The sequence below is a fragment of the Plectropomus leopardus genome, chromosome 7 (assembly GCF_008729295.1).
Source record: "Plectropomus leopardus isolate mb chromosome 7, YSFRI_Pleo_2.0, whole genome shotgun sequence".
Classification (NCBI taxonomy): Eukaryota; Metazoa; Chordata; class Actinopteri; order Perciformes; family Serranidae; genus Plectropomus; species Plectropomus leopardus.
Window position 1 is genome coordinate 1,929,340 of NC_056469.1, and position 144,179 is coordinate 2,073,518.

Consider the following 144,179-nt stretch of genomic DNA (forward strand, 5'->3'; position numbering starts at 1 on the left):
TCTTCCTTTTCAAAAATAAACCAAACATTTTTGGTCAGTTTTTAAAATATTGTCTTCAGTAGGAAGACAGAGCAGGTACTTCATAAAGAATTTAGAGACACACTAACACAATTTTGGTTTGGATCTTTTCATATGATGTGATCATTAGAAAAATGTAGAGCAGGGATACCCAGCTTGCTTTTTTGGGGGGCCACTTTTCAAAATGACATGAGGCCAGGGGCCAGTCGCAGTAGCCCCATACATGTTACTAGGATTTTAGGGCATTTTTCTGATTTTACAACAATTTCTGGATTTTAGGGCATTTATAGTATTTTAGGTCGCATCTATGATTTTCAGACATTTGAAGGACTTTAGGACATTTCTTGGATTTTAGGATGTTTCTAGGATTTAAGGACTTTTTTTGGACTTTATGATATTTATATAATTTGAGGTCATTTATAGAATTTTAGAATGTTTTGGGGGTTTTAGAACATTTACAGGATTTTAGGAAATTTCTCTGTTTATTTGATTTGAAGTCGTTTCTATAATTTTTAAGTTGTTTCTATTATTTAAAATGTTTCTGATTTTATGACATATTCATGATTTTTTGAGAGTTCTGAGATTTTAGAACATTTGTAAGACTTTTGGACATTTCTAGAATTTTAGGTTGTTTGTGTGATTTTAGGATGTGTCAAGGATTTTGGGGTATCTGTAGGACTTTAGGATGTTTCTAGGATTTTGGGACATTTCTAGGATTTTAGGACATTACTAGGGGTTTTGGGCATTGGGGGCTCAGCTAGAGCCTCTGTCGGGGGCGTGGGGGATCCTCCACTGGCACTTTCTTTGATCAACAAGCTCTATTTTGATGCTGATTTATACGTTATGGATACTAAAAGTACAAAAACAATCCCCAGTGTGAATCACTTTATTTTTATTGTCAATGAGAAAATGGTTGGGGGCCCACCCAGCACCCAATCAGGTGTCAGATATGGCCTGTGGGCTGTAAGTTAAGCATCACTCATGTAGAATATCAGCAGCCCTGTTGGTCCATGTGGTTTAAGAGAATTAATGAGTGTAAAATGATGTCCTGTCCTCAGCCTGCGTGCAGCTGCTGCTGCTCTCATGTAAAACCTCTGACATGATACTGTGTTGTGTGCAGAGGAAGTCCCGCAAGAGGATGTGCATGCTGGCCATGGTGCTGTCGCTGGTGCTCACCATCCTCATCATCATCATCTGGCAGGCCATCAAATAAGAGGAGAGGCACAGCATTAGATGACTTCCTGTGTGTGTGTGTGTGAGGGAGAAAGAGAGAGAGCTGTGTGTGTGCATCAGTCTGATTTGGACAAATGAGCCCTACATTCCAACACAATTGAGTTCTCCTTCTTTTACCTTTGTAGAGTCAGTGTGTGTGTGTGTGTGTGTGTGTGTGTGTGTGTGTGTGTGTGTGTGTGTGTGTGTGTGTGTGTGTGACTGAATGTGGATGTATTTATTTGGGATAAATGTGTGGGAACAACAGCGGGTGTTTGTGGGTTTGTCGAGGCTAACAACAAAATTAATCTGCAGATATTTTGAGATATTTTCAAGACTTTCTTATTATTTCTGGGACATTAAAGGGATAGTTCAGATTTTTGGAAGCAGGGTTGTTTGGGGTATTTATCCACAGACAGTGTCTTACAGACAGCAGATGGCAGTCAGCGTGTCCCCAGTTTGGAGAAGCAGACTGGATTCCAAGATAAACAGTGTACTGCTATGAAGGGGTCAGCAATTTTAATATATTTTAGCTACCTGTTTAAAAACAATAATATCAGTTTAATATTGTGTCGATGAATAAAAAAAGTCTGAACTATCCCTTTAAAACTTCACTGAGCTCATGTGTGACTACTGTTACTGATAGTACTAACCCACTGAATGTGGGATGGTGGCTTAATATGCAAAGAATATTTATCTCAAGGGGAAAGAATGCTTTAGCTTTCTGTGTGTGTGTGTGTGTGTGTGAGAGAGAGAGAGAGAGAGTGTGTGTATTATTGTGAGTTTGTAAAATGAGCCCTACATTCCAACACAAAAAAGCTTAGAAAAGTTTTCTCCTCCTGTATTCAGTCTCTGTGTGTAGCTGACTGTGGATGTATTGATTTGGGTGGGAACAGAAAAAGGAGCATTTTCTTCAGTGTACCCTTTATCACTGCTGTGGGACTTTGTCCTATCTAATGCAACCTTGCACATTTTTATATACACTAAGTACCCATGTCTATATGAATTTGAATTTGCGTGTCTTGCCAATGAGAATGTTGAAGGAAGTATGGACTGTTAGCAGCTATCAGACTGTGTGTCCTCAGTAACGTGTTTGTTTCACAGGATGTGCCCACCTGACAGACAATAAAATACAGTTCCACCTGAAGTGCTGAATGTGTTCTGTCTCATTTTGTCCACCAGAGGGCAGCAGAGCATTTTGGGAGTCAGCAGGATGTATTCAACAGCGACGGCGCTCAATCTCAGAAACCTGTGCAAGGTTTTGCTGTTTTCCAGATTGAGGTTTTTGAGGTACATTTCCTTTGTCGGTGGTGTCCCCAATCAGCAACAATGTGTATATAAACCAAATTATGGCAGATCCTCAATTATTGTACATAGATTTTTTGTTTTTATTTCAATCCTGCTCTGGCACTGCAGATGTTAGTGTTTCCACACCAGTAAAACCTCTTTGAATCATAGTGAATAAAAGCATAAAATAGCAGTACACCTGCGTAACACAACAGACCAAGCAGTAAAAGAAATACTTCTAGCCATTATTTTCATTAGTAATAGTGCCACAGAAGGAACATACTGCTTACACTTGTAAATCTACAGAGTATGTAAATATCACAAGTTACATAAGTGTTGTATATTGTTGTTTTCTGTCTGCATCACACACTGCTCAACACTTTAACACAATGCAATAACAACTGCAACCCCTTGCCCAGAAAAAAAACTCACATTTTACATTTCTGTCAATCGTAGCTGTGTTACCTTTGAACATAATTTTCTTGTTGATACATTGAAACTGAATGTTTCTCAGCAATGATGTAGTGTGTTTAGGTTTAGGCTCAAAAACCACTTGGTTGGGGTTAAGAAAAGATGATGTTTGGAACTGAAATTGGTGGCAGAAAAGCTGCTGGAAAAGCAGGGAGGAGTCATTCATTTTTAATCTGTCCCTTGCAAGTCGTCCAGCTCCATGGAAGTATGCCTACAGTACGAAATCACTGCAGTAACTGGTTAATATGACTCAAACACATATGTGATCAGTAAATAAAAAAAGAAATTCTCTTTTTTACAGTTAGGATTATTGCATTTTCTACAGTTGGTGAAGCGACTTACTGTAGACAAAATTAGGTCTGGCTGTCTTTTGTGTACTATTTCCATGGAAACATAAAGTTTTAAAGACTGTTTTTAGTGCAGCACATAGAGCACCTCTTAGGTCAGCTAATCACTGTGATGATTTGATTGCCAATTTAATCAATCCTGAATTGCACTTGTAGCCACTAAAGGGGAGCTTCAATTGATGTCATCAAAAGACTTCTACAGAAGGCTGATTTGTCATTTTGGGTCTACTCGACAGCAACCATCTGTAAACTGCACTCTGCAGTGGCTTCTGTTATTATACTGCAGCCCAGTTATAGGGAGAAAATGTTGGCACTATATGTCTCCGTAAACCAAGTATATGCTACATATCATATAGTAGTGTATATGTATAGTATATGAGCTGACTTTGTCATTAGGAGGTGAGAACGTGGTCAGACATAAATGGTTGTGCTTAAATTATACGCTAGTAGACAGCTGGACAGTGTCAGGTTGAAATGCTGCCAGTAACAACATAATATAAGGACCAGGAGGGCATCTTTAGGGCAGGTGGGAAGAGAGCTGAATGGGTCCAATAAAGCCCGGACTTATATACGGTACCCTGGTGTTTACTTCCCATTCTCATTCCGAATTCGTAGCATCCCTTTGTGCCTCCTAATCGTAATCATTAGTGACTTTGTTGCTTTATACTAACCCTCTGTGCCAGCATGTGTGTTTGTTTACTTCCTGGCATTGGTTGCCATGTGCTGTTGTTGCCTATACATAATCACGTGCTTATGATGACATCCTGGAACGTAAAGAACAGACGCAGAAGGATACCTATAGCGTAATATGTAGATGTGGAAGTCCACTGCAAAATGGCAATATGTGACGACTTGGGATGTGATGAAAATGATAATATTTACTCTGACGACTGTAGATATTTAGTTCTTTGGGTAGGACTCCTCTAATTACAAGCATGTTTGTGGTAAGGGCTCTGCCTGTGCTGATAGAACTGGGTTACAATATGGTAGCCTTTGTTATTTATGTGAGTTCTGGTGTCTTTTTAAGTCAGCATGTTCAAAAGACAGACGGCACTGAAATATCTGAATGAGACACTCAGCATCATGAGTGTGGACAGAATGATTAATAGGCAGTAGTAATGAGATAGTGGTGGGATGGAGTTGTCTTGGTTACACACCTTCTTGGGGCTGTGGAGGAGCGCTGAGTGGTCCTCAGAATCTCTGTAAGGTCACAGCTGCTCTCCCACCGACATGACTCAACACTCATCATGGTGCTGTGAACTTTGAGCACACTCTCACCAGCCTTTTATTAATGATAGATTATCAGCCAATCACAAGCATCCAGCTCTGGAAAGGTGGAGGACAAATATAGTTTGATCACTTATAAAAACTTTGCCAACAGGACGCTTTTTTCCGGATTTGATTCTGAAAAGATATTTGGATCCACACAATTATGCCCATGTCAATGCGAAAAAGAAAACATCCCAAATTTGATCTCAATGCTCAAGCCCTCAATGCCAGCCCTGTTATGAACTGACACCACCCGTCTGCATATCATACTGCCGTGTAAGGTGCTGTCAGGCCGACTGGCGGCGTCTCATTCATACACAACAGGTGCCATATGGCCACGTTACAAACTGACGCCACCCAGCAGTGTATCATGCTGCCACCAAAGGTAGCTTTCATCATCAATGTCTGACACCGAACTCACTGACAAAGCCCTGGTATTCAACGAATTCAGATGAGAATAAGCTGACGCGCCGGCACTAAAAGGCAGACAGACAGAGTTAGCAACAAGCTAATTTCTATTAAAAAAAAGAAAGCTGTATATGAACGTGTAGACCATGGGATACAATTTTGGTATTGGAAGCATACCGGTTTCCGTCTGTTTGTAGTCTGTTTGTAGTCTGAGTATGACTGCCAATCACGTTAAAGCGACAGATAAACAGTCCATGCATTTGCCAAAATGTAGTCTCCTCATATATAGTCTCACTTGTATATTTCTGAGTATATCTTCAGATCATATAATTGAATGTCTGTTGGGTTCATGGTGTACTTGTGAATATGTATCAGCTTTTACATGTTGAGCTTGTGTCATTTCTGTGGTTTTAAGAGTACACACAAGAGGTCCATGTAACAACGTTAGCCTTCTCTTCCTTGCTTCCTGTGGCCTTTAGAGTAGAGGAAGTCTGTGTTCCCAGAAAGAATAGACGTCTCTAGGGTAACCCAGAAAAAAAAGGCCAGATAGAAATCGCCTGTCTGCTCTTCTTTCATTATGCAGGGAGGATAAAAGGAGGGTGAATCTGCTTTCCATATCCTCTATTGTTGGGGGTCGAACCCATCGTCTTTGCTCTACTTTCATTTCCTCTGTTCTAAAGACTTGAACACACATCATTTGTAGTGTTCTACACTGATGGAGAGACAGACAGCAAGAGAGACAATGCTCTTCCCTCTATTTATGAGAGGAGACAAGAGAGACTGTCTTTATTTAGGGAAATGAAGTGTGAATGGGCTTCTCTTTTCCTTCGAGGTACAGATTTCATGTCTCTGGATGGATGTTTGATGGGTTTTGGCAAAGAGGGGAAAGGTTTCTGAAATTCTTTGATATTATCTTCAGATCAGATAGCACACAACCTCTTTCTGAGCACCTACCCTGAACCGTTTGCCTTCCTCACACTTTCAAAAAGCTTTTAAAGAAAGGGTAATAGGTAGTCACTCACCACTTTCCCGTCACCTGCCTCTTAATCTCTGATCTCACCCTCATATCTTGTCTTCCTACGCCTAAAGCCCACCTAAAGTCCCTCTTCAGCCACCATGTATGTCACCCTGTAGGTCCCCGCTTCTCTAACAAGGTACAACAGGCCTGTCAAACTACATCTGTGGACTAGTTAGTTCAGCTGCGGTGCACTGTCTTCCAGGTGGGAGTGTGTCTCATTGTTCTGCCAGAGGTAGGAATGCATTACATGGAGAGAAGACCAGGGTCAATTAAAGCAAGCCATGGAGGAATCTCTCGTCTCAGAGTTAATGAGCAAATGTCCTGCCGCCAACACCCAAAGATATAACAAGTAAATGTGAGCCCGATCATGTTATCATTAGGCATTTTTAGACCAAAAGGTTCTAGGGACTCCCTGATACCCCCTTTTCCACCACTTTGGAACAGGTTCCCTTCATTCCCTCACCGAATTTTACCAGTTTGGAGCATTTCCAAAAACAGACAAATACATTTATTTAGAGCCCAAAAAGGTTATTACCAGCAGCTTTTCCTTGACCTGAAGTGCAAACATCAGTGGACGTGTCATATTCTGCAGGTTGAAAAGAGCAGATGGAGTCCTGCATGTCATCTTCTACATCTTCTTATCGTTAATAGTTGGTCCATGCTTGATATTTGGATAAAAGCAGATACTTGTAATAACATGACATGGGCTTTTAGGTAATCAATGCAATTTGCCATCTTGCCACTAGTGTTTACTTACATTGTGCATTGCCCTGACTATTCCTGGTTTACAATGACTTAGCTTAGAAGTGTGGGAAAGTCAGGCTGTGTAGGGACTGCTCACTTGGAAGCTCCCCTGACAACTTCAAACAAATGCAAAAATAAGAGCATTGAAGTGACGCACTGTAAGCAGTACGTTGATTTAGCATACAACAATTTTGCTTTGACAAGTCAAAAACACATTGTATTTCTCAGCCTGCTCGCATTCCAAACTCCTAAAGTAGCACCGCTTGATCAGTGACGTAAGAGCGCAACGCCAAAAAGCATCTTTTGCGTGCAGATGAAACGCCGCTGGACAGCGTCAGGTGAGATCGCGGCCAGACAGAACCTGTCACAGTGTAATTATACACCGGTTGGCAGTCAGACAGCACCTGCTGTGTATGCATGAAATGCATCAGGACAGCATCAGGTTGAAATGCTGCTGGTAACAAGTACAACAAGAAGTGTGAGGATGTCAGAGGGGTGGTGGATGGGTCAAACAAACCCGGGCTTTGATGCGGGAGTCTGGTGTTCACTTCCCACGTGAATGAGATGTGTTTCTACCCATGTGCCTACTTCCCCTAATCTTAACCAGGGCGACGCTAGCTTGCAGGTTGGCCTGCAGAAAAATGTCATGGGGCACTCAGTGAAGAAAGCACACTTAACAATAGAAACAGATAGTTTTGAACAGCTAATAACTGAGCCGTGTGCTCTTGGGAGATTTCTGCAAAAGTCCTGTGTGCAGACATCAGCTGTTAAAAAGCCATCCAGAGACAACAAAAAGATTTACTGAACTTGTTTCCATTGTACTGAATACTGACAACTTTTCCAGATCCCCCTAGTGTAGGCCTGTAAACTTTTTTTTGCAATACTACTCTCTAAGATTTTATTCAAACTTTTGGCTTTTTTTTATGAGCAAATTAAAAATGGGCATGAAAAAAATTGGATGGAAAAGTACCCCAGCTTCTTGACTTCTGCTTCTTGAAATGTAGAAAGAAGTCAACAGAAATCACTCAAAAATTGAGGGAAAAAAAGGGAAAAAAAGAACAAAAAAATTACCTGGGGAAAAAAGTAAAGTCATAAACATAATCAAACATAGGGTGGACATAAAATAAAGTGTTTTAGATAATTATAATTATGTAACATAATAAATATAAATGTATTGTTAATAATTATGACATTATAAATATGGTTTTCTTTCCTTTTTTAGATAAAAAAGGAAAGAAAACCAAACACGGAAATGACTTGAAAAAAATGCCTAAAAATAATTTTAATTCCATAACATCATTCTAAATATAATAATATATCAATAATGCAATTATAATAATATACTTGCAATAAATAATTATGGTATTATAGCCTAAATATAGTTTCTTTTTTAAAAAAATGTTTCCCTAGCTTTTTCAAAAATATAATTTTCTAAATCGACTCATTTCTTGCCTAGAGGCTCATTGCCTTTGCCCCCATAATTGCGAAAGAAATCAAAGCAACTTGCTCTGGATCTAAAGGTTGAAATACTTGTGAAGGTGTCTGAATGCAGCAGAAGAAAAGTAATGTTGATGTAGGTTTCAAGGGGTCTGTTATACATTTGTTTGAGGTGGCTAACTTAATATTCAAATTCAATTTACTGTATGTAATACACTGACTGTGGGAAAGAAGCCCATACAGTCCCACTTTAAAAATCTGAACTATCTCTTTAAACCAAATTAATAAAATCTTGATTAAGTGTTTGTGCTGCAAGTAATGGAGTTTTGGAAATGAGTTGGTCAACACAAACGGATGACTGTCAGTTATGAGATGGAACCTGAGAGCTTCTGGCACCAGAATGGATCGCTGCAACTGCTGCCCTGCCCAACAGAGTCAGCTCTGTCCAGGGACAGCTATAAATAGGGGAGCAGTGACAGAAAACACCATGGGTCGTCTTCTGAAGGAGAATCATGATTGCTGTGTGTCTCTCTAAGGAGTGTGTTTTGGGGGGGAAGCTGGTGTGTGTGATTGGACACATCTGCTTCCCAACAGCAGTGACAGTATGGCCGTGTTTCCTACATACACACCAACACTAGTGCTAATTGACAGAGTGTCAACTGTGGCTATCTGAGCTCTCTGGTGGCTAGTGTTTGGTGACATGTTGCCCTGCATTCTGGCTCGCCTCCAGACACACAAAGTTTACAATTCTACCATGTTCTCTGAAAAAAATAGCTCCAAAACTGGCATCTGCTTTTCCTTCATCCTCACCTGAAAAAAACAGGGCCAGACTTAATGCGAATGGTTTTGCATAGCTCCTTATGTCTGACAGGATATGAAACACACCCAGGGGTTCTGTGTCCTTCTCTACTGCCCCAGATATTTCACCAACACTCACTTTCTCCCATCCAGCAAACACTCAAAGTCACCTTGACCACCAGGCGCACGGGGGACGGATGCTGCTATTCTGGTCCCTCTCATAACACTCATAGTTCTGCTTAATGAGGAGAAATCAGTCCACTTGCTCTCTGACCCTCTCTCACCGCTGCTGTTAACTCACTTAATATGAATATATTAATATATAATAATAATAATAATAATAATAATAATAATAATAATAATAATAATAATAATAATAATATGACATTATTTTATTGCTTTTAATTTTTCAACACATTACATGACATTCATATTTGGACTCAGGAAACTGCCAGGAACAAGAGGATCACTAATATTATTTTTAGATTATTTTATATTGATACATTATGCTGTGTCAAGTCACACAGAGACAGACATGCCGGAAATTAGACGTTTAGACTGTCAAAATAAAAGTGCTGTTATTTATACCGACATTGTTTTTGGCATGACCCTCAGAAGCCAACAGAGACAGATCTGCTGGTAGGCTCACCAATAGCCCACAAATTGAGCAGCTGAATGTGTATGCAAATATTTGGAGGTCTGCACGATATGCAGCAGAGAACCTATTACAATGATAAAGACAGATATTGCTATATTATTCAGAATTTTTGTGTGAATGGTACTTTTTGCATTTCATTTTCACTGAAAAATAAAAATAAAAAATGACTCTTCCCAGGATGTGTGCCAAACACGCATGTTCCCTTATCATCACGGCTTGATTCGGTCGTAGGCAGGAGGCCGAGTGCCGAATATTATCACAGCCCTGATGATATACAGCACAACACACGACCTCGTGTGTAATATTGCTTTTTTACAACAGTTCTACACGCGTCTTTTTTTTCTTAAAAGTAACAAGCGACAACAGATTATGATTTGTTTGTTTGTTTAATAATTTTTTGGCTCCGCCGCCGACACATATAGGTCCGCAAGCGCTGGACGTGACAGCTGTTGCCTAGCAACGCATAAACATTTTCCTGCACGCTAATCTGTGTTAGCTCGGTCTTCATGTTATGCACAGAGCAGCTGCTTAGTATCATGAACATTTATCTCTGTGTTTTCAGGAAATCAGAGGCTGTTCACAGACACTTTGGCGGCCTGTGAGATTCAGATGAGTTAGTTTGATCAGACTCATCGTCGCTGCAGTGTGTGTCCGCCCACTGCCGTGATCTCCGTCACCTCGAGTCCCGTATCAGACGGCGTGTGTGTGTGTGTGTGTGTGTGTGTGTGTGTGTGTGTGTGTGTGAGTGTCGGTGTCTCTCAGGCTGTGGACAGTGTCAGACGAGTGTGTCCCTGTCTCACTGCACATCCTTGCAACATCTGTAACAGCTGGTTTACTCCCAGTGAACGGCGGTTTACCAAAACCCGTCCGTCACAGCTGCCCCCTCCTGGGCTTCCTCATAACTTTTAGTAGCTCCAGTGCATGTACAGTCAGCTCGAGACACACTTCAAATTACCATCCTTTCTTTCTCGCCCCCCCCCCCTCTCTCTCTCCTCCCTCAACCTGACCAACTGACAGCTACGTGAACTCCCCAACTAGCTGTTTGAACCTGTGCTTACATCATACTAGAAACATATCCCACTTTCACTCTTACACTAATTAACGGATTTTGAAAAGCTGTGAAGCAGAGTGATACATGCAGTTGAGCTAAAAGTTAACATTCCCAGTGATGTTGTACCTATAATACATCCATGTGTTGTACTCCTATATCAGCACTCTCGGCCTCTCGACCAATCAAATTGCTTGGTCGGAACTAATTGTTGTATGATACTAAATGTACGCAGTTACATTCTACATTCCACTACTGTTAACATAAATACATACATTCAAATACATACATTAAACTATTTTCCATCTCTATTAAGTATTATGTTGTCAATAATTATAACTAACAGCTACTAATATTGTTTTTCACAATTCATAATTAATCTGGCAGTTAAAAAAGTTTCATAAAGAGAGCTGTATCCTTGCCATAGTGACGGTGGATTAGACTCCAACCTGCTCCCCTTGGCTGCATGTCATCCCCTCTGCCCCCCCTTTTGAGGAATATATGACTTGAGCTGTCCTATATACAGTATATATATATATAATGACAGCAAAAGCCAAATTAATAAATAAATAATAGAAGATTTTGAAAGGTAACTAGGAGGCCAGAGTACATAATTTGTTTTAAAGAATATAAATAGGGCTTTATATATTTAAAAAAAAAAAAAAACTGCCTCCAACCAAGTGTATGTGGTCAGATTTTCCCCCGATGAACAAATGCCTACCATTTTATTTTGTAGATCGAGGCACCTTCCGGTTGTATTCGCGTTAACCGTTAACTCGCTGCTGTCGACGCAGTCAGTCAAGTGTGTGTCGGAGTGTCTGTGCGGTGCTGTGTTTGCGGTGTTTTTTGTGACATGTCTGCGGGCTCTGGTGGACTCTGGAGGACTCTGAGTGAAATGCTGTGCTAGTTTACACACTTTTCTTCGACATGGAGCCTCCGGACTTTGAATCCATGAACTTCACGGTGGAGCCGGCGGAGGCAGCATACCCGCGCTGTGAGGAGTGGAGGGACTCCTCGGAGGGCTCCGTCTTCCACCTCGCTCACATCTTCCTCTTCCTCGGCTTCATGGGCGGCAGCGGCTTCTATGGCCTCATCTACCTGTTCAGCTTCCTCACGCTGGGCTTCTTCTGCTGCACGCTGTGGGCGTGGACCGACGCGTGCACCACCGACTCGTTCCTTTGGAGTTTCGCGCTCTTCGGTGTGTGTTTGGGGCAGGTGCTGCACGTTGCCTACCGCTCAGGAGCGTCTCCTTCGAGAAAGAGTTCCAGGAGCTCTACAACTGCATGTTCAAGAAGCTCGGGGTGTCGCTGACACAATTTGGGAAGATAGTGGCCTGCTGTGACGGAGACATCCACACCTTAGAGAAGGACCACTGCTTCGCCGTGGAGGGAAAAACTGCCATCGACAAGCTGTCCGTGCTGCTGTCCGGCAGGTGACTTACATCACTCCTCCGCCAAACTGCATTCATACATCTCAGAATTATTATAAATAAGGCTAAAAGGTGAAAGAAAAACAACAAAAAGTAACACATTATGACTTTTTGACCGGTCCTGTCAATTCGGCATGGATATTGTAAATAGTTTGGATTCAGTTTTGCCTCTGTCATCACCTCAGTAATGCAGAGTAACTGGTCACCAGGTCACTGTTACACAGCAGAGGCTGATTCAGCTGACCAGGAGCATAATGATGACACGTGATCACGTCAACATCATGTATCCTGCATCTCTGGAGCCCAGTTCAGGGCCGCTCTCATAGGAATGAATGAGGCCGGGCTGTGTCCACATTTCTAATAGATCCATGGTTCAGGGATACTCAACCGGTTTTGCTCAGGGGCCATGTTTCCAAAATTACAGGACGCCAGGGGCCAGTCACTTCAGCCCCATATGCTATATGTTTCTAGGATTTTAAGACCTTATCAGATTTGGAGGATTTTAGGACGTTTGTAGGATTTAAGGACATTTCTTAGATAGTATGTCTCTAAATTTTAGGATGTTTGTTGGATTTTGGAAAGTTTCCAGGACGTTAGGACACGTCTAAGATTGCAGGTTTTTTTCTAGGATATTAGGACGTTTCCAGGATTTTAGGGTGTTTTGAGGATTTTAGGGTGATCTAGGATTTTAGGACATGTCAAGTTAAGTCAAGTCAATTTTATTTATAGAGCCCATTATCACAAAACATGGTTTGCCTCAGAGGGCTTTACAGTGTACGACATCCCTCTGCCCTTAGACCCTCACATCAAGGAAGAACTCCCGAAAAAGAACCCCTGTAACGGGGAAAAAAAAAGGAAGAAACCTCAGGAAGAGCGGCAATCCAGACATGTCTGTTTCCACAATTGTACAGCTTTTCTAGAATTTAAAGACATTAACAGGATTTTGGCACATTTCTTGGATTTATGGGCCTTAGGATTTTAAGAGGTTTTTAGAATTTTAGGATATTTCTAGGATTTTAGGACATATGATTTCAGGAAGTTTGTAGAATTTTAGGATGTTTTTTGAGGATTTTGGGACATTTCTTGGATTTTTGGTAATTCTTTTAGTTTCAGGGCATCTCTGGGATTGTGCATTTTTGTATGCACAAAGAAAATTGATATTTTTATCTCACACAATACTGTTATTAATGTAGTATGAATACCCTAAAACCAATACCAGTCAGTAATGTCACTTTTCAACAGCCCGCTGATGTTAACCAAAATGTAACCAAAAATGTAACCAAAAACCTTTATTGTATGAGCTGAAGCAACTTCAAAACACAATCCTGTCAACAGGTGCTGACCGAGTTCTGTGCACACTCTTAAGTTTTGGTCTGCCTACAATTGTCCCATTTTCTTGAAATATACATATATCTACTTTTTAAATTTTGTTTTATATGGACCCTGAGTCTGGAATAAAGGATTTCTTGATTAGTTGATTGATAGATTGATATATATATATATATATATATTAAAAAAAAATATATATATATATATATATATATATATATATATATATATATCATTTTAGGGGTGTTACAATTATACATGTAGTCGTACCGACCTGTCACAGCACAGACACTTCTGATGGATCGCCATTTGTAAGTGTTAACAGTAATCAGTGTTTCCTTACCATTATACTGGAGGAAAACCCCTCCCCAGTTATGCTTATGGCTATTTATTTTATTTATATTTCAGTCTCTACTGCATCACCTTCATCTCCTCCGCTCACACAGGGCTCTGTCCCGACACACACACACACACACACACACACACACACACACACACACACACATACACACACAGCTCATGTGTTCGGTTACGTTCGGTCAGGTGGAAGCTGCGCTGTCTTCAGAGCGTAGTGGCGTCATTTAGCTCAAAAGAAACAAAAGTGGAAGACAGCTGAGATGAAACAGTCAGGTGATGTACTGACCTGTGTTGCTGTCAACTCACCAGGTTATCATCATGTTGTAGGTCAAACCGACACACACACACACACACACACACACTGTGGTGCACAGTCTTTACTACTTTCACCTGTGTTTTCCTGAACATTCAACATGCAGCAGCTGATTAAAGAGTGCATACTGAAAATGCACAGAAATAGTTTTGTTTTAATGAAACGCGCCTGAATACAGACTCTGAGTCAGGTGTTTGCACATTTGGATACTACTGAGTGCAGTTCGAGCTGCACATTCCTGTATGAACTAAAGTGACTGAGCCCAAGAGATTAATTTGACTATTTTGTACAACAGACAAAAACAAGTAAGCTTAATAAAAACAAATGACACATTTTGCTGATCACACAGCTGATGGATAGATCGCAGCAGACTGACGGTGCAGCACAGTGACAGAGACACTGAAAACAGAGTTTTTCCTCACAGCGCCAGAGTGCCTATACGTAGTACAATAATAAGAAAAGAGACTTCTTCAGAGACTGTCATTGCCCAAAACAGGCCTTTGAAAAAGAAGTACACAAACAACAATGTCATTTTTTTAGTTAAAACATGATATAAAACATCACTTATCACATCAAATTACAAAAAAGTAACACCAGAGGTAGGTTTTAATAAATAAATAAATAAATAAAAGGAAAGAAATCACTGCCAGCCTGTAGATATTTGCCAGACTACTTAACATACGGTATATAGCATGCTGAACTGTATTGATTCCAGTGTGCAGTTATGAAAGGCTGAACTGGCAGCTGTTTTCCCTCAGAACCTGCATTCTTAGTTTGGCTTTCACCTGAACTTTTTATTTTTTTATGAACTTTTATTCTACTTTATTTTATTTTATATTATATTTTATTTATTTATTTTTTAAATAGGTTTTAATCAGGCTCACAGTTTTAATGTTTCATATATCATTTTAACATATTTACTTATTTTAGCAAAACATTAACGCAAAAAAGTTCTTACGCTCACATGAGGTGTTTAAGGCAATTTGAAAGAGCCGTATTTTGCAAAACTGCAATGGAAACACTGTTTTTGCTTTTATAGCTCATATGATGTCTAACACTGGCTGGCGCCAATGTGACTTTAGGGTTGCCAAACGCCACTTAACCTAAATAGTTACAAGTAGGATCAATTACAAAACATTCTACAAAATATAGAGGAAGAGACCGAGACTCTTCTTAACGCTTACACAGAACAAAGTAATGACCGCGATATTAGATTGGTTTTATCAAGTGGCTGCAATAAAAATAAACCTGCTAATGTTTTCATTTGCAACATGCATCGCTGTGCTTCACGGAATGTTGTCGCAAGAGGAACGTTGCGTAACATCGCGAGAGAAGTTGCATAACATCACTCAATGGAAACATAGTCATCTTGCAATTATGTTTTATCGAAATTTTGAAAAATATAGCTTAAGTTTTGTGCAAATCTGTAATGGAAACCCTACAACTGAGTCCCATTTTAGCAGCAGGTTTTGTGTGTATTGTTGACCTGCCCTTTATTTTATTGTGTTTCCCATTTGAAAGTGAGTTTGTTAATATCAACTTTGCATCTGTTCTCCCACAGAATCCGTGTGACAGTGAACGGAGAGTTTCTGCACTACATCTACCCGTTCCAGTTTCTGGACTCACCTGAGTGGGACTCTCTCAGACCATCAGAGGAGGGGGTCTTCCAGGTCCATGTCAAGTCATGTGCATGTGCAAAATAACTTTTCAGCCGTTAATAACTCAGGAATGTCAATTCATTCAACCCTGTGCCAGCAAGTATGTAACCACAATTTTTGTTTAGATCTTCGTGGCCCAACAAGAATGTCTTACTCAGCGTTATGTGCAGCTAAAGGAAGAGGCTCCACTTCACATCCTGTATTTATGTTGTGGTCAACAAATCATCATCCAAAGCCTGATATACATATATATTATTTTTTGTGCCATCGACCTGCATGGATCTTTCGCACAACAGCAATTTTTGTCATGTCATGGTCTGAGAAACACAGGTGTAAATCACAGACTGTATATAAAGATGGACGAGGAACCCCAACGTACTCCGGCTATGCTTAAGTGAAGCTAAAATATCCCGAATACAGCCTCCGCCATATTGTGCTTATGAGGTCATTCGGAGCCAGAGTCTGCACAGTAGCAGTAGAGTTCCCGCAAAAACACAAGGGGTGTTTAAAATGATAATTTCTAAGATGCATTGTGATGCAGACGTGGACGATTCTGCATCGATGCAGTGACAGCACATAATCGATTATAGCCACATAACACTACTTGTTGATTTTCTGGCTGCGGCTGGACAGTAAAGTTCTTCAGTTCAAGAGAACTTCCTGGTAGCAACCAGCGTCGTATGGTAGCAACCAGTGCCATATGGTAGCAACTTCTTATTGAATTGTGGGAGAGCAGAGCTAGCTGACTGCTTGTATTTATTGATGAAAAAGTAACCGTGTGTACTAATATAGAAAACTGATGATGCAATACATTATGATGCATCATGGAATCTAATCCAATTGACCTGTTGACATGATTATTGTAATCAAATCGAATTGTGAGACCAGTGAAGATGCAAAACCCTGCAAAACACCCGTCTGACCAATCACAAGTAGCCCCCACAAGCGCAAGGATTTGCTGTCACAGCTGTCGATCATGGCGGAAAATCCCCTTTTTGTAGAATTGATTAACTTATTAAAATTGAACTGATATAAAAAACAATCACTTGAACAAACATCAGACTGAGGAGAACTACCTTCAGTGACAGAAACCATTTATGGGGAAAAACTTTTTTGGCGTGTTTGAGTTTTTAGTTTGGCCTATGTCCATTCACTAACATGGAGGGGCGGGCTTTATGACCTATACTGCAGACAGACACCAGGGGGCGATCCAGATTGAAAAGTTACACTTTGAGTGAGCTGTCATGTTGTCCATCTTTATATGCAATCTGGTGTAAATAGCATTTATGATTAACAGTCGACAGATTATTGGTCTAGCCGATTATTGGGGCAAACATTTGGTATTTTGACAATTATCTGAATCAGCATTTTGTTCTAATGATTGCCGGTAAAATTAATTAATGCAAAAGTGTGCTTATAACACTCAACCAACACCAGGCAAGGCGGTCTGCAATATATGCAAAGAAAGTGTCAGCATGGGAGGAACTTTTATTTTGTAAAACCTCAGGGAGCTGTTTTTATTCATTCATTTTTAATTTAAATTTTCACTGAACTTTATGAAAAATAATAAAAAAAAATAAAAGTTGCAGTTTTGATTAAGCATTCGCTAAAGGCATTTGCACAAAGTTCTGTGTTGGAGTTTGTTGTATTCCAAATTCTAAATTTTGACAGAATATGTTTTGGTAAATGCACATCAGTTCCAAATATCAGTTATCGTTCTCATTAACTACTAATTGGTAGCAGTATTGGCCCTGAAAAAACAATACCGGTCATAATAAAAAATACAAATGTACTGTTTCCTCCTGTTGCAATAACATTTGCCAAAAACTGCAGTGGAATCAAGAAAACTTTTTCAAATTCTGTTCTTTTGATGTTCTTCTGTTTTTTTAACTCTGGGGAAGGCAAATCGATGAGTGGCTTTTAATTATATATTTTGGGATCCAATATGCATATAGTTAACACATTAGATGTATAATAACTAGATACCAGACCCCAAGATGGTGGCCATTTAGTCCGATGGAGTTGTTTACAGGTGACAGAAATTACAACTACAAGATTAGTTGTTGTAATAAACTTGAGGCCTTTAATGGACACACATGACACCAGCTTTCTTCTGTCTGTTGTATCCTCCACAGGTGACCCTGCATGCAGATAACCCCTGCAGATATGTGGCGTGGAGGAGGAAGAAAACTCTATCTGCTTTTTGCAAAGCATCGTTACATAGCTAAGATCTTTGCCCTGGTCGTGCGCAACGACATTGCAGAGAAGTTGTTCTCCCTTAATGACAAGGCTTCCAACAAGGCAGGGCACCGTTTCGATCTCCGCTTACCAAGTTACTGCCACATGCCGGGGACTGAATTAGAAAAGGCAGATGGCTTCCTGCAAGTGCCAGTGCAGGGGACAAGGACTGCCTGAGTGTACACACACACACACACACACACACACACACACACACACACACAGCTCCAAGCCATAAACACTTAACTGACTCCTTGCATGACGGAATATGTGTCAGTTGGGTGTGGCATGGTGTAGTATTATCTGTTCCATGTGTGGTAAGTGAGTTTCAAGTGATGTTATCTTAAATCTGCTTGCGTTGTCATTTGATCTCAACATGTAGATTTGGTAGGTGCAGTTGTCAACAAACATGGTGTCAGGTCAAGAGGATACTCTCTGGGGACTAGACCAGGGTCATGTGACTGATAGACAGCCTGGGACATCTGTGGGCTACTGTTTTGTAGCCTTACCAACTAGGCTGATGTTATTCATACTGTTTGAACGTAGCTTTTTGTCATGTACTTTGAGATAGAAGCCTTTTAACTAGGGATGTCCCGATCCAATCTTAAACATCGGACTCAGGGCTGATCAAGGCATTTTTTGACTGATCCAAATCGGCTATATTTAGCTCATAAAGTTATCTGATCCTTTGTTTTATGTCGACTATCACGCAGGTGTTTTAATTTAATGCAACAACACGGAGCAAACACACCATGAATTAAACACAGTGTGAGATTGTTTATTTACATTAGCTACCCAAGTTCTGAGCACTTGTTTTATTTCAGCTCAGTTTGAGACTTTTGTATTTTGCCTTTGGTTATAGCACACTGTGTTTCTGCGCCCTGCTCAGAGTAGTGAGGAGGAGAAGAGGAGAGGAAAGCAATGCAGAGCTTACTACAACCTCACTCACCACTGCAAGGACAATTAAAGCTGCGCAAGCAAAAATCCAACATGGTTTACGTATTAATGAATCTAGATCTGCAAGAATATGTGCGAACGACAAAAGACAGACACTCTAAAATACAGTTTATTCAGCTAACACAGACACACGTTGCACTGAAGCAAAAACGCTGGAGAATCTCTTAAAGGGACAGTCGTTCCCTTGAGACAGCGACAAGACCAATAAGATTAAAGGGAGGTTTTGTCATTTTATGCTTTATTGTATAAAATACATACAATAATAGGCTAATGCATTGCAGAGCTTTTCAGTTATTCATACTGTCAAGCATAGGCTATTCATTGAAGAAGCCTACTTACAATGTGCACAGTGCAGCTGTGTTATCTAAAAAATAAAAACAGGTTTGGGACTTATCTGCAGATACTCAAGATTGGATCGGGATCAGGGGCAAAAAATGTGATCAGGACATCCCTACTTTTACCATGTTGGGCAGATTATTTCTGAACGGATATCCTGCTATAAAATGAAGAAAAGTCCGTTTTTTTTCTCCTCGATGGGTTGCCCAGTCAATCTGAAATCTCAAATGGGCACTTAGAATTGCCTTAGCTAGAGACTGACGAAGCCCGGTGTCTCATTTCTACTGCCTATTTTGTATAAAAGTACTTCATAAATAACATTGACTAGCTACTTTCTCAGCCCGTGGAGTCAATGAATAACACCAACAGCACCACTCTGCCATTGCAACCCTTACTGTGGTTGAAGGTGGAGTTGCAGCTTGAATGAGAAATAAAGTGCTATTTTTTCATTCTTTCTCAGTGTTTAAAAACCTGTGTTACTGTCATGTAACAAAACAGTGCACACTGTTAATGATCCCCAAAAGTTAACCTCTTCGCAATAAAATGAAGACAGATCTATTTTTTTGTTCCCATTCATGTATCTTCTCATCCATTTTAAAATGAACAGGTTTTAACCCATTATGCTAAAGCAGTGGCTGACAGAGCAGCTTTTTTAAAGCCCCTTTATTTGCATATTTTTTGGAAAGTCCGCACCAGTATATAAATCTGTGGTCAGCACAAGGTTGTGGTGCGTAATCCCCTGAAGTCTGGTCGTAGTTGCGGTGCACATATCCCCAGGTATTGACCAGTGATGATGATGTACCTTTCATGGCCAATGTCTGCTTTAAGGAACATTTTGGGGAAATGTTTGTCTTTGTTTGATATTTGTGAAATACTTAAATGACAATTTGTGTATTTAGAGAGAGTTATTGCTAAAACTATTTCTTGACTTCTACTCATCCACTCACTATGTCTGTGCAGTGACTTGGGTTGCCAGATGCACTCTGTTAGTACAGTTGGTCTCTGTATTTGTATGATGACACAAAACTTGGCAGCCTCACTGCGACAACAGTCATCGCAGGGCACATCTTAACTCAACGCAGACAAAAGGAACAGCTGTTCGATGGTGGATAAACTTAAATGTCACAAAGATCCTTTCATGCTATTCATGGGCTCTTCCCAAACCACCCCCCTCACCCTCTCCCTACCACTTTCACTCTGTGTAGGGTCATCTCACACCTGTTAGCGGCGAGTGGAAAAGGTTAATAAAACCTTCCAACAGCAATATTACCATAATGTGTTCAAACTTCAAAGTTCTGTGTCTAACCAAACAAACTGCTCAAACTAATATATACATTTAATATTGTCATACAGATGTTAACAACTTACATTGTATTTAGGATCAAATATACACTTGTCTAGTCACGACAATGTTGTGTATATATATATATATATATATCTATATCATATTTATTTTATTGAAAACACAAGGTGAGACCTCACAGACAGCCTGTCCCTCAAATAGGCCTTGCCCTAATTTTTGCATAATTTTGAGGCCCTAATAAAATGTAAACAGGTGAGTTATAAAAAAAGAAATCTCCCCTGTATAGTTGTCATGAATGTTGAAATTAGCTAATTAGCTAACAAAAGTGTTTTTGTACCAGGCTGTAAACTCTTTATTTCTGCTGTAAAGTTGGGCATTTTAACATGGAGGTCCATGTAGCCTCAAGAGGACATTAGTGGAACTGCAGTTTTTGGCACTTCCTCTTAAAGCTTGCCACTGTGTTTATAGCCTACACATTAATCAAGGGTATTTCATTCAGCCGGGAAGGGGGTTAATAACAAGGGTTACACTCTGACGGAGTGGCAGTGGTAAGTAAGAGTCCAGTTTGGGAAAGGCTTTGTGTGTGTGTGTGTGTGTGTGTGTGGCTGTGTGTGTGTGTGTGTGTGTGTGTGTGTGTGTGTGTGTGTGTGTGTGTGTGTGTGTGTGTGTGTGTGTGTGTGTGTGTGTGTGAGAGGAGTCAACAATCAATCATTGGTCAAGTCAGCTCAAGCAAGAAGTCCAATATGTATTCTCAGCTGGTTCAGCCAGAGGAGGTCTCTAAGAGGCCAATTACATGGCAACAATTCTTGCATGAAACGTTAAATTTTTGTAGCAGTTTGGCCTTTCGTTCACATGATGACAGCATTCTGGGGGCCTGAAAATGCTTTTGAAACTGGGTTCTAGTTCTCTTGAAAATGCCACCTCTTTGTCACCGTGTAAACCGGCAGTGTGCGGATCCTGTGAAAACGATGACATCATGGCCAGACATGTGCGTGGTGTTCTTCTGTGGTGTGTCATTACAAAGTAACACCACCAAATACTGGCCTGACATGCATACTAAAGCGTTTTGTTTTTTTTTTTTTTTTGGATCTGTGTACTCAAGGATCATTTTCACAGTACTATTGGATTTTTTTTAAATGCAAAGGGTAGACTTTTCCATTTTTAGTAGGGCCGTTCTCGTGTAAATGTGGCCTAAAGCCCATTTCCCACTGGACAAAAACCCACTAACACTCACTGACATCTGGCTTTTGTATTAAATGGGAAAGGTTGCGATCGACTTCCCTCTAGTGGGTATTTATCGCCTCTGGTTCCAACTCTGATTGGCTTCAACCTGCAGCAATGGAAATGTGACACTTGAGTGGACACACTACTCTTAACCCCTTTGCCAGTGTGAAACAATGACGTGCCACCAAAAAAAAATACCATCTCCATCCAACCAGTAATCGAAAGAATCGTACAAAAGTTGTCTGCACCGAGTTTGAAAGAGAGACTTAAAGACTTGAAGAAAGAAAACAGTTGTAAGCATATTACCTGAAATTAGCACAAAAAAGGAAAGAAAAGTAACAAAACAAAAACAGAAAATGACCTTTAAAAAGTGCTAAAACAAAATAAAAAATAAATACTTGTTGTTTTGTTTACTTTACTTGTCACCTTAAAAAAATGTCAATATGCGGGACATTTCATGCCAAGTTGCTGATAGCCTTTTCTTTCTTGAAAGAAATACCATTTTTAAAGGTTTAAATATTTGAAAAAAAGTATTTGAACGCTATACAAGAAAACTGGTGTTGATCCAGGTGACAGATGATCTAAACAGATTTTGGTAGTTAAAGGTCAAGGTCACTGTGACCTCATCTGTCTCATTCTCATGAATGCAATATCTTAAATACTTTGATGGAATTTCTTCAATTTTAGCACAAACGTCCATTTTGACTTAATGATAAACCGATTAGAATTTGGTGGTCAAAGGTCAAGGTCACACTGCAACATTGTGTCTCTCTCATTCTTGTGAATACGATATCTCAAGAACACCATATACAATTAATTCAAATTTAGCACAAATATTCATTCTGACTCAGTGATTAACTAACTAAAATTTGGTGGTCAAAGGTCAAGGTTAATGTGACCTTGCATCGTTTTCATTTTCATTAATGCGATATCTCAAGAACACTTTGACAGAATTTCATCAGATTTGGCACAAACCTCAACTTAGACTCAAGACTGAACCCGATTAGAATCTGGTGGTCAAAGGTCAAGAATCCAAACCTAATTATGACAAACTTTCACATAAATGTCTAAATGGATAGAACAATTAATTGAGGATGTTACATATCAAAAGGTCAAATGTCAACTTCACTGTGATATCATGTTCTGCAAAAACACTTTTCTGACTTTTCTGGTTTGGTCAGATAGTGAATTGGTGACACTGATCTGTTAACTGTGCTGATTATAGAGAAATTCTGTGCTGCCGGGGGAAGATGTGTGTTTCATGTTTTCACAGACATCGATGTAAACTGTAAGTGCAAAGTGACTGGTTCAAAGATGCAAATGGAAGGTGGTAGTTGTAGTTTAGGGAAGCATTAACTCATTTTTTTGTTAAAAGCAGCAATACTTGGATGTTTAAATAATGAATGTATAAAGTGAAATAAATAGGTGGCTGCAGTGTCTTGTATTGTGTAATGGAGACAGGTTATTCCTATTGTTACTGTAACCTGCAGATGTAAAATGTAGATGTAAAGATGTAAACATGTATTATAATTTCAAAATAAATGACACTTGAGTTTATTTCATGGTGGAGATTTTTCTTATTTGGAGTGTCAGTAAATTAACTATATGTTGGATTTGTGTAACACATTTAACGCTGCAGTTTTATTTCTTTTATACAGATATCAGATAAGTCTGTCATTTTTGCTGAACAGGTGGATTATATATAGATATAGTTTATATGAAGAATTTTAAGCCTGGGTTGACCACTGTTTTTGCTCTGTTCAGATGCCTTTTACAAGTATTAAAGCTTTCAAACTCTGAGCAGATTGGTTTTCAGGGCATTTCCTTGTTTCTTTGTTAATGTTGTCTTTTTTGAGCAATGAGCAACTTCACAAAAAATCTACACCAATTGCAAGATTTTGTACTTCTTGACTTTTTTTAAGCTAGGGAAAAATGTCCAGAAAACTATGTTTATATTTGTCATTATTACATATTTAAATGTTTTGTTTCAGAATCAATATTATTTTTTAATATTCATTTCCTCATTTGCTGGTCAATGTTGTTTTACCTCTTTGTCTTTTATTTAATTATTTATGTATTTATTTGTTTACTTATTATTTACTAATTATTTATTTTATATATATATATATATTTCTCTCAAATTGCTCACTGCCTTTTTCCTATGTTTTTTTTTTTTTCTTTTGCTTTTTTAAAGGCAATCAAGCCAGTTTGTGCTTGTTTCAAAGGCTTGGCGGAGCCGATCGAAAGGGAAGCAGCCAGTCTGCATTTATTCATCTGTTCTCTGTCTCCTCCTGTCGGAGCTCTCGGCTCCTGCAGGCGCTCTGCTCTCCCCTTCTTGCCCATTTTAGTCTGTCCCTGTCAGCTGTGTGGAATGTGCGACGCACACTGTGCAGCCCCCCGTCTCAGGGTCCAGCCCCCCATCTGAGGTCCCAGCCTGCAGGCGCCAGCTCAGTCTCAGGTCTTTCACAGAAAGCAGTCCTCCTTCTTCACTGCAGGCTGCCACCGGCTGCTGCTGCTGCTGCTGCTGTATCGGTGAGTAAACGACTCTTTTTCCTCTCGTACTTTGACGGTCAGTTAGAAAGTTGTGTGTGAGAGAGATTCCTGGGCTGCCTGCATGTTTCCCCACAGCTATTTTTACACGAGAGCTCCCAGAGCTGCAGCACATCAGCCTGACATAGAGACACACAGCAGCTGAGCGCTGCCACTGGGGACAGACTGTATATTTCATTGTCAACAAATCGTGAATATGAATCTGTGAGCACGTGTACGCTAGCCTACTGAAATGTGTAGTCTTTGAGGAGAACACATAAAGCCAAATACTGAAAGGAGATTTCTTGTGTAAGTCTGTAATGACTTTATCACAGGATGGAACATGACATTTTGACATTTTCAAAAATGTAACACACCAGAACTGCAGAATATTAGATTGAAATTGCATTAGAAAATAAAATAAAAGCAACAAAATGTAAAAAAAAAAAAAAAAACAAAAGAAAAGAAAAATTAAAAAAGAAGAAAAAGCAACAAAATCTAAAAATACAAAAAATAAATAAATAAAGGGCAACAAAAAATATAAAAATATAGGAATTTTTTAAAAAAGCAATAAAATATAAAAAAAATATAAGACAAAATTAAAAAGAAAACACAACAAAATATTTAAAAAATATTAGTACAATTGAAAAGTAGAAATCAACTTATTGAATAAATACAGTTAAGTTCATGACCAGAGTAATAATGATTTTCCATTAAAAACTGAGATGCACTCAACAAACAAACACTGGTGTACTTGAGGAAAAGGGGGGCAAATCTATCAGTGTCTTTTAGATGCAAATGTTATTTTATCTACATTTATAGTCCTCGTTCTTTTCTTTTTTTTGTGTGTGGATTTTTTAACAAGTCCAGCAACAGTATTGAACAAGGAGATTCCTTAAAGCTGCACTTGTTAATATAGTTTATATGAAACTAGTTTATATGACAATGAAGAAAAAGCTGCCAGCCAGGGGCACTTACTTATTAAAAAAAAACAAAAACAAAAACAAAACAATGCTCTGAGGGTAAAAAGTGACCTAGTTTCAATTGCATTTAGGCTAAAAACCATCACTTCGACCTCACACAAGCCACAGATATTGAAACTGTCAGACAGCTACATTGTCTCCCGATTTACTGCAACTATAGAGACATCAGCAGGCCTGTGACTGCAGATCACTGCTGCAGATACATGTAAATATAAGCCATATTAACTTCAGTCAGATGATTAAAACAAAGCTGCAAAAAGCAAAAGCTCTGCAAGTATGTTGCACAATAAAAAATGGCAATTAAGGCCATATATTGGGTGTGACTACAATTATATCTAAGAATTTTTCACTAACATGATGGGAGGATTTCCTGTTCTCTCTGTTCTGCTTACATTGCACGAATGCAGCAAAAGTGAGTGATTAGATGAACAACACTGTGGACCAATTTACCACTAAACAGAGAGCCAGTATTTTTTTTGTTAAGATCATACCGATGTGTGAATATTGGACATTGATCAGGTGGCCGCAAACATAACTCCAATGAATGAATGAATGAGTGTGTAAATAGGCAAACGTGTGTTGCTAACATGTGTACTGTTAACAGCTTAAGATCGCCGGGCTGCAGTTAGCGCACGTGCAATAAGACCTCCCTTCGCACATGTGCAGTAAGATCTTCACTATGTGCACAAGAGATCTCAGCACTTAACAGGAAATCAAAGTACAGTGTACACAAGGTAGATTTATTAGTCATTTTTAAACATAGTTTAAAAACTGAAATTAGAATTTGTCCTCGTTTCGCTACATCTTCGTAGTGAAAGGATGAGTTGATTAAAATCAGCAGCTACTATGAAGATTCCTTCTGGTTGTTCAGGCATGTTGCTGCTGGTGGCATCATACGATTCCTGCAGTGCATTTTTTGGAACTGCATCAGTGACTTGTGTCTTGTCAGCTCTGAAGAAGGTCCATCCCGATCCATTGCCACAGCTTGATCCGGGATGTTAGAGGTTAACCATGTCTCTGTGAAGATGTGAGCAGAGCAGTATCTGATTCCCGTTGCTGAGTGAGCCTCAATCACATCTCATCCACTTGATTCTCCTGCGGCCGGACAATATCCAGAAGAAGGCTTGGTAGAGGAACAGCTCTCTGTCCAAGTCGGGTCAGCCTCCCTTGATGCCGCCTTCCTTCCTATCTTCATCCGGCACTTTCAGTTTCGTTTCTCCCTTCTGGTCTGATTGGCCTCTTGGCGTATGTCGTTGGTGGGGATCCTCTCATGGTCTGCTGCATTCAGTTCAAATCCCACACAACTTTCCCTTATGTTAATAGGTGCTTCTCTATCGTAGAAAAGTCGTGCTTCAGTAGAAGGGACCATGGTGTGAAAAAAAATAGAAAAATGTAGCAAAAAAAGTAGCAAGGATTTGAGGAGTTACAGGTTGCTGCATCTACATGGCTGCTATAATGTATGTCCTTAATTTTATTTTTTTAATCACTTTTTGTCTTCAAATGGAGAGCAAAAAAAATGGAAATAATACTTTGATTCTCTTGGTAAAATATTTAATTCACAAATGTCATTTTCTTAATCCCTCTCCCATATTTAATGCTCTTCTAAATTGGATAAACTATTTAAAAGATAATTGAAATGTTGCAAAATAGAAAAAGCCCTTCATCTATTTAAATATCTATGTGTCCTCATGCTTGAATGACGGCTGTGGCTCAGAGGTAGTGTGGGTTGTGCTCTAATCAGAAGGTTAGCAGTTCAGTCCCCAGCACCTTCAGGCAATATGTTGAAGTATCTTTGGGCAAGATACTGAACTCCAATTAACTCCCAGTGCCACGTCATCGGAATGTGAGTGCGCGTGTAGCCTCGGTGTGTGAATGGGTGAATGTGACATGTCCTCTAAAAGTGCTTTGAATGGTCAAAAAGACTAGAAAAACACTATACAAGTACAGTCCATTTACCACTTGTGTTTTATGATTATCTAATTCTGAACGATCTAATTGAATACATTGAGTCTAAGTTAGCGTTGCCAAATAGAACAAACTGAAACTGAGCAGAAAACACTTTAATCATCATGTCTCCTGTTCGCCCGGAGCCATTCATCCTCCTCCTCTCACAGGTTTGTGTCTAACCTCGTCCTAGTTTTCAAGGTGACCCTGCTGCAGGATGTCTTCCGCCCCCAGAGCTGCCCACTGCCCTCTTCACCACGCTGCCCACCTTCCCCTCGGCCACTCCAGGCATCCCGGCCATGGAGCTCAATGCCACCTCCTGCCAGGAGTGGGAGCAGGCCCACCACCTCCTCTTCCACCTGGGCAGCCTGTCCCTGCTGTTGGGGCTGGTCATCCCCACCACCCTGAGCCTGCACATGATCCTGCTGCGCCTCCTCCTGATGACAGGTCTGTCCACAGCGCCTCCTGCTGACACCATTCCTCTGCTGATAACACTAAATATAATCACAGCTTTAACCCTTTGAAACCTGGAGCCACATCACTTTTCTTTTGCTACTTTCATAGAAGCCAAAGCAAATTTCTGTAGTCTCTTTTTTAAAAACAAGGAAAAAAGGCAATAAGCAACTTGACACACTCTAAAAACAACATTTTATGGCTTAAAAAAAAATAAAATAGTTTGCATCAATCTTTTTTAGACTTCTAATGAAATAACGTGCAGCAGACGCACTATATTGAGTTAGTGGAATAAGCTCTTATTCTACAATCTCAGGTATTAAAGTGTTTACTTAACAATTTATAACAAACAATTTAACATAAACAATTTCTCACAGTTTTTTATGTTGATTATTCATAAATTAAGTTGTTCTCATTATTTTCCGACATTATTAAAAGGAATGTTAGGAGTTATGTAACACAAATTATTTCTGTATTTTTAGCTTTTTGTTGTTTTTGTCCAATTAAAAAACTAAAAAAATAGGGGAAAATAGCTAGAGAAAAAAAGTCGGGGGGGGGGGGGAAAAAAGTTTTTTTTTTTTTAACTAATTTCTTGCTTTTTTTGTAATTTCTTCTTTCATTAATCATTGCCTTCTTGCTTTTGGAAGAAATCCAGCCATTTTTTTCAGGTTTCAAAGGGTTAACAGATCTTAACTCTGATTAGAAGTGCCCTGTGCAGTGAAGTATTGTTAAGCTGGTGGAGGATTTGGTTGAGTTTAGTTAACATTTGGAAGATTTATGTTTTCTAAGAGTTGTTCTGCAATAAGAAGTCTCTCCTCAGAGCTAAGGCCCTAAAAGTCTCTGACAATGGCAGATAAAGTAAGGAGAGAGTGGAAAACTTCCAACATGTTTATCTTGTGCTTGGAAGCAGAGTGGAGGCAGGAAGCAGCTGGATTTATGGGATCTTTTGACAGTAAATTTATTTATACTGCCCCTTGGAAGAGGCCAGTCTCACAGGGTTTTACAGTGAAACAGAAACAGAGGAAGAAGAAGACTAAACCAACTGAGCTACAGTAGATAAAATAAACAACGAAATAAATTTGTTCACCTTATTAGTAAATTGATAAAGAAAAGGTAGACGCTGAATCTGAATTAAGTAATTTTAGTGCTTTTTAGTTTTTTTCTGTTTAATTTTTACAACTTTGAAGCCAATAATATAATAACAAAATCACTGTTTTCCCCAACAGCCTTTCATTCCATTTCAGCAGTGTGGAGATGGCTTTGAAACAGCATTTTGAAAATTATATTTAACCCTTTAGCACCTGGATTGATATCAGCTGCATTCAAATGACTTTTTACAAACATTTAAACTGTTAAAACTTAAGCAAATTGGTTTGCGTTCTTTTAAAATTGTGGCTAAAAAGGCAATGAGTGATTTGACAAGAAATGTCCCACCAATAGCAAAAAAAAAAATGGCCTGAATATTTAAGTAATAGATAAAACTATTAGTAATAATAATAACATAAATAGCAAAAAAAGTCACACAAACTATATCCACAATTATTATTATGTAATGATTATTAACTGTTTTGTCTATATATTTATTTTCTATTATTTTGTTTTGCTCGTTAACTTTTTTAAACCTTTTTTTCTTTTCTTTTTTGCTCACTTCCAGATAGCTTTCCTGTCACTTGTAATTTGTAATCTCTTCCCACACTTTTGAAAGAAATCAAGTCAATTTGCTCAGGTTTCAAAGCGTTAACAATGTATTAGGCTCTAAAACCAAAGAATACATTGTATGAGAGTTTTTTGCAAACCACATTTAGTGTTGTCGTTTCATTGGTTTGATGACAACAGAAACTTTTGAATGTATCCCTTTTGCATAGTCATGTCAAGTCAATTTTATTTATAGACCCCATTATCACAAAGCGTGGTTTGCCTCAGAGGGCTTTACAGTGTACGACATCCCTCTGCCCTTAGACCCTCACATCACCCAAGGTAAAACTCCCGAAAAAGAACCCCTGTAACAGGGGAAAAAAAGGAAGAAACCTCAGGAAGAGCGGTAGAGGATGATGAGGGATCCCTCTTCCAGGACGGACAAACGAGCAATAGATGTCGTAAATAACAAATGAAATACATTCATGACAAAAAAGGAAAGAGAAAGAGAGAGGGGGAGAGAGGCACAGCAATAATAGAAACAGACGCATGTCATATTACAATAACGGTAGGTGTGAAATTATTAATTGCACTCTATGATGATGTTGAGGGTGATGATAAAAGTCTCATGCACATGTTGATAGGGAGGTGTCCAAAGGCATGATAACGGCATTGGCGCAACCAGGACCAGATCACGATCAGGGCGAGCAGGGGTATAGTATCAGTGCAGCCACAGCACGAGCACAACCAAAGGCAGGGTCACAGCATCAGCACAGCTATCACCACGGTCAGGCACAGCCAAGGTTACGGCCAGGATCCAGGAAAACTAGGAAACAAGGGAGCAGGAATGCTCCTGAGAGGCAACAGGATTAGTGTAGTGCAGTTCAACAGAACCAAGGTGGTGAGCAGTAAAAAGGATAAGATAAATGAGGATCCTAGAGTCACTGATCAGCAATTACGACTTCAATATGAATGTCAGAGAGCAGTAATAGAAAAGAAAGAAAGAGAGAGGAAGCAGAGCCAGTGTGGCAGGTCTGAACGGACTCAAATCCACCCCGCCGGGTCAGGCCGAAAGATACGGTCTCAAATTTGGATTTGTTTTCTTGTCAGTGCATTGGTCTTATTTTGTTATGTTGCCATTTAGGATCTACTCTTTTTTTGTGAAATATACCACTACTTGATAACTCCTCAGTAATTTACACATATTATTTGAAAAATCACAATCATATTAACATTTTTCGCTTTTTAAATTTAAAAAAAAAAATTATACAGAAACCGTTACAGGCAAGATGGATTTCTTTTTGTTTGCTTGCTTTACAGACAATATTAGCCTGAAGTTTATCTCCTCTATGTAGGAGACATTATCTTGTACAAGATATTATCTCCTATGTATGAGATCTCCTGGGTATGAGAAGTTCTGTCCTACATATGAGATGTTATTTCTGATGTACAATATTATCTCCCACATACAATATATTATCTCCCACATACAATATATTATATCTTTCGTACAAGATATCATCTCCTATGTATAAGATCTCTTATGTAGGAGATTAATATTTAGTCTTGATTAACCACTTTGGAAATGAGTGTAGTTATACATTGTAGTGTTTTATACATGTCATCATTTTTGTGTAAATGCTTTTTTATTGTTTAAATTTGACTTTAGTCTGTGTCTTTGCTTTTCAGTGTGCCACACTGGATTCGATCTTTATGATTATTATTTGGTTAATTATGTTTTTAGTTCTTTAGAACAAACCAACAGTAATAACGCACAGTACAATACATGAACTTCTTGAAAATATAACAATAGCTATACAGGATGTTATCTTTGTGAATGGATATGAAACTAGACCGAAGTATTCAACTGTGAATGTAGATTTTTCAGTGTTAACACTGGATGTCTAGACATATCTTAACCTAATTTCACGTTGCTGTGTGTGTCCTCCTGACAGGGTGTGGTCTCTTCATCATATGGGCGACTCTGTACAGGTGCAACCTTGATGTGATGGTTTGGAACGTGGTGTTTCTGGTGGTCAACTTCATGCACTTATCCTTCCTGCTGTACAAGCGCAGGCCGGTGAGTCCTCTACCAGCGAGCCTCATTCACAGTCTGACAGTCGCTTTACATTTAGGCTCTTTGAGGGTTTCACTAAAGTGAAATACGGGCTCCGGGTGTTGGCGGAACACTGTGTTCATTTGTGTTGAGTCTCAGTGTCTGTGACAGGAAGCAGCATATCCTCCGCGGTCTGCTCTGCTTTATGCTAACGACATGCAGATACGATCCATGTGTAGGTGAGGGCCAGCAAACTGATAGAATCAGACCAGGACTTTCATAATGACGCAGGAGGCCTGCCCTCCTCTGTCACTTCAGTTCAACCACTCAGTTCAGCAGCATGACTGTAGGAGAGTCTGTAATCAGGTCAGAGCCAGCAGACATTGCCACTCCTGGTAGAGAGGTGCTCCAGCTGACCTGTGTGCACACAGCGACTACATTTACATTCACACACATAAAAGATTCCGCTTGTTGCCCTCGTTCCGAAAGACTATTCCTGCTCAGCTGTTTAGATGGCTATTCACTAATATTTATGTTTACATGCAGCCATGCATACTCATCATTTATCATGTCAACACATGGAAAAATGGAACAGCTGAAGCTTTTGCCAGGATTTATTCAGAGTTTTACAGCGATGGCAGACTTGTTGGACCATACGAACACAGCCTCCCTCGTTCATTCTTTTAAACATGTTCTTGGAAAAGTCAGAGCTGTGATATCTGCTCATATCCAAAACCAGTTGATATCTAGGTCTTTCATAATGTCCAAAAGTAGTTTCATCTTCTGACCAAAAATATGTTTTTTTCTTTTGGGCATGCATCACCACAGCCTTCAAACCGTTGGTTTGTGTACAGCGGCATAGTGCTGACTGTAAACGGATATGACAAGGCTGTGTGTCACAAACTGTCATAAAATACCCTAATTGAGATACATATTCTGAATGGGTTGTATACATGTCCAAAAATGCTCCAAAAACCCAAATGATACCAGCATATTCCACCCCTCTCAATCAGAAAATGCCACATTTGCTAAATGCTAAATTGAAACACCTAAGCAGAATATGCTGTTTACACAACCCCTGTCATATTTGGAATAATAGTGGAATATTAGTGTACCTGTGAGTAATCGTTCTCACCATTTGAATAATGAACTTATAAAGATAACGTTCAGAGCAGCAAACCAACATTTGTATGTAAAGATATAGTGGAGTGATGGCGTCCAGAGAATTAGGTCATGCTCCCTCTGTGTGTTGTAATCTGAGCTTCTCTGTGGTTTGTTGTGGTAAGCCAGTTTGGCCACACTTTCACTTAGTCAATAGGCTGTTTTCCATCACAGATTTGCACAAAACTTAAGTGATTATATACAAAATGTCGATGAAGCACAATTGTAAGATGACTTTGTTTCCATTGACTGATGTTCTGTGACTTCTCTGGCGATAATATTCCAAGAAGCATGGTGATGGATGTTCAAAACATCAGCAGCTTTATTCCTACCGCAGCCACCGTGCTAGCCGTCATTATTTCCATTCCAAGGCCACGTAGGCGTGTTATGGAGCCATAATGGAAAGGTGAGCCCCTTCTACGTGGGAGCGGCCACGTATGAGGGATTTCTGAGGTGATAGTCCTCCATTTCACAGAGGCATTGTGGATTCAAAACTTTTGAAGAGTTAAGTGATGCAATAACTGTGATGCAATAACTGCTCTTGTTACGCCTGTTGCATCATGAGGGAGCCAGTTACAAGCACATAGCCATAGCATCATGTGACCTAGAAAAGACAAAAAAGTATTTCCATTGCAGTATTGCCAAAAATGTCTTTAATTTCAAAGCCATTATCTGCCGATATGAATGATGTTCTGTTAATATTGTGCATTCTATTACATTTCCATTCAACTGCTGAGCTCAGTCTGTGTCTGTACCGACAGATTAAGATCGACAGGGAGCTGCGCTCGGTCTACAAGCGGATGTTTGAGCCCCTCCATGTGCAGGAGGCTCTGTTCCAAAGGCTCACTGGACAGTTCTGCACCATCCAGACACTGAAGAAAGGCCAGGCCTACGCTGCTGAGGACAAGACGTCTGTGGATGAACGTCTCAGCATTCTGCTCAAAGGAAAGTATGTGCTGTTCGTTTGAATCTGACTGCAGCTGTTGATCTGTGTTGTCCACCGTCTCTTTATCATAATTATGTAATGATAATGATTTATCCTGCAGGAACTGTAAATACCACACTGTCTGTCTTCCACACAAGTGAATGGATTTTGAATGGAAGTTTTCTCTTACGTGCATGCTATATCTTTTTTATTACTGTAATAGAACGGTTTGGTTGTTCAGTTAAAATGGCATGCATTGGGCCTCATGCAATAAAATTTCTCTTACATTTTCTCTTAAGATAATATGGGTTTTTTTTTAGTAATTTTGTTGGTAAAGTCTATCATTTGACTGTATATTTCTGCCTTTTGAATCATTTTTTTAAAAAGTGAATTTTGAACTATATGACTATTGTTGAGAGAGAATTTTCAACATTTTTGAATCATCTCGACTATTATTCTGGGAAATCTGAGTGCAAATTTGGAACTTTTAAATCATTTTGAGAGAGAATTTGTGACTGTTCTAGTATTTCTGTGAGTATTTGAGGACTCAGACGAGATGGTCATCACAGAAACTAAGACTTTAAGAGACTTCATCCTATGATTTCACCAACCAGCATAAGCAGCTTTCACTTTTTTTTTAGCACTAAAAGATTTAAGGCTTAAAATCATCCAGAAGACATTTCATTTTTGTTCATAACATGAATCAGAGTTTTGATTTTGAAGTTTCTGTGTGACAGGATGAAGGTGTCATACCGAGGCCATTTCCTCCACAACATCTATACCAACTCATTCATTGACTCTCCAGAGTTCAGGTCCACTGAGATGCACCGAGGAGAGAAGTTCCAGGTAAGAAGGAAATCACATTAATGAAATAAACAAACCTTTCGTTTCTTTACTGCATAACTGCATCAAGAATTAAACGTCTCTGAGATTAAACCATAGAGTGTGTAAAATAACAGACACACTGACGTCAACCATTGGTTTGTGTACTGACCAGTTCTCATTTTGACGATGTAAAATATCACTACTTTGAATGTGCTTTTGCTATAAGATTGCAACACCAAAAATGGTGAAACACTGCTGGAAGGTGTCAGCTGAGAATGTGGCTGGACTGAACCAGTTGTATCCACATAAAACGTGGCAGGATGACGTCAGGTTGAAATTCTGATGGTAACAACATAAGGAGCGCGAGGGCGCCTATAGGGCAGGCCAGAGGGGCAGTGGATGGATTGAACAAATCCCAGACTTTCATGCAGAGGTTCAGTGTTCGCTTCCCGTCTGAATGCGATGTTTTTTTTCAACACCTTACCATGTGCTTCCTTCCCCTAATCCTAATCCTAAACCGTCCGTGCCAGAAAGTGTGTTTGTTGACGTCCTGGCGTTGGTTGCCATGTGCTGTTGTTGCCTAAACATGACCATGTGCATAGTCATCCCACCATGTGCTTGTGTTGACATCATGGTAGCAGCATCCTGGAACAGAAAAAACAGACACAGAAGGACACCTTGAATGTAATATGTTGGATGACTTGGGATGGGAACATGCTGTGTGGATTAGTGGCATTTAGCAGTGAGGTTACAGAACTAGAACTTCTCCCATGTGCCAAGCTTGTAGAACTATTATGGCCTACAAGAAAATGCAAGGGGCCGTCTCCAAAGTCAGTGTTTGGTTTGGTTTGTCCTTTATAGGCTACTGTAGAAATAACATGGTAAACTCCATGGAACAGGACCTGCTCCGTATGCAGATATAAATGGCTCATTTTAAGGTAACAAAAACACAACAATTATTATTTTCAGGTTATTATAATGTACAAGATACAACGTAGGTTTATTTGTCATTTTTTAATCATCATCTTTTTTTATTTTATTATAAACTGATGAAAATTTAGTTTTAAATATTATAATCAATTGCTGCTAATAGATGTCTCTAAATTCTACACATGGGACCTTTAAAACAAAATGTAGTTCACTATATGGAAAAACTGAATATTTTTCTCTCTACACTGTATTTTAGTACAAGCAAAGTTTGAACAAGACTTTTTTAGGCTACCAAAATATTTCAATTAACTTTCATAAAATGAAAACACACCGAAATAGCAACAGCTACACTTATACTCTATGAATCTGGGCTTACGCCTTGGTTAACCTAACCAACGTTGTTGCCTTAGTAGGAACTTATCAGTGGACACCTCCCACACGTCACACAAAGTGGCCACATTCTTTATTATGCATAACTTTAAGCCTTAATAACATTTAAATGGATGAGTTACATAAAAATTCACTCCCATTCATTTAGCTGTTGAGGGCAAAACCATTTTTGTAGGAGGCTGTAAACATGTTTATTTCTGCTTTAAATTTAGGCATTTTAACATGAGGGTTTATGGTGATTGACTGTGTTTTGGAGCCAGCCTCAAGTGGCCATTAGAGGAACTGCAGGTTTTGTAATTTAATTGTTGACTTCATTTTCAGCCCTAGAGGTTGCCCCTTGGGTTGAAAAAGAAAAAAAAAAAGACCTGCCTGCTTTGTCATTTCAGTTTAATAGATAGATCACACAATCAAGAATTCTTGAAACACCACTGTTGTATTTGACTGACAGGTTACCATCATGGCAGAGGAAAACTGCAAGTTCCTGTGCTGGTCTCGAGAGAGGCTCACCTACTTCCTGGAGTCAGATGCTTTCCTCAACGAGGTGTTCAGGTACCTCATCGGCAAAGACATCACCAACAAACTGTACTCTCTGAATGACCCCACACTCAGTGACAAGGTGCGTCCACTTCTGCTCTCACATTAATGAAAAGCTCTTTAGTGGTGCAAAAACTGGAAGTACTAACACATCAACAACAGCGTGATGTATGCCAGCTAGAACAGTCCTTAGTGTATTGATGATGATGATGACAACCATAAAGATGATGATGACAATGACGGTGATGATGATAATGATGAGGATTATGACGATGATGATGTTGATGATGATGATGATGATGATGATGATACTGTTCAATTTGTACATGCTGCCACTGGGAAGTATCATTAGACAACATGGTGTTAATTTCCATTGTTATGCCAACGATACACAACTATGTATCCCATTGTCCCCTGATGACATCAGTCCTATTGATTATCTAGTTCAATGCACTGATCACATCAACAGTTGGATGTCACATAATTTCCTACAATTAAATAAAGACAAGACAGAAATTCTAGTTGTTGGCGCCAAAACCCATATAGAGAGAGACTTTGCTCTAATTTTAAAATCTTTAGCTTAAAATACCAAGCCCTTAGTTAAAAACCTCCATGTGTTTCTAGACCCTGATTTAAATTTTAAATCCCACATTAATAACCTAACTAAAACTGCTTTTTACCACCTTAGAAATATTGCCAAAGTTAAATTATTTCTCAATTGGACAGATACTGAGAGACTCATGTATGTTTTTATCACCAGCAATGCCCTTCTCTCTGGCCTCCCTCAGAAAGCATACCATAAACTACAGATTATTCAAAATGCAGCAGCACGTGTATTAACCAAGACCAGAAGGAGAGCCCACATTTCACCTCTGCTAAAGTCCCTTCATTGGTTACCAGTTAATTTTAGAATAGATTTTAAGATCCTTTTATTGGTGTTTAAATCACTCAATGGACTAGCCCCCTAATATTTATCAGACATGCTTTTAATGTAAACTCCATCCAGACCACGAAGGTCCTCTGACACTGAGGTCTTAGTTGTTCCACGGGTGAGGACTAATAACTACGGGGAGGCAGCGTTTAGTGTCTATGGTCCTCTGGAACAGCCTGCCAGTGGAGCCCCAACCACTAAACACCCTTATAAGAAATCTTAAGACTTACCTTTTTGGCTTAGCATTTTCATCATTCTATATTTTATTACCCCTCTTCCCCTGTCTTTTTATCCTTTGTTTTATTGTGTTCTTATTTGTTGTATTGTTGATTATATATTGTATTTGCACTCTTTATTTATATAATTGTTTCTCTTTTTTATTGTCAAGCACCCTGTATTGTGTACTGTTTTGCACAAAGGCACTTATTTTAAATAATGATGATGATGATGATGATGATGATGACTGTGATGATGATGGCGATGATGATGATGGTGATGATGATGACGGCGATGATGATGGCGATGACAGGAATGATGATGGTGATGATGATGATGATTTTGTATGTGCTGGATGTATCCCAGGCGGTGAAGAAGATGGACCGTCAGCCCAGCCTGTGCTCTCAACTGTCCATGATGCAGATGAGGAACAGCATGGCAAGCACCAGCGACACTGATGATGTTCTTAACCAGATCCTACGAGGAGGATCAACTGGCTCATCGCTCCGTAAGTCACATCATCACCTGAAACATGTTCTCAAACTGTTCCAGTTTACATGTTGTCAGTGGAAACAGACCTGAATGTATGTAATGATATACATAGCATTTTAAACATGTTTGATCAGTGAGTGTCTTGAGTTTGAGCACAGGGGTTTGCTGTCTTTTTTGTAAAAGCTGTCTTGAGAAGTTTTTATATCATGACAAGATCACAGTGTGAGAAAATATAAATTCAAAATGATTGATTTTTTAAATTTATTTATTTGTTTTTACATTGGCACAGACCTCTTGATAGTTTTTATCCTCTTCTTCCTTCTACAACCCATATTTGTTGAACCCAGTGACATCACACATTAATATTCTCCCATACAGTAAAAGCATCACGTCTGTATTGAAGGAGACACACTGTGAAGCCAAATATTTGTGTCTGTAACAGCCTGGATTTGGACTGAAAGCACCTGTGTGAAGTGTTGCTCTTCAAAATGCTTTTAGTGGTGAGGAGCGGCTCCATTTCTCTTCTGCATAAGAGCTCTATGCAGCAACTGTACGTGATAATGGAAACATATTCACGGGGCTTTTTCTGGTTTCATCTCATTCTGCATTCTTTGTGGGCCTCGGGAGCGGGGGATTGGGGGGAGGGGCTTATGTGTATGGACGTAATTTTGACAATAAATGTAATAATTGTGTCTTTTGTGACACTTGAGCACTTGTCTTCACAGTTCTGAGCCAGGAAAATGTTTTTTTAATATTTTAAAACACATATTACACCAATGTATTTAGTTAAGATTCTTATTTATCCATTTATTTTTTAGAAAAATCGCCTGGCACAAAGACTTCCACCAAGATGAAGCCCATAGCAGAAGGAATGGAGGATGATGTTTTTGAAGAGTCTTGCCGTATGCCCAGCACTTCCACTAATGAAGTGTAGGCAGCATGGTAGAGAATGCACAAGATCAAATGTACATAATGTAGGTCTGTTAGGTCTGAAAGCTAACCAGCAGAGCCACAGATATGGTGGTGCCGTTATCCTTCAGATATGGATATCTGCCCACATGTTGGCAACAAATGTGTAGCAGGAGAAATAGGTCCCCCCAGGTCCCCATCTTTTTGCAGCCTGTTTCTTTTTTAGGAGTCTAGTGGTGTCAAGTGAAGAATTTTCCTTGTTCCTAAAGTCAACTCATGGCCAGTGAGGTTCATTTGGCTGCCATCTTGAATTGATGTCCGCACAAATGGCAAAAGCCGTCAGTTTTCATAACTTCTGAACCAGACAACAAACAAATACAAATGAAAGCACTTAATCGCAGTTTTTTGACACTAGTGATCAAATGGGAGGGTCATTGACATTGTACAACCACTCTTTACTGGTCAAAAGCAGAGCAAATTACACATTTTAGACCTTTAACTTCTGTTACTTTGTTTCCTGAAATAGCCAGATGAAACTAGTTAATTCTCCTATATCAATTGCAGCAGCATCATTCCCACTTCATCAGGCACCTGGTCTGGTTTTAGGTCTTCCTCACCAACATGGAACTGACTCATCCTGGTGCCATAGACCTCATCCATAATAATCTTTAATAACCCTGCAATTGTTATTAGAGAATAGAGTAGTTTCATTTGGCAAAAGAGAGAGATGACTGGTTCCTCTGAAGGCCACAATCAAACGTAGGTCAAAATCTTGTGTCCGATGCTCATGGAAAAAAGCAACTAACAGTATAAACAGGAATGAAATCCAGGCATTCAAAAAATGAATATGTGAGAAAACAAGGAGGAATTACACTAAAAAGCCTTTAGTATAGTGGCTAGATCGTTAGAAAAAAGTCAACATGTTTCGACCACTAGCGGTCTTCGTCAGGGCTTTAACAACATTAATGTAAATCTTCCTCCTTTTTCATGCTTTTTGCCACATTTTTGAAATGCCTGGATTTCCTTCTTGTTCGTCTAGTTTCATTTGGCTATTGCAGGAAACAACTGGGAAACAACATTGTGGAAGTTGTGTTGTTATGGGCCAAAAATGTAACATTTGCTTGTTTTTTAACAAAAAGAGTGGTTGTACCAATGTGGAGAGGACATTTCTACTTGATTCGTGGTGTCAAAATCATATGAAAAAGTGGGTTCTTCTGTCTTTATATGTTGTCTGCTTCACATGTTATGAAAACTGACATCAGTTCAAAATTGCCGCCAAACAAACCACATAGGCACATTGTGAACAACACATCATTAGAGTCCTAAATAAATGTCAAAAAGATGCAATGTGGGAAACCTGTGTCCCCTGCTAGACTATATGTTTGAGGTCATTTAGAAACACTGTCTCCATTATGTAATTTGTCCTCCACAGAGCACTGACAGGTTTATTTTTACACTTTAAAATGTTGCAAAATGTGCATATCTGCTTTGTATATGTGTTTTTCAAGGCTTATATATTATCATCAAGCTATTTTAAAGCTGCATTTATTGTTTTCTTTGGTCACTTATGAGCAGCAGATCATACTGATAACTTTCACAGTTTTCTTTGTTAGTGAAGATTTTGTTTGGAAATATAATTTTATTTAACAATGTTTTCTTTTTAAAATGTCTGAAACAGAGAAAAGAGCCCTTTGGGTGTTAAATAAAGATTCTGAGTGAAATGCGTTGTTGTTTTACTGTATGTTAACCCTTTGAAACATGGATCAGCATCACTGTTGTGCTGCCTCTTAACACCTTTTACAAGTGTTTAAACCTTTGAACCCAGAGCACATTGCTTTGATTTCTTTTAAAAATATAGGGGGAAAAGGCAATTAGCTACCTGGTAAGAAATGTTCCAAAAATTGCAAGAAATTAGTAGATTTAGAAAATTATTTTTTTAAAATCAAGGGAAAAATGGCTTGGGGAAAAAGGCTAGATAAAAACTATATTTATAATTATAATTACCGCTTGAAAATTATGTTATGGAAATATTATAAGTTTTAAGCACTTTTTCAGGTAATTTCCTTATTTGCTTGTTTTTTTTTTTTGTTTTTGTTTTTTTAACTTTTTTTTCCTGAATTTTCAGGTTATTTGCTTGAACTTTTTACAAATTTCTTGCTATATTTTGGGTAATTAATTCTGATGTTGATCATTGCTTTCCTCCCATGTTTTTAAAATAAATCAAAACTGGGTCTCTCAGGTTCCAAAGGCTTAATTCTTTGAATTGAATGATTAATTAGTTTCTCCGCATTATTAGACCTTTCAGTCGTAGGTGTAATGTTCTTGTTTCTGCAGGAGTACAGTGCCCTCCAGTGGCCATGCTGTGCAGTCCATATTTAGTTTATAACCCAGATGTTCACCATGTCACCCATTTGCACTTTTAGACGCCGTTTAAACCTTTTAACCTTGAGCAAATTGCTTCGATTTATTTTTAAAATATGGGGAAAAAGCAATGAGCAACTTGGTAAGAAATGTTCCACAAACTGCAAGGAGCTGGTGGATTTAGAAAATTATTTTTAAATATCTAGGGAAAAACTACATTTATAATGATAATAATTGCATGTTAAAAATTATGTTACAGAATTATTTTATTTTTCAAGCGCCTTTTTCAGGTCATTTCCTTATTTTAAAATGTTCTTCTTTTTTATTTATTTATTTATTTATTTTTATTTTTTTTTTTTTTAAACAAATTTCTTGCTAAATTTGGGGTTATTCATTCAAATCAAACCAATTATCTCCAGTTTCAGTTAGCTTTTCCACATTATTAGACCTTTGAGTTGGAAGTGTGATGCTGTCGTATCTGTAGGAGCACAGCGCTCTCCTGTGGCCATGCTGTGCAGTCCATACTTAGTTTATTACTGTGAAGTCGTTGCTCATTAATCATCAGCCCACAAATCCAGTGAGAAGGCATCCATCTTAGATAACGGCACATTCTCTCTTATTCAGCCTTGGAGACTTCTGCTAGAAACCATTCTGCCATCAGGTGACAAACAGGGCCCCAGGGTTGTTTTTGAGAAGTGTCAGTCTCTCTAAATAGGACAGAAAATGACAGATCCCTCTTAATGATTTATATGACAGCGACAGCGATCTTATACAAAACCTTGAAACAAATGTATTTATTTTATGATGGGTAAAATAACTGCAGCACCTTCTGTTTTGTCTTTTTAATTGTTTTCGAAAATAAGTAAAAATGTATCACTGACTCAACCTGTTGTCTGCAGCCTTTCCCTGCCTTTGACATTTGCATTATTAAAACAACACACAACAATTATATATTTGCCAGATTCTCAGTGAGTTAGAGTTAAGATAAGATAAGATAAGATAAGATGAAACACATCTAACAGAAACTGAACATGCAAAACTGAGAAGAGGAGATTTTAAACATGTATTTTACCCCTCCCATAAATCAGGGCACAGATGAGGAGCTGCCATTCTCATTTGGAATAAGGTCCAATATGAATATATTTCACAAATTAAAGACAAGGAAGGTCGATATATAATGATCATGAGGAAAGAAGGGGTGATGGTAACACTTTGAAGCATATATGCTCTCCCAGGAAGCGACTGGCCTTTTTATAAAAGATTATTTGACATGATATCTACTAAATCTCAGGGAGTGCTTATATGTGGAGGTGATATGAATATAAGATTGTCAAAGATGGATTCATCTGGTCCCAGTTTAGGACATAGTAAATCCTTAATCAGTAAAATAAGTTCTATTATAGAAGAAATTGGTATTACTGATGTTTAGAGGGATCTCTACCCAACTAGTCATGGCTACACCTACTTTTCTGCACCACAATCCACTTACTCTACGATTGATTATTTTTTCACATTTAAGAGAGGCCGGTTCAAGGCCCAAAATCGACACTATGGAAATTTAACTCAAACTTACTGAATAATCCTCAGGTAAAAGAAGAATTGAAAAAGGAGATAGAAAATTACTTTAAAGATAATGATAAAAGTGAAGTATCCCCTCCTATGGTGTGGGATGCATACAAAGCTGTACTAAGGGGAAAAATCATTTCCTATGCCTCATCACTCAAGAAACGCAAACAAGAGAGGCTCAATAATTTGTACCGCCAATTTAAAGAATTACAAAAAGAACATAAGAACAGAGCAGAACCAGAAAAGGAAGTAACAATTAAAAAATACAAAATGAGATAGATGAGATAAATTCAGAGGAAGTTAAAAAGAAACGGATGTTTCTAAAACAGGGATATTATGAGGCAGGAAGTAAGGCAATGAAATTACTGGCATATATACTGAGGACACAGAAGGCAGACAATACCTTCAATAAAATAAGATGCTCTCAAACTAAGAAAATACAGTATAAATTACAAGAGGTCCAGCAAAGTTTTGAAAAATACCATAGAGAGCTATACTCACAACCACACCTTGACCACATTTGAACTTGCCTACAGTCACACAGGAACAAAATAAAGCCCTGGTTACCGATATCACGGATAGTGAAGTAAAGGCAGCGATATTGAGACTTAAGTCACACAAGAGTCCAGGCTTCACGGCCGAATGGTATCAATCTTTTGGTGAACAGATAATTCCAAGAATACGCCAGATATGTAACTGGGCTCTCATAAAGGGAGAGATCCCTGCCTTGTGGGTGGAAGCCATAATTGCAGTAATACCTAAAGGAGGTGAAGACAAACTAGATTGTAAGCAATACCGACAAATTTCAGTGTTAAATGTGGATTATAAAATTTTCATGTCAATATTAGCTAGGAGAACTGAAAAAATCTTACCGTCTTTTGTCCACCTGGACCAGACGGGATTTATCCATCAGAGACAGACTCAAGACACTTTGAGAAGGACATTACATATCATGTGGCATATACATCAAAAGAAGACACAAGCTATGCTTAAGGGATTGGATGCAGAAAAGGCTTTTGACTCAGTCAGATGGACCTTCCTGTATAAGGTGATGGATAAGTTTGGCTTTCACAAAACACTTATTGAGGCCTTCAAAACAATACACGATAACCCAGCAGCTAGAATTAAAATCAATGGCAGTCTCTCTCAAAATCCTTTACATTAAAATGTTCATGCATTTGCGGATGACATGTTAATTTTTTTTAACTCAACCTGTATTATCTCTACCATCTTTAATGTAATCTTGGAAAAATATGGTCAATTATCAGAAAACCCAGATTTTGACCTTCAACTTTGATCTACCCAAGCACTTTCTCACTAAATATGGTTTGAGAAGTGACAAAAAAATCAATGAAGTACTTAAGGATTAATCTTACTCAGGTATCACAAAACTATTTGAAGCCAATTACACCCCCCTAAACTCCAAAATAAAGTCAGTTTTAATTTCAAGAATTGAATCAGTTAAAATGGTTATTTTACCTTGTCTATTATATCTTTTCCATTCCCTGCCAACTGAAATAAAAGATCAGCAATTCACTGAATGGGATAAATTAATTTCCAATTTTATCTGGGCGGGTAAGAAACCAAGAATAAGATACAAAGTCTTGACAGTTATCCAAAGAAAAAGGGGCTATGATGTTGCCAAATTTAAAAGATTACACTATTGCAAGCCACAATAGCAGATAAAAAATTGACACAGTTTGGCTGATAAAAACAATCCTTGGATAAAAGTTACTTTAAAAACCTGGTAGAAAGTGGTTAAAAAGTAGAATTTGAAGGGGGCAGAAAAAAAATTCAGATGGTGTGCACATTACATAGATTTTATTCCAAACAAGACAGATACAAGATTCAACATGTGAAAGAGTAAAGTGCTGACAGCATACTGTTGCTTTATGCAGAATTGAATTTGAAAGAGTTTTAAAAAATTCAAAAGAGATTATGGACTGGAGAACCAAGATTTTTTTTTTTTTTTTAGATATTTACAAGTATGACATCGGATTAATGAAATTTTGCCTGAGGGATTGGGAAAAGTAGACAGTGGTATACTAAATATCTTTGTGATAACTTTTAAATCTGGAAGTGCACGTAAATTAATATCTGAATAATGTAAAAGTTATCTGGACTCTTTGAATTCAAACAAACAGCATGTTAAAAGTAAATGGGAAAGAGAAGGAGGAATGGTTATATCTGAGGAGGAATGGGGAAATATTTGTAAACTGCAATGGAAAACAACATTTTCACACAGCTGGAGGGAATTTGGGTGGAAGAGCATCATGAAGTACTTCATTACTCCTGCTCAGAAGAGGCATCAAGGTGTTGGAACAAATTGTTGGAGGTTATGTGGTTCAAATGTAGCCAACCATTATCATTTATTTTGGGATTGCCCAAAAATTATATTCTACTGCTTCTAGTCCCTAAGTGTTTAGAAACTGTATTTCAAATTTCTATCCCATTTGATGTTTTGACAATACATTTGGGCACTATAGCATTGAATATCCAGTCTACAGCAGACAAATACTTAATGAGAATACTACTTGTCGGAGAGAAGAAAGCCCTGACTAGGAAGTGGTTACAACCAGATGCTCCAACATTAGAGTACTGGTTAAAAATTGTCCATTAAATTTACATAATGGAGAGACTAACATTTTCTATAAAAATGCAATCAGACAAGTTTAAAGGATTGTGGTCAAAATGGGTCAGTTACATTAGCCCACGGAGACCAGATTTACTTGAAATACTTTGTTAAATTGCCATCCCTACTGAATTACCAAGAAGAGTGTGTTGTGAATGGATCTTTATGTATAAATCAGTGAGTGTGACATCTTTTGCTCATTTGTTCAGATGTTCATATTTTAAAGTAAAATGAAAGGGAGAGCAATAAAGGGAAGGAAAGCTTTGTTGCCAAATGAATTGGTACATTTATCTGAATGATGTTTACATCACTATGTATTCATAAAATAATTTATATGTGAAATGATTTATATACTACCTTAGACTATGTATGATCTCCCTGGTAAAAATAAAATTATAAAAAAAGATGATAAGATAATTTAAGATAAGATAAGATAGAACTTTATCAATCCTAAAGTAAATTTGTGTTCCAGATTGCTCCAAAAATACAGTAGCAAAAAAGAATACAACAGGGCATCAAATAAGTGAAAATATAATACGAACTGTCTAATAATAATGTTTAAAAGTAAAAAGCAATATTGCACCTGGAGTTTGAAATTGCACATTAACATAATTAAAGTACTATTGCACAAAATATACTCCATTTTTTCTTCCTACAGAAGGGAGAGGAGTTGTACAGCATTAGCGGCCTTCAGCCTGCTGCTCCAGCACACTACAGCTAGAAGATGATGCTGGCCACCACCGAGTGACAGAACATCTGCAGCATGGTTCTGCAGACACTGAAAGATCTGAGTCTCATGAGAAAATACAGGCAGCTCTGGGCTTTCTTGTACACAGCATCTGTGGTTTTAGTCCAGTCCAGCTTATTGTCTACATGGATTCCCAGGTGCTTGTACTCGTCAAATGTGTACATTAAACATTACACATTAAACAAATGTCCAGCATCTTGTTTCCTTTAAATTTAAACATGCCTTTAGTGTTCTGCTCAGCCGCTTGGAAGAGCACATTTTGAGTCACTATGTCTTCATGAAAAATGTGTTGCACTGAACCTGATTGAGCTATCTCTACCATTCAGTTTAGGTACGCTATGCTAAAAAAAAGTCCACTAGATGTCGCTGTGTCTTAAAACAGTCTGCCTTTTCAGTTTGCCTCCTACAGATAGTAACAAGAGAAATCACACCAGACATAAGGGCTCTGTGATGTGGGAATCTCAAAAATAGATGTTTATTAAAATGTTAGAGTTTCAGAGGTCTTACTGAACAGATTTATGAAACTTCATGTAAAAAATAAAAAATATATCTAATAAGGATCAAATCATTTTTAAAAAACACACTCTACCAAACAGTCCCTGTAGCCTTTTATGGTCTGGTAGTGAAGCTAAGCTAGTGTAACCTAAAATCATATAATTGCTACAAAATGATGATGATAATAATAATAATAATAATAATAATAATAATAATAATAATATAATAATAATAATAATAATAATAATAATAATAATAATAATAATTTTAAAAACAGCAACAAAAACAAAACAAAAAACTTCTGATCATTCATTGGTGTTGCATGATACACTGAATATTATCGATTATATCTATGTCTATGCTGAAATAATTTTGCCATGCTTTAGGCAGTAAAACAGGATTGCATTGTCATTTTATGGTAAAGGTTGTAAAATAATAAATTCACAATTTTTACGTAATGAATTTAATAAAAAGATGGATATTGTTGTTAACACCATAAATTTAATTTATTCCTATTCCATGATATATTTGATTAAAAAAAATCATTATTCACCATTTCTGAGACATTTTCAAAGTACTGTTATGGTAAATATGTATGTAAAAATAATATGAGTATTGATAATACTACTCATTCATGATCAGACATTGATATATGTTAGTTTAATAACATTTTNAAAAAATCATTATTTTTCACCATTTCTGAGACATTTTCAAAGTACTGTTATGGTAAATATGTATGTAAAAATAATATGAGTATTGATAATACTACTCATTCATGATCAGACATTGATATATGTTAGTTTAATAACATTTTGTAGTCATCATTACAGTACAGGGTTTGTCATGTTGATTTTTCTTTGTTTCAGTTTTACCATTACCATGAACGGCCATCTCGACTGTTTGGTAGAGACCCATATAAAAACAAACAAACAAAAAACAAACAAAAAAAAAAACAAACAAAAAAACCACAGGGTCTGTTAAAAAACAAAACAAAACAAATAAACAAAAAACTTCTGATCATTCATTGTTTTTACATGATACACTGAATGTATAAAATAAAAAAAGATGGATATTCACTGTTGTCAATATCATATATTTAATGTCACTTCATGACAAATCTGATGAAAAAATATATATATTAGTATTACATTTTTTTGCCATTTCTGAGATGTTTTAAAAGCACTGCCATGGTAAATACTGTTATGGTAACTATCTATGTGGAAATAATATTGACACTACTCACTACACTTTTTCTCTCTGTTTTACCATTACAGTGGATGGCCATCTCAAGTGCTAGGTAGAGACCCCTATCATAAGATTATGGAGTCTAAAAAAAAAAAAAAAAGAAGTAAAAAATGGGGGGAGGGGGTGGGGTGTGATAAAGAACACAGTGATGACAGTGTTGTTTGGTTACATAGCCTCAAGGAAATAAAAAACGCAAAGAAAAAATGTTCGATTGCTTTTGTCTCACTGAGGACATCAAAGGAATAAGCCCACTGGCCTTTGAAACTACACCCCCCATACTGCACAGCGCTCTAACGTAATCACAACAGGAAGTGTAAGAGGCTGGGAAGCAGCGTTGGTATGATATGAGCAGATAGGGGGGCAGGAAAACATCAGTATTTCTCTTGTAAATCAGACAGTCCGTCAGAGAAGCAGTTCCTCTCCTGCTCGCGCTCATGGCCGCCGCCCAGGAACAACGCAGCCCCAGCAGGAAGACATAAACCGGGCGGGCGAGGCTTTGTTCCCTCGGTTTATCCCAGCGGACCGTTCGCCTATGATGGAACGGGCGATGGAGCAGCTTAATGTACAGCTCAACCGGCTGACCCGTTCTCTCCGCCGGGCCAGGACCGTCGAACTCCCGGAAGGTAACGTCTCAAAAAGGCTTTAACGCGAGCTGCCAGTGTAAACAATGGTGTTCACGTGCAGATATAAGTCACAGTGAGGTGTCACAGCAGCCTGCCTCGGCCTCTGAAACACACACACACACACACACACACACACACACTGATTTCACTCTACAGCCTGGACGTTTACTCATGTGTGAACAGTGTTTGTATAAGTGTGTGACTGTTAGCTTTGACAGTCTAGCACACAGGAGCAGGGGGAGTATAAAGGTTTTCTTTAGGGACTGTTCTTTATTTATCAGAGGAGGGGGGGCGCTAGGGTGTGACTTTGCTTTGTCTTTTTTGTGTGACCTTCCCCATAATTACAAGTATTTTCCTTGACTTTGGGGAAATGTAAACCCCTCCCTCCACCACAAGGTAGTTGTTAGATTTAAAATATAAACACATGATATAAATATAAACCTGGATTGACATCACTTTTCTTGTACTGCATTCAGATGCCTTCACAAGTATTGCAGTTTTTTAAACCTTGAGCAAATTGGCTTGATTTCTTTCAGAAACATGGGCAAAAAGGCAATGAGCAACTTGGCATGGAATTTCCCGAGTATTGTTACCTGCCAATACCTTGTTGTGTTATTGTTTTATATTGCCCTTTTGCACTCACTAATAAAAAAATAAATAAATACATTTATTTAAAAAAAATCCAAAAAACAAACACAAAACAGATATCAACATCTAGGCCAACAAAAAAGAAAAACATAGATGAGCAAAAAAAGAGAAAATGGATGGAAAAAATAAGGTTTATTGTTTTTGGGGGGGGGGGGTAATCAAGTAATAGTCTAGTTAAAAAACAGCTGAAGCTAAAGCCTTATCACAAGTCCTGAGAGCCCCAGGAGAAGTCTTTAAATGCCTTATTGTATCCAATCAACAGTCCACAAGCCAAAGAATTTTAAAATTTTATCAAAATGAGGAAAGCAGAAAATCTTAATTTCTGAGATGCGAGAACTAATAATATAAACATCCTGATCTGTCGATCTGTTTACTGATAATGTATCAGTATTGTATTTACAAGTTCAGAGCATATGAATGGCCCTCCAAAATCATACTTTTGAGTGGGAATAGGGTCAACAACTGACAGCAAAAAAAAATTACATATTTTATTGCACATTTTATTAAATGCATCTATTAGCTGTAGCAAGTAAGCAAACTGAACTATAAAGCATGACAGGCCAGCATACCAACATTGATAACAACGTTATTTTATAACATGAGTTGCTGACATGATGTCATAAATGCATAAACATTGCGGGCAAAGGTCAATGTCTGGTCAATGGTTAGACACTTTTTTTTAATTCATTAACATGTTAAATCTACATTATTGATCACATGTAAAATGTAATTTGGTATTAATGTTAACTGCTGTCCATGTAGAGTGACCTAGATTAAATAAAAAAATATAATGTATATTTCAGAAACTACATAAAACATAAAATAATGTATACAAATATGAAGAAACTGGAAACAGCTATCAACCTCTTGTTTAAACACTCTAAGCATTAAAATGCAACCTGTCTTTGTAGCTTCCATGTTGCAACCTCAAAGCTCATGAACACAACCAAGTTGAAGAACGACTCTCCAACTTGGAACTCTGTCCTTCTGACATCACATGAACGCAGCATCATCATCGACTGTATCATGTACTCCAGTGAGGCATGTTGCCTGATATGAATTGAAATATGAATTCTAACAGTTATCTTCCTCTCCTGTATCTCCTCCACAGACAGTGAGACTGCAGTGTACACACTGATGCCAATGGTCATGGCTGACCAGCACAGGTAAACATCAGAGCACCCTGTGCAGCATGAGCAGAGTGTTAGGCAGAGTGTGATGTCAGCGCCTGAGGAAGAATCACAGTGTTTATCTACCGTTGCTCGTAGTAACAAGTCTCATCATGTCTTTAGTTTCTTCATACGTGTTGCCGCTGAGCTATAATCACCATGTGTTTTTTGTCTCCAGAGGAAATGATACTCTTGTTCCATCCTGTCTTTTTAAAGGTCAGTTTCAGAGCTGCTGCTCAACTCCAAGTTTGATGTAAACTATGCCTTCGGACGAGTGAAGAGAAGTCTGCTGCATATTGCTGCCAAGTAAGATGTGGTTCACTCTGTTCTCATTTAAGAGTAAGCACAGCCTGGAATCCAGCCAGGAGCCTCCTTCTCATCCAGCGCATTTAAAAAAACATTACAACAAAGATGGAGGAGGTGGGAGGAAATGCCTCTTTGACTTGAAGAGGGCCCAAATAATCTGTTTTTGTGCATCCCTGTCCTCCCAAAGACATAAAAGGGAATATGATTAATAAATTATTACTAAATTAGTATCATGTATAGCACCTAGTAGCAATGCCAACTGGTTGTTTCACACAGAATTGTGTTTTTAGAACACTTCTGTTCTTTTGGGTCATAAACAGGGTTGGTACTAATGCATTACCAGTAACACACATGAATGAATAAAACAAAACTTTTTTTTAAGCAACAGGAACTTTCATGTTTCTTTTCTTAAACAGTACCTCTGCTCCTTACTTGATTCTATTTTTGAGCCAGTTATCTACGTTTTACTACGTTTGACATTTCTAACATTGTTATGACAGATGAATCAATGGATGTGGGTCGCTTAGATCACGCATACAAAGATGAATATTTGAATTTGTTATTTGAAGTTTTACAGTAAGCAGGGACGTCCCTAAAAAAAGGTTTTGTCTGGATGGCAGCATGTATTGCTCCAAAACCTGTATGTACCTTTTAGCATGGGCATTAACACTTGCTGTACCATCACAGATGCTGTTTTGAACTCTGCACTGGTAACACTTGCACTTGGTTGCACTCTTTGTCTTGGTATATTGCTTAGTTGTTTGAATAGCTTGCTGTGTTTCATTTTTAAAAAAATTAAAAAGACTTTTATCAACAAGTACTATTTTAAAAACATCATTTTCCGCTTTTTAAATTTTGCACACCCCCAAAATATTAATATGGAAAATAGTCTTGTAGTTTGAATAATTTATGAACGAGGTTATCTTTTACTTTTACTTAAGTGGGTTTCTCAAAAGGTAACTTTCACTTGATTTACTTTTATAGGAGAAATTGTACTTTTACTCAAGTATAGATTTTCAGTGCTCTTCCCACCACAGTTCTTTAACTGAGCTTAATAAATTGAGAAACCTACACACCTTCACACTTAATTATTAAATATTTAGTTCAAAGGCCATGCTAATGAATATTTCGACATCACTGACAACCCTGATGTGTGACACTGAGCAGATGTGATTGTGTTTGCAGGGTTTCCCACTCATTTATTTATTTGCAGCGGCCCACAATGATAACATCTGCCAGCATGTTTTGATGTGTTATTTTTGGAGCTGGACCATTTATTAGGAGCGCTATTAGAATATACTGTCCGGTTATTGGTTGCACTCTGAGCGCAGAGTGTACTCTGGGCACAGACGGCGCAGCGGACCACCAGATACAGTAAAAGTGAAACTAAACTGTTAATTGTGCTAGGTCTAAAAATGTGTATTCCTTCGCCTCTGTGGCAGCTGCTCCCCTTATCCAAAGATCTAGCTGTGATTGGATCAACTGATCAGTTCAACACCCCACGACTCAAATTCAACAGAGTGAGAAGAAAGAAAGATTTCATGAAGAGTTTAACCTGTGCTGCATTCATGGAACTGCAAAAACGTATGAATTTCAAAAGGGGACATGCACATTATATGAAAGAAATGACGCACACACACACACACACACAAAAAAAAGCTAAACAGAAAGTTTGCTGAATCCCCAGCACGTCCTCCCCAGTTGTGTTGTGTTGTGTTGTGTTGTGTTGTGTGCTGCTGAGTCACTAAGCTGCTGTGTGTTGTCTGTGTGCAGCTGTGGCTCAGTGGAGTGTCTGGTTCTGCTGCTGAAGAGAGGAGCCAACCCAAACTACCAGGACATCTCAGGCTGTACCCCTCTGCACCTCGCTGCCCGCAACGGGTATGAGCCTCATGAGACATTTATTTACTTTTTTTTATTTACATGTTATGTAATGGACATACAAGTTTTTTTTTTTTTTTACTGATTCTTTTAACCCTTAGGGTTATTATTTTTAACCCGTTTTAATATTACACACACTCGTAGCACTCTACACACAAAATCCGTTTTTCAAATTCAAGCTTTAAAAAATATTATGCATTATTATTATTTTCTACTTTCAATTAGTATTTTTTTTTTTTTGGACCAACATCAGTCCTCATCATAAATATCAAATAATCATTAAATTTCAGAATTTTAACCCTTTAAATTCCATGTTATTTTAAGCTGAAAAAAACCCAAAATGAATTATTTCCAATATACTACATGCTAAGTAGATAATTATTATTTTGATTATCACAGCCTGGGAGTCCTAATCTTTATTATCAAATATTCATTAATTTTTATTTAACCCTTTAATTTTTTTATTTTTTTATTTGATTAGCAGCAACATTGATTGATTGTGACAGTGCACCTAGTGGAAACAGCATGTATTTTCTCCATATGCCAAATATGGTAAAAATGACATCATCAGTTGGAAAATAGTAAAAATGACAAATTTAAAGGCAAAAGCCAAGAATAACACCCAGAAATAATACAATGTTTTTTTATGCTTTGATGGCTGTGGGATCAAAAATGTCGTTCTGAATGGGTTTCAATGGAGCATTTTTTGACCTTAACAGTCTGAATGTAACTGTTTCGTTTCTACAGTGTATTTTAGCTGGAAATTCCCAGATTAAACTGAAATACACAATCTTACCAAAATGTATGCCAAATGCATGAACACAGCCAAAATGATAAAAACTGAAAAAGTATCCCTTGGAGTCAATGAACACTGAAGATAGTCATCACTGTTAGAAGTATGAAATGATGTGAGACAGAATGACTGTGTGTCATGACACTAATGATGAACACTTTCCTCCACTGTCCCCTCAGACAGAAGAAGTGTATGGGCAAACTGCTGGAATATAATGCTGATGTCAACATCTGCAACAATGAGGGACTGACTGCTGTGAGTGCACTCTCATGTTTCTGTTGAATATCTTCAATTCATTCATCATTTCTAATCAAGTTATGGTAGTGTTATCTCTGTGACTGCTAATTAATTAACCCTAACACCTGGATCAACATCGGTTTTAATTACTAACATTTAAACCTCTGACACATGAGAAAATTGGTTTGATTTCTTTCAAAAACACGGAAAATAATGAGCAACTTGTGGATTTCCTCAGAATCAAAAATACGTATTTTTCCTCTTACTTTTAGTGCTATTCATCAATCTAGATAGTTTTGTTATGAGTTGGTGTGAGTGTTGAAGATATCAGCCTTCTCTCCAATATAGTGAAAATAGATGGCACTCGGTTTGTGGTGCTCAAAATGCCAAAAAAAACTTTTGAGAAACTCAACAGCAGTGTCTCTTTGCAGAAATCACCACTCAGTTACTAAAGATAATCCACAGACCTATTTTCTTTCAAGACGGAAGGGTGCATCTACTGCTCGCTCACCTAGCACCAATGAGTTAATGTAACAGCTCAGCTGAGGAGGATGCTGTTAATGTGTACATCTTTCACTGTCATGAGGACGAGCCTCTCGTCCATGAGGAGATTCACGTTTCTTTCTGTGCAGTTATACAGTTATTGGGTGTAGTTCAGTAGAAAGAAAATAGTTCTGACATGAAACTACTCAAGACAAGTTCTGTGGATTATTTTGAGCAACCGGGTCATGATTTCTTGAAATTGCTGTTGATTTTGAAAATGTAGTTTTTTTTTTTTTGTCACTTTGAGCACCACAAGCCAAGTGTCATCTAGTTCCACCATACTGGAGAGAAGGCAGACATCTCTGATTGATAAAAAGTGTTACGCTGTAAAATCTGAAAAGTAGAATTTACTTAAAATTTTAGTTAAAATAACTATTAATCTTAATTTCTGTTTACTTTATATCAAATTTTTAAGTTTACTTAAAATTGTGTTATATTTGCTCATTTTTTGAAGTTAACAACTTAAAAATGACAAGTAGAATTAAATCAAAGTTTTAGCTAAAGTTTTTAACTAAACCAAGCTTACTGTGCTATATATCTGTATTCTGCTGGTTGCAAATTAGTCAGTCATATTTGTGTGTTCTTAAACAGATCTCTTGACTTCATCATTGGTAAAATCCTCTTTGTGATGATCAAATTGAGTCAGACTAACTTGGATTACTGAAGTTGCTAAGACTTAGAAAGAACAAGGTCATTTCACTTGTCATTTTTAAGTTGTGACAACTCCACAAAACTAAGTAAATTTGGCCAAAATTTCAAGTAAACTTAACACTTGGATATAAAGTAAACTAAAATTCAGATTTAAAGTTACATGTACTTTCATTTTTTAAGACATAGGTTTCCAAGATCATTTTAAGTAAGATCAACTTGTCAGATTTTCCAATGTGCAGGTAAGAGGGAGAGTGTGTATTTTTAATTTTGGAATGAACTGTCCCTTTAACTCCTGTAGTCATGGTAGCGATTGCTCATGTAAACCCTCTGCTGCAGATCCACTGGTTGGCAGTGAATGGCAGGACAGAGCTCCTCCATGATCTGGTCCAGCATGTGTCCAACGTGGATGTGGAGGACGCCATGGGACAGACAGCTCTACATGTGGCCTGTCAGAACGGACACAAAACTGTAAGCCAATTTAAAAAGATAAACAAAATGAATCTGTATTTTTAGCTTAAGATAGAGCATAAAGCTCAAAGCTTGGCGGCAGATGTTGGTCTTTGGCTCGGTCAGGTCGATCCACTCCAACATCAGGAGCAGCAGCAGCTCTATCGACTGCTCGACAGGCTTTTAGGCCTTTATGGACTGTAATTTAAGATCAGTAAATGTTGGGTTTTACTGGCAGTGCCGACAGTTGCTGACAGGATTTTCATTCTCTTTGATCCAGGAGTAAAAGTACATTGAAGTTGATGTCAGTACTACTGCTCTAACCTTTAAAACTTCATATTGTGCTCCTCCTGCCCCCAGTTTTATGCATCCCAGAACACGCACATTCAATTTCTTAATGCCTGTATGGTGTGAGTGCTACAAAATAATTTGTAAAAACTTTCATAAATCATAACAATTTGGAATGCTGGTAGGCAAGTGGGTAAAGTGCATGTCGTATAGCTGCAACATGACCAATTCAATTCCGGTACTCTCTCAAATAAAAGCAAAAATGCCCCTCCAAAAATCAAAGCAACATGTTGAGCTGTGATTGTGACCAGCTGGCTGCTCCTTACAGCAGCTAAGATGATCAGATTGGCAAAGATTGTGTTGTAAAGGCAGACACAGCTGCCAGAATTAGAGCCTGATCCTTTAGTCAGATTTGACAGATGCGTGTGTTCAGGAATACTTCAACACAATGCTGAGCCAACACATTTAGTCAATTCACTGCACCTGTGCTCAGTGTTATAAACATTAGTTACATGCTGTCATTATGCAGCCTTTGGGTTTACTACTGTGAGCCACAGCAGAGGGTTCCTCCAACGATGCTTACTGCTGGTAGATTGAGCTGCTGTCCGAGCTTGGCCCTCCTCCAGAAATATGAATAATATACCAGATATAATCCAGCAGAGACATTCTTTCCTCTCATAACTCTTTATCCTGTTAGTAAGTTAGCCATCACAGCATGAGACTGTAGACACTGAAATCATGTCTGTAAATTGTTATTTTTGTTGAGCATGTCAGCGAGATATTTCCCGGTGTGTGATGTAAGTGTGTGCTCTGTCCACTCAGACGGTGTTGTGTCTCCTGGACAGCGGGGCTGACATCAACAGGCCCAACGTCTCCGGAGCCACGCCCCTGTACTTTGCCTGCAGGTGATGTCATCATTGATGCTGATGATTCATGTTGTGCCACTGATTCACTTTCAACACTGTCCGACTCTTCCTTTCATTTAGAAAATGATTTAACCCAGAGATGATCAACTTGCTTTGCTTGGGGACTACTTTTAAAAAATGACAGGCGGCCAGGGGCCAGTTGCAGCCCCTGTACGTGTTTCAAGGATTTTAGGACATATCTAGGAATTTAGAATGTTTCTAGGATTCTAGGACATTTCTAGGATTTTAGGTCTTTTGGGACATTTCTAGGATTTTACTATGTTTCTCAGATTTTAGGATGTTTCTAGAACTTTAGGATGTTTCTGGGATTTTAGAACATTTCTAGTATTTTTGAATGTTTCTAGGAATCTAGAACATTTGGGTCTTAGCTAGGGCTCCTGTCGGGGGGTGTGGGATCCTCCACAGGCACTTTTTTTTATAAACAAGCTCTATTTTGATTCTGTTTTATGCACGCTGGCACCTTATGTATACTAAAAGTACAAAAACAGTTCCCAGTGTCAATCACTTTTTATAGTGAATCAGAAAATGGTTGAGGGGCCAGATTTGACCTGCAGGTCGTAAGCTGAGTGTCACTGGGAGCTGGCTCCTCCCAGTTTTATCTCACATTCCATAACGCTAAAATAACCTTAAGTATTAGGGACCACAATATTATGAAGGGGCCATGGATAGCTTTGTGCTATTATTTGACGTTACTTTAGTCGTATTGAAACTTTTCTTGTCTTATTCTGTAGCCACGGCCAAAGAGACACAGCTCAGATCCTGCTCTCTCGAGGAGCCAAATACCTCGCTGACAAGAATGGAATCACCCCTCTGGACCTCTGTGTGCAGGTGAGTTTTTCTTTTTACCACCTTTTAACCATCCACACACTTCACACTTTTTCCTCTTAGTGCTGTTACTGTCCCTCCTGTGTGTGTTCAGGGTGGATACGGGGAGACGTGTGAGATCCTTATCCAGCACCACGGCAGACTTTTCCAGACCCTCATCCAGATGACACAAAACGATGATATGAAGGAGAACATGGTAACGCCTCTTTGTTACTACATACTGTACATTGACAAACCCAGTGTATACACTTTTATTGATGTGTGTGTGTGTGTGTGTGTGTGTGTGTGTGTGTGTGTGTGTGTAGCTCCGGCAGGTTCTGGAGCATGTCTCTCAGCAGAGTGACGGTCATTACCAGAGGATCTTGACCAGTCTTGCTGAAGTGGCCACCACCAATGGACACAAGCTTCTCAGGTAACACTCTATACAAGGTTCACATATTCGTCTCATTTGTTATCGATCTCTCTGTACAGAACTTTTTGACTTAATCACAGTTTTATAGATGGATAGATGGATAGATGGATAGATAGATAGATAGATAGATAGATAGATAGATAGATAGAAGATTCTTTATTGATCTCCACAGGGAAATTCATGCAGCTCAAAAAACACATAACAATAAATAAAATAAGAGATTACCCCCCCCCCCCCCCCCCCCCCCAAAAAAAAAAACAAAAAAAAAACAACAACACAAGAACAAATGAAAGAAATGATGAAGTCTTATGAAACTTTGGGGCTTTCTTTTTGTTTGTTTGATTTGAAGGTTTTGGGGGTTTTGGGGGTTCAAACACACAGCACACACAGTGACATCAAACATACAGCAGCCATTCAACATGAGCCGAGGCATCACAACACCTCTCTGACTTTATTAGTCTGTGTGCAATTAATGTTCAATGAACATGCAAGTTGTTACAAAATCTGTGATACTTTTGATCAGACATGTTACTTATATTTTCAGACATTTTACAAATATTTTTCAAACAATTTAATTTTTTTTTTTTTTTTACATTTTACTGATATTTATTTTCATGTCTTTCATATTTTCATCTTTCAATCTTTATTTTGACATTTCACTGATATTTTTCCCAAAATATTTACAAATATTTTTGGAACATTTCACGACTTTTACTACTTACTTCACCAGATTTTTAGTAATATTCGTGGGGCATTTTATAGCAACATTTCTAATCAGAGAAATTCAATATTTTTTCAGACATTTTCTCAGTAAAATAATTAATTAATTTATGCATTATCCAAAAAGCTACATCAAAAACATTTTTTGAGTCAAAACTTGCTATTTTTGGGGGTAATTTCATGTTAAGTTGCTCATTGCATTCTCAGTTTTTTGTTTTTTTCAAGCTAATTTTATTCAGGTTTAAAGGGGTTAATGACCAATGCTGAGATGAAATAGAGGACCAAAGATGTCATTACAAAACAAGTCTTCCCTGCTCAGCTGAATCAGAGTAGTTGGTGCTCCTCTCCCTCTCTGATTGCAGACACACAGAAACAATCCCCAACATGTCAGTGTGACAGCTGCCTGATGTGTGTCAGTGTGTTTGATTTGATGGAGCTGCATCACAGACTGAGAGTTGAGTGGTCCTGAGATGTGTTTGTGTTCCTCCTCAGCCTGTCCAGCAGTTACGAAGCTCAGATGAAGAGTCTGCTGAGAATCGTTCGTATCTTCTGCCATGTGTTCCGCCTGGGGCCTTCGTCTCCCAACAATGGCAACGACATGGGCTACAATGGCAACAAGACGGCTCGCAGCCAGGTCTTTAAGGTTAGTGCATAAACTGTGATCTGAAAAATGCTCTAAGGAAGCTGCTGGGGGGGGGAAGCAGTCCATGGGCGGGTTTCCATTACAGATTCTTGCACAGCTTAAGTGTCATTTGCGAAATGTCGATAAAACACAACTGCGACATGACTACTGAGTGATGTTCTGCAACTTCTTCTCTGGCAATATCATTCCAGGAAGCATGGTGTTCAAAATACTAGCAGGTCTGTTTCTACTAGCCGTTGTTATTTCCAATTGTAGTCGAAGTAGGCGTATAATGGAGTGATAATGGAAAGGCGAGCCCCTTATACGTGGGAGCGGCTACATATGAGGGATTTCTGGGAGGTGATAGTCCACGATTTCAGAGGAATTGTGGATTTAAAACTTTTGAATGATCCGCCCAACTTTTGAAGAGTTATGTGATGCAATAACAGCTCTTGTAGCGCCTGCTGCATCATGAGGGAGCCAGTTCCTACTGACAAGAAGCACATAGCCATAGCATCATGTGACCTAGAAAAGACAAAAAAGTGTATTTACTGTCAAAAAAGGAGTTTTTTGTTTAACTGATGTGTTTCCATTCTGCATATTTTCTATTAGCAATTTCAGATATGCAATTTGAGGTTTAATGGAAACCCGCCTGTGTTTTTTGCAAAAGTGTGTTTAGGGTTTGAAAATGTCTGTCTTTGGCGGCATGTCCTGGTGATGATATAAAAAACAGCACTTTGTGTAGCTAATTGACCTATCGCTAAGCCCCACCCCCTTAGCTCACTCATCCAACCAATTGGTGGGCTCCCTAAACTAACAATGGCAGGTGTCAGTGTTAAAGACTTATCCAAAGATGCTATTCAGAACTTTTTGGGACTGACCATCCTTATTTCACACAGAAGCCGTCAAAACAATCTTCACTATGCCGAGGTGTTAGCTTTAGCCAGCCTTTGGTTGTTTGTAAAGTTACAGCTGAGTTAATATTAATGGTTTTCAGTTGGGTGAGAGGGGAATGTATCGGCTGCTCAGAGGGGAACAGAATACATCAGAATCCTCAGTATATGCAACATAGTGGACTGCATGGGTGCTAGCTTTTACAATTAAAGAAACCTAAATAATACTGTCTTCCAAACAAAGCAATTTTTATTAATCATAGTACTTTGGTCACTCAAAATCAGCAGGATTAGACACACTGAACCAGCTAGAAACCAGTTTGTAGTGCTTGCTTTGTCTTGTACCTTTAGCCAGGTTTCAACGAGGGGGGGTTGGGTGATTATGAATTAGGCCTGAATTTTTTTAAATTTAGAACCATGAAGAACTAGCAGGCTAAATGACGTCTGTCTATCTGTAGCTCCAGCCTGTTTCTGTACTGCGGGCAGCGCCGCACCAATACTCTTGGCGTGTGTCATCATTTCACCATCCAGCACCAAAAACACCCACTTACCTGTGGGGCTTACAGTATTCATATGCCAAAAATTTGAAGACACCAAAAAGCTTTAAACCACAAAACAGCATGCAATGCATTACTTACTGTATATTATCACCACCGTCCAGATCAATAATCAACACAGACACAGCAGAGAACAATAAAAATTTCTTCCTGCCTTCATGCTTATTTGTCCAAAACAGCCCATGAAACATCCGTAGAGCCCTCGGCCTCCTCTCCCCTGCTTTCTTCGCCAGTCATGAGCAGTTCCATGTCTTTTTTTTCATGACCTCAGTGGGGTCTCCACACTGTTGATTCATTGAAATGACTTTGGCCTGCATAGGGTCCGACTGGCTGACTAGTTTGAGGAAATTTAACAGACTTGATTGTATTTTTGTCATTTTACCAGTTTCCAGGCTGTCTTAATTCAAACCGCAGTTTCAAATCACAACATCAGCTCACGTCACACACGCAAAATAACTAAACTCTGTGCACTGTGTGACCTAAGTGCCCTCTCTCTCTCTCTCTCTCTCTCTTTTAAAATCTATTTTAAAATGCATCTAAAATAGGCAAACAAGGGATTTATGTGCGACTTCAATGGGAAATATAGACTAACAAGACAGGTAACATTAAATATTAAACACAAATTTATTTACATATTTCCATAGTGAGACAGGAGGTGCTAGATCCAATTAAATAGGTTTGGGTCCTAACAGGGGAGGTGCCGGATCCTGCTCAAATGAAGCCCTGGTTAACACTGATGTCCCATTGTCTAAAAGCAAAAGTACCGAGACTAAGTTGAACAGATGACATGATGAGCCAACTTTATGAAGCTGAAGTTGGCCATAATGTTAGCAGCTATTAGCTAACTTAAGCTAACGTTGCTTAGCAAAGTTTGCATTGTACATGATGTTTCCGACATAATGTATGAGGCTAAATATATTTGTCACTTTGCAGCAAATTTTGCTAACACTGTGTTGCCTTACGTTACAACAAAAGTACACATCCTTGTTTGCTTATCTCTTTTATGTGTCACTTTATGTGCTTAATCCCAAGTAGACACTTTGCTCTGTTTGTGTTATATTTAGAGAACAGGACAAAAAACACTCCATTCTCCAGCCTCTCAGGATACCTTGAATCAGTGTTGCATTTACCCCATGCACATCATTTATCGACCATTTTTTAAAGTTATAGCTGCAGAAATTTCAATAAGACTGCAGTAAAATCAACATTTTTGATGCTTTTCTATGGAGGTTTACGAGCAGGATGTCAGAGTTGTGTAGCTGCATCATATGTGATAGGCTCGTGGTGTTTGAGGGCGGGGCTTAGTGATAGGTCAATTGCCTATTCTTATTGGAAGCTAGTTGGTAACACTGCTGGATGATCATACTGACTGGACTTGACGTTCGTTTAATGACAACAGCAGAAGTAAGACTTGACTCCATCGGTTCCAGATTCGGGTGAGACAGACGGAGGTGGAGACGGTTCAAAAAGATGATTGGTCCTGGACAGCTTCTGCTGTCTCTGATGTGAGCCATGGACATTTTTATTATTTGCAGTTAATCACAAACCTCTGCATGTCGAATATATTGATATGATCAAATGTGGGAAACATGATCTGTGTGGAACCCTGTAATCACATACTGATACTATCATCAAGGCAGCCTGCGTTTCAAGTTTATCTCCCTCTGAATGAAAATCTGACACATGATTTGCTCTGATATGAATGCTCCATTTGAACATGATGTGAACTGAGTTAGGGTTGGGCAAACTCCTACCAATCCTAATAATCAGTTCTAGTCATAAAGCAGCTGTGTCTCAGTAATTTAAAGCTCTGCTATGACAAATCTCATAGTATACTGTATATTTCAATATTGCCCAACCCTAAACAGAGTCGACTTCACCTCTAACTTCACTTCTCTTTTTCCCTAGATATTTTTCCCTGGATATTAAAAAAAATAATTTTCTAAATCTACTAATTTCTTGCAATTTGGGAAACATTTCTTACTTGCTAGCTGCTCATATTACTCTTTTCACATTTTTTGAAAGAAATTGCACCAACTTGCTCAAGGCTCACTGTTTTAAATATTTGTGAAAGGCATTTGCAGGTTTCAGCTGCACAAGAAATAGGATCCAGTTTTGAAAAGGGTTAAAAGCAGACTTCTTTGCTGGTGCCACGGGGTCCTCCGGTCCTTGAAAATCCAGATACTGTTCCTCACACTGTCCTATAGAAGAGTCAGGTCTTTTGGTGTCATGATGACGATTTTTTTTTCTGTGATAAGGACTCAGTACCAGATAAGGTGAAAAAACTGAAGACTGAAGTCATTCCTCTGTTGTGGTGTCCTCATGGATCACTCTCTTTGTGTCCTCTGTGTCCCCGTGTCCCTCTCACCTGCTGTCTGTCTCTTTCAGCCGTTGGAGCTGCTGTGGCACTCCCTGGACGAGTGGCTGGTGCTGATCTCCACAGAGCTGGACCGGAACAGGAAGAACCCGTCTTCCTCCTCCTCCAGCAGCGAGATTGCCTCTCTGCTTCTCAAACAGCGGGAGGTCGACCACTCCGGCTCCCCGCCAAAGCTCCCCGCCCTGATGGACCCTCAGACTGTCATGGAAACGGAGGTGTACGCAGACGGGGAGGACGTCATCTCCATGACAGCCAATCGGCTCAGCGCTGTGATCCAGGCCTTCTACATGTGCTGCTCCTGTCAGATGCCACAAGGGTCAGTATTCAATCTTCATCTGTCAGCCGTCACATCTGATCAGCGTACAGAGAAGCTGGGATTTTGGTACGGTGCATCTGGAGGTCTCTACACATCACAGCTGATACTTAACCCTATTATACCTAGGAAAATTGGCTTGATTTCTCTTAAAAGATGTGGGATGAGGGCGACGAACAACTTGACTAGAAATGGCCCAAGAATGCCAAGAAATGAATAAAAAGTTACAAGAAAATTAAGAGAACATTGGCAAAAAAATAAAAACAAGAAAATGATTTCAAGAAAGTGCTAAGTAAGGCTAATTGTGTGTGTGTGTGTAATATCATTTTCAACACAGTTAAGATAATTATAAATTTAGGTTTTTGGACATTTTTCCACCTGTTTTTTTTTTTTAATTTAATTTAAGTAATATCTAATTATTTCTCCTAGCTAATTTTCTGATCCTTTCCTTATAATGTTCTACTATTTTTTAAACATTTTTTCTTGTAGTGTGTGGGACATTTCTCGTCAAGTTGTTCAGTATGTTTTTTTTGTTTTTGTAAGACATCAAACCAGCTTTTTCAGGTTTCAGAGGTTTAAATATAAGTGAAAAGCATCCGAATGCTGCACAAGAAAAGTGATGGTGGTCCAGGTGTTAAAGCCTTAAAGGTGGAGTGTGTAAGATTTAGTGGGATTTGGTGGGGTCTAATGATGTATTGCAGATTGCAGCCAGCTAAAACTCTCAGCTAGAATTCCTTCCATGTTCATTGTTCAGGAGATTTTTATCGGGAGCTGAGTTTCCTCAGAGGTCTTTTCCTCTCTAAAAGAAATGAACTGATTTCAACTGCCATAAACACTGAATGAAGCAGTTTCACGTTATAATTCATGTATTTCTGACACAGTTTGGGCATTCTGGAGACAAGACTCACCCACCACGGGCTACTGTGTGCTCACCCCTTTTCTCTCATAAGCTAATGTGTGCTCAGCTTTTTCAGATCCAGACATTCAGGAAGTTTTTACCATGAGCCAAATTATCCGCAGAGGTCTCCTCATTTTTAACACTTAAAAACACTGAATAAAGTACTTTCATGGTACAAATCTTAGAAATTGTACAAATCATGCACTTTGGCATGTCGCTGCAGGTGGCTTGTCCGTCACTTGGCAATCACTTAATATCCAGACATCCAGGAGGTTTTTACCAGAAGCTAAGTTATCCACAGAGGTCTCCTCCTCTCTAAAACATATGGAGCAGGTGATTTAAACTGTTACAAAACAAGGAATTAAGCAGTTTCACGTAATAAATCAGTATGTCTCTGGCGCTGCTTATTGTAGTTGGGCTTCTAACTGCGGTGGCTGAGGCAAACACTTGAATCTTCCTATCTGGAGCCAGTAGGCGGGTTTCCATCATCACACAAATTGGGCAAATTGAAATTGCGAATATAAAATATGCTTCATGGAAACATGCGATTTAGAAAAAACTCCCATTTATCGCAAAAACATTTTTACTCTAGCATGAGGTAGTATTTTAGGCAATTTGAAAAAGCCATATTTCGCAAAGCTGCGATGGAAACAATTTATTGTTTTTGCTTTTCTAGGTCACATGATGCTATGGCTATGTGCTTGTCAGTAGGAACTGGCTCCCTCATAATGCAGCAGGCAATAGAAGAGGTGTTATTGCATCTCATAGCTCTTCAAAAGTTGAGTGGATCATTTTGAAGTTTTGAATCAGCAATTCCTCTATGAAATCGTGGACTATCACCTCCTAGAAATCTCTCATACGTGGCTGCTCCCATGTATAAGTGGCTCGCCTTTCCATTATGGCCCCATAACACGCCTACGTGGCCTTGGAATGAAAATAATGATGGCTAGTGTGGTGGCTGCAATAGAAATAAAGCTGCAATTGATTTGAATATCTGTCACCATGCTTCTAGGAATGTTATCGAGTGAGAAATTACATAACATTTCATAAGCTTTATTTCTACCCCAGCATCCATCAGAAGGCTCAAAGTTAAAAAAAACAATGAATACGTAGACTTAAAGCCTAAAAAGACAGATTGTGTCTCTGTTCTGTGCTACAGTGTCAGTGAAGCTGTACGCAGCAGGTGTAAACAGCTGTACTGAAAAACCTTACAAGTGAATCTGTTCTGTCAAACATGCGAGGCAGAAGGCTGAAAAACGCTGCTGAAATGTGTCTTGTGCAGACAGCTGAAGTTCCTCTGCTGAGAGGTGTCACTCCTCAATCTCTGCTGTGCTGAGCCTGCTGTTGACGGATAAACTGGATGCCTCCAGCGCATATATGTCTCCAGATTTTCTGCAGTTATGTGGCAAATACTATAACCGCAATTCCAAAAAAGTTGTGAATTTGTGTGAAACGTGAATAAAAACAGAATACAGTTATTTGTTGATCCTCTCTCACATAATATTTAGTTGAATACAGTACAGAGATAAGACATTCAATATCAAAACTGAAAACTTTTTCTGAATTTGTTGCCTTAAACACCTTCCAAAAAAGTTGCGACAGGAAAATGTTTACTACCGTGTTACATCACCTTTTCTGTTAACAACACTTGGTAAGTTTTTGGGAACTGAGGACACTAATTGTTGAAGTTTTGGAAGTGAATTTCTTTCTCATTCTTGCTTGATATACAACTTCAGTTGCTCAGCATTCCAATGTCTCCCATTGTCATATTTTATGCTTCGTAATGTTCCACACATTTTCAGTTGGAAACAGGTCTGGACTGCAGGCCGGCCTGTCTAGTACTTGTGCTGTTTTACTATGAAGCCGCCTCCATCACAACTTTAAGTGCGTTTCCTGCTTTCAGCTTTTCAGAACTCTCTTGTTCACAAGAAGACTGACGAGGCTTCATTGCCTCCATAACTCATCATAAAACACACTAGATTTAAACTCAACAGAAACAAAATAAAACATACCCTAATTGCCCTGGTTACTCTTGTTAGTAATCTAGATAGTACGTCCTCTATTCCAACCATCACCAGCTCCAGTTTGGCCAGCGGCTGTTTACAGTCCTGTAACTTCTCCCCCCACCACTAGGTGTCAGAGTGTCTGTCAGCTCAGCTGCCTGTTCCACAGGTAGAAACTGGAGACTTGGCTCTGGTGGTGTGTGGTATGCAGTACATATACTGAGTTTAATAGAAAGATGAGTGCCTTTATTTATGACTGTGTTAAAAAAACATACCCTCAGGATTTATAAATACCTTGAGGGGTAATCCATTGAGGTGGATAAGGGAAAAGCCTGGTTTATTTTGATAAGTGGCTGATGTGAGGCCCCACTTAGTAACCATGGTATCTTATCCTGCTGACCTAGTCTGCTTCATGGCAGGATAACTTTCAAGCTTAGTTTAGCTGCATGTCAAAGAATCCCAAAAATAGCTCTATAGCAGCCTACCTTCACTTTTGTCCCATGTTTTAATTGGGTTTTTTTTACAGTGTGACCAAGCGTACACATACACGTTTGATTTAGTTACAGAGAACTTAATAACAATAAAGTTATGGAAAAAATCATGTGTCACCACTTTTACTGTCTTAAGAAGCCAGTTCATTATTTGATATACAGCCAGCCCATTTCAGTCAATCCTCATTGGACTGAGTAGATTGTGGTTTGCAGTTATATATCGCTTTATATTCTTCATGGAGTTCCATCAGCAGGTTTGTTTGCTGCTGAGAAGAGTGTGGCTCTTGTTTAACCTTACTTTCGTGAAATAATATCCTTTTTTTTCGACAATGGACTGCTCGGGGCTGCTTTCGTACTCCGTGCGCGCGCTGAGTTCGATCCTGGCTTGAGTTAATGCTGATTAGATGAGGCTGAACTGTGTTAAGGGAATGGCTTGAGCCTTAAGTGGAAGTTGACGTTATGTCAGACAGGGCTTTTTCAATTAAGCACAGATTTTCTTAGTAGAGTTGATGGAATACTCCCCTCAAACCTACTGTAAATCAGGAAAATGCAAAGAGTCACTGTTTCTCTTTCACTAGTTAGTTTTCAGGAAGTTGAGAAGGCTCCTCAGTGACCAGCCCTGCTTCATCTGCCTCCTGTTTGTACTCACATTTCACTCTGTTTAGACCCTTCTGCAGGTCTATCATGAAACACAATTCAGTCATTAAAGATGTTTAATGAGCAGCCAGCAGAGGCTTGTTATTGACCTGCCTGCTGAGAGGAGCTCTCTGTCTGTCTGATGATGTTGCTCTTGCCGTTTGTTGCCTGAAGTCTTCTTTTATGATCCAGTGTCATTTTGAGTGTAGGAGATTTTGTCATCTCCAATAGAAATTAATACTTTGAAACCCGAACTGACATCAGTTTTTTGTTGCTGCTTTCTGACGCCTTTAACAAAGTATCTGACCCTTTGAAACCTGAGCAAATTGGTTCGATTTCTTTTGAAAACCTGGGAAAAAAGGCAGTTTTTTCTTGTAAGGTCATTTTCTCATTTGTTTTTGTTTTGTACTTTTTCTTGTAACTTTTCCACAAAATGTTTGCAAAGTTTTGGGCCATGTCTTGTTAGGTTGTTCTGGCATTCTCTTCATGTTTTTGAAAGAAATCAAACCAATTTGCTCAGGTTTCAAAGGGTTGATGATCTAACTGTAGAGATGCCGTCTGTCTTTCACTGCACCTTCCTTACTCTTCACCTCCCTCTCTCTCTCCTCACCCAGGATGACGTCCCCACGCTTTATCGAGTTTGTCTGCAAGCACGACGAGGTGCTCAAGTGTTTTGTGACCAGGTGAGTCAGTGTGGCCCTCTGCCATACTTCAGCCTCCCCACGCAGCACCCAGAGACTGCAGATTCATCTAGCAACGTCTCCCCTTCTCCTCTATCTCTGCTCTTATCTCTCTGTTCCCTCGCTCCCCCCGTCATGTTTCACTCTGTTCATCCCTCTGCCTCTTCTTTTCAGGAACCCAAAGATCATCTTTAACCACTTCCATTTCCTCCTGGAGTGTCCAGAGTTGATGTCACGCTTCATGCATATCATTAAGGGCCAGGTAAGGATCATTTTAGTGCAATGGAAACACAGTCATCTCACAATTTTGTTTTATCGACATTTCGAAAATATCGCTTAAGTTTTACGCAAATCTGTTATGGAAACCAGTCTTATGTGATGTCAGCATTACTGCTACGGCTCAGTTTCTGTGACGGCTGGTACAGACTAGACGATTTTCAAATCTTAATCGATTTTTTAAACGTGGGAGACCACAGACATAATGACAGATTTAAACGATTTTTAATGTTATGATCGTCATGACGCACACGCATAATGATTCGGCCAGATCGTGAGACCACATCAAGATGTCACAGTGGCGATCCCACAGACCTGGGATCTCATAGAATCTCATGTGAACAAAGGTGACTTCAGAAGAAGAACACGGAGGAGGATCGCCAGCGTCAGCTGGCTGCACTGCACTTGCTTGCGTTGTTTTTTTTTTGGGTTTTTTTGCAGCGAAAAACCAAAACATAGAAAAAAGTTATGGATCAAGTCATGGCTGAGAAGACGGAGTGAGCGAGGATTACACATTTTGCACATGGATGTATTATAAGGAATTCGCGTGAGTTGGAGTTGTTTTTTAGCTGTACATGCACGCAGTATCTGTTAGGTGACGCTTCCCGGTCTTCACGCTCTGATTGGCCATTGCAGGTTTCTGCTCGGTATTCCGTCGGAGCCGACAGTCGTAACTATGGTATTTACAATTCGAGATCGAAGAGACTCCGACACAGTAGATTACTGTAACATTAGGATAATTTAGATACTTTATTTGGGGAGATAATCGGTTGTACCAGCCTTAAGTGTCTCAGGGCAAAAGTGGGAATGTTGAATTCTGAAATGATGAGACCGTATGCGTCCGTCTTATTTTCAGCTCTTTTTTTTCAGCATGGTTATCCTCATTTTTATGAAAGAGTAACTAAACTCCTCACTTTACTCTCTTCACTGTAGCAAAATTCAATTGCAATTACAGATTTCAACCTTTAGAGGGCACTTACTATGCACATTTATAACACATTTTGTGGAATTTGAATAGTTTGCACTGATGTCCAGAGTTGGGCCTGAATCAACAACACTACTAAATACCCATAAATACTGCTTTTCAACTGAAAGAGCGGTTTGGGTGTTAAGTTTCTCTTTAAAGCTCGTCACACAGAGGTGTACCAGTCATGCTGATCTGGACCTTGCAGAATCAGCCATCACTATTAGCTCCAAAACTGAGTCAAATACATACATTTCCTCCCAACAGCCCGTGCTGCTTCACTTGCCTCTCCTGTATGCAAACTACACTGCAGCTCCAAAGTATTTACCTTATTCCTCCGTCTCTCCTTTGATAAGTCAGTCCCTGTGTGTCTGTATGTGACTGTCTTCAGGGACTTTATGGAGAGTGACTTTGAAAGTCCCCTGTCTTCACTCCAGGATCATTTACCAGTGTTACAACCATGGCGATAACACTTGTCTTAAGTTCCATTTATATGGCTTCATAAATTTTAAGTGCTGCTCCGAGTTGCGTGCTGTTCCCCCACTCTTCAGTATTCATATTTGAGCTGCAGCGTTCGAGCCTCGTTACCCATGGATTATGGCTCGCCTGGGAGTAGGCCCTTGTTTTAATTACAGACTTTAACCTGGTGAATTTGATTTCATCTCCTGATTCCTCTCTCTGTACGCCCCGCAGCCCTGGGGGGAAAAGCCTTTCTCTCTCTTCCACGCTCATCCTTCACTCTACCTCCAACGCTTAGAGAACAAAGGCATATATTATGCAAATAGACCCCAGCCTCATCTCTGTATTACAGACGAGTATTTCAGCACTGAAGGCTTTCTGAGTCGTCGGCTGAGACGGAAAAATCCACAGTCTGCGAGTTGAAAGCACATAGAAGTGGTAATTAGTTTAGGAAAGTGCTGTGCAGTGTGGGATGAAGTCTTGTTTTTCCCTCTCAGCCCTTCAAGGATCGCTGTGAGTGGTTCTATGAGCATCTGCTGGCTGGCCAGCCAGACTCAGACATGGTTCATCGCCCGGTCAACGAGAACGACATCCTGCTCATCCACAGAGGTACAAAATGTCCTTTTTACACATCAGCACTGTCTGTGTGTGGAGGTGGCAAGATCACAACACATGTCATTTACACTCCAGTCTTAAGTTTCATGGCTTATTGGCAAATACACACAGAATGAGTGGAGGTGGATATGTGCTGGTTATTGATACAATCTGAATATTTAGGAGCACATTAATGATAAAACAGTAGAATCCTCACTGCAATAAGCAGTATTTATTGAATTTACTTCCTGTGGGTTGAAGCATGTTTTCTTTTAGGCTTGGCAATAAAATCATGCATGGGGCTCTGTTAGTGTGGGACCGTTTTTGCAGGTCCAGTTGAGATAATAAAAACATATATATATATATTTTTTTTTTTACTATAAGATATTTCATAGTGCACTGTCACTGTCTGTGTGTAGAGGGATCCATTGTTATGATAACTCCTAGAGGGATTTCATGAACGATAGAATTACTCACAGCCAATCAGAATCTGTTTTATTTATACATCACATTTGACATAGATCCTAACATCTAATATGGACCACAAAATGTCTGTTTTCATGTTAAAAAATATGTTCGATTTGGTTTTCTTTTTGTTTTTATTTCTGTGAATTTAGTCAACAATAAATGATTAGTCTCCCTGACTGTAGCAGATTCTGGCCAGTAGATGGAGCTGTTAACTGCTATCAGGAGAAGAAGGAAGAAAAAAGTCCAAAGTGTTGATTTAAAAACATCACCTTAAGATGCTGATTTATAGGCTACAGAACAAATTTTGAATTTAGATCAAAATCCTTTGAATTGAAGGTAGATTTATTACATTTATTACAATTTACATTTGTCCTTGATCCTGCTACATCTTTGGAGTTGAAGGATGAGTTGATTAAAATCAGCAGCTTCTATGAAAATTCCATCAGGTTGCTTGGCGATGTTGCTGCTGGTGGCATCATAAAATTCCTGCAGTGCATGTTTTGAATTTACATCAGTCTTCTGTCCTTATGGCTTCCAACAAGGTCTGCCCATCCCGAAGCTTAATCCGGGATGTCATGGGTTAACTCTGTTAGGGGCAGCAGTCCCTGATCTCCCGAAGTGTTCAGTTTGGGTGTCATCAGAACATTTCAGGAACATTTTCCTTCAAAATAAAGTTTCGGGAGTGCTGATCATATTGTTGTCTCAATTGCAGCTTATCTCTCTCATGTAGGATTTAGGAACAACCTTTTACATACTATCATCACTCAGTCACACCTATTAATGGCTATATGACCTATTATTGACCTGCGGATGACAATTAAATGAAGTAATTTTTTCCCTGAGACATACAGCCAAACGGTCTCTGGCATTGATGGGGTTTCTAAAGTTGGTTTTGTTTTTACTGATGTCCTCTTTTACCATCGACACAAAGTCTACAAACTGATGTTGAGTCAGGATGAATGAGACTTGTCTTTAGAAGAAAACAGCTCTTGTAATACAGCGCACAGCAGCAGCAGCTAACCAACATCCATTTTTGTGGAGTGTGTAGCGCGTGCTCTGCGCCACTGTTTACAGACCGTTATCATTCTTCAGTGTGGATGCTCACATCTTTATCTTTATAGTTGTGGTTATAGTTATAGTGCTTGGTATTGACGGCCCTTAACAGTGTACTGCTGACACCTTTGTTCTGCCAACACACAGGTCTAACGGAAATTAATGATTTTTTTTATATGCACAACTTATGTTGGTCCAAGCAAGGCCTTATGCTGTGTTCAAACTCCAAGCGAAAACACATGAGCATGTTTAGCTACATGAGACATGTCCAAAGTCTGGCCAGTGGAACAATGTGGCCCTTTGACATGTTTTAAGCGGCCTGTGGCTTGTTTTTGAAAATCTACTATATGTGCTCTGAATGTCACATACAGAAACTTTAAGAACTACCTTGTTTGCTGCCCCCACAAATGATTTCCAACAATATCCACTATGGATGGTGTGAGTGGAAGGATACAACTGCAAAATTACTGAAGCTGTTTGTACAAAATGTGGTAATGAGGTAAAAGATAAAAATGCTCGTAGTTCCACCTTATTTCCATCTGTTCTTCACATATTTTACTCCTCACCTACCTCATCTTCCTAATACTAACTCTGTCTTTAATCTCACTGACAGAGTCCATATTCAGGAGCAGCTGTGAGATGGTTTCCAAGTCCACCAATGAGAAACTCAAACAGGGCATCGCTGTTCGCTTCCACGGCGAGGAGGGCATGGTGGGTCATATGACAGTGCATGAGTGCATCAGTGATATAACTCTGTTTGTGTTGGCCTTTTTGAGCTGATGGATCTGCAGTCTCATGTCTCAGTGAGTCCTCAGCAGTGTGTTGTGTTGAGTTTTTATGCCTTCCTGTCAGCCACAGCTATGGCCGGGGGCATTTTTTTTGTTTTTTTTTCCATCCATCTATACGTCCAGCCACATTACATTAGATTAGGAGGTCAAGGTCACTGTCTTATTCTTGTGAACGCAATATCTCAAAAACACCTGGAGGGATTTTTTTCAAACTTGGCACAAACATTCACTTGGACTCAAGGATGAACTGATCAGATTTTAGCGGGCCAAGTACAGGGTCACTTTGGCCTTGCATTCACCTAATTCTTGTCAGTGTGATATCTCAAGAGCACTATGAGGGATGTTTTTCAAACGTGGCACAAAATATTAACTTGGACTCAACAATGAACTTATTAGAAGTTGGTGCTCAAAGGTCAAGGTCACTATGACCTTGTGTGCCTAATTCTTGTGAGCGCAATATCTCAAGAACACCTTGAGGGGGATATTTCAAATCTGTGACATAATTTCGATTAGACTCAAGAATGAACTAATTGGATTTTTGTGGTGAAAGATCATCGTGACCTTGCTTTATCTTATTCTTGTGAATATAATATCTCAAGAACACCTGGAGGGAATTTCTTCAAGTTCTTCACATTTCTTCAGGCACAAACATTCATTTGGACTCAACATTGAACTGACAATTCTCACAAACACAATATTCAAGAATTTCTTGAGGGAATCTTTTTAAATTTGATACAAACGTCCAATTAGTGTTAACAAAGAACTGATTAAACATGTTTTTGGCCATAACTCAAGAATTCACACACTAAAATTTTACACAAATGTCTAATAAGAGTAAATAATGAATTGCTCCATGTTTTCATACACATGGATGTCAACTGTAAGTGCAACTTGACTGGTGCATGTTTAGCATACAAGGGCATGGTGGTAATTCTAGTTTCTGTGTTTTTCAGGGCCAGGGTGTTGTGCGGGAGTGGTTTGACATCCTGTCCAATGAGATCATCAACCCAGACTATGCTCTGTTCACTCAGTCAGCTGATGGTACCTGACCTTTTCCTTACTGTGATAACACTCAGTATGATGCTCAGAACCGTATCCCACAGACTGAAGGTGTGTGTGTGTGTGTGTGTGTGTGTGTGTGTGTGTGTGTGTGTGTGTGTGATTTACAGGTACCACTTTTCAACCCAACAGTAACTCATCTGTAAACCCGGACCACCTGAACTACTTCCGGTTCGCAGGCCAGATCCTGGGTCTGGCTCTGTACCACCGACAGTTGGTCAACATCTACTTCACCCGCTCCTTCTACAAACACATTCTAGGTAAAAGAACTCATACCTACATGTAGATATGAGTCAGACTAGTGTCCTGGTAGATAATAAATATATGGGGTCATCCACCTTTAACCCTTATGTATGGGGTCATCCACCTTTAACCCTTTACATTTGCATGAAACATTAAATACACAGTTACCTCACACACGCAGTGCTGGTGTCAGCAGGACTCACTCTTTCCTTTGATGGTGAAATCAGAGTAGAAAATATATTAAAAAATAGTCAGTTTAACTTTATGTCTTGCATGAAAATTTCAAAGCAGTACATTAGTTGTAATCTGGGTGATTGTTGTCTGTATATTGGTCAGTGATGTTAGTTTCAGTTAATGTTGCTTTCCATAGCCCAACACCCAAAAGCCCAACAGTCAGTAGAGGTGAAATACAGGAGGTGTTTTCATTTTAGTCTGGCACTCCATTGACTCCATGAGCTTTAGTGCTGTCAGGGTCAACATGAGGGTCCTGGATTAATATAAACAAACTACCCAGCATTAACATGGCAGTGATAGTACTGGATTACCTTAAATATGGAATACCCTACGATAAAATGAAGAAACTCAGTCCGCCTGTCTGACTGCATCCTTTTTCTCCCAGTCAATCTGAAATTGCACATGGGCGTTTAGAATTGCCATATGTGGAGCCTGACAGAGCCCTTAATCTCATTGCCCGTGCCTGTTTTGTATAAAAATACTTAGCGTTGACTTGCCTCTTCTGCCTGTGCAGTCAATTAGTGAAAAGAACAGACAGCGCCACTCTGCTATTGTAACCCACATTGTGGAAGAGGGTAGAATTGCAGTTTGAATGACAGAAATAATGCACTATTTTTTCAGTCTTTCACAGCTGTTAAAATTGTTGTTGTTGTTGATTTGCACACCATTAATGTTCCCCAGAAGTTAACCTCTAAATGTATGTGTATATATATATTCTAATATGAGTACCTAGCTTTGACAAAATCTGTGAGAAATTTAAGAGTCGAGCTCTACTTAATGTGAAAGTCATATTTTGTGTTTATTACTATGTTTATATTGTTTTTTGTGTGTGTGTGTGTGTGTGTGTGTGTGTGTGTGTGTGTGTGTGTGTGTTTTCATTTTCCAGGTATCCCAGTGAACTACCAGGACGTGTCGTCCATTGATCCAGAGTATGCCAAGAACCTGCAGTGGATCCTGGATAACGATATCAGCGATCTGGGTCTGGAGCTCACCTTCTCTGTGGAGACGGATGTGTTCGGGGCCATGGAGGAAGTGCCGCTTAAACCTGGAGGCACCAGCATCCTGGTCACCCAGGACAACAAGGTCAGTCACAGACACAGTCAGAGGCATCATGTCTCACAGTATCAACAAAACACAACATGTAGTTTGTTTAGTGAAAGGAAAAGTTGAGTGATAGATTGTAATACTTTATAGTCACTAAAAATATCTTCATAGAGTTTAATGGAAACAGACTCTTTCATTGGATGGCAATTACAGGTAAATAACGACTGTAAAGGGTTTCTCATTTAGGGGTTTGTAACGCTGGGTGGGGTTGTGACATGTTTGTTGGAGAGGGAATTAATCAGAAACAAAATTCTGTAGTTGTTATGTATATATATTTTTTCTTTGTTATTTGATTTTTCTCATGATTGCATTGTTCCGGAAGAAGAAAAATCATCAAGGAGACAAAGCTTCTTGTGTAACGGTCACAAAAACAAAAAAAAAAAATAGCAAAGGTTGGCAGCAGCTGCTCAAAAAGTCAAATAAGTCCACAGTTTTGACTGTTAGTACATTTTAGATCCATTTGTGCTGCAAGACAAAATGTACTCTGACTACACAGCCTGTTCTTTGAATGTGCTGTCAGGATGTAGCCTCGTGTATCGCTTCTCAAGTTCAAATAAGTACGCTTTGGTCGGGGAAGGTGTCTGGTGTAAATGAGGATTTGACAGTAACCAGGTCAGCACACTGCATGTAAACCAGGCACATGGAAGAAGTTTGTCTTCAGGGCTTTTTGCAGAAAGGAGACAAACTTCTCCAAACGGTAAGCTGTTGTCCAATTATTTACGATTTCTCCAGCCAATTCACCAGAAGAAAATGTTTCTCTTTACCACGCTTTACGTTTCAACAATGCTGTGGTTAACATATCGTTAGGTTTAGGCACAAAAACCACTTGGTTAGGGGCGGCCTCTAGCTCACCTGCCAGAGTACGTGCTGAGGCCTTTGCAGTGGCCCGGGTTCGATTCCAGCCTGTGGCCCTTTGCTGCGTGTCACTCCACCTCTCTCTCCCAAGTTTCCTGTCATTCTATAGCTGTCCTATCCATAAAGGGAAAAATCCCTCCCAAAAAAATCTTTAAAAAAAAACAAACTAACTAAAAGAAAGCAAAGAACATGTTTTGGATTAAAATACTCCATTTTGGGGACACAATCCCCACTGGAAAGCTGGAGCCCAAAAAAAGATGCTGTAAATACACAGGTTGCTACAAAACACCCATGTTTGGAACCTAAAAGCTGCATACTGGTAGTTGTACTTTTTCTATCTCGTGAGCAAAAGCCTCCTTTTCTCTGTTTTAATGCCTCTGCGTCAGTGAAAGCTGAGACTGGAGGCATTGTTTTAGGGTTGTCTGTCTGACCCATTTTTTTGAGCGTAACATATCAAGAATGCCTTGGGGGAATTTCTTTAAAATTAGCACAAATATACATTTTGACTCGGTGATGGGCAGATTAGACTTTGGATGTCACAAGTCAAAGGTCAAGATCACCATAACCTTGTCTTTCTTATTCTTTTCAACACAATATCTCAAGAACACGTTAAGGAAATTTCTTTAGATTTGACACCAACATTCACTTGGCCCGAATGATGAGCTAGTAAAAATGTGGTGTTCAAAGGTCAAGGTCACTGTGACCTTTCATCAATCTCATTCTCATTAACACAATATCCAAAGATGGCCTTGAAGGAATTTCCTTAAATTTGTCCACTTGGATTCAAGAATTAACTGATTAGAATCTTGTGTTTAAAAAGTCAAAGGTCATGGTCACACTTATCTCAGCAAGCTACTGCATAGATGGCCTAGTTTTTTTAAAAAGCCATCTCACTTCTACATTGCCGTTCAAGAAAATGCAAATAGAAAATAAAATGGTCTGTCTATGCATCTCCAAGCTCACAGATTGTACAAAATCAGATGGCATTGCTCCGCTGCCGGACAATGTTACTGCAAAACCACAAGCGGACTTTTTTAAAAAATCAAAAATCTGTCCAATTTTAAAGATGCGGTTGTTTTGGTTTAAGTTCTCTTCTATTCTGTTCATCCAGAGTTGGTCTCCTCTGAGTGATTGATCTGTCTCCTTCGGCTCATTGCAGGCAGTCCTAATTAAAGGCTGCAGTGCTGCAGTGTTCCTGCAGAGGGCACTGTCTGTCCAACAGCAACAGAGTCTTTCTCTCTGAGCGGTGTCTCTCTCTTGTCCATCAGTATTTCTGAAGGCTTTGATCTCTGTGCGTGTGTGTGTGTGTGTCCTCTCTCAGGCCGAGTACGTCCAGCTGGTGACGGAGCTGAGGATGACGCGAGCCATCCAGCCTCAGATAAACGGCTTCCTGCAAGGATTCCACACCTTCATTCCCCCCTCACTCATTCAGCTATTCGACGAATATGAATTGGTTAGTCATCCTCCTTCCGACCTCCTCCTCTCTCCCTACTTTACCTCCTGCTCCTCCTCCTCCTCACATCCATTGCCTTTCACTGTTGGCATTCTCCTTGTCCCCCCTCCTCCTGCCCGCTCAGCTCGCCTCTGATGCAGGGATTGATTTGCCATGTCTGGATGGGGCGGGGTGTGGGGTGCGAGGGTCACCTTGAAGCCCATCCCTCTTCTCCAACTCCATTAGAGGGTTTTTTTACTGTGTCGGCAGATTTTACGTGCTCACTCGTGCAAAGATCAATAGTGTGGCATGATGATTATCCCGCCTCGGGTTTGTTGGACATGTCTCGGCCACGCTGTCATCGCAGGACAACTGACGACTCAACAGCCTGGTTTGTGTTCTCACAGCACAACAGCTGTTTGACTCTGATCAGCTGCGTTCAGCTCTGTTAGTGTACCTAGAGTTAAAGGAGAAGGATGGAAAGATTCTCTATTTTTCTTATTCACAAAGAACTCACACGTGCAAATTTGGTGACCTCTGAATTGCTGTGATGAATGTGCATACCGTTATTTTAATTTTTAGAGGAATGATCTTTTACCCACAACCCCCCCCCCCCCCCCCCCCCCCCCTCGCTTGAGCAATGTTAGTTAAAAACCACAGTGTTTCAGGAAGTGAGAGCTTTTTAAAAAAGGAGACTATGCATTGTTAGGTGTTTTTAAAGCTTCATATAGGATCCAATGGGCTGAGTGCCACAGACAGGGGAGACAAGTCCCACAGTATTGAGAAACACGTTGATACAATGTGTACACAACCGACTGCTCCAGCTTAGTTGACATGTTTATCACCAAAGCAGCAGTTATACCTCATGAACAGGAGTCTCTCTTTCATTATTCAGATAATTAAAGAAACTACGTGACACAAGTTAGCAACATAATTGTTTGATCAGTGAGCATAATGTGAACACTCAGTACGTTTACATGCACAGTTCAGTGGAGCCATGGTTATAGCTCACTTAGGTCATTTAATGTGGCTGCTGTCCTTGTCTCAGTATACAAGCAGCAGGGGAGAATTCATTTTTTGATGGGAATATGTCAGACTCCATCACAGCAGGTGGAGATATGCCCCCTTTCAGCTAGTTGCAATATTATTAAATAAGTATTATTTACAATAACAATAAAATTGCTGCGTCACGTCACGTCACGTCAATGCTTGCATTTTTTTTCAGTTACTGACCTGTTTTCCAGCACTCCTTCCCCCCTCATAAATAACAAACAGTCCCTAACTATAACCAGTGGTGACTAGGAGCATGCGCAGATCACCTTTTCCAGTTAAAGTCCAACTGAGGTGTTTACATGATAGATTATGACTTATATGACTGTTTTTTTGTCCAGTTTTGTTTTTTTTGGGGAGGGGGGTTGCTTAGTCGACGTGAGGGTCTAAGGTCTGACGGATGTCGTATGCTTTAAAGCCCTCTGAGGAAAATTGTGTTTTGTCATAATGGGCTTTATAAATAAATTTAATTGAATATCTAGATTTCCAATTGCATTATCTGGGTGTTAGTCGGACTACACTCGGTTTAGTATGATTTCAGTCAAATCAACATGTTTACATGGGTTTTAAAAGTCCATTTTTAGGCAGACTAACACAATAATTCAACTTTTTCTAACATTGTGTAAATGTACTGAGTGAATTTCAAAGCAATGCCGTACATTACTGCGTTACTAACAAATGTAATGTGATTACAGTAACACTGCCAATCAGTGTTTAGATTTGATTCCCAGCGCAGCAGCTGTTATGTAGGTGTGACTGATCTGCATTAAATACTGCCTCTCAGTCAATGTCATTACAGAAACTCAGTGGTTCGGCTGCCAGGTGGAGCCGCAGCAGCCAGCCAGTTGTTTTTTCAGAGCCACAGCGTTCTTTGACTCATATTACCTTCCAATAAACTTCAGTTCAGATGAGCTGGCCGCAGTGAGGTTTACTGATTTGAAATGAGAGTTAAAGAGAGTGCTGGTATCAGATCAGTACTCACTTTTGGCACAAACTCAAAGGTGAACTCTTGAAATCTCTATCCGGAGGGCAAAACTTGGATCTGAGCATTCAGAGAGAATCAATGCAGGTAAAGAAGCTGTCTTAGATCACCAGTTTATCTGTCAAACTACAGCACTGATCAGGTCAGATGTGGACACTTTGGGCTGAAACAACTAAACTGTGGGATTTATGCTGCTGATAATGTCAACGTGTTTTTAGCTGGAGTTTTTCCTTTGTGTGTGTGTGTGTGTGTGTGTGTGTGTGTGTGTGTGTGTGTGTGCGCGCGTGTGTGTGCGCGCGCGTATGCAGGAGCTCCTGCTGTCAGGGATGCCAGAGATCGATGTGCAGGATTGGTGCAGGAACACTGAGTACACCAGTGGCTACGACCCTCAGGAGCCAGTCATCCAGGTGGGCTTTTTTTTCTGCCAGCCTCTGAGGGTGAATCATGTGGTGACGGGGATGTTTACCAGTTAGTCACACCATATTGCATAAATGAATCATTTTGAAAAAAACTCAAGAAAATCACATTTTCAATTAGTCAGTGTTTCTAATGAGTGTGACAGCAGGTCAGACATCAGCTCGCTGGCTCTCTCCTTCCTCAGTCCTTATGTCTGTCTGTACATTGGAGGGATCCACTGATATTGGTTTTTCAGGGCTGATACTGATACTGATTATTAGTAGTTAATGAGACCAAAAACCCATATTTGGAACCAATATGCATTTACAATAAAAACCAAATCTTTCTGTCATCAATCTTCCTATCTTTAGCAACTGTTTAATCAAAACTGAAACTTTCAAAATCATTTACAGAAAGTTCCCAGCAACTTCTCTTTATAAAGGCAAGTGAAAATTTAAATAAAAATAAATAAATAAAAATAGCTCCCTGAGGTTTTACAAAGTAAAAGTTCCTCCCGTGCTGACACTTTCTTTGCGCTTTTTAATTAATTCATTTTATTGGCGATCATTATAATGAGACACGCAACACACAATAATTGAAAAAATGCTTTTATTCATCAAACTTTGCATTTTTGCTTTCTGAAACTGAATTCTAAAATCTGCCTGAACCTGAATCTGATCCTGGCAGGTGCCTCTGAACACTCCAGTCAAGTGAATGAAGTGAATGTGTTATTTCAGCCCAGCACTTTGAACACTGGAGCATCATTTTATATTTTGAAAAGAGTTAAAAGGCAAATTTGGGAGCAGTTTAATGATGTTCAATGATGTGTCCAAATGTTCACAACCCACAGTGAAAATACTATGGAGTGTATAAATAATGAACATAGCCACCATGACATCATGTGTTGGTGTGTGAACTCTAATTTTAAAGCCTCCAGTTTGGCATTTTAGTCACCGCCAGCTTGATTTGTAGTGCATGAAGTGACTATATATAGATTTCTTTAGATTTAGGTGGAGATAACCCTAATGGTAGCTGCTAGGCTGGTTAGCATTACATCCAGGGTTAACTGCGATAATGCTAATGCTAATGCTATTTTTTGGTGGCAGACACCAGCTTGAAACCATTAAAACAAGATGCACTTAGAAAAATATTTGTACTGCAGAGATGCCACTTGAATGTAAAAGTAGTGATGGGAATATAAAGACAAAATATAAATAAAAGAAAATTTAATCTCATAGTTTTTACTGAAATAACACACACTGCAATACAGAACTCAGCTTTTTTGTTCCCTAAAACAAAAAAAACAAAACATTTATAAGATATATAGTTTACAAAGCTTGTGATGATAAATGACTGATTATGGATAAAATATAGACAAAAAGACAATCAATATTGGATCTATTGGATCTATGACTATGGATGTATTGTACAAAGTCCTGGAAAAGACACAGGAGTTGCAGGCTGGATAGGAAAGCTTAGGTAAAGGCTAAGATTGCACCAAGAGCCACATTAGATCGGCACAGTCTCTACCTTCCAGCAAGAAAAAAAATGTAAAAAGCTACAATTTATGGTTAAAAACTTGTGAAATTGTTTGTAAACAATGGGCATTTTTGTCATATGTGACAAGCTCGGCTTCAGAGAGTTTAAACAGCTCATTTGGCCGATACATGCAATGTAATACTTTTCAGTGTACGCAATATTCATTTATTGTGCAAAATAAGAAAAATTCTTTAACTTAGGGTTTATGTTTTCTACATGTTCACTTTGTCAATTAAAAAAAATATATATACGTTTTTCAGCAGAAATTGGCATGTTTAAAAATATAGATATTTCATTTTAAAGCCAAAATCTGTGGATACAGATGACATGCATATAATATCAAGCATCTCTGCTGAAAACACACTGAAAGTAGTAGTAGTAGCATTAGCTACACCTGTACTCTGTGAATCTGGGGTTACACCGTGGTTATGTTAATTAGCCTTGTCACCATGGTAGGGACTTGTCAATGGACAGCATCCACCTGTCACTAAAAGCAACCCACCCTTAATATGCATAACTTTAAACCTGAATAAATGTAAAGGGTGAGTTGAATAAAGTTGTGCTAAAACAAAAAACAAAACAGAAATAAAAGTAATACATGTACAGTATTTTTTTTCTGTAACTAAACTTACATACATCAATATAATATTATGAATATAATTTTCTGGACATTTTTCCCTATTTTTTGATATACAATTTTCTAATATTTCTCTCTTTCTTTTGTTGTTTTAATAATTTTCAGGGAATTTTCTTGTCACTTTTTAACAATTTCTGTAATGTGCAGTATAATTTTTTGGCCAAGTTGCTGTTTACTTTTTTTTTTCTCAAAGAAATCAAACCAGTTTGTTGAGGTTTGAAAGCTTGTGAACGGTGTCAGAGCGCCACACAAGAAAACTGATGTCAATCCAGGTGTTAAAGGATTAAGCTCTTGAGGGCGCAGCTTAGAGTTAAAAAAACAAATTCCTCAGAGGAATGATGAAGATGATGTTAAAGAAGATGGTTGATTGAGGAGAAATAATTTCCCAACAGTCGTCAGAACTGTTTCACTTGTGCACAAGTTAACAGAAGTGTATTTATGTCACTTTGCAACAACATCTCTGTGAACCGAAGCCCCTCAGCTGACTGTGTTTGCCATCAGCTGATGCGTGTATGTGTGTGTGTGCGTGTATGTGTGTGTGTGTGTGTGTGTGTGTGTCCTTGCAGTGGTTCTGGGTGGTGGTGAACAGTCTGACTCAGGAGGAACGGGTTCTTCTGCTTCAGTTTGTGACTGGAAGGTTTGCTTCTCAGTTTAAACTCGAGTTCTTAATATAGAAATCTGGGAATGTCTAATCATAAGTAATGGATTCCCCTTCCCTCTCAGCTCCAGGGTTCCTCATGGCGGCTTCGCCTACCTGATGGGAGGCAGTGGTTTACAAAAGTTCACCGTTGCTGCAGTGCCATACACCTCCAACCTACTGCCTACCTCCAGTACCTGGTAATGACTCTCTTTCTGTTCATTTACATAGTTCTATCGTAGAATGTGAGTCTCTGTCTTGAGTCCTCTTGGAGATGTTTATTCTATTTTCCACAACTTCTCATGGTCTACTGGGAGCTTTAACTTGTACATGTCTCAGTCTTAGTCACTGGTATCACTATCAGCAGTCTTTGTCCTTGGCTCAGTCCAGCTGTCCAATTTTAAGTCTTTTCTGTCACTGGACACTCATGTAACAGACTGCTGTCAGTAGGCCATTGGATCTTCATTGGGGCCTTTTTTTGTGATATGTTTATAGAGTGCAGGAACTGTGTATTTTACATTTTGTGTCTTGGGGATGGATGATACATAGAATTTACTTAAGGTTTCATGGCTTGTTGCAGGTACTATATAACTATCACGAACATTGAGTTGAAATTGTCACATTGCCTTTATAAGCCACCAGCGTTTAGGTTCTCGTGCTCCGTCCTAAGGCTCTCTCTCTCTCTCATACAGACACACACATACACACACAGTAGGGCTTTTGCAGAGCTCCAGATTGTGACTGTTTAATCACATTTTGCGACCATGGAGCACTACTGGGATTTTCAAATATTATTGATCTATAAACTGGAGAGCTGTTAGTTTGTTTCCAGCTTACAGAGAATAAATCACCAGGTTTAATGTCACTGCGGTAACAGTTTAACTTAACGAGTGGTAGTGGCAGTAATGTGAGCAGGTGAGGCTTTGTGTTTATATTTGCAGAGCTTCAATAATAACTATTTAGTCACATTTTGGGACCACAGAGCAGCAGAGCGAGTTCTGTTAGTTCTGTTAGTTTGTTGCCGCTCACAGTGAATGAATCCTTATAGTTGAAGGTGCCACGGTATCTGTTTAACTCTCTGCTAACATCCAAATGTTGACCGAAAGCTTCGACACTTCCTGCTTGAGACGAACCAGGTCCTTCAAAATAAAAGCACTATGGGTCCCCCTTTGATTTATTTAATTATAATAATACTTTTTAAAAAAAAATCATCATAAAAGTACTTTATTTAATTTCCTTATAACCATGTTTTATTAAATGTTATTATAACAGTATTTTATTTAACTTTACTATATGAAAGTAATTATTTAACTTTATTGTGACTGCAGTTCATCCAATAATTTTGTATTCTAGTAGTCAAATTAGTTTATTCTGTTATTATGTTAAGCCATATCGCCCAGCTGCAGTGTGTCTTTGCCATGAAATTTCATCGTAGTCTTCTTGGTAATTTAAATAAATAAATAAATAATTGTGTTTAATGATGTATTATTAGCCATTTCTTTTAAATAGTTGAGTTTAGAAGCAGTTATTGATCTCTAGAGGAACTGCTTTTCAAGATAAACCCATTTAAACAAACAATATATAATTTTCTGCCACTATGGGTCTCCCAGTCGAAACATAAGACAGAGGAATTCTGTCATTTCAGTCAGTTTCTCCCAGCTAGAGCTTCTTTGGTGTTCATTGTTCAGTAGGTTTTTAGCAGATGTTGGATTATCTGCAGAGGTCTCTTCCTCTCCAAAACAAATTAGCCTGGTAATTAAAACCCATAAAAACACTGAATAATGCAGTTTCATGTTAAAAAAAAACATTGTTTCTCTGAAGCTGTTTGGCAGACCAGCTCTTGTTTCTCGGATAATGTCAGATCCAGACGTCTGATGACTGATGTTCTTCATCATGTTAAAACATACCTTTAAAAATGACAAGGATCTCAAATGTGTTTTGTAAAAATGTGGCTTTTAATTGGATAAAAAGGTTAATTTATGAAATCCTCTGTCAGATGACCACAATGATGCATGCATGAAGGGGAAATGACGGCACTGTTACAGTGTTCTGTATTAAAATGACAGATTCCTGAATGACAGATCTGAAACATTTTTGGAAATGTTTCAGATAATGGATGTGTATTTTTTTCAGCCAATACTGATAGCAGATAATTACTGCTTTTCATGGATGATACTGATGCAATAATCCAGAATTTCACATTTTTTACATATTTTAAAAAGAAGTTTATGACCTGTAGTTAATGCACACCTGAGGGAATGTTTTTAGATTCGGCACAAACATTTGCTTGAACTCAAGAATGAACTGATTAGATTTTGGTGGTCATAGGCTTGTCTGTCTCATTCTTGTTAATGCAAAATCTAGACAGAATTTTAGAAATTTTGACACAAATGTCCACATCGACTCAAAGATGAAGCAATTAGATATTGGTGGTCAAAGGTCACTGTGACCTCATTAGTCTCATTCTTGTGAACGTGTAATCTCAAGAGCACCTCGAGGGAGTTTTTTTAATTTGACACAAACGTCCGCTGAGTTAAACAATGAACTTATTAGAATTTGGTGGTCAATCCTGCTTTAGGCCATAATTCAGTAATTCTTATAGTAATTATGACAAAATTACACACATATGTTTAACAGGATAAAATGATGAAGTGCTGATATTTTATGTCCAAAAGGTCAACCTCACTGTGACATCATAATGTTCCACATAAAAAAAAAAAAAAAAAAAAACTTTTCAGTCTGTTAAAACTGTGCTGGTTGCATAAATCTTGCAGTCGGTTTGGGGGGTGAAAGTCCATGATTTTGCAGACAGAGATGTAAACTGTAACCGCAGCTTCACTGTTAGTACTGAGGCACACGACTGCGTGATGGTAATTCACTTTTAAAAATCAAGCTTTAAAAAATATTAGAATTTAATATGATTTAAATAAATGTCAAATATTCTTTAATTTCAGAATTTTAACCCGGTAAATTCCAGGGTTTTGTCATGATGCCACTATGTTTTTAGATGAAAAAATAATTTCAATATTCTACATGCCAAGTAGTTTTTTTTTATTATCAAGCCTGAGATATGTCAATGATTAGAAGGAAAACTGATTTCTATACATTATGTTCAGTGTCAAATAATCACACTCATACCACTTTGCACACAGAATGTGCTTTTCAGGCTTTAAAAAATATTACAGATTATATATAATATTATATATTAGATTATAATATTATACATTAATATTATAATCTACTTTAACTGAGTTTATTTTTTTAGCCGCATCGGTCCCAATCATAAATATGAAATATTCATTAATTTTCAGAATTTTAACACTTTAAAATGTCAGGTTTTTGTTACAATGCTACTGTCTTTCTAGATAAAAAAAAGCAACACAAAAATTTATTATTTTAAGTATACTACATGCAAAGGTTTTTTTTTTTTATTTGATGATCACAGGCTGGGATATGTCAATGATTAGCAGTAACATAGATTGTGGCAGTGCACCTTGTGGAAATAGCATGTATTTTCTCCAGATGCCAAATATGGATAAAAAAAAGGGAAAAAAAAGACATCAGGTGGAAAATGGCAAAAATAACAAATTCCAAGGCAAAAGCCCAGAATGACACCCAGAAATAATATAATGCATGTTTTTATGCTTTGATGGCTGTGGGATCAAAAATCAGTTTCATCAGTTCAAGTCAGTTTCAATGGGTTTCAATGGAGCATTTTTTGACCTTAACAGTCTGAATGTAACTATTTAGTTTTCTACAGTGTATTTTAGACTTATTGTAGGAGCTGAGCTGGAAATTCGTAGATTGAACAAAACTACACTACATCTTACCAAAATGTATTCCATATGCATGAAAACAACCAAAATTATTTAAAAAAAATGAAGAATGAGAAGAGCGTAAAATGCTCCAAATGGTTAAGAAATAAACAGACACGGAGACTCAGTTGGAGTCACTGGACAAGCCTTCACTGAGGGACTTTTGACAGATGTGACTGAGCACTAGAGGGCAGTGTGTCTCTTCTGTGTTTGGCTGTGGGCAGCAGCGTCCTCCAGCTCTGACAGCCCAGTTTAAAAAACAGGGAGAGGTCTGTGCATGCTTGAATGTGCAACAGGTTATTCATACGGCTGCAGCCCTTTTATTTGTATCGCTATGAGACATCAGAGCTCCTCCAGCAGCTGCAGATGAGTCATCATGACCAGCAGCCCAGCCCACCCTCTGTCCTCTGTGTCCTCTCCACAGTATCAACATGCTGAAACTCCCCGAATACCCGAGCCAGGAGGTCCTGAGAGGGACCGGCTGCTGGTAGCGCTGCATTGTGGGAGCTACGGCTACACCATGGCGTGAACATCCTATCAGTTCCGCGGACACTCTTTTTGTAGCCAGCCGCTGCTTTTGCTGGACAAAAAAAAAAAAAAAAGGGAGATTGTTATTTAGGGAGCTGCTGCAGAGGCACAGAGGAGACGACAGGCTCTGGATCTCCACAGCTGTGCCACAACCTCTATTTTTACTATCGAAGCTTCTATTTGGTCATTTATGCCAAGAATTATTCTATATGCTCTAAATTTGACTATTTTCATGTATGCATTTATTTAAGGCAGAAACAGCATTTATATGTCAGTGCCTTGCAGAAGTATTCAGCCCCCTTGGCATTTTTTACAACCTGTAATTAAAATGGATTTTTGGGGGGTTTGTGTAATCAGCCTACACAAAATAGACAAAATTGGTGAGGGTCCGATACAAAAATTCCCAATAAAAATCGATTGAAATTACAAGTTGTAATGCAACAAAATTGGAGAAACACAGAGAGGGGTTATTACTTTTGCAAGGCGCTGTACTGTCAATCCTCTACTTAAAAACAACCCAATGATAATAACATATCCATGCATGCTTACTGAATGTCAAATATCCATTTTGTTTTTACGGAGCTTTCTATAAGGAACCAGTGCAGAATAGATCAGTTTCAAACATTCAGACCAGTCAAACTGGATCATATCCATATTTCAGCTTCATGGTGCAGGTTTCTATAATGGATCAGCACCAGGCCCACATGTACTGGAAGAATAGAACAAGTCTACATTTTTGCCTCATTTGTAATTTTTTTTTTTTTTTTTTTTTTTTTGCGTTGATCTCGCTGTTGTATCAGTGACTCTTCTCCATCAAAAGCACTCACTGTCAGAGCCAAGCTGCCAATATCATACCTGATTTTTTTGTTTGATACCTTATCGCACAGTAAATCAACCAAAAATATTTTTATTTTCAATAAGCCAAACACCAGGAAATACAATCAAACCAATGCGCTATGTGGCCAAAAGTTTGTGGACAGCGTAACATTCATATTAAAACATCCGATCATGTCATTCTAAAACCAGAGACAACGATCCTCATCTATCAATCCAGCCTACATACCAGTGCAGATCCGAGTGCGGAAATCATCCTACGATAGGGTCGGTGATTCATGAATTTTATCTCACGAGTGTACAAATGACTGGATGTTGATGAATGTAACCGTGGAATCGTCATTTCCATAGCATGCCCTGATATATTCTGAGTTTAGAGGTCTCGCTCCAAGAGTTTATGACATAAGGCCAGGAGGAGAAACTTCTCTGAGCTGGAAATGGAAACACTGGCATCCTGAAATTTAACCAATGGTTGTGTTTGCCAGCCTGAGGAAAGGCGTGAAAGGAAGTAAGGAAAGAAAGAAAGTCTGGAGAGAGAACAATGCTGCAATCAACCGGGTTACAGTGGACAATCAAACTCTTGATTAGGCTGGAATATTTAATTAATACATCCATGATATATACAGAAATAGCTGACATATCCTAGTAATATATTAACCTACAATACATATAAAAGCTTATAATTGTACCAGAACATAGAGCACATAAGTGTCGGGGCTCTGCTTTCTAAACAGGTGATGGAGGAGACACAGATGCACCACCTGTGTCTGAGCCGAACACCAGCATAAATGTAATAACTAAGGCTGCTAGTATTTAAATAATGACATTAGGAGGGTTTCCATTACAGATTTGTGCAAAACTTAAGCAATATTTTTGAAATGTTGATAAAACACAATTGTGAGATGACTGTGTTTCCACTGAGTGATGTTCAATCGAAGGCCACGTAGGCGTGTTATGGAGCCATAATGGAAAAGGCGAGTTAGTTTTTCCAAAGCAACATGTGCTGATAAATCCTTAATTTAGTCAGTCCGCGTTGACTCAAACTTGTGAGCTGAGACCGTGAGACGTGAGATTTGCCCGCATCCTCCACTCACGTCACCAATGATAAACTCTGAGCTTTGCATGGAAATGACCACAAAACTGGTTTCCTGTAGTCTCTTTCTTTGGTAAATGAGGGTCGTTATGTGCTGCTTGTTTCAGACTGAAGGGAATGTTCCCATTCAGGAGCGTTGGTGAGGTCCAACACTGATGTTGGTTTATCAGGTCGGTCCAAGTCATCCCAAAGTGGGTATGATGGTTACGTTCTCCCACAGCACACTGGGTACATTTCTTTATGGAGCCGGCTGTGTGCATGCTGAACACATGTTGAACCAGGAGAGAGGACAAACACGCATTGTAATTGTCCTTAATCGCATGCTGTTGTATTAACATGTACCATCAATATGTACTACTTACTACCAATATGTGGATGGGAGTGTTCAGCACTGCAACCAGCTATTAGTTTCACTGTCGACTACTCTCAGTTACTTTCCTCATAGTTTGGTCTAAAAAAATGTCATGAAAATAGTAACAAATGTTGATCAGTGTTTCCCAAAGCCCAAAATGACGTCCTCAAATGTCTTGTTTTGTCCACAACCCAAAGAGCTTGATTTTACCATCATAGCAGAGAAAATAGAAAGCAAAAAATATTCACATTTAAAGATCTGGAGTTTCTTCTTTAAACCCTTAAAAACCTGGATCAACATCACTGTTCTGTGCTGCCTTCAGACATGTTTCAAGAATATTTAAATCTTTCAACCTTGAAAATGTTGGTTTGATTTATTTAAAGAAACAAAAAAGAAAAAAACGGAAAAAGGAAATGAGCAACTTGACAAGAAATATCCTGCAAATTAAAAGAAATTAGTAGATATAAATATATTTTTTTAAAAAGCTAGGGGGGGAATAGAACATAAAAAAGAACAATTTTTTAAAATTATCATATCATATACTTTATTTTTAAAATAGAATTATCATTTTTAAGCAAGTCATTAACACACAGACACACACACACACACACACACACATTTTGATATTTTATTAAAATTTATTTTATGTTTTGCTAATTTTCAGGTTATTTTCTTGTACTTTTTGCTAATTTCTTACACACTTCTGGTCAATCCCTCTTAAGTTTGTCATTGCCTTTTTCCATGTTTGTGAAAGAAATAAAAAAAAAAAGGGGCAAGGGGTTAAAAAAAATTACCTCGAAACTAGCAATTAATTTCATGACAACTTACCAATTAACTTTTGCAGCTCTTGTGTTCATAAAAATATAATGATTATCCTTCAATATTATTATTGTTGTTATTGTTATTATTATTATTATTATTATTAATAATAGTGTTGTTGTAATTATTGTCACTTATTATTATTATTATTATTATTATTGTTATTGTATTATTTTACCCTATATTTTTTTACTTTTCATTTAGTCAGTGTTTCTGGTCTGAATATATCTATGTTTCGATTCACCAAAAAAGTAAAGGGTTCAGGGTTTTTTCCGACCAAATATTTATCCTGTGTATTTGGTGAAACAACACATTTACAGAAAATAGACAGCGAATAACACTGAATAAATATTTACTGTGAACCTTTGTGTTGTTCTATAATCCTGGCACATCCTGATACGAAACCTTTTAAACCAGAGCAAATGAATTTGATTTCTTCCAGAAACATGGGAAGAAGGCAGTGAGCAATAAATGAAATAGAAGAAATTAAAAAATACAATAAAAAACATAAAATATGTAAGAAAGACGGAAGGAAAGATGGAAAGGAAGGAAGGAAGAAAGAAAGGCAGGTGGGCAGGCAGACAGATGGATGGACAGAAGGAAAGAAGGAAAGCAAGAAAAGGAAATGACCTGGAGAAAAGCACTGTAAAATATAATTTGGTAACATAAGTTTAAATATGTAATCATGATTGTGATGAATTGCATGAATTATAAATTCTAATTTCCCCTATTTTTCCTTTGACATTTCTCCCTTGCTTTTTAAAAATAATTTTATAAATCTACCAGTTTCTTGCAATTTGCATTTCTTACAAAGTTGCTCATTTGCTCAAAAGTCAAAGACTTAAAAAAGTGCTTAGAAATTATAACAATTCTGTAACATAATTGTAAATGTGTAATTATGATAGTCATAAATATAGTTTTCCCCTAGTTTTGTTTTCCTTTTTCCTTAGACATTTTTCCCTATTTTTTTTTTTTTTTTTTGGATAATTTTTAAATCTTATAATTTCTTGTAATTTATGAAATATTTTGAAATAAATCATATAAATTTGCTCATGGTTCAAAGGGTTTAATACAAAAAGTGATGTTGCTCCCGGTTTCAAATGGTTAACTTATCAAATTAATGTTGTTTTAAAAAAAGAAGCCAACTGGCCAGTACCAATACTATGGGTGCTATCTTTGCAGAAAAAGTTAAAAATCAATTATCTATTACTTGTACCAAATAAATACAAATACTCAAATAAATGCCAGCATAAATATTAAGTGATTTATTTTTTAAAATTTTTGTTCTTTAACAAAAATAAATTGAATTACAATTCAGGCAGAGGTGTTTTCCGCTGCATGGACACGCCGCTCCATCCGTGCAGCATCAGATGCATGTCTGCTATGTAATATTTTTTTTTACTTTGCTTATTTTTGCTTAATGAAAGCACAGCAACCTTCTTTAGCAATCTTGAGCCTACAATACATGCACATGTCAAATGTTTGGCTTGCTGTGCCAAAACCTCAAAATCCTTTTAAAGACCTTTTCTTATTTGTATTTTTGCCTACATGCTGAAAATGTGTTTTTATTCTCAAAGAGATGGGATCATGATGCCTTTCCTTGTTTCCATTTGTAAAGGGAGTGCACATATTGATTTGATATTTTGTATTATCCGTTGGTATTGTTTTTGAAGGCCTCGCCTGAAAACTGCTTTGTGAACTGCTGTTAATGTTTATTGAATATGGAGCCTTTATAGATCTTTCTGTAAGCATCTTCAGTATCAAATGATGTATTTTACCATAAATACTGTAAATGTTGTGCTTTGAGATTTTATCCAATAAAACTTGTTTTGACAATCCAGGTGATTTGGTGAAGCTGCCGGCAAGCTGCGGAAGAGAATCTCTCTCCTGTTTCTGCATGAATAAGAAGGAGGTACTGAACGTGAGAAGAGGATGTGTGTGTGTGTGTGTGTGTGTGTGTGTGTGTGTGTGTGCGTGCGTGCGTGCGTGCGTGCGTGTGTGTGTTTTGTTTTTTTTTTCCCCTGGATAAACATATGTGGCCACCGCGTGAGTGCTGTGTCGGGTCACCAGTTTAGAGCAGCAGGTCTACTGGTGCTAAATGGCCCCTAACCAGCATTCAGTGAGTCCAACATCTGCTGCAGCTGTGTCCTGACAGCACATTACAGCGGCTGCGACCTCAGCCTAGCTTTTCACCTCGCTGTAGCATCAGAGCAGGAAAGCTTTTTCAAGCCCCATATTGATACCTCTCCAGAAAACAGCACCAACCAGCAGTCCAATCGATGCCTCGTTACAGAAATGTTAATCTTCTGCAAAGCAACAAAACACTATTTGAAAGCTCTGAACGCGTCACATAAATCCTGGAGAGAAAAAAGCACAGAGCCAGTAATAACCATAATAACATAAAATATCTTATTAGACACTGAATACCTAAATGTTAATGTTGAAATTACAGCTGACATTTTATTTTGAAAACCATCCAGCTGAAGTCATGTGAGGTGACTTCCCCTCCTGGAAAATGTTTTATACCTGACAAACTGAAATATTCAGTATATGAAAAACTATATTCCAGTTACTCTTATTCAGATTAAAACAAATAATTCTGGTTAAAAAAAAAGGATTCAGTCTTGCTCTTGCGTTTTTGGTTTTAAAAAAAAGAAAATCTATTGAATCACATGACTGACAGGCAACCTCATTTGATATTACTTGACTTGATTTTTAGACCATGATTAACATTATTTTTATTTATTTACTTCTATATTTATATAATATCTATATTTATCTGTTTATCTTAGTTGAGATATTTGAAACTTTTTCATGACTTGTCATTTTCAGCGGAAGCTAAGATTTGTATACTTCAGACTGGGTCAGCAGCAAAATGTGTTGTAGTCATCCAAAAAAATCAGTATCAGTTTCAGTTTATGCAAAGTTTAGCATACTATCCTTTATAAATATATATATAATCTACACTCAACCTTGCACACAAACCAACTCCTGTGTTTTGCAAAATACAGTTAGTGTTTTTTGTCAGGGGAGTCTGGTGGCTTTGAGACAACTGCTCCAATCCTCTGTTGGTAATTCCAAATATAGTGTAAACTTAAACTCATAGAGTTTTGTAGGTGGGATTTTTTTTAGCTGACCAAAAACTTACCAATTGAGGCCGCTTTGCAACAACCAAAGCATGCTTTACTCTATTATTATGCCAGACATTGTTGTCAGTGTAGTTAAAGCTGTAAATATCACCAAGCTCATTTATACCTGCTATTAGCATGATCCCAACATAAGTGGACAGCCAACACTCGCCGTTCACACCTGTGTCTATCACTCACGGTTTGACGGTCACTCAACACTTTATCCAAATCAACTTAAAACAAAAACAGAATGTTTGCCAGCAACTCCTGCACTGATGACACTGTCCTCGTCCCCCTCGTCCCCCCCCTTCAATGTTTTTCCTTGTTTTGGCAGAACTCTCCACTGAAAGCTTTTAACGGTCTGTTTAATCAAGCCTGAAGGAGACGAATCTTTACTGATGCCTGGATCTCATGATGTCATTAAAATCAGACCAGGACACATAAAAATCACCATGGCCGACACCAATGGCTAATATTTGATTTCTACTGAAAGCCGGCTCTACTGGCAAACCCACATATATCTGTCTAACCTTATTCTTCACCACGGTACCTGGTCCCCATGGCAACCCCTCCCCCTCACCAATAATGGACTGCACTCTTCTTTAAACACAGGATGCTTGCCATAGCAACACCTTCCTCACAACATAGTCTGGTATTGCCATGGTCACAGCTTTTTTAGTGCTACCTGTTTCTTGCTGCTCATGCTGAAGCACAGAGGACTCACAGAGCCGGCTTTCACTGAGCGCTGACATTTTCTGCTGCCTCTGTGGCCCTGCCAGCATCCAGCCAGCACTGTCACTGTCAGACATCCACTCTGCAGATGCACCTGATTGTCTTTGTGCTCTGTGTTGTTTTGCACTGTTTATCAGCATATTACTTTCGAAATGACTTCTCTTTTTTACCCTCTTTCCACTTTGTAGCCCACCAACTCATCCACAACACATCTGTCTGACTCTAAGCACTCTTGAGCACGTTTCTTGGATTTTAGCACCTTTTGTGGATTTTTAGCACCTTTTACAGATTTTAGGTCATTCCAAAGATTTTAAGGCATTTCTGGTATTTTAGTACATGTCTTGGATTTTAAGACATTAGGATGTTTCTTGAATTTTGCGGTTGTAGGAATTTCAGACATATCTTGGATTTTTGGACATTTCTAAGATTCTAGCACGTTTCTAGGATTTTAGGACAATTCTAGTATTGTTGGACATTTCTCAGATTTCTGGATGTTTCTAGGATTTTAAGACGTTTCCAGAAATTTAGGACATTTCTAGGATATTATGGACATGTCAAGTCATTTTAGGACATTAGGGTCTTAGCTAGGACCTCTGTTGGGGGTGCGGGGTATCCACCACTGACAGTTTTTTTGATGAACAATCTATTTTGGTACTGTGTCATGCACCTTATGGATACTAAAAGTACAAAAGCAATTCTCAGTGTGAATCGCTTTGTTTTTATTGTGAATTAGTAAATGTTTGGGGGGCCACCTGGTGCCCTATTGGTGGCCAAATTTGGCTCGCAGCCTGTAAACTGAGTATCCGTACAGTATAAGATGTGCAGTGTCTTCCACAGCAAAATGGAGCAGGAAACTTGATTCTTTGGCTCCACACACTGTAACTATTCTAGATTGTGCCCGCTTAACCACCTGCCATTTTTTTTAGTATTTAGCCCACATTCAGGTCATGTGGGACACACATTGCATGAAATGCTAAAAGCACCTGTCTCCACATGAGTGCACTCTCTGGACTTTTAATCACAAAAGCAGTACGTTCACACAATGCATGCAGAAATAATGTGTATAGGGCTTGATCAAAGAGAATAAGTAATCAATCATCAAAGAAAGACATAAAAATGCTCATCAGTGAAACTTTCTTTGAAGTTATCAGTTTAGAAAAAAAGAAAACAAGCATTCCAGCCAACCAACTGCTGTCATTACTAGGTCATCAAATACAGACACTGTGTTAGGTCCCTCAGTGAAAAAAGATCATGCTTTTAGTTAAATAAGTTTGTTTGTTTGTTATATTCAGTGAGTGACGCCAGTGCGCGACAAACATGTAAAAAAAAAAAAAGGTTCCATTTAAACAGCATTGAACATGAGCTGTGGTCTGGATTTGTCTGACTCATCTCTCTCCTCTCCCTCCCAGTCTGTGCAGACTTTCCCGCTCTTTAGTCAGTGGCTCTCAACCAACTCCAAGGCTGAAGAATGTAGCTCAAGTACCAAAACTACAGTTCCTCTAGGAGCAGCTTGAGGGTGTCTGCAAAACAAAGTAATTCCCCATAGACCCCCGTGTTAAAATGCCTAACTTTACAGCAGAAATAGACATGTTTACAACCTGGTACATAAAACGTTTTTTGGCTCATTTTAACATTCGTAGCAAACACCCATTTACATTTAATTTAGGCCTCAAGGTAAACATATGTCAGGGCGGGGCTACTTTGAGTGACATGCTGTCACTAGGTGGGTTTCCATTAACCCTCAAATTGAAATTGCAAACATAAAATACGCCTAATGGCAACATGTCAATTTCTGTAAAACTTTCATTTATCACAAAAAGTTTTTATGCTCACATAAGGTATTTCACGTGATTTCACTTAGTGGAAACGCAGTCATCTCGCAATTGTGTTTTATCGACGTTTCGAAAATATTGCTTAAGTTTTGTGCAAATCTGTAATGGAAACCTGCCTAGTGAGGCATTGCTACAGTCTGTGAGTCAGATCCATCCCTCACTCCTCCACAGCTCCACCCTCTCACCCAAATGTGGTCACCTCTGGCTCCACAAAACCCAAGATGGAGACAGAAAAAATTTCATACTCAAGGCTTCATAAATCAATGGGTGACCTTATGGGAGCTACATCCATTATTTATACAGTTTATTCTCTCAGAGTCAAGTATGGCAGTGGATGGTCTTACATTGGAGTCAGTTAAACCCTCATGTGTCTCATAAAGACGCTAAAAGGTGCCTCTGGTGTTGATATAACACATCATGGGTCGTAACAAAGCACTGGTACTTAAGGACCTGGAGAAAGGGCTGGGTCTACATGTTGATATGTTATCAGTGATTGATTGACATATTTCATTCTCCTTGGCATGAAGATTGGTTGGATTGGCTTGGATGGAGTGATCTTCAGTTGTGCTGGCAGACATTAACTCTGCCAGTAGGTGGTGCCGCTGTTTTCATCGTGTTTTGTCTTCTTCTTCTTGTGTTGCATTAGCCAATCAGAATGACTTGAGTCAGACCGTTGACAGGACGTCTCACATATTTAGTTTTGGCCAGCAGAGGCTGAGTTAGTTTGAAGCAAATCTGCATCCATCCTTCTTTGTATTTTTACAAAGAGCATTGCCTGTGAGTATTTCCAATTTTAACATGTCTTTAAGGCATTGTTCCCGACTATTATGGCATTCTGGTTGTTTTAGCATTGTATATACTGTCCTTTTTTGTATTCCTTACAATGTGTAATTTAATTAAGAATTTAACAGTTTTCTTCACAGTGAATTTGGTGATTGTGCAGCTGTATCTTGGTTATATAAATTTCCAAAACATGATTGTAAAGGATAGTGAGTAGTACTTATTCATACACTTACTTTAAATTTTAGAAGCTTTATATGTTACAGTTCTCCCCTTTGCATAAACTGTAAAACTACAAATGTGAGCCTAGTCCCAATTAAATGCCCAGACCCTTTACTGGTGCAGTGTGGTGACACATTTTGACAAATAAAGGCCTGTCTCAATGAGAAGCTCGGTCTGCTTACCATGCAGTTAATTTTTATAGAATTTCTTTGGGTTGTTGGCGACCTGGTGAAGCTGATTGTAGTTAGCTGCTTAGCTCACACTTACATATATAAATATTTAACTTTTTGTCAACATGGACATAATACACACAGTGTTAGCTTGGAAAGTGTCTCCACAATTCTGCCATTCAATTGATTTTACTGAAATCATGAGCACCAAAGAAGATGGTATTATTGGCATAGTAAACAAGGGAGAGTCAAAATAAGAGATCACTAGATGTAGAAGACCGTTTTTTAAAAAGCTAGGGAAAAATGTCTAGTGAAGAATATACATAATTATCATTTAAAATTATTTTACATAGTTATTATATTTTTAAAGCTTTTTTTTTCAAACTCATTTCTCACTTTTTTGTTTTGTTTTGTTTTGTTTTTTTACCGGCTCTTTTGTGTTTCAGTTTTCTTTTTTTGTTTGATTGTTTTTATATTTTTGGGGAAATTTTCAGGTAATTGTCTTGTACTTTTCACATTTCTTCTTTTGTTGCTCCTTCTTCCCATGTTTTTGAATAAACTAAAGCCAGTTTACCCAGGTCTCAAATGGTTAAATAAACAATTACATTGTATTTCTTCTGAGCAACAGTTTTGTGTAAAGGGAATTAAAAGCTTGTCCCATCACCTGTTCCAAATATAAGTCTGTTGAGTTCAGCAATACAAGCAAATAGTAGCCCAGGTTGTTAGTGGAAGTTTAATGGTACTTTTGTCATTTGCATATTTATACCACAGCTAAATGCCTGAAATTTGTGTTTTTGTTTTCTTAGTTTTACTCCGTCGATAACTAAAGGTAACATCTCATTAATCTTTTGAAACCTGGATCAACATCACTTTTCTTGTGCTGCATTCAGATCGCTCCACAAGAATTCAAACCTTCGAAATCTGAGAAAATTGTTTTGCTTTCTTTTGAAAACATGGGTAAAAAGGCAATGAACAACTTTTCAAGTACTGCTCTAGAAATTGCAAGAAAAAAAGATTTTTTTTTTGTTTCATTTTTTTCCACTCCTTTTTTTAGGTAATTTTCTTGTACTTTTTACGCATTTTTTTTTTTTTTTTGCTAATTTGCGGGTAATTTCCTTTGAAGTTGCTCATCGCATTTTTCCATATTTCTGAGAGAAAGCAAGCCAATGTGCTCAGGTTTCGAAGGGTCGAAGGAGATAGTGCAGCTGTCACTTGTCGAGGAGTTTATCTGTCTGCATAGCTGTGTTCAAATAAAGCAGTGAGGAAAGAATATCAGTTCTCTTTTCAGTTTACTGCTGCCAAATCAGAGTGTGGAGCTTTCACACCAGACCTGTTTGTTGCAATTCAAACTTGGCTGTGCTTGCGAGGGTGGTTTGGTTCACTTAGCTGTCAATTAGATTAAAAGAATTGTGGACTACATTACCAGAGGAGGTGTCTGGGAGGCATCCTAATTAGATGCCCGAGCCACCTCATCTGGCTCTTCTCAGCGCGAAGGAGCAGCGGCTCTACTCCGAGCTCCTCCCAGATGACTGAGCTTCTGATCCTATCTCTAAGGGAGAGCCCTGCCACCCTACGGAGGAAGCTCATTTTGGCTGCTTGTACCCACAATCTTGTTCTTTCGGTCACTACCCAAAGCTTGTGACAATAGGTGAGGCTAGGAACAAAGATCAACCGGTAAATCGAGAGCTTTGCCTTTCGGCTCAGCTCCCTCTTCACCACGACAGATCGATGCAGAGTCTGCCTAGAAATTCTGTCCATAAAAGTAATGAACAGAATTTTTGACAAAGCGCAGCCCTGGTGGAGTCCAACCCCCACTGGAAACGAGTCCGACTTACTACCGGCAATGCAGACCAAGCTCTGGCACCGGTCGTACAGGGAACGGACAGCCCGTATCAGGAGGTCTGATAACCCATACTCCCGGAGAACCCCCCACAGGACTCCCCGAGGGACACAGTCGAATGCCTTCTCCAAGTCCACAAAGCACATGTGAACTGGTTGGGCAAACTCCCATGCACCTTCAAGGACCCAGCCAAAAGTCCAAAGCTGGTCCACAGTTCCACGACCAGGACGAAAACCGCATTGCTCTTCCTGAATCTGAGGTTCGACTATCCGGTGGACCCTCCTCTCCAGTACCCCTGAATAGACCTTACCAGGGAGGCTGAGGAGTGTGATCCCCCTATGGTTGGAACACACCTGCCGGTCCCCCTTCTTAAAAAGTGGGACCACCACCTTGGTCTGCCGGTCCAGAAGCACTGCCCCAGATGTCCACGCAATGTTGCAGAGTCGTGTCAAACATGACAGCCCCACAACAGGGCCTTAAGAAACTCTGGGCGGATCTCATCCACCCCCGGGGCCCTGCCACCGAGGAGCTTTTTGACCAACTCGGCAACCTCAGCCCCAGAGATGGGAGAGCCCACCCCTGAGTCCCCAGGCCCTGCTTCCTCACCGGAAGGCGTATCGGTGGGATTGAGGAGGTCTTCGAAGTATTCCTTCCACTGATCCACAACGTCCCGAATTGTGGTCAGCAGCACACCGTCTCCACCATACACAGTGTTGACAGAGCACTGCTTCCCCTTCCTGAGACGCTGGATGGTGGTCCAGAACCTCTTCGAAGCCGTCCAGAAGTCATTCTCCATGGCCTCACCGAACTCTTCCCATGCGCGGGTTTTTGCCGCAGTTGTGTTTGTGTGTCTTTCCCTCCTAGTTTTCTCTCTCTCTCCTCCTCACTGCTCTCAGGTGCCATCCGCCTGACTGGCCTGTATAGTGTGGGTACTTCCGGACTGGTCAGTCACACCCAGGACTCTCTTAAAAAAGGACCTTGCCTGCAGTGGTCGCTCTCTCTGCCTGCTGGAGCTGCTGGTTGTTGTGTTGAATGCTGCCATACAAGTGGAGTAACCTTGGTTGTTTAAAAACTAGGTTGGCGGAGTGAGGATGTGGACATAGGTAAGTTGGGGTACCCTATACATTTTTCACTCATGTAGGTCTCATTGTCTAAGAACACTAAGTTTTAGGGTTGGTGCCACCTCTGTATTTATTTTTGGTTGGGCTTCTTTTTTAGATAAGAGAGTCAGGTTTTGTTTGAGTTTTGTTTTAGAGACTAGATTCAGATTAGGCCCTGTTTTATTGTATTTCTTTGAGTTTATTTGGCACAACCCCCTCATCCCACCCTCCTCCTCCACAATTGTGAACTTTTGTCAGTAGTAGTAGTTTCCAATAAACCATCTCCTTTGTGCCACATATGCTCTGACTCCATCTTCTCTTTTGATTGTCGTGTTGATGTCTCCTTTCCACCCATCCATCGAAATAGACGCAACAAGCTACAAGAGATGTTATTAGATCACATACATCTTCGAAAGTTGGGCGGATCATCTGGACGTTTTAAATCCACAATTCCTCTGTGAAATCATGGACTTGGCCTTGGATTGAAAATAATGACAGCTGCCAATGTGCCAAAATATTAGCAGCTTTAATAAAGCTGCTAATATTTTGAACATCCATCACCATGCATCTTGGAATGTCGAGAAGAAGTCACAGAACATCACTCATTGGAAACACAGTCATCTCACAATTGTGTTTTATCGACGTTTTGAAAATATAGTTAGCGTAAATCTGTAATGATAACTTGCCTATTGACAGTCTCGCTACAGTCTGTCATGTTGTCCATCTTTATATGCAGTCGAAGGTCTGGACCAACTGAACCAAACTACATGCAAAAACGACAGGGACACCAAAAGGAGCCCTGGGTCTGATTGCTAACATAGGCCAAACCTGACACACATTCAGACTTAATTTGCAATCCACATGGTGAATAGGGCCTGTGTAGAGCTGAGGGACAGATCCTAACATACAATGTCCACATAAACATGTAATCTGGTAAACTGGGCCAGTGGTTTTGCAGCTGGATCCCCATTAGCTTAATGGACTGTCCTCACAGAGACATAAAGTTTTGGTGACTTTGATGGACTGGAGGACGTCACTTCGTTTCGGACATATTTAAGCAGCGTGTCGTGCATATTGCTTGATATAATTGGCCTAATTTATTAACTTACTTAATCTAGCCCTTACTTAATTAACTTTTTATAGAGTGCTGGCCTAATTCAGAGAGCGACTATCAAAAGGAACCCTTTAGCCAAATTTCACCTCAGCCACAGAGAAATTCACAAGAGACCTATACAGGCAGCCCGAGTGGCCCTGACATGTGGGAGGGATTCATGTTATGACACGCTACTTGTTACCCACGTATGTTGAGGCCACGTGAAACACTCATCATATAACACAGTAGAATATATATTAACCCTGTAAAACCTGGACCAACATTACTTTCTTTTGCTGCTTTCAGATGCCTTTACAATATTCAAAACTCTGAAACCACAGCACATTGGTGCGATTTCTTCCAAATTAATGAGAATAAAAGACAACTTGGTCAGAAATGTTTCACACATTGCAAGAAATTAGTAGATTAAGAAAATTCACATTTGTCAACTATTAATTTGTTTTTAACTTTCAAGCTTTGTACAGCATTGTGGATTGATGAAATGGAATGTGTCTGTGTTAACATTTCCCATTAAACACAAAGTTACAAAAAAAAGATTAAGAAAATGATTTTTTAAAAAGCTAGGGAAAAATCTTTAGGGATAAAAATTATTTTTATATATGAATAAATATATCTTTTATTTATGTATTTATTTTCTTTTCCTGTTGTCATTGCTAAGTGCCTTCTTTCCATGTTTTAAGAAGAAATTAAGCCAGTTTATATTTTGATTTGATTTGATTTATTTCAAACATGTAAAAAACAAAACTAGAGAAATGGTTATACAAACAAAAAAAAAAAATACAGACAATGAAAGAAAAAGCAAAGGAAACAACAGCTACCATATTCAAAAGGAATACAAAGTACAAACTTATTTAATCTCACCTTTCCTCCATACGCCATTGAATTTTAACTAACCAGCTATGTTAAAGAATTATCAAAATTTTAAAGCATTTTTGAAAAATTTCTTTCTCTCTCTCTCTCTATTTTATTTTTTTTACTAGTTTTAAGGCACATTTCTTGTGCTTTTTTTCAAACTTTTATTTATTTTTTTTTTCCTTTTTAAAATGTCTTGCTGTCATTTGTCAATGTCTTTCCATGTTTTCAAAAGCCGACGTGCTCATGTTTAAGAAGGTTAATTTATATCATATTTTGAATTTTAGCGATGTGTTTCTCTGTGTAACATTGTCTGAATTTTTGCTAAATTTTTGAAACAATACACAGCCAAATGTTGTGACTGTGCCCGCAGTGCCCATCTGCTCCTCTCTGCCTGTAAATCCCACACAGGTGATTCGCTCCCTGTGCCTGAGCTCTAAACTCCTGCTTCTTTATCTGCTGGCTGAGGTTTTTTCCTGATTGCTCCATGTCTTCATGACAGAGATAGATTCACTTCTCCAGCTTTCCCCCTGTGGAGTTATTACCTCTGCATCCACGCGCACTGATTATATCTGTTGAACTCGTGCTCTCATACACAGGAACACACTCAGGCTGCTGCTCTCCTGTACAACAACACCCTGTTTCATTCTGCAAAACACCTTGTCCTGCCTCTTTCACCACATTCCCTATCTTCTGACTCTCTCTCTCCACCGCTCCTGCTTATTTTACAGCACACACACACACACACACACACACACACACACAGGTACAAACACTCAATATTCAGCACACATTCTCCAAGTCTTGCTCACACCAGATATTCGTTACACACATACAGTATGTCCTCTCCTCTTGGAACAGTGCAAAGCAATGAGGCTGAAAATGTGGTTGTGTATGATGTGACTCCCTCTGAGCGGCAGCACTTTGGCATATTTCACAAAGGAAATGACCTCACAATGGGAGAGTCAGACAAACACACACACACACAGAGCACTTTCACCTGGAGCCGTGGCTTGAAGACTCTGTCACATAGCAGTGTCTGAAGATGCAGAGAGTCAATGATTTTTGTTATATGTATTCATATCAGATATGATTGCAAGTAGCACCTTTTATTTATTATGTTTTGTTAAAGAATTCCGTATATTTTTCAAAATCTTTATCCACATTTAAATGAGAACTGCCCAACTAAAAATGGAAAAGCCTCCCCTATGCGTTTAAAAAAAAATCTGCGCTTATATGATAACATGATAACATTGTGAGAATGATCAGCAAGCAACTGAAAACGCTGTAGTATGCATGTCAGGCCAGTAGTTGGCAGTGTAACTTTGTAATGAAACACTATAGAAAAACACCATGCCGCGGCTCAAGGTGTGGCTGTGACATCACTGTGACAATCATTCTCACAGGATCTGCACATTGCTAATTAAAATGGCGACAGAAGGGGTTGCGTTTTCAAATGATTACACTCTGGAACCTGGTTTCAAAAGTTATCACAGTGTTATCATATGAACACAGATTTTTTTTTAATGCAAAGGAAATATTTTTCTGTTTTTAGTATAGCCTCTTGTCTCAACGTGGTCTAACTTTCTCTCCGTTTTAGCATAAAATTACCTCTTCCTTTTTACATCCATCCACCCGAGCTCAGCCAGGAAAGATTATTTGGCAAAACAAAAAGGGGGAATTTCAAGCTAAAACACTCACTGTTAGATATCCACCTGGCCTCTTTACCCAGACTGCTGAAGTCTTATATTAAATAGTATATAGAAATATGTTTTTCAGAAAACAAGGCCTGTGGATTTTATCCCCCAATCACTGACACTGAAAGCACATAGGGGAAGGGATCTTGTAATGGACAGGATGAATGATTACAGCAAGCATATCCTGTTTCAGTACACATATGATCGGAAAACATTTTTGTCGCTGACAAAGAGAAGTTTTTGAAGAGCGATGGGATCACTGTGACAACATGGCTTTATTTATGATGTTAGGTATAGGTGTAGTCCCCTCTTCGTTGTTCCATTGTGAGAGTCTTGGCATACTTTACAGATCAGCAGCCCAGATAACAGCTGTGTTTGACGGTCTCATACTATCACACTCTACCTGCCCCAGTAATTATTACTGCAGGCAGCTCAGTCCCCACTGGGGAGGAATGAATGGTTATTAGGACTCACCTTGTCCCTTTGGTACCTTCGATTGGATTATGGGTGAAAGATGCAGGGGTGCGTGCATTCATGGGTGCTTAGTAAGCATTTAGAGGCTAAGATGCACTCAGAAAGCCAGCAGGAAACTGCCAGCTGGCTTAAATTTGCATGCATTGATCATGGTCGCAGGTCTCAGGGTCATCCTACGACTGCAGCGGTGAGGTGTATGATGGGAAACACTGAACGATGAAAGAACCAATGTACAATGCAGAACTTAAGACAGTGATTTCCAATTATTGTTTTACACTCAGGAGTGATTTTCCAAGACATACAAAAACTGAAAGGTAGAATATGTAAAGAAGAAAATTACTAAAAGGCAGATATCAGATGTTATTTATGATTACCTCCTTGGTCTTCCTCCAGCTGTCCACGGACTCCTGGTCCATGACCTTTGCGCTCAAGACCACAATGTTGCGACAGCTGATGTCTGTTTCTGGTGTTCATTTCGGACACATTTAAAAGACAATGTTTAAACTAAAAACGGAAAAGTCTTTCCTTTGCGTTTTTGAGAAAATCTGTGTTCGCCGTGACGTCAGCGTTCTCACAGGATCCGCACACTGCCAGTTTACAGAAGGGGTGGTGTTTAACCGGCCTGTCTGTTGCATAAATATTACGACTGACCTTATTTGAAGTAGGAAAGTCAGCCACGTCTCCCCTTGGCTAAGCCTGTGGAGCCTTTGCACACTTGCATACATCTTAAAAGTAAGACTTACAGTTACATCAAAGACACAACTCACTATGGATCCCAGTCTGCGATCAATCCTTGTGATTCGGGTGAAGTTCCACTCAAGCTGCCTTAACTCTTACCCTAGATTGGTGTCAGATTTCCTCTCTTCCATGGTCTGTACTGGTCAAAAATCACATTCATCAAAGGCATAGCCGGCGGAGTTAGTGCCAATCCTCTCCTCATCCTCTGTCATGCATAGTTTCCAGCAATGCACCACAGCACACTCACGTGTGCACTCCTCTTTGTATCGGCTGTTAGCTCTGAAAGGGAAAGGTATTCCCCTCAACCTAGGCAATAATTAAGCCACGTTGTTTCATATTTACTCAGCCACCATATTCCATATCTCCATACTCTTCCTTCCTGTGGTATCAGTAGACTTGTTTTTGTTGAAGAAAATCTGCTAACAAAGTTCCGCAAATTCGGTGATGAACACATTTCATTTACTTTAGATTCTTCACAAAAAACTCCCTTGTTATTTTGTTGCATAAAAGCGTTAATTGTTGAGATGCCCCTCTCACTGTCTTGGAGGCTGTTCTGTCCAACCTCATCAGGCTGGCATGGCAGGGTCAATACCTTCATTACACTGACCAGGGCCCTCCAGGCTATAAAAGCTGGACAAGTTGTGAACTCACTCTCTCCTTTCCTTAAGCAGACATCCACCTTGCACTGAACCTTCTGATATGCCACTGTTGTTTTGGTTTTGCACTTTTTTTTACTCCAGTCTTGTGAGTGTTTGATGGCTGGAACTTTTTAAAGGCAGAGCATGTTGAACTACACTTTGTCTGGCAGCAGGTCACCTTGAAAGACATCATGTGATGAGCTTGGGTGCAATATTTTGAAGTGTACTTTGGGTTGGGGGTTTAACCATCTCCAGCTGACTCTTCCTCATTGCTCTACTCACTTGAATTCGAATTCGAATTTGAATTCCTGCAAAAAAAAGGGCACTGAGGAGGGCACTGTTTAAATCATGTCTTGTAACTTCCCACTAGTTCTTATATGTGACTATTTACTGTCCTATGCACTAGCATTCATTTACTGGTAGATTATCATCCTTAAATTGCTCCTCTGGATCTGAGGTTGTTGGGTGAAAGACTGGATCTGGTAAGATGAATGGCGATGGATGGAGGTTAAGTTTACTGTTTACATGGATGTGTGTTTGTATGATGGCTATTGCAATGTATGGGGGCACTACACTCCACACTCCATTGTTCATTGAAGTTACTCACCCTTTCATAAATAATGATTGTTTTAACTAAATCTCTTGTGTGGATTCCCTCCTTGTCACTGAACCAGTTTGTGACATCGTAAAGCAGCAAAACAAGCAGTAACTTAAAACGACTCCTATACGGCTAAAAACAAATATGAAACAGTAAAATAGAAGAAATATCTAAAGTTTCTTATATTTTCTAATATCCTTCCCCCCAAGACCTAGTTTTCTCCTAGTTATACCTCTTGCAGAGATCTTAATCTGCAGTTAATTAAGTGTTAAAAAATGAAGCGTTCAGCTTTGCTCTGAGCATTAAGATCTATTCTCTGGTGCACTCCTGAACCCTTTGTTGTTTATATTGTACTTTTCACACAGGTGGTGTTTGCAGCAGATGCAGGTATCAGCTTTATCCCCTTCAAACTCCCCTTCTTCCCCCTCCTCTCTAGCCCCCCCCACTCTCAGTGCTCCTCATTGAAGCAGACTGCAGCCTTCACCGCCGCTTACCAGGATCGGGCTGCAGCCGTAACACGCTCTGGCATCCTCGCTACAGGAGCTGCTTTCACTCATTAATTCACTCAGAGCGGTGCGAGCCAGGCCTCTGAGATAGGGCCGGGGGGGGGGCTGGAGGGGGGTTGAGTCACAGCCCCCCAAGGTAACAAGAGGAACAGGCTTTGCCACAACACAGCATTATCACTCCTACTGAATATTCAGAATGTGTCAGCTTGTCTGAATAGCGCTTGCCACTCTGTCTGCTCATAGTCGCCAGTTGGTACACAGGAACCCAAACCAGCGTTTTAATGCTCACACTCTCCCTTCATTTGCTCCCCGCTGCTTCTGTTGAGTCAATGCCATGCAAAAGGGACCTGAATGGCTTTGCTTTATGCTTTACCAAACCAGCAAAAGTTTGAGGGGAAAAAGTATTATTGCAATTTGAAGCTCTGACGCTCTTCTGTGTTTAGCAGTCATAAAAGTCTACCTACCTACTTTATATGGAGGATTAGTCAAGCCAACTTTATGATAATAACTGGCAAATTCCTTACGTGGGCTATTGTTTTCATATTGTATTTTTGTCACATGAACTATTCATTTACTATGAACTTTCCTGTAATCTGTCAGCATTTATCTCACCTTTGTCCATTTTGGAATGGTGTGTCTTCCTCTCCTCATACTGTTGTGAAAAGCAGCCTTGGGCTCATTACTGCCCCTGAGGCTAAAGTTTTTGTCAGAAAACTTTAACCAATGTTGCATTGTAGTATGATGATGTTGATGATGATGACAGGGTAACTGTAACAGTGCATGTTGTACTGATAATGATGATAGGGTGACAGTAAAAGTAGATATTGTACATGTAGTAACAATGATGATTGTACTGTAGTATTGATGATGATGATGATGATGATGATGATGATGTTTGATTGGGTGACAGTAGCTCACAAAAAAATATTTAGTGATATTTACTGAGTTACAGGTGTCTCTTTTCCCATGTTAGTCAATGGAAAAAAGAATTTCTGGGTCAGTGTCATCACGTGACCAACTCAAACGGTGTAATTCCACTTTCGTCCACTATGTAAATGTTGCCTCAATGCATGGCACACTTCCTGGGGGCCATCTGGTTCTTTGGGCGTGTTGCTGCTGGTGGCATCATTCAATTCCTGCAGTGCATTTTTTTAGTTTTCATCAGTCTTGTGTCCTTAGGGCTCCCAACAAGGTCTGCCCATCTAGTGCAATAGCTTGATCCAGGATGTTAGGGGTCAACCATGTCTCTGTGAAGATGTGCGCAGAGCAGTCTCTGATTTCTCGTTGCTGAGTGAGCCTAAATCACATCTCATCCACTATATTTTCCTGCGACCGGACACTAGCCAGAAGAAAGCTGGGTTTCGTTTCTCCCCTCTGGTCTGACTGGCCAAAGAGCATCATACAACTAGTTCCCCATTTCTATGGAACCATCCAGTGAGCTGTGTCTCCAGGTGGCAGCCTTGAATCAAAACATTTTATGTGGACACTGGAAGGCAGAGATGGAGAGCAAACGCCTTAGGTTGTTCTTTTATGCATGGATCCTCCTCTTCCTCTGCCTCTGGGCTCAAAGGAGAGGTCAAGGTTATGATCAGGGTCACCCTTCATGCCTTTTTTTTCCCCCTGCCTTACAGCCAACCCATCAAAGCACAGATTAACAACTTTATAATGTGTATGTGCATGTGTGAGTAGGTGTGTGTGGACCCACACCCCGGCCTTGCCTCTATTTTTTTGCTTGGCAGTCATGAATACACATTAGTGCTGGAGAGCGTTGGAGGGGTCGGCAGTTCAAAACAGTAATCATGTTTCTGTATTTGAACTCTCTCCACCTCTGTTTGACATTGGCTCTGATGTTTCCACTCACGGAGTGAGCTGGGTTGCAGTTTCCATGTCACCACACTCGCCGCCACCCCTCATCAGTGGAGCTGAGCCTTGGGGTGTCTCTGTCAGGCCTGCAGGCCACTGACATGCCATATTGATCTTACAGCTCCCTTTTTCCAGCTTCGTGTCAAGTGAGCACATACAGCCGAGACCTTTGAGGCCAGTTTTCCTCCCTCCAATGGGATTGGCAGAGGTCCAGTTTCAATGTGATTACTGCTTGTTTAACTCTTATCATTTTGTCTTTAGCATGTGGAGTCCGTTGTTTTCTTTGTGAAACTTTTACAACTTAAATGTCCCTTGAGGCAGGCTTTACTCTTGAAATTGTGGAGATAAAGTAAAGTATGAAATAAAGACACAGGGAGGCAGGGAGCAAGGACACGGATTTCATTAGCATATGTGAGAAAATGACTGAGCCTCGGTGCTCTGAGAAAGATAACAGACAGCAGCCTTTGACACTTGTTTCCACGCAGCGAAAAGATGTATGGAGCTCTTTCCTTTCTTGTTTTCTGGAGAGAAATATGCTTGCTCCCGGAGAACAAGGGGAGACGTATTGTCCCGTGCAGGATGGCGATATCTCGCCGAGTGCTTTTGATCCATCGAGATTGTTACAGAACTCTGATAAATCTCCCTGCTGGCCGGCGTCCTTGGCTTGTGGTGAAAACTCCGGATTAAAACATCGCTACTCCTCCTCTCGCCAAGGTGATGAGTGGATGGAGGGTGTAATTGGGCTTTAGACACGAGCGATACTCACTCCTGCAGCCACACTTTTCCTCCCCCTCCTCCCAGGGGCTTTGGGCAAGATAAAAACAAAATGGATGGCTGCAATAGTAATGAAACAACTGGCTGTACTGAGGCTTAAGATGGACGTGAGAGCAAATGAGTGACAATATAACTGAGTTTTTGCTGAGTTACATCAGCTCTGGATTGTCTTATTTTCAGTGTGTCAGGGGTTTTCCTGTGTATTTTTGTTCATTACATCTTATCATCAGGTGCTCTGCGAGGGAAAGTAAAATATGCTGATGACTTCGGTGAGGTCCGGGGAGTTTTTGGCAGTCTCAGGAGTTTTGCACCGATCGTTTACAATGTGAAGTGATTATACAGCGACTGGCCCTTTGTTATCTTGGTGAGGCAGTCTGTTGTAAATAGCTCCTAAGTTATCTGGGCAGCACAGTCACTCGGAAAGGAGTAATTGGATAATTAATTTAGTCCTGGACAGGTCAAACGGATTTTTGTCTCGTCTGCCTTTCTGTGGCTCGCAAGGTCCCGTGGACACATGATTGATGTGTGCCATGGGATAATTAAAGGGTCTCATCTGCACCTCATCCTCCACACAAAGCATGCTGGGTAATGAGAGGCGGTGATGGGGTTGTAACAATATGCATTGTGACCGTGTATGAGAATGATACTGGTCTTTTATTAAAGCAAATCAGGGCTGTCCACCTTTGATAGGTTCGTATGATGCAGTTTCATTGATTACATGTGTGGTGCTCCAAGAGTTGTCTCTAGTAAGTACTTCTGAAACGGGGTGTGTTTGAACCCAGATGCAGTATGCCAAAACTCAGAGTCAGTTGGTAATGACTTTTATTAAGACCAACACAAACGAAGATCAGCTCACAGATATTCAGTTCGTTCTTCTGGCGGTTAGCCCAAACAATGTCTCTGGGAATCCCATGAAGCGAAGACACGAAGCATGAACCTACTGTGGCTGGAGAGCAGGAAACCCCGTAGCTCGACGAGCCGACAACACGTGTGGGAATGTTGTCGGGGATAGCGCTGAGTCGTGGTCGGGGACAGGCAGAGGATCCGTAGCCGGGAAAACAGTCCGAAAGAATAACGGTACCGTTGAGGAGCAGGCAGGAGGATCGTCGTGGTCGAGCGGTGAGGTCTTTGCCAGAGGAGCCGTCAGATTTCCGGAACGCCGAATCGGAACACATGGTCGGGGACAGAAGGCAGAACTCCTCGGAGCCAACAGAACCAACGTCGTCGTCGTCATCATCAGAAGGAGGACCACCCTCCAGCGGCGACGCGGAACCCCTCGGGAAGGACCCCAACCCAGAAGGTCCAGGAACAGGAGACGGAGGGGCGAGGAGGACCCACGACCGACAGCTGCACGGGATGGCTGATCCGGATGAACCGGTCTACCACTGTCAGGATTGTGGTGTTGCCACCCGACAGTGGCAGACCGGTAACGAAGTCCAGAGCGATGTGGGACCAGGGGCGATGAGGAACAGGAAGTGGGTGCAGATGGCCGGCAGGAGCTTGGCGAGGGGTCTTACATTGATTGCAGACAGGACAGGAGTTCACAAAGTCTTTGGTGTCGTTGACCAATGTGGGCCACCAGAACCGTCGTTGCAGGACCTCCCTGGTACGAGTGATCCCAGGGTGACAGGTAAGACGAGAAGAATGGGCCTACTGTAACACCTCTGATCTGAACTCTTCAGGAACGAACAGGCGGTTCTGGGGGCAGGAACTGAGACCCGGCTGTTGCTCCAATGCCGACATGATGCGTTCTTCAATCTCCCAGGTAAGGGGTGCCAGGAGACGAGATGCAGGAAGAATGCTGTCAGGGAGGGGTGAGGCCTCTTCCTCCTCCAGGAACTGACGGGACAGAGCGTTGGGCTTGATGTTGCGGGAACCCGGCCGATATGAGAGGGTGAATGAGAAGCGAGCGAAGAACAGGGCCCAACGAGCCTGGCGAGAATTGAGTCTTTTGGCGGTTCGGATGTACTCTAGGTTCTTATGGTCAGTCCATACGAGGAAGGGTACCCTGGTGCCTTCCAGCCAATGTCGCCATTCCTCCAGCGCCAACTTAACCGCCAGTAGCTCGCGGTTGCCGATGTCGTAGTTGCGCTCTGCTGGCGACAGTTGACGGGAGAAGAAAGCGCATGGATGCAGCTTCCCATCCTCAGCCGAGCGTTGGGAGAGGACAGCTCCCACCCCCACATCCGAGGCGTCGACCTCCACCACGAACTGTCCTTCAGGATCGGGGATGAGGAGAATGGGAGCAGAACTGAAGCGCCCCTTGAGGTGTTGAAAGGCGTCGTCAGCTTCAGGAGACCAGCGGAATCGAACTTTAGATGAGGTAAGTGCTGTGAGGGGGGCTGCCACCATGCTGTACCCACGAATGAATCTTCTGTAGAAGTTGGCAAACCCCAGGAATCGTTGCAGCTGTTTGCGGGAGTCGGGAACAGGCCATGAGGTCACGGCGGAGACCTTTGCGGGGTCCATCTCCATCCGATTGTGGCCGATGATGTAACCAAGGAAGGAAACAGAAGATGCGTGGAAGTCACATTTCTCCGCCTTCACAAACAGGGAGTTCTTGAGGAGGAGCTGCAGAACAGTCTGAACATGATGGATGTGTTCTTGTTTGGACCGGGAAAAAATCAGAATATCGTCCAAATACACGAAAACAAATTTGTTAAGATAGTCTCTGAGAACATCGTTAATTAGGCACTGAAAGACTGCAGGGGCATTGGTGAGCCCGAACGGCATCACCAAATACTCATAGTGTCCCGTGGGAGTGTTGAAGGCCGTCTTCCACTCGTCCCCCTCTCGGATACGGACCAGGTGGTAAGCGTTGCGAAGATCGAGTTTGGTAAAGATGGTTGCCCCTTGTAGTAGTTCAAAGGCTGAGGCTATGAGGGGGAGGGGGTAACGATTCTTAACAGTGATCTCGTTCAACCCCCTATAGTCAACGCAGGGCCGCAGGGACCCGTCCTTCCTTCCCACAAAGAAGAACCCGGCCCCGGCAGGAGATGAGGACGGCCGGATGATACCGCTAGCCAGAGAGTCTCTGATGTAGGTGTCCATGGCCTCTCTTTCTGGTGCGGAGAGAGAGTAGAGCCGACCCTTAGGAGGGGCCGCTCCGGGAAGAAGATCAATGGCGCAGTCATAGGAACGGTGGGGCGGCAGAGAGGTGGCCCTGGCCTTGTTAATCACCTCCCTGTAGTCATGGTACTCTGTGGGCACCCCTGTGAGATCTGGGGTGGTGCAGGAGTGGGTGATCGCCCTGGGTGGTTTCCGTCGCTGGAGACAGATCTGTTGGCACGAGGGACTCCATGCCACAATCGAGCTGGTGGACCAGTCAATATGAGGGTTGTGACGACGGAGCCAGGGGTATCCAAGGATCAAAGGCAGTTCAGGGGACCTCAGGATATGGAACTGGATGGTCTCGTGGTGTTCACCGGACAGGAGCATGGAGACGGGGGTGGTCTGATGAGTCACGGTACCCAGGAGATGACCATCCAGAGCGTTGGCTGGGACGGGACGTGGTAATGGGACCTGCTTTATTCCCAGCTGACGAGCGAGTTCCTCGTCAATCAAATTCACGTCAGCCCCAGAGTCTATGAATGTGGCGAGAGTGTGAGATTTCTCACCCAACAGGAACTGCACATGGAACAGGGGACAAAGGCTGGGGACAGAGTTCTGGGAACGGCTCAGCAGGATGCCCCTCTCTACTGCTGAGCCTGCCCTTTTACTGGACAACAGGAGACGAAGTGTCCAGCCTGTCCACAGTAGAGACAGAGCCGTCCCCGACGCCGTCTCTCACGCTCCTCTGATGTCAGCCTGGTGTGTCCCACCTGCATGGGCTCCGTCCCTCCCTGGTTCGGATCCGCTGGAAGTGCAGTGGTGGGTGGAGAACCCCGCTGATGACCAGGAAGCCGGTGAGGACCTCCCTCCAGGCGCTGCTCCCTCCTCCTCGCTTGAATCTGCCTGTCCAGTCTCGTGGTCAGTTCGATGAGACCGTCGAGAGAATGAGGGAGGTCAAAAGAAACCAGCTCATCTTTGATGTATGGTGCTAGCCCATTGAGAAAGGCGTCGCACTGGGCGGCCGAATTCCAGTCACTCTGTTGAGCGTGAGTTCTGAAATCAATAGCGAAGTCGGCGACCGTCCGACTTCCTTGTCGCTGATTCAGTAGCCCCCCGGAGGCGTCAGGACCCAAAGACACGGGACCAAACACTTTCCGTAGCTCATCTGCGAAGGCTTGAAACGAAACACAGGCTGGTGTACCTCTCTCCCACTCTGCTGTTCCCCATAGTCGTGCTCGGCCAGTGAGATGATTAATAGCGAAGGCCACTTTGGCTCCCTCGGTGGCGAATGTGTGCGGCTGCGGAGCAAACAGGATGGAGCAGTTGGTTATGTACGAATTGCAGCCCTCTGGATCTCCAGCGTACCGTTCGGGTGCCCCAACCCGGGGTTCAGGAGCGGAAACGGGGGATAACGCCGGACTGGGAGCCGGCTGGACAGGACTCGAACCAGGAACGGCATGCTGGGTCAACGTAGTTGCCATCTGTTGAACCTGGTTTGCCAGCAGGGTTAACGCTCGCTCCAACGCCGAAGCCGAATGACGAGCCTCCGCCGCGTTGGAAGAGAGCTGTGCCTCGTGCTGCTGGAGCATTCCCTCAACGCGGGCTAGGCGAGACTGTAGAGTGTTGGAGTCTGCTGGGTCCATGTTTGGCCAGATTGTACTGAAACGGGGTGTGTTTGAACCCAGATGCAGTACACCAAAACTCAGAGTCAGTTGGTAATGACTTTTATTAAGACCAACACAAACGAAGATCAGCTCACAGATATTCAGTTCGTTCTTCTGGCGGTTAGCCCAAACAATGTCTCTGGGAATCCCACGAAGCGAAGACACGAAGCATGAACCTACTGTGGCTGGAGAGCAGGAAACCCCGTAGCTCGACGAGCCGACAACACGTGTGGGAATGTTGTCGGGGATAGCGCTGAGTCGTGGTCGGGGACAGGCAGAGGATCCGTAGCCGGGAAAACAGTCCGAAAGAATAACGGTACCGTTGAGGAGCAGGCAGGAGGATCGTCGTGGTCGAGCGGTGAGGTCTTTGCCAGAGGAGCCGTCAGATTTCCGGAACGCCGAATCGGAACACGTGGTCGGGGACAGAAGGCAGGTAGGTACACGGGGAGGCAGACGAAGAGAGCTGGTCAGGAACAGGCTGGGTCGGCAACAGGAAATCAGGCAGAAAAACGCTGGAGAGTCGTGCATAGTAGCAGAGGAACAATCTGGCAGTGAGTGAACGTGTTGGAGTGTCTTAAATACTGGACTGATTGATGATGAGCTGCAGCTGAGGGAGAGCAGGCTGCAGCAGTGGGCGTGGCTGGCAGGTAGAGCAGGTCAGAGTGAGGTGAGTGGAAAAACACTGGCAGTGAGGGGGAGGAGGAGAATGCAGGAACCATGACAACTTCACTTGATGAAAATATTTTACAGAAGCACATACCAATATGTAGTATTATTAGAGGAAGTGGTGTCATACTCTAAAGAGTGGTCCAGGAAAGATGTTTTTCTGTACGCCAACAAAAAAGTTGTCGTCGCCGTGGTTTCATTTGCCAATTTTTGATTTTGTATTATTGCAGAAAATAAGCTCTGTGGCAAACTAATGTTTATGATAATTGCCTAAATTCCAGAAGTAAAATGCTAACGTCAGAGTAAATGGTAAATGGACTATACTTGTATAGCGCTTTTCTAGTCTTATTGACCACTCAAAGCTCTTTAACACTACATGTCACATTCACTCATTCACACACACATATACACACTGGTGGCCAAGGTTACCGTACAAGGTGCCACCTGCTACTCAGTAATCATTCACACACACACTCACACTCCGATGACGCAGCCTCGGGAGCAATTTGGGGTTCAGGATCTTGCCCAAGGATACTTCAACATGTTGCCCGGAGGAGATGGGGATCGAACCGCTGACCTTCCAATTAGAGGATGACCCACTCTACCTCTGATTTAACCATGCCATTATAGTTTGGCTTTTAAAAAAACAAACAAACAACAACAAAAAAAAACCCTACTTGTGAACGTTAAAAAAACTTTGTGTTAATTGGGATAACAATGCCGTCAGTCTACAGCCATGCTAGCAGCTAGGGCAGCTTGATTATGGCAAAAATAATAATCAGGATCATTTTGATTGATATTGAAATCCTTATTGTTAACAATTTTATATAAACATGTAATATACTTAAATACATATCTTGCTGACCCTGACAGTCGCTTAATATAGAAACAAAGTTGCTGGTGACACTTGCTGGTGTACAGATCCATGGGGAACAGGTGATTTACAAGATAAAAGACAAAATGGGAGCATAATTGGTAGACTCGTCACATGGCGCAAAGTTGTGTTATCTCAATTATCTTGTTTTAAAAATCAAGGGAAGCATACTTATTGTGTTGCACCTGCTCATTACCATTTTTTTACCCTTTTTATTTATCAGTAACATCAATAATGGGGGTACATGCTCAGAAACATCTTGAGCACAAAAAATAAGGTGAAAAGAAAGTACAGGCCATGGGCAGAGTCTCTGGAGAGGAATTACTTCTGTATGAATCTATACATCATTTTTCGTCATATCTTGCATAGTGAATCTTTTACTTTGGTTCAGGATCAGGGTCACACCTCAACCACACCTCTACTCACCTGTCAAATCTACTTATTCCAGCCTAACCCATAATATCCTCATTTCTGTTCTCATCTCATTCCTTTCTGTGTCCCTCCCTGTTCAATCTACCTCTCTTCCCTCTTTTGATCCCCTCTTATATCATATGCCTACTTCTTCAATCTCTCCTTTTTCAGGTAATCAGGTCCATAATCGTCTCATAACCGGAGACAAATCCCTCACACTGAGTCTCCTCCTTCCTGGCATTCATTATATCTATCAAAGAACCGCATAAACCATTAACTTCCTCCTACAATGTTCATCCTCTTCCTCACATCCCTTTGCACATTCCTCAACTTCCAGTACCAACTCATTTGATCAAACCTATAATCACATGCTGCTGTGGCATGGCGATTGTGTATTAGATTATGGTGCATGCAAATCTGGGGATGGTACTTTTATTTAGCTAACTGATATTTGATTATTGTCGGTCAGTCATTTTCTGTAACCGCTTGTCCTCGTAAGGGTCGCGGGGGGGCTGGAGCCAATCCCAGCTGTCATTGGGTGGAAGGCGGGGTACACCCTGGACAGGTCACCAGACTATCGCAGGGCCAACACATATATACACGCTCACAGTCACACCTAAGGGCAATTTAGAGTCACCAATCAACCTGAGCAGCATGTCTTTGGACTGTGGGAGGAAGCCGGAGACCCCGGAGAGAACCCTCGCAGACACGAGGAGAACATGCAAACTCCGCACAGAAGGGCCCCCGCCCGGACCGAACCCCGTTCCAACCGGGATTTGAACCAGGGACCCTCTTGCTGTGAGGCCGCCCCTATTTGATCATTGATTTTGTTTTATTTATTTTAGACCTAATGGAGTCATTGGTTTGTATACTTAAATGTGGTGATGTGTATATGAAAATTCAGTGAAATACTAATTAGAAAAACATAGCAGAAGCACAAAATTTGTTCTGATGTGAGTGCACATCCACAGAGTGTGATTTTGGTGTGCCACAAAATGTTATTAAGATAAATGATTGATTGTAATGAAAAACGGTACTGTTCTAACAGATATTCATTGGGGAATGAGAGCACATCCAATCCAGATCTGAAAATCTCCTGGCGTAAAGCACTGCGTAATAATTCTGCTTTGATATCTATTGGATTGCAAAAATACGGACAATCCGTGTCTGACAGCTTGCTTCAGGTGGGATGAGACAGGTAGAAACTCTGTGTTTCTTCTAGAAAACCTGCCAGCAAGCAGGTTATCTTGAAAGAGTCTGTTACCATGGTGATTGACTCAGAGTTTGACTTAACTGTCTTTCTGGAATGGATAACACAGAGTTTGCCTCATCTCAGGGTTAACATAATCTGCTTTCTGGAATACCCCCCTGGAGTGTAATATGTAGACCTGGAAGCCCATTGCAAAGTGGCAATATGTGATGACTTGAGATAAGAACATGTTGTGAAGACATATAGTATCAAACCATCCCTGGTTCGATTCCAGCAAGAGACCTTTTTTTGCACTGTCACCTGTCAAATACAGGCAAAAATGACCCTAGAAATCTTGAGAATACACCAAAAGGTTATGGTAAAGGAATAACTGTGGTTGTGGTTAAAAGACGGCAATGTTTACTGTTGGTAGGTTATGAGAAATGAACAGTGATCCTCTGTGTCAAATAGATATTCTTTCCACAAAGGCTTATCTTGAGCCCTCTTGTCATTTAGGAATTCACCCCTCATCTCTGTGTTTTATGCGCTACATCACACTGAAAAAAGCAAAATGTTTTACTGTTCTCTGACTAAATCCCAAGGTTATCTCCGGATATGACTGAGATGTAGCATCTGCTGTACTTCTACAGCTCTGTTGTCCATCCTGATCTGTCTCTGAGTGGCTCTCCATGGTGATGAGGTTAAGCCTCCTGAATTTGCACTCAAATGCTCTCAAAGCACTCATAAATAATTCCCACTGCTGCTGCTATAATTCTGACTTGAGATGACACATTAAGGTGACATTTCTTGAAGGGTGATTTTTAAAGGTACAATCAGTGAAATGTGTCTTTAATAACATGCAGCAGTAAACAACAGTCCTCCATTTTTAAAAGCTCCTCTAATCAACATTTTTTTATGCGAGAGGTTTAAGTAACATTTAAGAGGCTGTTAAAATTTCACTTGTAAAATTTCTTGTTAAAGGGGAACTACGCCCATTTTTAAAACTCATACATTGGTCTATGACAGTCCAAAAGTATTAGTTAGCATGAACTATTCTCTCCCAAATCCCCAAATAATAGTGCTAAAACTCAAACTTGTGGTGTCATACAATATAAAAACTGCAGCTGTCCCGTAGACAAGGAATAGTGAAAGATGTTCTAGAAGACACTGAGAGCTGCCAGGTATGATGGTGTATCAGACACATAGTAGGTTTTTTTTTTTTGTTTAAATAAAGGGCAATATTCTGAGAAAAAAAAGAGATATTAATGTTGTAAGATTTGTAGATTTGTAAGAAAAAAAGTAAAACAAACAGCGTGCATAGCTATATGCTGTTGCTTCATGCTGCGTGCAGGGCTGTTTGTGCTAAAGAGCTATATGTTGCAGCCTCATGCTACATGCATGGCTGTTTGTGCTAAAAAGCTTCATGTTATTGCTTCATGCTACATGCATGGCTGTTTGTGCTAAAAAGCTTCATGTTATTGCTTCATGCTGCATGCATGGCTATTTGTGCTAAACAGCTAATTGTTGTTGCTTCATGCTGCGTTCATGGCTATTTGTGCTAAAAAGCTATATGTTGTTGCTTCATGCTGCCTTCATGGCTATTTGTGCTAAAAAGCTATATGTTGCTTCATGCTGCGTGCATGGCTGTTTGTACTAAAAATCTATATGTTGCTTCATGCTGCGTGCATGGCTGTATGTGCTAAAAAGCTAAATGCTGTTGCTTCATGGTGCATGTATGGCAGTTTGTTCTAAAAATCTATGTGTTGCTTCATGCTGCATGCATGGTTGTTTGTATTAAAAAGATTCATGTTGTTGCTTCGTGTGTGCATGGCTGTTTGTTCTGAAAAGCTATATGCTGTTGCTTCATGCTGTGTGCATGGCTATTTGTGCTAAAAGGCTATATGTTGTTGCTTGATGCTGCATGCATGGCTGTTTGTGCTAAAAAGCTTGATGTTGCTGCTTCATGCACCGTGCATGACTGTTTGTGCTAAATAGCTATATGTTGTTGCTTCATGCTGCGTGCATGGGTGTTTGTGCTAAAAAGCTATATGCTGTTGCTTCATGCTGCGTGCAGGGCTATTTGTGCTAAAAAAGTATATGTTGTTGCTTCATGCTGCATGCATGGCTGCTTGTGCTAAAAAACTAAATGTTGTTGCCTCATGAGTGCATGGCTGTTTGTGCTTAAAAAAGGTATAAGTTGTTGCTTCATGCTGTGTGCATGGCTGCTTGTACTAAAAAAGGTATATGTTGTTCTTCTGAGCCTCACCCCATACAAGTGTCATTTCTCTCACCTCGCCTTCAACTGTTCTGTGCTAGGTGTTTTGTTGCCCTCCAGGCTTTAGTCTTGCAGTTGGTGTACACCTTTGGTGACCTGTCCTGGTACATTCTGAGTGTATAGCCTAGCCATCTGAGCTGCGGGCGTTTTATTTCATGGACCACACTGCTGCAACCAGTTTTGTGATACAGCTCCTCATCTGACATGTTTTTGGGCCAGATGATGCGACAGATTTTCCTCAGGCACCCAGTGTGGAAAACACTGATCTTGTCCATGTCTCCTTTTACGACTTGCCAGCATTCTGCACCATACTGTACATTAGGGCAGATCTGTCACTGCTATTATAGAGCCTAATCTTAGTGTCATTGTATTGTTCTGGTGTTCTGCTGTTTCTTGTTGATTTGCATGGCTTGTGTTCTGTTTTGAGAGTTCCTGTTTGTTGTAGCTGTTGCTGTCTTTATATCATCGTGCTGTTATTGTACTGTATCAGAACTAAGTGCCGTGTCCTTTCTTTCAGCATTACTCCTTCAGTAAAACAGCCGCTGAATCAAACTCACTCCACTGAATGGTGTGTCCACTGTGCTGTGACATTGGTTGACACGTTTGTTGCACTTAAACTACTGCTGTGCTGCATGACGGGGACACTGCTTTCTGTTTTGGCATTAACTATTGGCACCGAACATCAGTTGTCCAATGATTATAATTATTATACTGGGCTGGCACTTTGTTCAGGCCACTTGTGGGTGGTGAACTTTGCAGCAAATACAATGAGAGCACAAGATCCAGCAGCCACTGACGTGCAGACTGGCAACACTTGCAAACCCCTGCTAATATGCTTATTTTGTTCAAAGAACCCGTATAAGAGTTCTCACTCCACCTTTAAGTCATTTTCAAATGTTAGTTTCATTAAACTCTTTTAGCATGTCTGGATTTCATCCCCCTCTCATCTCATTAGACAGAATAAAAATGGGCCACACAGGAAGTCGTGAGGCTCCCCGGTGCTCTGTGGTGTGGCTCAGAAAGAGGCATCATTAAAGTGATTATTCTGATTAGTCTGTGAATGCATCCTGGAGTGAAAGGCTCTAATCATCACACACTGCTACATCCAATCCTGATTGACATCTAACCCTAACAGTTTACACAGAAATAATACCTACATCAATCTGGTGTTTGGGAAATTAGCCAGGGGGCTGGTCATTAAATCCCTCTATTGAAGGAGATACAATGAAGCCGAGCTAAAGGTTCAGTGGATCAAAGCAGAGCTGTCTCACCACCTGATTGTGTTAATGATTGCTCGGTGAGGATGAGCCGACAGCATGTCTTACGCTGCAGGAGTGTGATACCGCTTCTCAAACACACATTTGGTTTACAGCAAAAATTGGAGTGTTGAAATTTCAGGGTTAAACATTTCACTTGATTTCAACTCTTAAAGTATAATTTGAACACACTGATTTAAATGGTGCTTAGTATTGGAGTAAATTGACAGAGTTGATCAGGCCAGTGTAAGTTCAACTCTGCAGAGATGCAACTTAACTCCACCCACAGGCGCATTTCACTTCTACAGCTGGAGACTACCAGGCAAGCCATTTTGTTCCTCACAAGCGGCTCTACAGGGTAAGTGCAAACTTACTGAAGCAATACTAAACTTATGCTATAAACTGCAGTATGAACACTGTAACATCTAGAGATCATCTGCTCTACAAAGCCTTGTTTGTTGCCATGACTGAACAGCGAGTTTGTCCAGGTCATTAGCTGGTGTTAGCTTGCAGTCTATGGTAGCTAGCAAATTTTCAGTTACCAACTGTATTAGAGCCTGACCGATATGGGATTTTTGAGACCGATACCGATTTTATGTTAGAAAAATTCACCAATTACCGATATGGAGACCAATATAGTGAATTTTTGAGCTGGAATGAAAAAAAATCATTTCTATGTGGATTGTGCACTGATTTTGCACTGATATGACTATGCACAGGTACTCATAAGGCTGCTTTCTTAAACAAACAACTTTTGTTTAACAATTTACACAATGACAGACCGTGGTTCTGTGGTTACTGAGTGCAGTGCGCATAGAAATAAATGACAGTATATTTCCTCCTTGTACCTTGATGATCTAAACAAGTTGCTAAATGTACCTCTTGTTACTTTTTAAACATAATGCTGCAGAGGGGGTCTGAAAAGCTGCTAAACAGCTCATCCCATCACCCGGGGACCTTAGATCATCTTGTTCATTTGCAAAAAGATGGGGCCATTGTTTATTTATTAAACAATATGTATTTCAATGTGGCTTACTGTGAAAACACTCTTGACTGACTGCTCCACTGTCTGATCTGCTGTGCTGCTTCCTGCTGCTTGTGCTTCACAGTGCTGAGAATAGTGTAAACAATGAAGTCGGAGCGCACTCTGCTGGACAAACTATATAATGAAACCATTTCTAAACCACCCAAGCATCGTTTTCTGTGTTGTAAAAAAACAGTTTTCGTATCGGTGCATATCAGTAAAAATACACGCCAATACTGATATGCTCCGATTTGTCCGTGAAAGGCAGATATCGGCCGATGATATTGGTAAACCGATATATCGTTTGTGCTCTAAACTGTATCCAACTAAACCAATTTAACAACAATTTACTTGTAAGCTCAAAGTTTAATGTATTTTACTTTTTAAAATATTGTTTAAGGTCTGAGGCTGGAGTTAGTGGTTGAGTGGCTTATCCACTTTTACCGTGGCTGAACATTAAAGTGGCTGCAAAAAAACATTTCCAACAGGCAAACATGCATCTTTCAAGTGTCCTTTCTCTGTGACTGTTACTTGTTGCATATTATACTGTTTGTTCTCTAAAAGTTAATTTACTTAGTCAACCTTTTGTTGAGGTACCTCAGGCACCTCCACACTAAGGCAAACAGAAGTAAAGCATATGCTCCTGAAATAGTGACCCTTAAGGATATACCAAGGAAGGCTATGTAAGTCATAATTATTGTTGGTATAATGCTTTCATGTCATGCTAACATGCTGTGACCTGACGCTTGTTCATGACATTGATATTTTAATTCTCTTAAATTTATTTATTATTTTTTTTTAATTTTAGGAACACTTCTGTGATGCTGCAAGAAGCACAGGATACATTTCTTGGCATCTGAAAACAGTCCACAGGAGGATCAGCATCCCCATCTTGCACTGGCTGGTAAGATGTTTGAGTTTTCACTTCTTTAATTTAGTTTTCTGTGACTGCATATTGCTTATGTCTCATTTCTTTATCTAAACTGCAGTCATGCTGCAGTTTGGAGGAGCATCTCCACAACCAGCAGCGTCAGCAGCCATACTGCTTCACTGTTGGGCGTCACAAGAGCAAGACTGACAACTTCTACATTACCATGGATAAGTAACTCATCCCATGCCAGGTAAAGCTCATACAATGTTTCAGATAAAAGTGTGTACAGTTTACCTAAATTCAAAATGTTTTAATTATCTGTATACATGACTGTAAGGTTGAAAAGTAAAAATAAATGCTATTTTGGGAAATTGTTTTGTTCGCTGGAATTCATTCTTCTGTAATTTTTTAGTTAATTATAACATTTTTCAGGAAGATCTTGACCCTTTAGGGAGTGACTAACTAACACTGCTCAAATAGTACAAAATATAACTCAGGACAGTGTAATAGAGCTAATCTCATGGTGTTGCTTTAACTCTGTTTTGTAAGTTCAAAAAGGAACTCCGGCGTAGTGTTAAATGTTTAACTATTTCAGAAGTGTTAATTCAACTCTGAAAAGTGCGGAGCTATATAAACCCTGAAAAAGTGTTGAAATCAACCCTCTAGGAGTTAATTCGACACTGGACTTTTTTGTTGTGTTTCTGTCTTACCTTTGGAGAGCAGGAGGGTATGCATGTTTAAACATTCATTCACACATAATACTTTATTATTTATTTCATCTTTTCAGATTTACTCTCAAAAGTTTCCATGTACAGTTAATCTTAAACATCAACATCGGTTTTCTCTTGCTGCATTTAGATACCTTTTAGTTTCTTAATATAATTGTAAGCACTTTTTGCTCATCAATTCCCTTTTTTATTTTGTTTTGTCTTTTAACGTTCTTTCTTTTTTTTTTTTTTAAAGTAATTTTCAGGTAATTTTCTTGTACATTTGGTGGTTTCTGGGTCTGCTTGGTAGTCCCTGGTAGTCTCCTGACACCTAACACACACACACAAACACACACACATACACACTCTGGGGGACATATTCACATTCCAGGTCTAAAAGCATGTGGCGCCATGCGTGGCTGTGATCCGGGGAAAATGACCCTCTCTCTTTCTGTGTGGAGCCTTGATGTGGAGCTGCAGTTGGAGGCTTTTAGTGTTTTGTTGGTCAGACGTGAAAACAGTGGAGATGAACGCAGGTAAGGTAGTGCTGACGCTGAGAGCTTTTAATCTCCATTAAGGCTGCATAATGCCACATTTCAGATCTGATTTGATTTGACGTCTCTCGCCTCAGCCCTAATCACCCGCCCACGCAGGAGTGCTGACATTACTCCCCGCCGAGCCCCGCAGCAGCAGCTCGTAAAAGCTTTCTACTGAACCGCACTGGATATACTCTGAGAATGTTCAGACCTGTGGCTGCAAGTATAAAATATGTTTTTCTATTTTTTGAATGGATGAATGAGTCAGTGAATACTGTATATATTGTACATAGTAAATTAGTAAATGCGGGACAAATGCAGGAGTCAGCTGTTGTGCAGTGTAAGCAATGAATGGTGTATGGTGAGTAAATAAACAAATGGAAAGGAATAAATAATGAATTGATTAATACAAATAAATATGAGTTGATAAAAGGTATGCATAATTGAGTGTCTTATAAATAAAACAATGCATGAATGGATGTCAAGTGTTTATAGTCGATGTTTATAAATGTATGTATGAATGAATACACAAATGGCAAAGGAAAATGTCTTTGAACACTGGATTATTGGAACACGTTCTCATCCCAAGTTGTCACATGTTGCCACTTTGCAGTGGACTTCCACGTCTAAATATTATGTTTTAGTTATTCTTCTATGTCTGCTCTTTACTGTCCAGGATGCTGCTGACATGACGTCAACAAATGCACATGGTGGGATTATGTTTCATGTTGTTATGTTTAGGCAACACCAGAACATGATAACCAATGCTGGGATGTCAACAAGAACACATGCAAGCACAGATGTTTAGGATTAGGGGAAGGAGGCACATGGTAAGGTGAAAAAAAAAAAAAAAATCACATTCAAACACAAAGCAAACACAGCAAACACAGGACTCCCACCTGCTTTAAAGGCATCCTTGCACTCTTTATATTACCTCATCACCTGATGCCATCCTGCTGCATTTCATGCGCATCTCAAACGATTGCACCTGTGGCTGGACGTGGCAGGTGACATGTGGCTGTTCACTGGCATATAATAACACCATGACCAGTTCTGTCTGGATGAGTTACCACCTGATACTGTACAGCGCCATTTCATGCGCAAACAAAAGGTACCTTTTGGCATCGTGCTCTTATGCTAAACACACTTATGCTAAGCGGTGCTTTGTTTGGAATGAAAACGGGCTGAAAGTGAAAGATGCATGATATTGCAAGTTTATGTGTGGTGTAAAACATTTAAAGCACCAGCTACTGGAGTGAGTAATATTGACCATTGTGTCACAATACTATGCTCTGCTGGCAAACCTTGAGTTCTGCAGCCACCTGATATTGGATCACCCAAAGACCGCTGCAGACCCCTGGTCACAGATTTGTTTGAATGAATTATGAATTAAATGAAGTTCTTATTTGCCTGAGTTGAATGTACTGGATATTTGAAATTTGTCACTGAAGATAAGAAATTTTAGTTTGAAAATTCAACTTCAACACTGTAAATTGTAATACGTTGTTTCAACTTAAAATTATGAGTGAAAGGGCTGCCTTAAAATTTTGAGTTAAGTGAACAAACTTATTTTGTTATCTTGGTTAAAAATCTCTTGTTGTGTCAACCCTTTGTGTTAGTTTAGCTGATTTGGATTTGTTAGTTTATTGAACTAATTAGGGTAGTTGTTTGAACTTGCAAATGTATTTTAGGTCAATTACAATAGTTAGTTGTGTGAACTTTTGTTTTCATTTTGTTTTGATTTAGAATTGTTAATTGATTCAACTGTTTAGGGTATTTATTTGAACTTGTAAATGTAATTCAGGTTAATGAAAAAGGTCTGTTCATTCAAATTAAGTTATTCAATTTACTAAACTTAAATACCCATTTCAACATAACTAAAATGGTGTGCTGTGTTAAGTTTGTCTTAGTACATTCAATTCAAGTTTGTACATATACTCAACCCCATTTCTGGTTGTTTAAACTACAAAATCTTTGTCAACATGTCAAAAACAATTGGCCTAATCATTCCTAATTGTGTTTAGCAAAACCTAATTCAAAAGATCAATTAAAACTGATTTAACAAAATAAATGTTACAGTAACCTATAGATAACTAGGACAAGTTAGTTTTTAAGAAACACATGACAACCACCAAGTAACATCAAATCAATGTCACATTTATTGCTGCATGTCTTGTCAACAGTCATGACTTCACATCCAGCATACAGTGTAAACAAAAAACAAAACATCAAGTATCAACGTGATCAATACTGCCCTTGAAGAGAACGAGTGGCTTCACACCTGCTCACCTGGTTATCACCATAAAACTGAAAATGCTGTCAGGGGACAGCCACAGACATAATAACTGCATTTGCATCTGACACCAGGCCATATTTGAACAGACCAAGATTCACAACTTAAACCAGTTCAAGTACAAATGTGCAGATTTTTCCTCAACTGCTTATGCCCTCAATATCACCTGTCTGCATAAAACTGAAAATGCTAAGATAGCAAAAAGTACACAGTAACATCACTGTTCTGCATCATATGCCTATATAACTCAGTAGTCTGAATATAAACAATGAAAGACAGATCTGAACTAACATTTCTCATGTACAATCTCAACCAATTCCACAGGACTTAACTGTTAAAATGGCTGTGAGGCTGAGTACTGAATATTTCAACATTTTGTAATGTCAACTGGTAGCTTCAATCAATGCACAATGCAAAAATATGAAAAAAGAGAACTTGCAAATACGTAAAACAGACAGCAAAACAAGAACTTCTATATCAGAGTTTTAACTCTCAGGCACATGACATAAGTCATCAGAGCACAGTCTTACATGGTTTTCCGCAGGAGTCTGTTTCTTAAACCATGCACAAGTGAGGAACACTGTCCTCCACCAATATTCATCAGGACCTTCTGAATGACTTCAAATGTGTACCTTAGTTCCTTTGGATAGTCTATGTTCAGAGCAAAAAGAAGACCCATCAGCGTGGCAAGCGCGCTTGGGATGTCCTTCAGATCAGACAGGACCACTGCTTCCTCAAGGACCACCGACATGTCAATGATGTCGTCTCCCTCTTTCACCATCACAATGCCAACTTTCATTCTCCTGGTAAATGTGTCCTCATCATCAGTGGCCTACACAAGAATTCAGAGGAAGCAAAAAATATATTTATCCATCTTAGTTTGTTCTAGTATTCAGTGGCATTTACAAGGGAGCCAAAAAAGAAAAGCTTTAATCTCAGTTTCAAGTAAAAACATTCAGGAAAAGGATGCATGTCTACTGTAGTTTCTATGTGTTCCAAATGATAATTATACTTGTTTACCAACCACTCAAAAGCAACCACTCAGCTCTGATTACAAAAAAAGAACAGGACAAATACCAGTTATTGTTTCCATCATCTGCTTAGACAGTTAAATTGCACTTGTTTCTTTCAAGGGTCCTTGAAATGTTATCACATGACTATCAATAAACACAGCCAATGTGATCAATATCACTATTTGGTCAGGCCAATGAAAACATCCATGAAAAAATTGGTATCCAACCCACCACAACTGATTTCTAGAAAAGTTTAAATATTGTAATGTCAACACATCTCAAATCATGACAACAGTTTAGGGATTGGGCACCTAAAAATCCAAGATATGACGCTCAATGCAATCAAACACATTGGCTGCTTTTTTCATTTAACAGACATAAATGTTCTGTTACTGTATTTTACATCTTTACTGCAGACCTATGAGGAAATCACAAATATGGTCTTGAAGATGCAAATAACAACAAAGAGGGAGGCATGGAAGAATAACTTTTGAAACACTTACATCATCATCCAGGCAGCGTGTGAGCCTCGTCAGTCCCACTATGCTGCGTTTTGCTTTGTACAGCTCAAGGAACCTTGACAGATACTGGTCCAGCCCGGCAAATAGGGAACTCTTCAGGTCAACAGATGTAAAGCGGGCAAATTCAGCTTCAATCTGTTGGATGAGGGCAAAAAAAACCAAAAAGAGGTCAAAGAGCATGCTCAGAAACTGCATAAACTTAACACTTTGAGTCTTCCTGTTTATGTAAAATAATTAATGCAAGACATAAGTTTAGAGGGATAGTTTAGATTTTTTGAAATGGGATTGTATCAGGTACTTTACCCATGGCCAGTGTATTACCTACAGCACGTCCCATGTTTGGGGAAGCAGCATGAGTACCGGTGGAGGAAGCTATACAATGTACATGTTGTGGAGCAAAAGTAGCAGCAAAAAGCAACCACTAAAATATCAATTTAGGTGTAATCTATAATATAGTTTCATCACTTTACCTTGCCATTAGGCAGGAAAGACAGCTAAAATGTGTTTTGGTGCTGACCATGCCACAATAGGTACATTCCTTAGCTTCTAACACCGGGCATGCTGTCTCTAACACCTACTGCAGGTGATACAATGACCAGGGACAAGCACCTCATACAGACCTACTTCAAATAATCCCAGTATCCTTTCAAGCAAAATCTTATTCAAGAAAACAAATCAAAAACACTTTACCTGCCGTTCAAAGAACAAGGCTGGCCATCTTTCTTTGACTTGTGCCACAAGGGGTTCATCCTCAACAATCTCTTTTCTCCATAAAGGGAATGTGCTTTTCATCATGTCACCAATTTCCTTCCAGTCAACCTTTTTTTTCTTCATCTCAAGAGCCATGGCAGATCTTTCCACATCAAGGTCACTTTGAGCTTTTCCTTCTGGAAAATCAGGCAGAAAATTCACCTCTGATTTTTTTGCCCTCTTTAGTCTTTTTGGACTTGGTCCAGGGGTGCGTACATTGACTCTGAGCTCGGAGCATCCAGCCACTCGAAGCTTCTGCCGGAAGTTCCCCATTTTGAACTTCAAACTGAACTTCCAGCAATACCACCCATTGAGAGAACCCGGTTCCTTCAGACAAGGATGTTTGTTGATGAGAGCTTGGGCCACACAATCATACTCTTCTCGTGTTGGGTAGGGGTTGTGAGCATATATGGCCTCTGCTAACTTGTCTAAGATGTCTGTTTTCATGTCTTTTGATACATCAAGAAGGGTCCCATCCCTATAGTAGGCTTCATTTCCTTGTCTCAGTTTTAACTCAACATCAAATGAAAAGGCAGGAATGACAAATGGCTGAGGGAGCTGGCCACTTTGGGTACCACTGGAAACCTCGTCATGTGAAGATGAGGACAGGCTTGCTGTGTCCAGAGTTGAATCTGTGTGGTGTGATTCACAAGCCTTGATGTGCACTTTCAAAGTGGCTTTATCCTTAGGAAGCTCTGAAATGCTGGTTAAATTACAAAGTTGATTATCAAATTCAGGGTCTTGATACTGAACTATAATGTCTCCTTCCAATCCAAGTTTGGTCTTTATGAGTGAGTAGAATCCATCAATGGTCTCAGGCAAGGTGTCAATGGTAACCCTTCTGATGTCATCTTCACTCAGGATGATGCGCAGCAGCATGATGAAACTGTCTAGAAAAACAAAAAACAAAAAACAAAAACACAACCCAAATGTAACATACACTTTTGCAACCAGATCATATTAACATATTACACCTTTAAGAAACAAACAAACCTAATCACAATCAGTGCATCCATCTCACAAATTTTCTGACTTCCATTTTAACTTTATGGATTAAAAAACTTAAAATTGTGAGGCACAAAAGATTACCTTAATGTACAAGAAATGCCTTTGCAGAAACCAGGAGTCTGCCTCGCACAGTGTACGCTGATAATGGGATGTAGTGGTTGAGCTCTTCAGGTTCAGCAACCATCAGTTCAGCAGGGTCTCTTTTGCAGACTTCGTAGCATCTGAGGTGCTCCACATACCAAGCTGAGAAAGGTTCAACAACAAAGAGGAGCTTGCTGCATATAAGCAACACCTGAACAATCTTACAAAAATCAGGAAGTCCACTAGTGCTTCCAAATGACACAAACATTCCCTTGGTGTATTTTGTTCCATGTATGTATGCGGTTGTGGCCAGCGATACACTGCTCACAGATCCACATGTTCTCTCGATTCTTTGCTTGACAGACGAGGCCAGAATGTCCAGGGATGTGCGATATACCTTTGACTTCTAGTGTTGGTTTAAACAGGCTGGGCATGTCCAAGTAGTAAGCCAGCATAAGCTCATGTCTCAGGGACAGAGTCAATAGAATGTTTTTGAAATTGTTGACATCACGAACCACTTTCTTGAAAAAGCTATGTTTAGCTTCAAAACGTAATGTCCAAAAATCAACCAGTGGTCCAAAGCAGCGAATTAAATGAGGATAGTGTTCCAGGAAATGGTGTTTAGGTGTGAGTTTCAGGTCTGGAAACACAGTCTGTAACAGTTTCCTATGCTCATTTATTTTGGCATCAAGATAACACAAGCTTTCATCTGTAAAGGTAGAGGATGCCAAAAGTTCTACAATGTCTTTTAGTTCCAGAATTACAGACCATGCGTCATCATTTTCAGGTACAACATCACCTATGACCAGTGGTAGCAACCTCAGAAAAGTCCAGTTCTCATGGCCGTTGCCTCCAATTGTGGCACTTGAAAGTACTTTTTCTGAAATTTTCTGTGGACGGTTAGTTCTGTCAGAAAACTTATAGGGAAAGCACTGTACAGCAGTGTTCAAATAGTCCTTATGTGAAGTACTTCCGTCTAATTAATTTTTTCAAACACAAACAGAGCTCCAAAGGAACAATACCCTCCAAAAGGTCATGCAAAAAGTCAGGGGGAAACCCTGTTATACAATGAAAATAAGACAGTTTGTTCAATACACAGTCTCTTTTCACTCCATCAACACTTCTCAAGTTCTCATTCTCTCTCAGCATTGAAACACTGTCATTATAAGACTCTTTTGTTCTCAACAAAAATGACTTACAGAAAAATTCTGAATATGACTACGACTGGCTAAACGAAAACGACAAAACTTGTCAACATTAAAGGACTCCTGAAAACCAGCAAATGAATGTGCTCCCAAATTATCAGATGATACATACAACACTGTACCCCTAACACTGGTTCCTAACCTACTGATGTAAATCCCTTGGTTCTCAAGCAGCTGGAGATCTCTTAAAAGTGGTTCAATCCTCTCATATCCAAAGGTCTTGGTATCAACACTTTTACACAAGAGAGCAAGGTATATGGTAGACAACGATGACCTGTATTTAACAGGTAAATTTGCTATTACCCAATATATTGCACACAATTTATGTCTTTTTCTTGAGGTGCCTAAAGGGTTACAGACTTCAAAATCATCAATATACAGAGCTAAAGAAATGCTAAGATCTTCGCCAGACAGAAGTGGGTTCTCCTTGAAATAAGAGCCATCAAATGAACTGTTGTAACAGCCAGGTTGTGATTCTGTATCAATTTCTTCTAAAACTTTGTCAATAATATCACCCCTATTTAACAATCTTTGCAGTGTTTTTAGAACTGGAATATAAACAAAGGTTTTCTTTGATGGCAAATCTAAAACATATTCAACTGGGTCTATGACACCAAATTTTTCTTTGAAATACGTCAACCGTTTTTGGTCTGATCTCAAACACCCACTCTGGGAAATGGAGCTAAGTGGGCTCAGACTGTGTAAGGCATCTGTTACCAATGTTACAGTACTTTCATCAATGTTACAACTATGCTGCCTTAGTACCTTTTTAACTGTAGACTTGTTTAGTTCACCAATCAAAATACCAATGTCATAAAATTCATTGACTATTTCCTGAGTGGCTAATTTGGAAACATGCAAGACTGCTTGCATTCGCAGCAGTAATGATGCAAGCTTTTCCTGAATCTTTTCAGTGGTGGTATGGTACTCTGGTTCATTATCCTCAAGTGGAACATGGAAATTGCTGTCCGTAGCATCTGATTGTGATTCAACAGTTTCACATTCTGCCAGTTCAATTTGACATTCTTGGACAGTGATCTCTGTCTTAAAGTCTTTTAAAGTAGAACGGGGATGACAGCGACATTTATGTGATGTAAAACTAGAGAAAATGTTTGATTTGAAAAGGCAGTGATTAAAAGGACAAGTAACAGTTTCATTATTCTTCAGATGCTTCCCAAGATGAGCAATATATTGCTTTATGCCGACTACCTCTTTAAAGTCACACAGTAAACATTTAAGTTTAAAGCCAATGAGTCCATTACTTCCTTCTATGACCCCATGATCTCTCAAGTGGACCGCCAAGGATTTTTTACGTCTAAAATATTGTGCACAGTCATTGTATATGCAGGGTAGTGGACAATTTCTTCCGTAATGTCTGTGACTACTTTGGTAATGTTCAATGATTCTCTTGCGATTTCCACAGAAAAAAGTACAAAGTTTACAAGTCCACCTCATTCAACATATCAAAGCAGATTTGGATAACAGAAGAAAACGCTGCAGCTGTCATCATGTAGACCTACGAAAAATTTAATGAAAAGGAAAGATTCAATTATGAATGCTAGTTGACAACATGCAATGCTAAGTATATTCCATTTTTTTCATAACACTTCCTGTTTTGGGGATTTTTTTTTCTTCAAACAGTATTTTCCTGCATTCTCATTTCATGTTACTTAATAATTTTAAAACCTTTCCTAATCTGATCCTCTCATAACAACCTGTGATATATCCAAACCGAAGTTAGGAACCACTATTATAACACACTGACAAACACATTCCCAATTAATAATTTGTTCATTGAATATCTGAACATTTCATTGGATCAAATCAGCAACACATGCAAGTCTCTTGTCTGTGGGAAATGAGTGAAAAACAAAAGAACAACATTTGAACACTTACATCACTCATTGCTTTGCTCAAAGAACTTCATCAGATACTGGCCCAGCAAAGAGGGAGCCTCAGATCAACAGATGTAAAGGGTGCAACTCTGCTTCAATCTGTTGAATGAAGGCAAAAAAATAGTTAAGGTCAAAAAGTATGCTTTAAATCTATGCTTAAACACTTTGAACAAGTCTTTATTTTTATGAAAAATAATTAAATACAAAAGCCAGAATCTGAAGGGATAGTTCAGATTTTTTTAAGTGGGGTTGAGTACTTATCCATAACTTTAATTGATGTTTGTTGTCATGCCCCCAGTTTGGAGAAGCTGGAGTCCTGATGTAGGAAGCATTGTACTTCTGTGGACAGGGTCAGTAGTAAAATGTATTTTAGGCAGGTAAATTGATTTCTTTTCTTTTCTTTTTTTTGTTTATTTTTTAAGCATGTGCTATATTTAGAATATTTTCAGGGCTTTGCCTTGCTGCCAGACAGCATGTTTTAATGGGAAAGTGACATTATATAGATCAAATTTCACCCTCTCCTAAGCCAGGCTGTGTGATGGCAAGATAAAATGGTGGAAATACTCTAAATATAGTGTCCAACTAAGTTGAAGTAGAATTTATGAGAGGTTATTCTGGTGGCTAAAATACATTCTGCAGCTGACCTTGTCCAAAGCGACACATAGCTTAGCTTCATACACCAGGACCCCACTAGGGGTGTGTCAATCACCATCCACTTAAGTAATAAGCTGTCAAGTATCTCATTCTGTCCCACACCAAAAAAATCAGAACAATCCATTTAAGATTTAGCTTGGCACAAAAGCTAATATATCACATATCATCACTGTGGGGCGAAAATCTTGCATGCTCAAAACAAGGGTACAAACAATTGAATACCAGCTTAATATTTCTAAAACCCGCAGACAAACCCAAAGGGTGATTAACAGTGAAAATAGGCTTAATAAAAATGACAAAATACAGAGATACAACTCCATACCCCAACAGTGACAATATATGGGCAAAATTTATGACATATAAACAGATATTTATTCATGTAGATACCATATTGAGAGCTGCTGTTTTAATAGAGTACTAAGTCAAAGCAGCTGTCCTAATACTGGCGTGAAGCTCTAAACGTCTATCAAAACAGGAAGTTTGTCAGTTAAAAGATGAAAAAAATATATATACTAAAAGGATTGTGTAAAGTAAGCGGCTTTCACACAGGACGCTGTATGCGCTGTGCTCGCCGTCTGTTTCAGCGCACTGCTTCTGGGGAGTCGCTGACTAGAGAGCAAAACAGACAAGAGTTTTCAAAACTTCCAGCGGGGCGAAGTTACCATCCTCTCACGCCTGGAGCTTTCAGTTTGACGCAAACACTTCAACAGCTAACGTGTATTTGTCCCGCGCTAAGTAGCAAGTATTAGCACTAACCTTGCTGGTACACAGCAAGCATTAGCACTATTCAATTCTATGTTATGTTTTACAACATATATCATCTCATTGCGCTTAACATAGTAAAGTGAGAACGTGGGCACTGTTCTTGATATTACGAAAACCTTTCTCCCCGAGTTTCAATACAACCGCAAAGTTGTGTCATACAATTTGGGGAATTCAGACCACAGACGCATCCACGCAGCACCGGCTTTTCCTCCACTTTGCCCTCCGTGCAGGCGAAACGATCGTTTCTATTGGCCGCGCGGTCGTCATCAGACTAATGAATACCTTCATCTTATTTGTTCTGAAATGAATAAGCTAAACTTAGTAACAGGACAGTTGCCTTATTTTATATAGGCTTTAAATAAAACGACTTATTGAGACATTAAATACAGCATGATAGAAATCAACATCTCACCAGCTGGGCGACATGTTCTAAAATTTCCAAACGGGTGTTTCCATCCGCAGCCGTCTGCCTGCACTCCTCCCCGACCCCATCACAGCCTAGCTTAACTGCCTCGTTAGGCCACGTAAAACCGGCATCATTTAAACTCAAACAGAACAGAAATATAACTCACCAAAATCGCCTCGCTTAGTTTTTTCATTGCTCCAATAATCACCAACAGTGGTTTCACCGAAATAAATCCGTAATTCACCAAGCTAGGTTCGACGTTACCCTCGGGCAAGACTGGGCATAACACTGCCCCACCTGCCCTGCCCAGTGCAATCAACCACTGAGGCTAAGCTCAGACACAACCCACTAGCTCGAGTGTAGCATCTAACCTTGTATAGTTCGCAGACGGCTTTTACGTTACAGTCCAGAAAAAACTCCCTTCAAAATATGTTCTAACTCTCGTAGCTGCAATAAATTAGAAGTTACAACCAATTTTACTCACCTTAAAAAAGAGCTTGAGATAGTGGTGATGTCCACCCCAGGTGGCGTCAGAAGAAGAGCGTGAAGTCGCCCGCCAGTTTCCCATAATGCACTGCGACAATGGTCGTAAATACGTGATGACGCAGGCGCTTTTATTCTACACACTCACCTGACTGTATCAAAAGTCAAGTTGACATAGATTACTAATTTAGGTGGACTTGAATTTTCTTTTGAATTTTTTAACATTTTTTATGTAGTTGAGACGTTGTCAACTTGTAATTTTGTGTTATAGTGACAAATTCAGTAATGTTTTGTTATACTGACTCAAATTAATATGCTAAGATAACAAACAGGCAAAATTACATTTTACAGTGAACTTATGCAACACAGGAGTTCACAGACGGCAGAAACAGACGACTTCAAGGCCAAGAAGCATCCTCAGAAGGAGAAGGCAGAAAGAAGGACGTCACAAACTTTAAATATGGACAACAATTTTACAGTTGGGAATGCAATACTGTTAGAAATCAAGTCGTAGTTAATTGTGATGCCCAACACAGAATAAAAAAAGTCATAGTATAGTGTGTCGTCCAAAACAATACAAAGGCTTGTATCAATCAATCAATCAATCAATCAGCTTGGGTGTTTTTTGTTTTTGGGTGGAATTTTTGGGACTTTTTGTTTTTTGTGTGCTTGTGGCAGGTCTCCCTTTTCCGTGTTGCAGGGGCTGGACGTGGCTTCTGGGTGCTGGAGCTCTCAGCGCACTTCCTCACCTGCATCTCATCTGCAGTCAACACCAGCATATATTCTCCAGCTCCACTTGACTTAGGTGCCACATTGTTCAACCTAACTCGTGGTTAGATCGGCCGCTTCACTTTTTATGACTCCATTTTACAAACTGTGTTGTTTCTTCTGGAACTAAGGATTTTCGTGTTTACTGCCTTTCTTTGTGCGTGTTTTTCCAGCGCCTTCTCCAGTGAGCTCCAGGGTCCCACGGCCCAGCCTCTTGCCTCAGCGTTCCACCATTTGCTTTCCCTCTGGCCTCACCAGCTTCACCAACCTCCCCCACCGGCTTGGCTTCTGGAAACCCCCTTCTCTTCATTCCCATTCATCCCCACCTACAACCATTAAACCCATTTTTCATCCATTCATCCTGTCTGTGTGTTCGATCCTGGGCCCTCCCATTTCCTCCAGTTCTCAGACCGTAACATAATCTTGCCAAGCATGGACCCAGCGAACCCAGACTCCATTAAGGATGCCCTCTCCAGTCAAGGAGCCCTCATCGGCCGACATGATGACATGCTGCGCGGAGTTATGGACTCTCTTCAAAGCCTCAACACACATATCTCCCATATCACCACTCAACTCACCCAGTTAAACCTCCAAGCTTCCACTCCCAGTGCTTCTAGCCCCGTGAGTAACCTGCCTGCCTCATTTTCACTGTCTCCCCTCCTCCACCCTCCTAGAGAACCCTTTGTTCCACCACCTGAGCACTACGCAGGGGATTTAGGTTCATGTGGCTGGTTTTTGCTTCAGTGTTCACTTGTTTTCGACCAACAACCATCTAGCTATCCTTCTGATGAGTCCCAGATTGCCTATGTAATGAATTTACTACAGAGTAAAGCCGCTCAGTGGGCAGCTGCATTGTGGGAGAGAGGTTCTCTGGTATTATTTTCTTCTGCGGATTTCCCTACTGAGCTCTGCAGGGTTTTGATCATCCGGTTCAAGGTCAGGTGGTGGCTAGTTGTTTAATTTCCCTTTGTCAGGGCTTTAACTCCGCTGCTTCCTATTCCATTGACTTCTGTATTTTGGCTGCTGAAAGCTGGTGGGATGAACCAGCTCTTATGGGGGTATTTATCAGGGGTTTGTACGAGGAACTAAAAGATGAGCTAGCTACTCTGCACCCAATTCCCTCGGAAATCTGATTTCACTCATGATTATAACAGATCATCTTAGAGAGAAGAATCCAGACAGGATCGTTAGATCCCGTAGAGCACCTCCCCCCCCACACTACTCTTTCCTCAGCCGTTCCTAGAGCCACTCAGCCTCCTTCCCAGTCTCTAGTGCCCCCTGTTGCCCTGGAGGAGCCCATGCAGCTAGGGAGAGCCCGGCTTACCCCGGCTGAACGCCAACGCTGCATGAAGAACAGTTTGTGCATCTACTGTGGCCAAGCTGGGCACTACATGGCTTCCTGCCCCTTGTCGCCAAAAGAGGGGGCTCACCCTTTGTGAAGAGTGTACTGGTGAGTCAGATTTCCCCTCTAGCTCTCCCTTGCAGATCTCCCTGCCTACCAGCCTTCGCTTCAATAACCACTCCATCCAACTCTAGGTATTGATTGATTACGGAGCCGATGACAACTTCACCCCCCTAAGAGAGTGATTGCTCTTGAGGGCAGATTGCTGGCCTCCGTCACACATCGCACCACCCCTATCTCCCTCGACATCTCCGGTAATCATCATGAAACCATTTAGCTGTTTGTGATCCCCTCCCCCCTTTCACCAGTGGTTCTGGGGTTACCCTGGCTCCAAACCCACAACCCACAAATAGACTGGATCACCTCGACCATCATTAGCTGGAGTGTCCAGTCTCATTCCTTCTGTTTGCTCTCTGCCTCACCTGCCCAAACTCACCCAACCCCTCCTCCTGCTCCACCGGATCTGTCCTCTGTGCTGCCTGAGTACCATGAACTAGTGGCCGTCTTCAGTAAGGACTTGGTCCTGTCCCTGCCCCCCCACCGCCCTTATGACTGCGCCATCAAGCTGCTCACCTCTCGCCTCTCCCCACCAGCCACATGTATAACCTGTCTCGCCCTGAGAGGGAGGCTATGGAGACTTACCTGTAAGATTTCCTGAGTGCAGGTCTCATTCGCCCTTCCTCCTCGCCTTTTGGAGTGGCGTTTTTCTTTGTTAAAAACAAGGACACGTCCCTGTGCCCCTGGATTGACTTCCGTGGTGTCAATGACATAACAATAAAAAATAAGTACCCCCTTCCTCTCATCAACCCCCCAGGTATTTACCAAGCTGGATCTGCGGAACGCCTACCACCTCGTCTCCATTAAAAAGGGTGATGAGTTGAAGATGGCCCTCAACACCCCTCTTGGCTATTTCGAATATTTGGTGATGCCCTTTGGTCTCACTAATGCCCCTGCTGTGTTTCAGGCCCTGATGAATGATTTTCTTAGAGACATGCTCAACCATTTTGTTTTTGTATATCTTGACAATATGACTCCCACTCTCTAGAAGACCACTGTCAACATGTGAGGCTGGTAATTCAAAGGCTAATGGAAAACAAGCTGTACATCAAACCAGAGAAATGTTAGTTCCATTCCCCCTCAGTTAGTTTTCTCAGCTATTCTAGTCATAGCTAGTCATGTCCCAGGTATGGTCAGCTTTTTGCAAGGCAGTGGACGCAGCAGCCAGTCTTTCTTTGGGCTACCACCCCCAGACCAATGACCAGACAGAGCGGGCCAACCAGGATCTGGAGGCAGCAACACCCCGTTTGAAGCACCTTCCTGCCGTGGATTGAAGAGCCCAAAACTCTCTCTCCTGCTCGGCCACAGGTATGTCCCCCTTTATGACATGTTTTGGCTACTAACCCCCTTTGTTTCCCAACCAGGAAGAGGTGGTGGCGGTTCCGGTGGTGGGCCATCACCCACGTCGGATCAGGGGGGTGTGGCGAAAAGTTTGGGCGGCTCTCAACTACTGTGCCGAGAGAAATAATCGGGGGGTCATAGTTTCCAGTACCTCGTGGATTGGGAGGGGTACAATCCTGAGGAGCGCTTTTTGGTCTCTCAGGAGCTCATTTGGGATGAGTCCCTCCTTCACGATTTCAATCCCCTGCATCCCCTAAAGCCCAGTGGGTTGCCTGGAGGTGTCTGTTAGAGTGGGGATACTGTGGTGGTTTTGGTTTTTGGGTTTTCTCGGGACTTTGTTTTTTGTGTGCTTGTGGCGGGTCTCCCATTTCTGTGGCTGTGTTGCAGGTGCTGGCCATGGCTTCCGGGTGCTGGAGCTCACAACACACTTCCTCACCTGCATCTCATCTGCAATCAACCCTGGCATGTATGCTCCAGCTCCACTCGACTTCGGTGCCAGATTGTTCAGCCTAACGTGGTTAGATCGGCCGCTTCACTTTTTGTGACTCCATTTAACAAACTGTGTTGTTTTTTCTGGAACTAAGGACTTTCGTGTATACTGCCTTTTTTTGTGTGTGTGTTTTTCCAGTGCCTTCTCCAGTGAGCTTCAGGGTCCCACGGCCCAGCCTCTTGCCTCATTCTGCCATTCGCTTTCCCCACCACTCTGGACTCCACCAACCTCCGGCCTCATAGTAGTCAAAAAATGTTGAAATATGACATGTCCAAAAAACAGCTGAACTCATATAATAGCATGTCATAGCAGAGAATGTTGAAAAGATGTCCACAAATGTAATAATATACATGCTGAAAAAATGACTGAGGATATGTTAGTAAGGTATGTCTAAAAATGTCAAAATATGACATGTCCAAACAACAGCTGAATACTACATTAAATAGCATATCGAGACATATGATGAAAAAATGGCCAAATACATCATGACTTGTCAAAAGAAACCCAGCTAAAAACCACATAATAAAGCCTGTCAAGACACATCATAGTTTAGAATGTCAGCAAAACGGCCAAAAACATCATAATGTAGCATGTCCAAAAAACGTCAGAAAACACCATACTTTAGTATGGCAAAAAATGTCAAAATATGACATGTCCAAAAATCTGCTGAAAACCACATAGCATAGCATGTCGAAAAAATGGCCAAAGACATAAAAAATATAGCATGTTGAAAAAACAACTGAAAATGCCAAACTATAGTAGTCAAAAAATGTCAAAATATGACATGCAAAAAAGCAGCTGAAAACCACATAATATAGCATGTTGAGACACATCATAATATACAATGTTGAAAAAACAGCCAAAAACATCATAATAAAGCATGTCAACAAAAGGACTGTAAAACACCATATGGCGAAAAATGTCAAAATATGACGTCTCATAAACAGCTAAAAACCACATAGAGACGTTATAGTATAGAATGTTGAAACGTTGAATGTTGAATGTTGAAAAAAACAGCCAAAAACATAATGAAATAGCATGTTGAAAAAACAACCAAAAACAGCATGCTATAGTTAGGCAAAAAATGTAAAAATATGATATGTTAAAAAAGCAGCTGAAAAACCACATAGTATATCTTGTCAAGACACTTCTATAGTATAGAATGTTGAAAAAACATCCAAAGCCATCAAAATATAGCATACCTAAAAAAACTGACAGAAATTGCCAAACTATAGTATGGCGAGAGAATATCAAACAAAAACAGCGGAAAACCACATAAAATTTCATGTCAAGACACGTCATAGTATAGCATGTCGAAAAAACAGCCAAAAACATCATAAGAAAGCATGTCGACAAAAACTACAGAATGTTGTAGCATAAAACAATGTACAACGTTGAAAAAACGTCCAAAAACATCATAGTAAAGCATGTCAAATAAAGGACCGAAAATGCCATACAGTAGTATGTCGAAAAAAATCAAAATATGACATGTCCAAAAAACAGCTGAAAACCACATAGTATAGCAAGTTGAGACACATGAAAGTATGTTATGTTGAAAAAACAGCCAAAAATGTCATGATATAGCAATTTGAAAAAATGACCAAAAAAGTCATAGTATATTATGCTGAAAAATGCCAAAATATGACATTTCCAAAAATGAGCTGGGAACCACATAGTATGTCAAAAAAAATGTCATAAACATCATAATATAGCTGTTGAAAAATTGACTGAATATTGTTAAAAAATGGATGAGAACTTCATACTACAGTATGTCAATCAAAAATTGATAAAAGCATCATACTGTAATGATTCATTGAACAATTTTTGGATGACATACTATAATATAAGGTTTTTATCAATGTTTGAATGACATACTATAGTATGAGGTTTTATTTTACTATAATTTAATTATTTATTACATCTATTGCATGTCTGTCCATCCTGGAAGACGGATCCCTCCTCAGTTGCTCTTCCCAAGGTTTTTCCCTTTTTCTCCCCCCGTTACAGATTTTTTTTGGGGGAGTTTTTCCTTAGATGATGGGAACTTACTATTGTATGAAGTTTTTATCAAGCTTTGGATGACATACCACAGTATGATGTTTTCATCAATTTCTGTTTGTCATCAAAAATAGCATAAAAAAGTCAAAGTATAGTGTGTGGTCAACAACATTGTGAAAAAGACATAGTATGGTATGTCATCCAGAGTAGCATAGAAAATTCAAAGGATAGTACATTATATCAATAATGTATAAAACATCATATTCAAACAATTGTATAGTATGTGGTCAAAAACAGCATAAAATTATCATAGTACAGAATGTTGTCTGAAATAGCATAACAAGGTCATAATAAATTATTTTGTTCAAAAAATCTTGAAGAAACCATATAGTTTACTATGTTGTACAAAATACCATAAAAAGGCCATAGTATACTATGTTACACAAAATCTAAAGATTCCTCATATATAGTATGGCGTTCCAATTAGCATAAAAAAGTAATAGAATAGTATGTCGCCCAGTTAAAAAGAAAAAGTTTAGTATGTCATCCAAAATACCATGAAAAGGTCATTGTTTACTATGTTGTGCAAAATATCATAATAAAAAAATAAAAATATGTTGCCCAAAAGAGCACAAAAAACAGTCTAGTATATTTTCCAAAATCGTATAAAAAAAGTCACATATAGTATGTTGTCCGAAATATCATAAAAACAACCATACTTTAGTACACTGTCCAAAATATCATAAAACATACTTAAGTACATTTATGTCCAAAGTAGCATAAAAAATCATAGTAAAGTATGTTCAAAATAGTATGAAACAGCAGTAGTATCAGTGGTGTCATCCAAAATAGGATATAAGAGTATCCTCAAAAATAAGAAAAAAGTTATATCAAATCTGCAAGTGGCATTTATTTTTCAGCATCCGAGCAAACAGCAACTTTTTTTCACAGTGGTCATAATAGATTGATATACTGGAATTTATCAAATAATTTTAATTCAGTGATGTCTGTGTGTAATAATGCCAAACCTTTAGGATGACTGGCCCACTGGTCTAGGAATAATCTGAGAAAGAGCCACAAAACTTAGAATTTATAAAGCATTAGACCATAGAAGCAAAAGTGCAGATGAATTGAGAAATTAATATGATGAAAGAATTTTGACTCTAAGCCAAGCCATTTCCAAGATAATTGCCAAAATGTAAAACTGATTCTTACAGCACCTTGAGGTCATTGAGTGTGATTTTGGTGCCTCAATAGTGGGTCGAATTTGCAACCAGCATGTAAATTTTGGTGGGCTACGTATATATATGTATAAGTATATATATATATAAGTGTGTTTTCGGCAGCTGGCACAAGGGGGCACTCTCACGCTACCTGTGTTTAAGTTTGGGGCTGCTGGGATTCGTAGTTGTAGTACAAAAGACGGTAGATCAAAACATGAAGTGGAGTAGCTGGGATCAGAGAGCAGAGTGATCTGTACAGAGGTGATTCGAAACTACAGCAACAAAGCTACATTAATTCAATATCGGCATAAAATGCCCCCCAAAAAACAGAGAGGGTCAAGTGGCCAGTTTCGCCAGCCGACGTTGGACGAAACTCTCATGGATCTCGGGCTCACCCCACATGCTCTTAGCTGAGTGTCACGCGGGGTCCGAAGAGTTTACTTTGAAAAAGTTAGTGTTCAAAGCAGGCCCGGTCGCCTGAATACCGCAGCTAGGAATAATGGAATAGGACTCCGGTTCTATTTTGTGGGTTTTCTCTCTGAACTGGGGCCATGATTTGTTGCATTGTGCTGTACTTTGCATATTGATTTTACAATAAAATAACATTTGTAATACAATTTTCAGATGTCTTTTATGTCATTGAAGGCAAAATTGTCACATTAAAATCGCTGTTTTGCTTGACGGACTCCCTCTCCCAAAAATGCATTTTTCTCAGCTTTCTAGAAAAAAAGTGGTATTTTTGATGAAACTAGCCTCTATTCAACTTCAGATAAATCAAGAATGGAACAAGGTGCAAACAAACATTTTTTTTTTCCATGATGAAAAAGAGAGTTTCTACTTTCATTTGAGCTATTTGAGTCTTTGTACAAAATATTCTGTAGGTCTTGAAAGATGACTCAAAATGGCCAGAAAAACTGGCACAAGCCTCTTTCCATTATGTAATAGGGCTGGCACTCAATGAGTTAATAGATTTGGCCTTAATCAGTACTGAAAAAAAGATTTTGAAGGAATGAATGACTGAGGATGTATGGGTCTAAGGGCAGAGGAATGTTGTATTCTGTAAAGCCCTCTGAGGCAAACCGTGTTTTGTGATAATGGGCTTTATAAACAAAATTGACTTGACTTGACTTGAATAGGGGAAAAAGAATGAATGAAAAAACAAGCAAAGGACTGTAAATTGTTGATAAATTAGGACCTTCATCAGCTAAATAGTTTTAGAAAGAAAGAAAGTCAGAAAGAAAGAAGGAAAGAAAGAAAGAAAGAAGGAAAGAAAGAAAGAAAGAAGGAAAGAAAGAAAGAAAGAAGGAAAGAAAGAAAGAAAGACTAAAATGGAAACATTTAATGTACGATATAGATAATTTGAGACTTATCAGCACTAAAAAGGATGTTAAAGGAATGAATGAATGGAATGAAAGATGTAAAATGAATGAATGAATGAAATGAAACAAAGTAAAGTATGTACAAGTTGGGGGCCTTAATCAACAATAGAAGGGATTTAAAATGAATGAATGAATGAATTGGAAACAAGAATGAATAAAAACAAACAAAGGAAAAACTTAATGCATGATATACTGTAGATAATCTAGGACCTTAATAAACACTAAAAAGGGGTCAATGAATGAATGAATGAACAGAAGTTTAGGTCACCTGCTATTGATGCCCTATAGTTCCAGCTGACATATAACTCAGGAACGGCGGTCAAAAATAGTAGGAACAAAGTGTTGCAAGAGCGAGCTGCTGTCTGCAGCTGAGTGTTATTGAAGTGTGATGATGCTGTGCAGGTTGGGCTCAGAAACAAGATGTGTTTTACCCTTCACACCGACTACTGCGCTTGTTAACAATCAGAAGCAGAGATTAGGTACACAGCAAAACACAAGATCGTCTCTGTGAAGCCAGAGAGGAGCAGGAGGAGCAGGAGGAGGAGGAGGAGGAGGAGGAGATGAAGTTCTTGTCCTCAGGAGAATAAACACAATGACTACATCTGAGAAAGCAATACAGCTCTAGTAAACAGGAGTCTGAATAAAGACAACACGCGTCTGCCTCACCTCATGCTGCTGTTCACAGAAACACGAGACACAGTGTAGACAGAGGCAGAGGAGGCTGTAAACACACTCTGTTCTTTAGACTGAATGAACTTATGCAAACGCATCAATCAAAGCTCAGCAACTGTATATCTCTGACACATGTTGTGTCACATGTTTAAGCATATTTGTCTAAGATTTTAAAGGGACATTCCACACAGACTCAGATTTTCAAAATCAAACATTTACCAGTGTAGATA

General features: G+C 39.8%; 4 protein-coding genes across 4 annotated transcripts in view; all 4 read left to right on the forward strand.

The window, feature by feature from the left end:
- Positions 1 to 2,371, forward strand: part of LOC121945859 (syntaxin-12-like) — a 12,119-nt gene extending 9,748 nt beyond the window's left edge. Inside the window, exon 10 of the mRNA XM_042490212.1 lies at positions 1,139 to 2,371. Within this exon, the coding sequence (XP_042346146.1) occupies positions 1,139 to 1,231 (93 nt within the window). The 3' untranslated portion in view covers positions 1,232 to 2,371. The remainder of the gene's footprint in view (positions 1 to 1,138) is intronic.
- Positions 2,372 to 11,576: 9,205 nt separating this feature from the next.
- Positions 11,577 to 19,048, forward strand: LOC121946061 (popeye domain-containing protein 3-like). Its single transcript, XM_042490477.1, is given in 5 exon segments — positions 11,577 to 11,946; positions 11,949 to 12,144; positions 15,702 to 15,810; positions 17,934 to 17,984; positions 17,986 to 19,048. Coding segments are annotated over 5 exon segments (891 nt in total). The 5' UTR covers positions 11,577 to 11,639; the 3' UTR covers positions 18,214 to 19,048.
- A 4,122-nt stretch (positions 19,049 to 23,170) lies between these two features.
- Positions 23,171 to 40,490, forward strand: bves (blood vessel epicardial substance). The gene is made up of 9 exons (XM_042489479.1): positions 23,171 to 23,183; positions 24,283 to 24,388; positions 27,506 to 27,759; positions 31,356 to 31,480; positions 33,379 to 33,566; positions 34,280 to 34,388; positions 36,136 to 36,303; positions 37,735 to 37,876; positions 38,679 to 40,490. Exons 1-9 carry the CDS (start codon positions 23,171 to 23,173, stop codon positions 38,792 to 38,794), a joined length of 1,221 nt encoding a protein of 406 aa, XP_042345413.1. The 3' UTR covers positions 38,795 to 40,490.
- A 7,645-nt stretch (positions 40,491 to 48,135) lies between these two features.
- Positions 48,136 to 87,857, forward strand: hace1 (HECT domain and ankyrin repeat containing E3 ubiquitin protein ligase 1). Its single transcript, XM_042490274.1, is given in 25 exon segments — positions 48,136 to 48,439; positions 50,199 to 50,253; positions 50,473 to 50,562; positions 52,336 to 52,440; positions 53,413 to 53,488; positions 55,001 to 55,132; positions 56,222 to 56,304; positions 57,057 to 57,153; positions 57,245 to 57,346; positions 57,456 to 57,562; positions 58,775 to 58,925; positions 62,743 to 63,047; positions 67,687 to 67,755; positions 67,927 to 68,014; positions 69,949 to 70,060; positions 72,180 to 72,277; positions 73,308 to 73,395; positions 73,524 to 73,673; positions 74,777 to 74,973; positions 77,171 to 77,302; positions 79,622 to 79,720; positions 82,452 to 82,522; positions 82,609 to 82,722; positions 86,762 to 86,807; positions 86,810 to 87,857. Coding segments are annotated over 25 exon segments (2,715 nt in total). The 5' UTR covers positions 48,136 to 48,348; the 3' UTR covers positions 86,867 to 87,857.
- Positions 87,858 to 144,179: the final 56,322 nt, after the last annotated feature.

Coding starts and splice junctions, on each gene's coding strand:
- bves (XM_042489479.1), top strand. Junction 27,760..31,355: donor GCGCCTCCTCCTGATGACAG/GTCTGTCCACAG, acceptor TCCTCCTGACAG/GGTGTGGTCTCTTCATCATA. Junction 31,481..33,378: donor TGCTGTACAAGCGCAGGCCG/GTGAGTCCTCTA, acceptor CTGTACCGACAG/ATTAAGATCGACAGGGAGCT.